The 144,179-nt window shown below is 36.5% G+C and overlaps 2 protein-coding genes across 5 annotated transcripts; one reads left to right on the forward strand and one right to left on the reverse strand.

Annotated features, from left to right (window-relative positions):
- Positions 1-6,103: 6,103 nt before the first annotated feature.
- On the forward strand, positions 6,104-46,676 carry LOC138692966 (zinc finger protein ZFP2-like). The gene is made up of 5 exons (XM_069816388.1): positions 6,104-6,262; positions 13,380-13,468; positions 29,016-29,156; positions 42,605-42,687; positions 43,295-46,676. Exons 1-5 carry the CDS (start codon positions 6,238-6,240, stop codon positions 44,580-44,582), a joined length of 1,626 nt encoding a protein of 541 aa, XP_069672489.1. The 5' UTR covers positions 6,104-6,237; the 3' UTR covers positions 44,583-46,676.
- Positions 39,786-78,260, reverse strand: LOC138692967 (uncharacterized). Of its 4 annotated transcripts, none has more exons than XM_069816389.1 (4): positions 78,177-78,260; positions 68,992-69,089; positions 67,225-67,362; positions 39,786-40,164 (listed from the first exon to the last, which is right to left on the reverse strand). In XM_069816389.1, exons 2-4 carry the CDS (start codon positions 69,082-69,084, stop codon positions 39,850-39,852), a joined length of 546 nt encoding a protein of 181 aa, XP_069672490.1. In that variant the 5' UTR covers positions 69,085-69,089; positions 78,177-78,260; the 3' UTR covers positions 39,786-39,849. The 4 variants fall into 4 exon arrangements, with proteins under 4 accessions (XP_069672490.1, XP_069672491.1, XP_069672492.1 ...); XM_069816390.1 differs by having other exon boundaries at positions 78,141-78,260; XM_069816391.1 differs by lacking the exon at positions 39,786-40,164 and adding an exon at positions 51,467-55,445.
- Positions 78,261-144,179: the final 65,919 nt, after the last annotated feature.

Here is a 144,179-nt window from a genome sequence, read left to right on the forward strand (position 1 = left end):
TTTGACAGTTACATTTTCGCTAGGATTGAAGAATTTAGGAAGAACCTCCAGACATTTCTCCCAAATACAACGAATAGCAGCAAGTTTATCATTGCGTCTTCGTTATTCTCTAGTAGATTTCTTATCAAATCGAAAGACACGCGATATCTTGCAAAAGGTTTCAAGTGACATAGTTGCCCGCAAAATGTTTCTGCCCGTTTTCTGAACCCACAAACTTTTTGTTGACTCCCCATGAAATCGAGTAACACCAGCAAGAAGCAAGAGTCCTACATAAGCCTGGTAAACAATACAGTCGATATTTGTCCATTGCTGGCCATAAACTTGCCATCCTTCTATGTTTGGCACATACATTATTTCATTATGGTGGCATACCTTGTAAATCCTGGTGTAATCTTGATGAGGTTCGAGGCAGAAAGATGGCCCTGTTGTGGAGGTGGATTCAACTTCCATTCTATAGCTTTATTCTTGAAAGAATTGATCGAACAATATTGACTGGTTGTTGACTGTCAAAATCGTCATCATTTTCACTTTCAGATTCACTTACATTATCTTCAAATTCTGAAACAAACTCTTCACTGTCGGAGGAATTGACAATTGATACTAACTGAGCATTACTCAGTGAACTTTCCGTCATGGTGTGTGAACTCAAACTAAGAAACAACTTTGAAATATTTATCCAGATAAAATGCAACAGTTTAGAAGGAATTCATTCAGAAAAACAACAGGAAACCAGTCCATTGTTGTAAATTGGTGTATCTGATTGTTGGGAATAATTCAATTTCTACTCATTATAATAAAAGCATGATACAAATTCTTGAAAAATGTTAATACCACATTAGAAAATAATAAAATCTTATGTTGGGTCATACTGACCCGAACGTTACATAAGTAACAATTACAGATTATGACAAATCTATTTGAAAATTTTAAATTATTTTAAAATCACAAATGCATATTGCATTGTTAGACAAAGTCACTGAGTCTCATAAGCATATCTCACTATTTCAAGAAAATATTAAGAAACAATATTCACTTCGGGTTAAATAGACCCGAACAGAACAGCAGGGTTAAAGTGCATATTGCAGGTTAATAGTACTTTCACAACATGGCAAATATGTCTCCAGCCGAGAAAATGAAGCGGTATAGAGAATGCATGAAACACTCGGAGAATTATGGAGCTCCTAAAATTAAGGACTCAATGAGAAAGAAACATGCACGGGCTCTGAAGAAGACAACTATGACACCGAAGGATATGAGAAAGCAAAGAAAATATTATCGTGAACAGAAACGTGTCTACCAGTAAAAATTGAATAGCCTGAGTCCAAGTGAAGAACCAACTTGTTCAAGTATTCTGTTTCTAACACTAGGGCTAAAGCTGTCCATCGTGCTCTCCGTAATCTGCCTTAAAGTCCAAGAAGGCATTATGAGGTTGTGGGTGTATTAGTGAGAACCTGTAAATTATGGATAAAGGAAAGCAACATATCTGTAATTAGAAACCCTGTTAAAGATGTCGAAGATGATGCAATTAATTTTTACTACAGAGAAGATATCAGCAGATAGGCTTCCGGAAGGAAAGACTGTTTAACAATTTACACAGATACTGGGAAGGTAAAAAATGCAGAAACGATATCTTGTGATGACCATTAAAGAAGCTTATAACCTATTCGTTGCAGGAAAAGGGACAAACATAATAAGACTTTCAAAATTTGCATCTCTTCGTCCCAAACACGTTCTTCCTACAACTTAACACCACACAATATCTGTGTGTGTATCACTGTAATGCCGAATATTTTAGTCAGATACTTTCTCTTCCTACAATGAATACTGTTCCAGCTTGCATGGAATCAGTAGTTTGTGATGTAGCAAACGAAAAGTGTATGTATGTTCAAATATTACTAACAAATATGGAGACTATGTTAACTTGGACAAACGATTAGAAATTATGGAGGAAGATTTAAAGAAACAGGTTACATATAAACAATGGGCACATGCAAATGGAAGAGAGTAAGAAATTGAAATCAGTAGTCAAATTGCAGAAGATGTGCAAGCATTGAGAAAGCAGACACCAACTCTCCTGATACATTGCTTCATCACAAGGCAACAAAGTGCATTTTTTAATGAAGTAAGACTAGCTTCATCTGAAGTGTGCTACCAGTGGACTTTTCGGAGAACTATCCCGCTGTTTCAAAATGAAATACAGGCTGCCCATTGGAATAAGAAGCAAATTACAGTTTTCACAGCAGTGGCGTGATTTGGCAACGAACCTTGTAATTATGCCTCGACGTATGATAAATAAGCTGTCTTCTTAGACGAAATGTTTAGAGATATAAAAATAATCATCCAAATGTGAAATACCGACACGTATTTTCTGCCTCTCAATTCAAGCAGAGATTTAATTTCATGAACAAATCATTTGTCGAAGAATTTTATGGGATACAACTGTCCTGGCCTTTTTTTCTCCTCGAGCCATGGGAAAGAAGCTGTAGATGGTGTAGGGGCAACTATTAAAAGGCTTATTTGGACTCGGGTGAAAATAAGAAAATACACGGTTCAAGATGCACAATCGTTTGTCGAATGTGCTGCAACTTCTTCTGTAAAGATAATTTTGATTACATATGAAACAGTGAAACATCATGATATGTTAAACGCGTGTTGAAACAACACAGCGTCCCTTCCAGAGACACAAAAATGCATTCCATATTTGGAGAATCTCCATACAAAATCAAATGGAAATATTACTCTGACAGCTCTGATGACCATGAATTAACATTCAACAAAAACCAAATATTCAAGTACAAAATAAAAATAGACCTATTAAATGCATTTATGGTGTGTATGTTCAATCAGATTTTTTTACTCTTTGTTTTATTTGTACTTGCATCAATCAACAGTTTTGGTATTACAACGTTAAATGATTACGTTATACAATATGCGACATTATAGACGTACTCAATTGTTTTATTTTGTTGTTTATGCTAAAGTAACATGTGCAGATATAATGTCTATTAATTGTTTAAAATTTATTTAAAGTAGTTCACTGTTTTATTCAGTTGTTCTTTCCATTCATTACAAGACACATTCGAAAATATCCCGTCCGTTACCTGTATGTCCTATCTGTTACCCATTTTTAGACAGTTTCTCTCAATACACAATTCATATTACACAAAGTTTGAATGGACCCATGAATAGCTGTGTACACTCGCAATATTTGGTAATATTGTGGTATTTTTGTATTTCATAGCAGGACAGAGATTGTATGGAGTTTGTGTTCATTGTATATACTGTGTCATTTTTATGTCCCGTCTGTTACCTTTCTTTAAACAGTTATAACTGTTGTGAAATATTTAATAATTTGCTTTTCAACAGAAATAATATCAGCTTATAACCTGATGCAGGCATTCTGACTTTTATTTTGTATATTAAATAATTTCCGTACGAAATAAATAAATAAATATATATATATATATATATATATATATATATATATATATTATACTGAACACCTTGTATGATTGTCCCATCCATTACCGTGGAATTACCCAATAGTAGACCCGTTGCTTACGAGATTACACAAGCTGGCGCATAGCGCTTGAAAAACGAGTCTGAAGTGGTTCCCTCGTAATGCCAATTCCGCCGCTCGGAGCGCTGTTCTGCCCTAAATGTTCATAGCAGAACACTTAAATGACATTGACATTTGGGACATTTAAAGGACTCACCATTGCTTATTAAATGCTTCGTACAATATTTTATGGACAATAGACGTCATTTCCAAACTTCTACTCCTCAATTATATTACAATAAAAGGCTGTCATTCTTGATATTGAAACATATTATATATAAACTGAGGGACTGTCTGCTCTGTACTTCAGTTCATACACCAAACATTTCCGGAAATAAATTAACTTGACATCTTACATATACGCACTATAGCCTACCCTTTTCACCTAATATTATTAATATTGCTATTAAATAAGATATTGCAACTAATTAAGATACTGCATTATCTTTAATTTCCTTGAATTCATAATTAAGCATTTGCAAGAAGGCCTAACTTTTCCCTCTCTTTAAAAAAAAAAATACGAACGTCACAATAACTGAGAAGTATAATTATTGCGCGATTTTTTCTTGCAGTGGTAAAAACATTTCTATAGGCCTACTGATTAATCTATTGAGCATAGTAATAGTAAACGCTGTAGTATTTTAGTGCGTGTAAATATATTTTGAATTAGCATTTATTAAATTAGGAACTTAACCTGTAATTTGTGTGATTGAAATGGTTTACTGCTGTGTGCCATTGTGCAAATCGAACCAGAATAAAGAATGTGATTTTTCGTTTCATTGTTTTCCACAAGATGAAGGACTAAGAAAGAAGTGGTGTGTAGCCATTTCTCGCGAAGGGGACAAACCAAGGACTCTTTGGACGCCAAACAAGAAATCGCGTGTCTGCAGGAGACATTTCAAAGAAGCTGATTTTAGCATTAGCACAACATTAAAACGTTTGCTTCCTAATGTGGTACCATCCGTCTTTGATGATTTTCCAAAACATAAAATGTTTCAAACATAAGTAGACGCAACAAAAGAAGGATAACAGAAGTGGTGAATAACATCCATCCTGCTAAGAAAAATAAACCCAATGTTGAACATAATACATCAGCTTTCAATGAAGCAAATGTTTCAACTGAAGAATTCTATGAAGCACATAAAAAAAACTAAAGGCCACACAGTGCTCAATTGAAAGGAAAAATATTCCCAAAGCCATTACATTACAACGTAAAAAAATTACTAGGACAATTCGGAAACAAAATCAGCTTATTGGAAAACTAAGACAGACAATATGTAATTTAAAAAGCATGCTATAAAGATAGCTGAACAAATTTCAAATAACACTGTAATATGCTTGGCATATTTATAATATTCGTACTCAATCAGTAATGCACAATTAATCGAACTATTTTCACGATACACAATGCTTTGTAATGGTACTATTCATAATTTCTTAGGGCAGCGAGGCGAACCTAGCGGCAGAAATTGTCATGACTCACAGAGACCTACTCTCGATCGTGCTATGCGCCAGCTTGTGTAATCTCGTAAGCAAAGAGTAGACCTAACGTAATAAGCACGCGCGCACGCACGCACGCACGCACACACACACACACACACACACACACACACGCGCGCGCGCGGAAACACCTTGCTGATAGAGAATGATTACACTCTGAATGATGTCATCGTGAGTAACAATGTCATACAGCATACGGAATGTGTATTCAACATTTCTGACAGCATTTCGTAATCTTACAGTTACAGGTTAACTCTTAATGAAGTGTGGCATGTCAAATGGCTGCCCATTTAGTTTCAGCTTTGTGTTCGGTGTTGGGAATTATGTGAGAACAAATTATTTATCACTACTATCTACAAAATGATTTATGCTATGTGTTACCATCTGATTCGGAAGGAACTGGCGTGTTATCTGATAGCAACTAAGTTATTCACGTCAGTTCTGTGATTCTGATTTAGTCTAATTACCTTAACCTGCCATCATCATATCCAAAATATATACCTGTGCTATTAATAAAGTAGACTAATATGCTGACAATAACTTAATAGTGAAACATTTCCCTTTTACTAATGGCGGATACTTGACTTCGTCATTCAATCAGGCCAGTCGAGAAGATACCTTTATAACTTCATATTTATATTTATAATGTATAGTTTTTTTACTTCTCTACCATACCATAATTATATTTATTTGGCCTATATTATTTTAAATGCAAGTCCTTTTTCAACACTGACCTGCTTATACTGTGTTGTGTAATACTACGCCCAATGTTACGCGCGAATGAACTTCAGAAACGACCACGTGCTTTTTGTTGATATGAGGAACAATTCTAAGAGCGTGCCTACTATACACAGACTTTGATCGCAACGTCAACCACAATGCACACACCGCTATGCCCGCTTTAACCTAGATCTCGATGGTCCAACGAGTTAGAAAGAGAATCTGTCTTCTAATAATTCGTTGTAATGGATCAAGAATCTAGCCTATTCCTCTTGCGATGAATGTACCTGCTCACGGCAGCCTTGATCTTGGTTGCCTTTCATTGTAGTAATGTTCGGGCGAAGCTTTGTATTCCACTTTTAGTTCCAGAGAGAAAAGAGAAGTGGTCCACAGAAGCATAGCCGTATTTCCTGTTATACCGTTATTTTATTTCGGATCTGCAAGAAGTCTACAAAAAAATGTATCACTCAACTGTTAACAGAGGTACAGTATATACATTAAGTTCATTTAATATTGCTCGAAGGTTCTATGTTGTTACGTCTTCAAAAGATCTTGAAGTTTTTAAAGTAAAATGATCGGGCGCGCTTCCGAATTGGGGCAGTGGCAAAATGGCGCAAAAAAAAAACACAAAAGGTGAATTTTTATTACTGTACTGCCAGTATAGAAAATTAAAAACAAACACTGAAAATACCTTAGTTTTGTAGTGTGGAGTAGTAGAAACTCGATGTGATCACTGGGAGAGCTGTAGGAAAATCGTCGTACTGTCTTCGCACTGCGAGTTGGCGCGGGGAGTAGATAGGCGGGACGGGGGAACTTTACGCTACACTCTGACCTGAAAACTTCAGTCCACTTACTTGGCTACAAGGGAACGGAGTCAGACATAAAAGATTCCGCATCTTCGGTGCTGTCGCTATGACTATCATTATCACATTTTTCAAAATTGCTGGAGTATGATCTGTCCATGATAATCGTCTGTTTATGTTCCAGCCGTGTATATTAATTCGAATCTCTCAACAAAGCCATTAGCCCCACCGCCCCCATCCTGATGGACAACAATGAGTGTTCTGGACACATTTATGGTAGTCAAAACTCCCGTAAAATTTTTGTCGTGCCAGCGCTTGGGAAACGTTAAATTGGTAGGCCTATCTATCTGCATCTCGTCCAGATACAAAATCGGTTTTTCTACTTTCCTAAGCTTTCTTATTTGCTGTAGATATCTTCACGTATTTCATCTCCTTTTTCTTCAGTATTCGTCTTAATGTTGTCTTTCATTTCAAATCAATTTTCTCTTGTAAAAGGGTAGAAGTTTGTTGCAGCTTGGTACTATTTTTTTGCTTGTTATTTAATAACACTGTAATAACCACTAGCTTCTTCAGTGTCGATTGAATTGATGATGGCGAGATGGTATTTGGCGAAATTAAACCAAGGATTCGCCATAGATTACCTGACATTCGCCTTCCGCTTGGAAAAACCTCGGAAAAAACCCAACCAGGTAGTCAGCGCAAGCGGGAATCGAACTCACTCCCGAGCGCAACTGCAGATCACCAGGCAAACGCGCTACCTCCTGAGCTATGCCGGTGGCCCTCTTTCTTTTTCAAATAAAAATTCTCAATTATATCTTTTTTGTCAATCTCCCGTCGAAGTCATCTACATTTGCGTTTCGGTAGTCTGGACGTTTCCGTTTTTTTCTCTCTCAGGTGTCGACAACCCACCTTCTTCTGTGCAGTCTTTCATTTCATTCCTTATACGCTGTATTGTTCTACCCTTTTACAAGAGAAAATTGATTTGAAATGAAAGACAACATTAAGACGAATACTGAAGAAAAAGAAGATGAAATACGTGAAGATATCTACAGCAAATAAGAAAGCTTAGGAAAGTGGAGAAACCGATTTTGTATCTGGACGAGATGCAGATAGATAGGCCTACCAATTTAACGTTTCCCAAGCGCTGGCACGATAAAAATGTTACGGGAGTTTTGACTACCATAAATGTGTCCAGAACACTCATTGTTGTCCATCAGGATGGGGGCGGTGGGGCTAATGGCTTTGTTGAGAGATTCGAATTAATATACACGGCTGGAACATAAACAGACGATTATCATGGACAGTTCATACTCCAGCAATTTTGAAAAATGTGATAATGATAGTCATAGCGACAGCACCAAAGATGCGGAATCTTTTATGTCTGACTCCGTTCCCTTGTAGCCAAGTAAGTGGACTGAAGTTTTCAGGTCAGAGTGTAGCGTAAAGTTCCCCATCCCGCCTATCTACTCCCCGTGCCAACTCGTAGCGCGAAGACAGTACCTTTGCTGTAGGTTTCGTAAGAGGAATGCAAAGGCACTGTTGTTCGTTTTCTTCATCACAGATTTATTTTGCACTTCTAATAATATTCCTTTCTTCGCTATAGATTGTCAATCTTTGTTTCCTCTTTGTCGACATATTTATAATAAACAAAAAACTGCTATAAACCTAAATAATAGTATACAATAACATAAATTCTATTAACTATATTATTATCAACACTATTAACACGAGAAGCAAAGGATAACTAAAGCAATACAAAGATTTGCGGTATACTGAAAACAAATGTCTTGTTGAAACTAATAAAACACTACAATAAAAACCCCACTATTATTTTCACTAAGTCGCAAAGACTCACAGACAAGTGTAGTAGATGTTTGCGAAACAGGAATATTGCAGTGAACAGCGCGGTGCGCATGCGCGACTGTTTCCCCTCCGCCCCGTCTAAGTACTTCAGGCGACTTCTCCTGGCGTGACAACAGTACTTGAAGGAAGAAGGCGGCCATATTCCGTCGTTGTGACGTTATTTGAGGTAGAGTGGGAGAATGATTGCAGTGTCGCCAACTGTGGTAACCATTCATATTATCTTACACACCTAACAAAACTTAATCTAATCTAACCTAACCTAACCTAACGTGCTACACACCTATTGTAACATTCCTAATGTTTAGCACACCTATTGTAACATTCCTCACAGTTTCATTTCGTTTGCCGATATTAGCATCCCAGCTACACCTATAGCCTGGAACTCGAGAGTCATCTAGTGGAAGTGAAATGAAACTGCAACTCTGTTAATTACGTTTACGAAGTTGTTGCAAGAATTTTTGTGTCATTGTAGTGATAATTGCATTTATATTGTACAATAAAAATTGAAATGTGTCGTGGCTGAGATAAAAGTGTTCTAAATTGATTTCCAGCGCCACAATTCCAGTGATAAAGTGTGAATATTCGTTAGGAGTCCGTTGGAAGTGGCAGTAGAGTAATAAAATTTGACCAAATAGAAGCTATATAATGTAGCAATAAAATATCCTGAACCCTAATGAAGACAAACGCACCATTTGCGAGAAAAAAATATACTATTACAACACCTTAAAAAACGTTCATGTAAACACAAAAAAGAAAAACATTAATCTCACATCCTCTTTTTCCAATCTCTCTACCTTCCTCACACACTATTATTCTTCCATCCTTTTCCCCTTTCTCTGCACACAACTACTTTATTTCTATTAATTTTACGTCTACATTAAATACCTTATCAATAACACACATTTTCACTTACCTTACCGGTGACAAGACTCGAACCACCGTCCTTAATTTCTATTCTCCATAGTCCATAGGCTACAAGAACACTTACAAAACATACGCTTGAAACTTAAGCCCGGTTCAGACGGTGCATGTTTCTCTGATGGATTCCAAGGTGGCTGCGCGGATGGGTCGCCTGCGTGGTCACTCACCGGAAATAATGCGCTCTGGTGGCTCCGTGGATGGCTAGCTTGCTGGATTTCGAGGGTAGGTTCCTTGCTTTTTTTCCTGCGTGCTTCTTTGCTGGTTCAGTGTTACCAAATAGTTGTTCTCCAACTAAATCTTTTTTTTTTTTATGTATTTCTTAGTTTCTAAGGATAGAATAATCAAATATTTGCTTTGTTGCAACATTTACTATTGTTAATGTAGAATTTTAGTTGTTTTCCACTTATGGTTAGTTTCTTATTTATCATGAGTGTTATCTAGACTGTTCTGGGACCTTGGGAGCGAGAAAACAACAGTGTGGATTAACCTTGAGAAGGTTGCAGAAACTACTATTTTAAGGGGAGAGGATGGTATTTTTGATGAAAGATTACTAAATTTTCAAAAAAAAAATATATATATTCTTTAAAATACTCTGTGATATGTGTGGATCGCCATTTTTAAACTTCCTGCATTATGGATTTTTAAATCACTCGCCCACTTTTATTGCTGTTTCCGGTGAATTAAATTTTCAAAAATTGTTTTTTTCTTTAAAATACCCTTCGATATGTGTGGAATACATTACATAACATTTTGTGGGTATTTGTGCCCTTATCGGATGTTGAGACGTCATTTTTAAACTTCCTGTGCTATGGATTTTTAAATCACATGCCCGCTTTTATTGGTTTCCAGAAACTTCATTTTTTTTGCTACATTGCCAGACAAAATGAATATAATTTCTGAACTATTAAAGATACATGCATGATATTTAGAACATACATTCTTTAGACTATTAGGAAACTTTTCTCTGTAACAGAATTTTGTTACTTGATTTCATTTTAAAAATACGTGCGTTTGTTTGCAAGAAAGGAAATCAGAAAATTGTTATTAAATTTTAATTGTTTATTTTACCAACGTAGGGACTAATATCAAAATTCTGTTACAGACAATTTGTAGAACATACTTTTGCAAATACATTGCAAAAACTGTTTGAATCTATCTTTAAAAACAGTTTAGATATATCGGTTTTAGTACAATCCTGCATTAGGTATATTTTTTTCAAATTTAGGCCCCCAAATAATTTTTTTTTTTCAAAATATTTTTATTTGGTTGAGTTGTTACAGCTATGAGCTCTCTACATACAAAAAATTAATAATTTACACCAAATAGGAAAAAAATTTTGAAAAATACCATCCTCTTCCCTTAAGAGAGCAAGTCGAAAATTTTGATTATGAATTCCTACGGTTGGACCAAAGATCAAGTCAGAACTTTAATTGAGGGGTACAGAGAAGAAACATGTTTATATGCTATACAAACAGCATTGTTAAGACATCTTGGCCCATATTTCTACGCAGTAACCATTTTCGGCTCCACATTCTACTCTTTTTAATTTGATCCATCTCCTCAGCGTTCAAAGCTAGCAAAACAGCAAAGGCTGCTAAACGTCTTCTTCGTACAGCTTCACATACAGCTTCCATATTTGATGTTTACAAATCGTACCGCGCCAGCATCTCCAACTTCCAAACTGGGATCCAGCCAAAGAGTTTGTAATACTTCAAACTCTTTGGATCCAGCATGCAAGGCAGCTCGCTCCGTGTGAACGAAAACCATCACCGCAGCCACCACGGAACCCAGCACCGTAGCCACCACGGCACCCAGCCTGCTAGCCACCTTGGAATCCATCACAGAAACACGCACCGTCTGAACCAGGCTTTATACAAAACTTCAACCCAATCACAAAATTCCAAATGCACGTCATATACTAATACGTCACGCATTACGTCATATCTTACAAAGAAAGACATTCCTCTCCACTTCATAACCCATAACAACAATATCCACTACAGTACAAACTACGAAAATAATCGCAAAAGAGACAATACTAAACAATAACCACCATACGAAATCCTTAAAAACCCTCATATACGGAAAACTCAACCTCTTCATTTTCCTCCAATAAATCCAACCACCATTCACAAAATAACAAGGTATTCGAGTAATCTACTATCGATATATCTCGAAAACACTTGTCACTACCACCTTTCAAATGCCGACTTCAAATAACATAACTCACAACCACTCCGACCATCGATCAACATGACAATCAACCCCGAACATCTAACCTTTTCCAAAATACACACACCTAACTGACATCTAACCTTTCCAAAATATACCTAAAGTAAATTCTAACCTTTTCAAAATATACCTAAACTAACGTCTTTCAAATACACACACCTAAACTGACGTCTAACCTTTCCAAAATATACCTATAGTAACGTCTAATCTTTCCAAAATATACCTAAACTAACGTCTTTCAAATACACACACCTAAACTGACGTCTAAGCTTTCCAAAAAAAAAAAAACCTAAAGTAACGTCTTTCAAATACACACACCTAAACTGACGTCTAAAAAGAAACCTAAAGTAACATCTAACGTATCACTAATCCATGTAAAATTTGTTTACTCTAATATCTAACTAGTCAACGACATTTGGAAACCAGGCTTAAATAATTTAGCGTTCTAAGCCTGTGTTACCACACTTCAAACGTCCCATGACAACAACTGACGTCATCACATTCGATCCCTACTAACACTTTCCACCATTACAGACAACAGTCAGTCAATCCGTGTACACAGCTCTACGTAACGAACAAACAACAGCAACCAACAACATTACAGAAGCCGTCTTCAAAACAACAAAAGCTTAAAAGATACGTAAAGTAATATCGCCCACTAAGATACAAATTCATCTGATAGCTACACAATATACGCGCATCACGTAAAACATTTAAAATAAATCATAATATTTTCAACAAGAAAATCGCGTCCCGCTACAATCGTCACATTTTGTAACCTCTGTATCATAACATACCTAAGTCCAATATTACAATATAGTGTGTGGAAACCACTTCATTCTCTTCAAAAACAAAATACGCTTATCAATATTATGTAACCATTAAATCCATGCAAAATACCAAAATCCCAATTTGCCACTGTCCCTAAATGGAAGTGCGTCCGGTACAGTAAATATTTTAAATTTATTTTACTGCACTTTGTCTTATAGTAGGCACAGTGCCGATTTAATGGAAAACACTTATTATTGCTCGATAATATTGTAAGCGAGAGAATTGAAGGTGCACTTACACATACATAGATCCATTATCATTTATTATATCCTTCCTTTTCCCCTCTAGACATTGGTTTGAGGTTTATAGTTTCTAAATTATTGTATTCGCTATATTTATAGAATTTATTGAATCTCATCTTTCATCATTCATCAAACTGAGGATGCAGAACCATACTATGGGAATAGAGATGATATAGTAGGTAAATAACTTTTAAATACATAATATTTACAACCGAATAAGATTCTTAGGTGAAAGTACAGTAACTTGGATTTATCACCATCAAGTTCGAATGTTTTTTGAAGGTAAATTGAGATACGTGAGAAGCTAAGAACATTATGTGTGAAAATGGATAATAGTTAAAGCATTGTTTTGAAAGTATCATTATATACTTTAATTCGTCCTGATGATTACAAAATATGAACGACATCCTGAGGAAGAGTACTGTTGTTTAGTGATGCCTATGAGCGCACAGACACACACACACTCCGTCTATTGATTCCATAGAGAAGTGGAATCTGATTGTATGCAAGAGGATTCTGTGTAATCGAATTATTCATGACGACATAGCCACTATTATAAAGATATCGTATCTTGCTGCATATAGCATAAATTTGTTCAGAACAAGTTCGGAATATTCAACAAAATATGTTACAACCACTGTAAATAAGACTGTCTCAACATCTTACATCCTGCAGATGAATGTCAGTCTAGATAAATTCTTCTTTCAGTTGAGGTGGATGTGATAAAGATGGAACCCGACATCAATCCATTCCCTATGCAATCCAGTGATACAGAAGAGAAGAAGCCCTTATCAGAGGTAACTGAAAGTGACTGTTAGGTATTCTTTTCTATGTTCGAAGTGCACAACACTGTATACTGTAACACAATCACTACATGTTTCAATATTATTACAGTCTAAAACATACAATCACGAAGCTTGAGGTGATTTTTTTGCATTTCTCGCGATACAGTGCTCCAAGCGGTTAGCAACTAAGAGTATTATGAACAATAGACTGTGCGATAGTAACGATGCTAGTGGCTAGCAACTAAAGTTCAATTGTCATTGCACTGCCGCCTTGATGCTCGCTTCGCTTCTCCTTTACCGTCCTTGACAATTCTTCTTGATTCCTGTGTTAAAGCTGTAATAGAGAATATATGAAATTTCCGCCAGATGGCACTGACTGCCAAGTGTCGCTGAGGGATATGTGTATGATTTCTTGTACGATTATACTTAGTCATATTGTGCTTCTTTCTACTGGTATGAGAGTTTATTGTGATGTGATTCAAAATGACGTATTGTTGTGTAGCATTGTGTACTCCAAATAGAAAAAAGAGTGGAGGAACAATATCACGAATTTCCGAGTGATAGGGAAAGATGATTATGTCTCGTGACCAGAATATTATACGAAATGAAAATATAAAAATTGGAGTTGTATCCTTCGAAGAGATGAAAAAATTCAAATATCGTGGAGTAACAGTAACGACACTCGGGAGAAAATTAAACGCAGACAGAATAATAATACTTATGCCTCTTATTATTGTGTTGAAAAGCTTTTGTCATCTAGTTTGCTGTCAAAAAATCTGAAAGTTAGAATTTATAATACAATTATGTTACCGGTCGTTTTGTATGGTTTTGAAACTCGAACTCTCACTTTGAGAGAGAAACACAGATTAAGGGTGTTTGAGAATAAGGTTCTTAGGAAAATATCTGGGGCTAAAAGGGTTGAAGTTACAGGGGAATGGAGAAAGTTTACACAACGCAGACCAGCATACATTGTATTCTTCACCTGACTTAATTAGGAACATTATATCCAGACGTTTGAGATGGGCAGGGCATGTAGCACGTATGGGCGAATCCAGAAATGCATATAGAGTGTTAGTTGGGAGGCCGGAGGGAATAAGACCTATGGGGAGACCGAGACGTAGATGGGAGAATAATACTTATTAAAATGGGTTTGAGGGAGGTGAAAAATGACGGTAGGGACTGGATTAATCTTGCTCAGGATAGGGACCAATGGCAGGCGGCAATGAACCTCGGGGTTCCTTAAAAGCCGTAAGTAAGGAAAAGATGCGAAAAATGGCTTAAAGTGATTTCACGCCAATACTTTGTTCCAAAAACAACTCTCCATCTTCAGTCGTTTGTAGTTTACATTTCAGGGAAGAAAATTATTCTAATAATGGGAAATTTGGACGATTAAAACCAAGTGCTGTGCTAACAATATTCCCTCATTATCCTAGGTATAAAGTGACAGATATCAAAAGACCACGACAAACGATTACTAAAACTGATCTCCATCCACCCAAGAAACGCAAATCTTTTAGTAATATTGTTTTTTCACTCTTTGAACAAGATGTTCCGAGTGGCTCAGCATCAGTTAATGACATTTCCTTCTTGCCAGTTGAAAATGACCAAAAAGCGACGCAAACAGACCCTGTCAACATTAAAGAGCTAAAAAGAAATATTAACAGATTGCATGTGAAAATTACACAACTTAATCAGGTGTTACGAGAGAAGCAAGATGAGATAAGAAAAACAACCGAAAAACTCCAACTAATTGAAAGAGATCTGTTACATAAAGAACTGGAAAATGTAAAGAAAGAGACCCATGAAGGCAGTATTCATGCAAAATTTATTCTAGATCAGCTGCTTAATCATCCAAAAGGAATACCGAACAAGAATATATTAGAAAATTTGTGTTCGGAAATTGAGCTGTTACTGTTACTTGCAATGCCAGTTTGTGATGAAGACGGCCAAAAACGACTTTCTAATATCATTACTGTAAAATTTGTTATGCCACTTCGAGATAACATTGCAGCAGCTTTAACTGAAAAGCTTGTTCCTTGGATGAATGTGGCTTATAATCCACTGAGTCGCAAAATCTTGAAACTATGATTCTTGAATCTCCAATATCAAGTGGAATGTATCAATGCAGCGAGTGAAATTATAAAACTTAGTACAAGTTATTGTAAATAATTACCCAAGTGATTACTTTGAAACGTCGCAGTTTAGCCTAGGAGTGCTACTCAGTGAATGAACTACAAAATTACTCCTCTGTCATCATGTTACTTAAACTGAACAGGTTACTATGTGTTATCTTCCCTGCTTTTAAACTCACGCTTTTACCATAATTAACAGAACTAAACATAATAATACTTATTATTTTCTTATTTATTATTTATAAGTGTTATTAATACTCTTCAACCATTTATTTTAATTCATATTGAGTATTACTTCTGTGGACACCAATCCTTGGCAGACAGCGTCTCGTGGTGGAATTGAGAAATTAACCAATTTCAGAATAAGATTACTATTGTCAAGGCTGTATTCAGAGAAGCAAAGGGAGCATCAAGTCGGCCATGGTCGTTGAATGCATATTCCCTGTGTATAGAGCATCGTGACTGTATATATTAGACTGTGATATAGTTAGGATGCTGAAGTAGGCCTATAGTAGGGATGGGGAACAGCCTCTCTTAGAGAGATTAGCTTCTCCTCTCACTACAGTTGCTGTTGTATGTAGATAGTCATGCTGACTGCTATGTTTAGAAAATGGCTGATACTAACAAATGTAAAACCAACAGTAAGTGTTGCTTGTGCTGCTCACAATCACATCACAAGTTACACTTTTGTATTACCTACACATAATATTTTGAGAGTTTGTGAGCTTTGTTGATTTAAAATGTGATTTAGTACATTTGAAACGAAATATTTTCTTATAAACCATGTAATTGATAAGATGTTCTATATTTTAAAGAAAAAAGAGGGTGATCCATTGGGGAAGACATAAAAGAGAAATGGTGGAGCATGATAACTGTTGCAATTTGTTTTTCAGCAATCTCTAAATATTTTCCTGAAGAATAGGAGTTTTGCCCATATTAGACCTCAATGTGTTACCATTGCATACACAACACAGTTCATATAGTAAGGCTTTATCTAGCAAGTGGGATGCGAAGATCTTAGGGTTGCTTTCCAAAAGCTGAGACAATCTTTGTTTAGAGATATAATCAATATCCCTAGTTTGCTCTGCATACTCATCATTGTGCACAAAACCCCAACAAGGAAATTGGTTGGTGTCAGGTCAGGAGAATTTGGACGTCATGTAATTGATCACCACGACCTCACTGTTTGATTTGAATATTATGCACGAGCTTCTTTTCCTGAATGAGATAATGCGTAATCCTACTGGAACACCGTGTCCATGTTCCTTTTCCTGTTGCAGCTGTGGAATGGAAGATAAATGCATTCCAGTCTGTGTACCTTATTGTAATCTAGACATTTAGTTTGCAAATAGGTTGTTACATAAAAATATATGGAAATAAACTAAGGAAATTATTGAATATATAATTATTGAAAACTGTAAAATAAAAATTAAAAATTTTTTATTAATATTTTTATTTCGGTTTGATTTGTTATTTCTTATTTTAGTGGTTTAATTTCTTTTGAGTAATATTACAATAAAGCAAGGTGCAAAGAATAGCTAGTGTTTAGGTGTCATAGTTAAAGTTAATGTTAAGAACCAATCAGGAATGGTAAAACCGAAGCTCATGTTTGCTGTAGATTTGGTTTTGGCAAAGAAGAAATTAAGAAAGATTTACAGATGCAGTAGTTTGGAAAACAAAATAGAAAATTCACAGATTTCTTCAACCTATATCTATACCAATAATAAATCTGTAACCGAAATTTTTCTGGTAATTTTCGCTTTTCCAAAAATAATTGATGTTAACATGTGTATTTAATCATCCTGAAACTGAAAATAGCTTTTTTGAAATTTTTGTTTGTTTGTCTGTCTGTCTGTCTGTCTGTCTGTCTGTCTGGATGTTTATTACCTTTTCACGCGATAATGGCTGAACGAATTTCCATGAAAATTGGAATATAAATTAAGTTCATTGTAACTTAGATTTTAGGCTATATGACATTCAAAATACTTTATTTAAAAGGGGGGTTACAAGGGGGCCTGAATTAAATAAATCGAAATATCTCGCTTATTATTGATTTTTGTGAAAAATGTTACATGACAAAAGTTTCTTTAAAAATGATTTCCGATAAGTTTTATTCCAAGCACAATTTGACAGGACTGATATTTAAGGATATACAAGAGTTTTAAAATAACAATTCAATACATTTTCACTGCCGCCTCAGATTATAGCGTCGTTGTTCCGTAACTCCAATGTGCAAAATATAAAATTTTTCATTAGGAATAAAAACAGATTTATTCATTCTATGGTAGTGGTACATAGGAGATCGTGAATTCTTACATTTTCGAAAGAAAGAAATATAATTACATATAGGAGATTGCATTATTTGCTGTATAAGTATTTAAGTTATTTAATAGAGCAAAAATCTGAAAATCGATGTCATATAGGAGTTATTGCAGGAACGACGTCGATGGCTATAATGAAATAAAAACAAATTACTCTGTCTGTTAAACCGGCCTTGACGTTTATCAATATTAATATAGCCTACAGAGAATATTGTGTTTGTATGAAGTAATCTCAGAAGCTAATTTGGATAATTCCTTTGAAATTTGTAGTTTCTCTAGATGGATGTAATATTACATTTGAGGACTGAGGTAAGATGAAAATAGATCTTTATGCACAGAAAACTTGATATTCTATCGAAATATTGTGTAACTTTATTATTGCAACTTTATAAAACACATAAAATGCTCTAATTTTAGACACTTAAATTTCTTTATGTTCACAGAACATAATAATTAAGAGTTTTGTCGTAAAGATGAGTATTTTTACTGGACCATACAGCTCATTATAAATAAGCATTTTACCATAGAGCTCACTGGAGCTGAGTTATTTTAAAAGGTGTCACGCTCATAATTTCCCCATATTCGTTTCCTGTGTTTCTTAAAATAATATTTACATAGGGTACCTCATTTTTTTATTTGCATAAACAATGATATACAACCGAGCGAGTTGGCTCAGATGGTAGCATTTGAGAGATGCATTCGGGAGGTCCCAGGTACAAACCCCGTGGCCTAACCAATCTAACTGGGGTTTTTCATAATTTCCCTTAGTCATAAAGGCAAATGCCGGATTGGAAAGATAATGCCATGATTCATCACTGCCTCAATTACCAATACCAAAAACATTAATCAAAGTCGATAATCAGTTACATGAACACAAGCCATCTACAACACACAATAGAAACAGGAACTCAACAAGAGTAAAAACGGTCTAATCATATACTCACACATTCTAAACACGCGATATGACCACAGATGTTGAGGCGTGAATAAAATAAACTTAACAAAAAAATGCACAGTAAGGTTAACATAAAAATTATCTTCGTACACAATCAGCTCTATTAATTTGGAGTGATTTATTAAAGGATGCATTCAAGACTAATTTAGAAAACTGTTAAACGAATTATCCTTACACCAAAAACGGATGTTCTCTGAATCAAATGATCATATTTTAATTATTTGCATGTAATAACAATTAAGAAACATGTTAAAGGAATTATCAAATGAGTGGTCTCTGGACCAAAATGATCGCATTTTAATTATTTAAATACAATTTAAATTAACTGACATATTAAACGATTTATCCTTCTATCAAATGAATGTTCCCTGGACCAGATATCCTATTTTAATTATGTAATTACTTTATATTTATTTCTAACAAGTGCAGCGGAGTGCACAGTTATGGCTAGTTCTTAATAAAATTGTGAGTACTTCTTATTTCTATTTCTAAATTATAGAATTTTACTCCATATTTCACTGTTGTCTACAATACGGTAGAGTATTTATATTTAAAAAATATAAAAACTCTGTGAATTATTAAAATTTACAGTATTGTAAATAGGCCTATATAAGATTACAAATTCAATCATAGTTGGCTACAAGTACGTTACTTGAATGTATTTCTTCGAGTATTAAATACTGTATTCATTTATTTACTTTCAGTAATGCCTATTCATTGTGACATCTTTTCATTAGTTCCTACCATCACACTGTAATCAAGTTCAACTGTATATATGCTTTAGCGACTGAATGGTAGGCATTACCATGATTGTCTTGGTGAGGCATGTTGTGACATCTAAACTAAGTTTAAATTAAACGAGGGAGAAAATTAGATTTGAAATAAAGACCAAGGAGCAAGATTAAAAAAACACTCAATCATGAGTCACAAGAATATTGTGTATATTTTTCATAACCCTTCCCATGAGAGGGAGATCATCAATTGTTTATGACAGTCATTGTCAGTTATTCTTCCGGTATTCGTGTTGTTCTTCTTCAAATAAGTATATGGATACCACACAAAGCATTAGATTTACAGTCCTCATTATCAGCTTTTGGTAACAGATCCAGGAGTTGAGATCCCTCCTTTTCTTTCGATATGATAATGTTGATAAACTTCAAAATGGTGGATGAGTTTACATTATTTTACGACACTCTGGAAAAACCCTAATTTTCGACTTCTCGGTATTGTTAGTGCAGGGGAAACTAGATATTCTTAATAATTCTAGTGGAAGAAATTATAGTGGCATAAGATAAGATCTTGAAATGATATCTAAGGACTGATTCAATACATTCCCGCATGAATATTGATTTAAGGAATACCTATTTGATGTTCTAAAAACTAGTGTGTAGGCTAATTCCATTGTTCTCCACTCCTCTTGAATTCTGAAAATTCCCTTGTTGTAGCAGGTAGAATACTATAAGTGTTGTTGTTTTCTAATGCCAGACGTTTGACAATAAAGTCATTTGACCTCTTGCACTCCAATGTCTTTCAAAGATATTATCATGGTCAGCCACTGAAGCACAGATTTTGAGGTGTTCCAAATCCATTTCTTGGTTTTAGTTGCACAATGGGCAGTTAGGGGACTGATATATTCCAATTCTGTGCACGTTTTTGGCCAAACAGTCATGGCCTGTTGTCAATTTAAATGTAACTAAAGATGATTTTCATGGTAAATCGGGAATTAACTGTGGATTATGACTCATAGAGTTCCATTTTTTCCCCTTGTGTTATCAAATTTTGTTTGTTGAAGTCTAAGTATATAGATTTAATAAATCTTTTCACACAGGAATACCTAGATTTAGTAACAGGTCTGTAAGTAGCAGTGCTGCCCTTCTTTGCTAAAGCATCCGCATTCTCGTTTCCCAGGATTCCAGAATGGGATGGTATCCATTGGAATACTATTCTTTTATTGAGAGTTGTTAAATGAGAGAGCATTTTATTTATTTCTGCTGTTCGAGATGAAGGTGGTGGTGGTGGTGGTGGTGGTGGTGGTGGTGGTGGTGGTGGTGGTGGTGGTGGTGGTGGTGGTGGTGGTGGTGGTGGTGGTGGTGGTGGTGGTGGTGGTGGTGGTTAAAAAGGGCGCGTCAGCTACTATGACTATTTGCGCCTTATCTAACATTCTTAATAAAACAAAGACATGAATAATATAATAATCAGAGTGCTAGAAGAACTAAAAAGCATTGTCACGGTAAAACGAGGTACACAAATGCAGTATACACAAGGTGATTTGTACAGTATCATAAAAGTGAGCAATTATACGACACTACGTGGTATTTAACACAAAGAAATAAAATAATAAAACTAAGGCTACCACAGACAAATTGTGCATCACATTTCAAAAAACATTAAAATTTTATAAAATATTTGGATGTATAAAGTCCGAAATATCAACAATGTAAAATCAAACATAAAACAACAAATGTAACCTCCGCATGTAAAGGGTCTGCAGGATAAGTAAAAAGGGTCAATAAAGAACTAAATCACCTTATCCAGTCCTGTACTCGATAAAAATCTCAGAACTGCATTTGTACAATTACAATCATTTCCAAGAGCGTCACGTAGTGTCGGCCGAAATCCATATTGCTGGCGGACACGATCATATTTCCTGAAATGCAATAAAAAACGTTCCATCGTATATGGAACATGGCACAAATCACACTCCGGCTGAGAATCACCACATAGGAGATGGCCATGTGTCAGATGACAGTGGCCAATCCTCAACCAGGTGAGTAAAACCTCCTCGTATCGTGACGCTCTTGTGGACGAATCCCAAACTCGAACAGTATTCTTTATTCTTCGTAATTTGTTTCCCTCTTGTGCAGACCATTCTCCTTAACATTGCCACCATATTCTGTATTTCAAATGATATTGTAAGTCTTGCCACCTCTCGCGCCAATATACCAGAGTGCCATTCATAGCACCATCTTTGGCTGCAGCATCTGCTGCCTTATTCCCTGGAATTCCAACATGGCCTGGAATCCACACTACTCCAATCTCGGAGTGAAAGCTTAGGCGTGTGTAGAATAGCTGCTATGTTGTTAACATGAGGGAATCATCGGAATAGAAAGACTGCAGAGACTGAATGGCACTTGAAGAGTTGGAACAGATTAGATATCTGCCCCGAGGTTGTCTAATTAAAAACAATAAAGCTCTGTAAAAAGCATATAATTCTGCGGTAAAAACATTGGTATTTTCACTCAGTTTATGTTTAAATATCTATCCATTTGCAATGAAGGAGCAATCATCACTGCCATTTACCCGGGATCCGTCAGTAAAAACTAAAGAATAATTTGGAAAACATGATAAAAGTTCACTGAAACGAAGTCTATACACTAAAGCTGGTGTAAAATTCTTAAAACTTCGGCTAAGACTTACATCAAACATGGGACGTCGCATAATCCACGGTGGAGTGGTGATATATTCCAGTGTGCGAACTGGTGGTAGATGGATGTCCAGTTCAGAAAGCAGTTCACGGAATCGCATACCTGCTGGACGAAGTCTCCGCGGATTTTCACTGTATCGGCCATAAAGGGACGAATGATGGAAAGAGTCGAAAGAATTGTGCTCAGGCTGCGAGCGGAGTTTAACCGCATATGAGCACAACAGGACATTACGTCGCTGATACAATGATGGCTCTTCCACTTCACAATACAGGCTCTCTATCCGACTCGTTCGGATGGCACCCGTGGCTAGTCGTACCCAATAATGATGGTTAGTGTCTAAGAGACGTAGCTTAGATTTATTTGTTGAGCCATAAATAAAACAGCCATAATCCGGCTTTGAACGGATAAGGGCACGACAAAGACGTAAAAACACTATGCGGTCTGCACCTAAGCGAAAGCCTGACAAAAGGCGTAAAATGTTTAACGATTTTTCACAACGCCTTCTCAAATCACGTATATGCGCCTCCCACGTTAATTTATAATCAAAGATAAGGCCCAAAAACCTCGCAGTGTCTGTGTATTGCAACTCCACTCCATTAACACGCAGTTCAGGATGTGGATGGAGTCCACGATGGTTGTAGAAGTGGACACACTGAGTCTTTAGAGTGGAGAATTTCAATCATTGCGAACAGACTACTCTGATAGCACGTTGATGACCAGTTGCAACTGTCGAATGATGGATGGGAGGTATCGGGAACTAATATAAACTGAAGTCATCAATGTACGAGATAGAAGATACTCGGTCACCCACATAGTGCGTAATGCCATTGATCGTAATGCAGAAAAGAAGATCACTTAATATAGACCCCTGTGGAGCGCCGTTTTCTTGGAGATGTTCGTTAGAAAGTGTGGTGCCTACTCGGACTCGGAAATATCGCTCTGCCATGCACTTTGCAATAAATGTTGGTAGAGTGCAACGAAGTCCACAATCATGCAGATTTTGCAGAATGCCATAACGCCATGTGGTATCGTAAGCTTTTTCTAGATCAAAGAAGACCGCTACAAGATGCTCCTTCTTGAGGAAAGCATCTCTAATGGCGGTCCTCAGCCTAACAAGATGGTCAGCGGAGGATCTGTGCTTACGAAAACCACATTGGATATTAGATAAATGGTTTCCCGATTCGAGTACCTACATCAGGCGTTTGCTTATCATCTTTTCCATAACATTGCATACGCAGCTGGTGAGACAGATTTGCCTATAACTGCCAGGTAAAGAAGGATCCTTTCCCGGTTTCTTGACTGGTATTACAATGGCGGAACACCATGCAGATGGAAATACACCCTCTTTTCAGATTTTGTTGTATATTGACAGAAGAAAGGATTTTCCAGGTGGCGGAAGATGGCGAAACATGCGGTTATGTATATTGTCAGGGCCAGGGGAGGTGTCAGGGGATGTGTCTAGTGCCGCCTCCATCTCCTCGGATGTGAACGGTGTATTGTAATACTCTGTGTTATCTGATATAAAATTGAGGTTTCGTTTTTCCGCAGTATGTTTGATTTTTAGAAATTCCGGGTCATAATTATTTGAGCTGCTTATTTGTGCAAAAGTGGTAGCAAATGTTTCAGCAAATCCTATTCGACTGGTGGTAGTTACGCCAATGTTTAGAAGGCCCGGAATTACAGAACTACGTTTCCCCATTATTCGACGGACTTTGTCGCATACGATGTTAGATGGGACGTGCTTTTTCAATGAATTAACGTAGTTTGTCCAGGACATCTTATTAGCATCGCACACAGTGCGACGAGCTTTGGCTCGAAGACTTTTAATCTGGACAAAATTTTCTTGGGTCAGATGGCGTTCAAATTGGCGTAAAGCACGTTTGCGGTCCCGGATTGCACTCTGCAGGCATCCGTCCACGAGGGGACAGAGAAGCGTTTTGGCCTGCAGGACGACTAGGGGATAGATAATTCCTCTGACTTTATAATTACATTTGAGAAATGGTCTACTACAGAGTCCACACTTTCATGTCCGTTCTCATCGAATGATATGGACTCCGAAAATTCGACTATGTCCGCCTTTTTAATAACCCAGTTTGGAGGGCGAGGTTCCGCATGACGTAAAGCGGACATATGCATTCGGATGGGGTAGTGGTCACTGCCATGTAGGTCATGAATCACAGACCATTAGAAATGCATGAACAAAACTCGGCTACAAATGGGGATATCTATCATGGAGTATGTACCGTAAGCCAAGAAAAAGGTGTGTTGTTTCTCTTGAGTTCAAAGTAATGAGTTTTAGACGGGTACATACCTCTGCTATTTTATTTCCTCTGTCATCATCGGAATTTTAGCCCCAAGAGTGGTGGGATGCATTGAAATCCCCCACTAACAAATATGGAGCTGGTACCTGCGACATGATATGTTCAATTTCGATCACTGCAAAAGGAGTTTCTGGGGGCATATAGAGACACAGACTATTGAAAAATGAATGGTAGGTAAATTTATTGTAGCGCGTATGCATTGATGTGGAGTGGTAATGTTGATAACAGAGGAAAAGATGATTTGGCGGAGTAGGATGGCACAATCTCCATTGGCCCGAATACCGGCAAGATGATCGTACCAGTGAACATTGTATCCTGATATATTCAGGGAATGTTCAGGTCGGAGAGGTGTCTCCTGTCGACATAAAACAGCAGGGTTGTCATGATAGATCAATTGTTGTAGTACTGCATATCTACTGCTTACACTCACTTGCAGTTCTTCGCACTCTTGATCGTGACCTTGATCTAGCACGGGATCGAGATCATGTTCTCGATTTCTGTATCGAACGATGAGTGCGACATCGTGACGTTCTTTCAGGTTTACAGTCTGGCCTTGCAGTCCCAGTAACTATCTTTTTTGGTGTATAGGGTCTGATCTAGGCCACTACTATCATCTGATTCCTCAGTCTGAGTGCCAATGTCCACATACGTCTGGGTTGCGTTTTCAACTCGCTTCCAAGGTATACATTCGAGAGGTGGCGTTTCTGTTGACAGGTCAATACCCTCTGTTGCTTGTTGTAACACTGCGGCATACAATTTTTCCTTTTGTTTTTGATCGGAATCAAAATAACGTTTACGTGCCTCGAAGAAAGTAATATTATCTCTGACTCGGAGCTCTTGTATTGCGTTCTCTCCCTGATACTTCGGACATTCCTTGGAATTTGCTGCATGGTCCCTTTCACAATTCACAAAGTGCGCGGTGTTGGGACCTGAAGAGTCTCCGTGGTCACCACCGCCGCACTTTGCACATGCGATTTCATTTGTGCAACGTTTCTGTGTATGTCCGAACCGTTGGCACCTAAAACAGCGCATTGGGTTTGACACATACGCACGCACCGAGACACGCTCATAGCCGATATATATGTACTCAGGTAGGAGGTATTTTTCAAAAGTCAAGAATACTGTGCTCAATGAATAAGTCCGTCCTTCCCGCTTACGCAACAGCCGGTAGGCCTTGCACACTGACTGGTCTGCAAGCTCTAGTTGTATCTCCTCATCATTCATGCCATCCAGAGCATCCGTATGAACCACTCCACGCGTGGTGTTCAGTGAGGAGTGCCATTCAACCTTTATAGGATACGACCCCAGCAACAACAGTGTCTCACTTTGATTAGGAGATAAAGTCTCGACGAGGAGGCTACCGTTGCGGAGTCTAGTGGCATTCTTGACTTTTCCAACGAGTCCATCAAGTAAACAGTTCTAATATGTTTTATTGTTTTTTCGGTGCCTGTTAGAGTAATACTTAGATATCTTGTAGGCGGCATATATAATTTCACATTTTCAGGAACCAGTTCCATAGCGTTGTTCGTCATGTGACCACCAGTCAGTGTACCCTTTTTTGGTTCTTCATGTCTGATTTTTTATGAGGAGTAGGGGAAGAAGAGCGCGATGACATGTTGTACTGGCTGCCCCTACGGAACCGTCGGCGTCAGCCTGCCATCGGGGGAGGGGGCAGAAGAAAAAGACACCTAAAAATTCTTTGTGGTCTGTGCCGGCTATGAGGACCCCCCCCCCCCCAACGCCCGATCCGAAGCAACCCACCTCACGCAAGTTACCCTTCAAACTGGACATTACACACCTAATGGCAAGTTTTACACCAACGTCGTGTCACAGTTTTATGCTCCTACCACGGGAATAACAGCCTGTGGCTCCCCACTCTATGCTGAATACAACCGCCAGACCACTCGGCTAACTCCGACCCACCTACCAAAGCCGGAGCAATCCGAGACCACACGCAGCTTCAGGGGACTTGTGGTTGATTACACTGCGACACCCATCATTCAGCGGTAACATGTCAGAGCGACATATCCGCCCCAGCGTGCATAGTCGGTCACCGGGGCGTCTAAACCGCCCCTCGCCCCCATTGGGGCTCTACATGAGTGTACTTGACCTCTGGTCCGGGCTCGGCACCTAAACTTGCATATAGGGGCAGTATGAAGGGTCCACTATTGCTTCGTTGCTGGACGCCCTGTCAGGCCACACAAGTTGGAAGTCGCGCTCAAAACCGTGGGACAGGACGACGGAGATAGGAAAGATCCCCGCTGGTGAGACGGGAGTTATAAGCCTAAGAATGTTATGTTAAAATGTTATGTTTTATTTAACGACGCTCGCAACTGCAGAGGTTATATCAGCGTCGCCGGATGTGCCGGAATTTTGTCCCGCAGGAGTTCTTTTACATGCCAGTAAATCTACTGACATGAGCCTGTCGCATTTAAGCACACTTAAATGCCATCGACCTGGCCTGGGATCGAACCCGCAACCTTGGGCATAGAAGGCCAGCGCTATACCAACACGCCAACCAGATCGACTAAGCCTAAGAAACTTAACCTAATAATAGATATAAGAACTAGAAGGGGAAGAAGAATGAAGCCTCATCAGGCATTCTTAACAAATCCCGTCATGGTAATGGACGTGTCAAAAACTAATAGCAGGGATGGGGAGGTGAAAATGTCTGTGATGATTTGGTGGGCGTTCTGCATGCAATGGTGGCTGGAGGAGATATAAAGCGATGAAAAAGACGAGAGAACGAAAAGGGCTGTGTGGTGATAAGGCGATTAATGTTCGAAAAGAAAAGCACGAGAGCCACCATTGCATCCCCCAGTCACCAACGTGGTGTAACTCACCTCGACCTGGAGTTGAAGGTGTGTGTCTGGATACTGTTGATAGAATAGCTGCTTTGTGGACTGACATAACTGCATTTTTAAATTTACTGAAGTGGCATTGAAGATTGCTGAGCCTTTCACTTATTGCAATGATTCCTTCATCAAAACTTGTTGTTCCATATCCAAGAGATGAATAAAGTGAGAAGAGACAGGACGTAACACCTGCACTTGCACCTTGTTTTCTGGAGATCAAGTATCCGTCGTTGTATAAATGAAGCCAGTTTTGTGGAGGGTACCTAGTATTAATTGCCTTTAAAGACAATTGTCTCAATATTTCAATCTTTACTTCTGATTTCTTGTGTTAAATTTACATTATACTCTATATTTAATGGAGTTAAAGGGTTTGGTTTGATTTTTAAGTTTTCTTTTAAATTCGGGATATTGATTTTCTGCTTTAATTCTTGAACCATGGATATGAAACTCTTTTGAGTTTTTAATCTGCAGATAGAACTGTATGAATGCTAATTATTTCTTGATAATCTGATAAGTTCTTCATACTGAATCAGTGCTTTTTCGTCTATTGTCATTTTGATGCTGTTAATATTAGTGAGGAATCTCAGAATCTATTAGAGGCTTGGTTTTGAACATACTACAGGGTGGAAGGTAAGGTAGTACATTAATTTGGCGGGAGCCATAGAACTCATTATTTAGAGTAAGTTTTGTCAAATAAAAAAATTATAGCACTTACGGATAGTGAGATAATTATAAGTGTTTCGAAAGCGCTGACTGCAATTGCAAGATGTCTCAATGCCGCATAAGTAGTACCCCACACCCCATGCTGTCAGCGATTTATTTAAGCGGGTGGGTTAATTTCAAGTATCTTTCACCGTGAATCTTGCAGCAGGTGAGGGGAGGACGGCACATTATGTCCATCCCCTATTGGCAAGGGCAGTGAATAGTTGAAGACAGATCAGAGACGTCTGTATGACAGTTTATCATGAAATGCATTGAATTTTGATTAAATGATATGATGATATGACACAATTAGTCATATTTCTTGCATTGTACTTGGGCGTCAGTAAGACATATTGTGATTTTTTTTCAGTCGAAATGTACTTTATAAATTTACTTTAGGATTAGTGCTGAGTGCAAAAATAATATACCTACATTGAATAAGAAAATCTTGTAAAATATTTTATCTTATATAGGCCTACTGTGAATCTGTCTGCCTATTTATTTATTTATTTACTTAGTTACTTATTTATTTATTTAATTACTCATTTATTTATTTGTTTATTTATTTATTTTATTTATTCTGGTAGTGAATTGGAACACATTACATATTAAATTCTATTTTATTCACTCTCACAAGTGAAGTATTGTCTTTTCTCGGACATATACAGATTTTAAAATCCTTTATCCATTTTTCCTTCAATTATTTCCATAATTTCTCTCCTGTGGTGCAAGTAGTACCGGTATTGAAGCACTGGCATGCAGACCCAGAGTGCAACCAGTACCGCTTGTGATCAACTTCTGTCATATTGTAATGTATTACGTATTCTTAATATGTCTGTGTTATCCAGGAAGGAAATTTATTTGATCTGCACGTGACTAAGGTAAAGGAGGAATGCATGAACGAGAGCTGCGAGGATCACAATCTAGAGATAAAATTTGAAGAAATTATATTACCAAATAATTTCCCCATGGTGAAGAGTGAAGCTGAGGTAAGTGAGTTCATTGGGTGTGCTGGGTCTTATTTCCAGTGTTTAACTTATATCCTGTTCGTCACAGAAACCTCTATACAGCTAAGGTGACAGCGAATTTATGTTTACAATGGGACCAGTAAAACTATCTGCATGTTACTTATTAGACTACTTATTTCTTTAATCAAAGATAGCCTACATTTGAAGTGCGATATAGCTCCTTAGTTTAAATTATTATTATTATTATTATTATTATTATTATTATTATTATTATTATTATTATTAGTATTATTATTATTATTATTATTATTATTATTATTATTATTATTATTATTATTATTATTATTATTATATATTTTCTTTCATTGATAATGCATTTATTTTGGGCAAGGAATATAGCATGAGGCACCTAATATTATCATCTTCAATACCGCGTAATTGATGTTATCTATATGCTTTCTCCACATAATTAAAGGCTAGATTTATATAGATTTGAATATACACAAGTTTCGTGAGATTTTCTATAGGAAGGTGTGTTCTCATCGCAATAGTTATTTACGATACAAAGTGATGATAACTGCATTTTATTTCGTGAGTAGAAATGTTTGTGAAACGAGGCTGAAGGTCGAGTATAGCAAACCTACTTATAAACTGCAATCACTTTTAACAGGTGTTGTAAATGTCTTCTAGACAGCCTTTCGTCCATGCTAGTAGACTATAGAGATAATTCCGCCAAATTATCCAATGCCATTTTCCCTCCTCACTGTACTAATGAAACTTTATCACATTGAAAGCAGGAGATGGTATAGCTCAGTGGGGAAGCATTTGACTATAGATTGAAAGGTCATGGTTCAAACCTGCATGTGCCCTAATTTTTTAAAATTACATTTAATTCTCAATTGCGTCATGTATTTAATCCATAGAATTGTTGAAGCAGTTTATTTAATTTAAGTACTTTTCTTAACCAAAATCAGTTTTAACAAGTATGTCTGGAATTGAAATATATGTCCTCATTTCATTTATTGTATGAAATAAAATGATAGGGTAAGGTGAAGTGTTTGAGGTAGTGCAGACGTACAATGCTCATAAAGGATATCTTGGTGCTCAGGGCCCTGAGGCATGTCAGTTACTCGTCTGAAATGAGCCCTGACTCTGTCAGGGCTGAGGCTGAAAGCCCACTTGTTAGTATCGGCTTCACTTCGCACTGGACAATCATCGCATTCATAGCGCACATAGTGGGGCAAGCATCATTCCCAGGTGTGGCACTTAAGAACCCAAACTAAGCCAAACCAATATCATCTCCAGTTTGTGAATCTGCTGTTTGTCATATACAATACTCACTTTGATAATATAGACTCCTGTTTATGTCGGTATTTCCTTACTGATGGATAATATGTATGCGTTTCAAGTCTTACAGTGTACTACTTCATGGAAGAAAGTCATATTGGATATTGTACAGGGACATAGGCAGATTCCCTCTTGAGCCAATATGACAACAGTTATTTTATTTTAATGAAATTAAATCCCACAGGTTTATTTCTGCTTTACATATGTACGTCACCAAAGTGTTTTCTAGGGATGAGCTTACATCCCTTGAATACCTAGCAGTGGCCGGGACTGGTGAGTGGCGATAATAGGAAAAAAAAAAGTTAACCCCCCTTTTAATGAATCCTGGATCTGTCACTGTTAACATGGAAATGGGATTTGCAAATCATGAAAAATCTTACGATCGCAGTGTGTGGTGATTATAGGAAGAATACAGTGCACCCTGGTAATTTCTATGCTAAAAGATATCCTGAGAGATGTCAGCCATCTCAACAAACGTTTGTGAATCTCTTCCATCGAAGATATACTAAATATATAGCACTTAGGTTCCATTTTAGAAATAAAGCACTGCCTGGCTTAGAGAGTGAAGTTGATGTTGTAGCTGCTGTTGCTGTAGATCTATTTGCTAGTTCTTGCGTGATCTGTATAGGAAGTGGCATTAGTCAGACAGATATGCTACATTTTCTACTTTCTTCATCGTCACAAGTAGTGACGGCTCATACATATTTAATGCCTAGTGCCAAAATCAGTGGTAGATACAGTTCTCAATGAGCAAGCAACCGAGTAAGACGTGATTGACCGCGAGTCTGCTAACTTAGCAAAGTGCAGTAGTATACGGAAGCCGTTTCATAGTGAGTGATAAGTGAGGTGAGAGATCTGTGGAGAATGGATACCACAAGTCTAAAGGCGACCATCGATAGTATTAACAAAAATTGGAAGATCTACAAAAGGAAAACAATATATTAAAAAAGAAGGTGAAATACTTAGAAGAAGAGAAAAGGAGGAACAACTTAATTTTCTTTGGTATTGAAGAACAGGTGAAAGAACAGTCTATGGACACGTATGAAGTGATAGTAAATGTGTGCTGGGAATGGTTAGGCATTGACATTGGGAATGGTCAAGTGAAAGAGGTATATAGAATGGGGCATGGGGAAAATAGGCCCATATTGGTCCGACTAGCAAACTGGATGATTAAAGAGAAAATCATGGATTGTAAGAAAGCATTGAAAGACTCGAACATTAGTATAGATGAAGATTTTAAGGACAAATTGAAAATTAACGGGGAGTTATTTGATGTTGAATTTTGTTTGGAAAACTTGAATGTGTCGGCAAATGGAGAGAATATTGACGAAAGTAAAAGATTAGAGATAAAGGAGAGAGTTAGAAAGATTGTTAATAATAGTGAAAGAAATAGAAAAGGTAAAGTTGCGGAAGACATGAGGGCAGTGACTCAAGAGATTGCGTCAGCACATTCCACTCAGGCGGTGAACTCTAAGGCAGCAGCTGCACCATCTAGTAGACGACCAGTAATGACGTCACCCCAAGGCCAAGCCAGCTGAACAAGCATAGTATCAGATGGCAACAGAATTGGAGAAAGGCAGAAGGGGAGAGAGAGGAATGCTGAACCGACAAAAGAAGAGACTCGTGAACGAGGAAGCGAAATAAGTGCGGGGAATAGAAGGGGAAGTAGTGAGTGTGTAAAGCGTGCCAGGAGTGAGAAAAGAGGGGGCAGTAGTGGAGAAAAACCTGTCTATAATCTGAGGAAATGGTGCATCAGTGGGCTGAAATAATAGTAGGTTAGCTAGGTAATGGATAAATGGAAGTGAGCTGTTGTACTTTTTTCAGTGTTAAATAGTGTTATAAATAAAGTGAAAGCAATGTTGCTAGGATACGAGCGCTAATGTGTTGTGTGAGAAGAGTTTAGACAGTGAATATAATATAGTTCAAGTTTTTAGTGAAATAGTCAACAAGGGTTAGGTCTTATATATTAAATAAGTTATATGTATTGAAGTTTAAAGTATTAAATTAGTTATGAAGGTAGGAATTATTTTTAAGGGAACTGTGAATAAGAGAAGGGAAGTAGAATAGTAGTGGATAAAGTAAAAGGATGGTCAAGTGGAAGTGAGGGGACATGAAAGACATAGCAAGAAAAGGCTTCAAGTGTCAAAGTACGTCTTGTTTAAAGTTGTAAATAGTGCAAGTAAGGGAAATGTGACGGGCCAGCAGGACCGAAGATTTTGAGAAATATATATCATACCATATCATATTAGTGGTACATCCAGGATACCCTAAGGGGGAGGGTAACTCTTTTTCCTACTATTTCCTCCCTGGATCCGCCTTTGGTCTAAACCAAAGACAAAAAATAAGCAATAATAATAATAATAATTAGAGACGAGAATTTCATGCAAATGTATGTTTTTATAGGAACATAGGACATAGCTCAAACTTAGTACTTATCCATTTCATTACTTTCCGGTTCAAAATATGTGCATATTTGCATGTTTTCGACTTTTTAGGGATAAAAACATGCATAATGCATATTTAGGTAATTTTTAGCTATATAATGCATATAATATACATTACATTCAGTTTAAATGCATGTTTTAATGGTTTTGTGTGGACACCTCAGTTTCTCGATTTTATGTCCCATATTTTGGCTTCAGGAATCAGGATTGAAGAAGAAAAAGAAAAAAAACGAAATAACAGAAAAATTAAATAAAATGTTAAGATTTTCACAGTAAGGTGTTAGAGGACCTTTCCCTGGACGGAAGTCCACTTTTACAACACTTTACCAACTACCCTCTATACACTGCATGTCATAAATGAATTTATTTGGATATTTTGAGAATAGTAAGTAGAGAGGAAATATAAGAGGGTTCAAGGAAATTGCCGACAAATAATTTAGGTCAAAAGCATCCTCTTTCAGGGAGGTTGTAAATTCTCTTCCATTTCTAGTACTAGTAGCAATTTAGATTCTTCTAAAATTGGAATCATCGTTAAACTGTGTTTGCAGTGTGTGAATATCGTAAGTTGTTAATGTGCTTGTTTATTCTGTTTGCGCGTGTTAATGTGGTTCTAATATGTTTTCAATTTAAAGATTGCAAAAGTGTACTCTTTGCACAATGGATTACTGTAATGGAAAAGCTTTTATTAGGTCAGATGAGGATGTCGTATTTTGCGACTGTTGGAGTAAAGAGTTAAACAATGCTGTTCTGTTTCCGAATATTTTATGACAATGTTCTGTGTAAAAAAATTACAAAACTTGTTTAAAATAATTATTAAATTACGATGTCCGTTTTTAAATCGTATCTAGGTAACCGTAAGGTCTATTATAATTTCAGATGAAATGTACTAAAAAATTTCAAGTCGACCAGCATGTCGCATCTGTTTCACATATTGCAAGAATGCAACAAAAGAAAGAATCTTCAAAGAATTTCATAGATCGCTCAGTTATGCCCGTGGGAAAGTGGATGTAGCGGCGAAAAACAGATTGGACAGGGTCATAAATGCTAACCCGGACTGCGGATTCTTTTGTTCAGTGAAGAAGGTTATTTATTTGTGGCGAAAACTTGAATGAAGAATTTGACCTGACACTGTCACAAATATGTTCATTCAAGTTTAAACCCGTAACTGCTTGCAATATAGAGAGGTCATTCTCTGCCTACAAGAACATATTGACTGACAAGTGCAGGAACCTCACAGAAACCAATTTTAAAATGTTGTTAGGTTTTTAACTGTGCAAAAAAAGTGAAGTGAAATAAGACATTTGAAACAAAAATGAAAGTGCATATTTTAATGTATTTTTCGCTTGATCATGCATATTTCATTGTTTGGTAGTGCATGCATATTTTGGGATTTTATAGTGCATGAAATTCTCGTCTCTAATGATAATAATAATAATAATAATAATAATAATAATAATAATAATAATAATCACTCACCAAAATTTATACAACTGGAGCACTTGAACACTTTTGTTGACCAGGTTAATATGCGCGATAGATAAAACCCCTTTGCCGATTTTTCTGACTTGAAAATAAATCCATCATTTTTTTGTTGAACTTGTCTATTTTGCTAAAAAAACTCCTCAGATTCATCGTGCCCTCTTAGTGCTAAATCTAGTGCCCCACAAAATCGTGTGAAATGTATTATTAAATTTAACACATATCTGTTTTTATCAACTTGCTCATTGTGTTTTGCAATCGCGAGTCTGTAGTGTGAATTTAACTGATTTTCAATGTTCGCTTTACCCAGCATTTTTAGACAAACTGAAGACGTTATTCATATTAACCTTTGACTTATGATGTATTTTTATTTTACCCCATAAATGTAATAAATCTGTCACACCCACTTTTGACCAGCTAAGTTCATCTCCGAACAGAACACACGGGAAACAGAAGAACGCATTTTTCACGTCACATCCACACAACCAGTTGTTTTTTAAATAAATATCTGGGTTGAACGACTGTTAACTTTAGCACTTTGCTGCTTTTGATGAATATTTAAGTGCGGTGTAGGTCTGCCTAATTCTTTAACACGAAGTTTGTTTTCATATGTTAATTTTGAAAATGGAGATTTCAATAAAGCGCCAACCGAATTCATTTTTTTCACAGTACACAACACGATAACACGACCATTATTACGATGACAACCTCACGACTTAACACGTTCACACTACAATTGGTACTGTTGGTAGAAATAATAAAGTGAAGACTTTCTAAAGCCAAGTTTTCAAGAAACCGGGAGAGATTTTATTATCTTATTGTTGCAGTCTTCGCTCTAAGAAACTTGTTCTGACAAAGTGGAAGGACAGACAGAGCAAGAGGTATATAGTAAGGTATTGGCGTAGAAAATGGGGATGTATACAGTTTTACAAGCATTGAAAAAGCCAGCGGCAAATTGTGCCTGGCATATTTTAGATCATGTCTTAGATGCTGAAAAGGACGAGCGAACATGAAGATTGCGCGCGCATCCCATTATATTTCTTATGGGATGTAGTGCCTGGCACAGATCCATCCTCCAAACACTGGTTACGTGTTTCGCTGCAAAGATCATATTGACGGTAGAGTTTGTATAAGCGTAACTTGTTTCTCTCAGGTTCTGAGCGGAAAATATGAATTCTCCTTTTCCTTCTGTATTCTGGTAGTGCCATGGCACAACGGCACTACCTCTAAAGCCGCCCCTGGTCACAAGTTCCTTGTTTGTCACGGACACGATTTAATTCTGGTGAGCATTAACATAAAAATGTTGCTATGTACTTATTTACTGATGACTTAATGTGCTGGCCGCCATTGAATGCGTAACGTCTTCTACCATTATCATCCCTCATCCCCACTGTTGTTTGCCACGCCAATTTTCCTAAAGACAGGTTGAATGATAGATAGAACAGAGAAAAATTCTCTCTGGCACCGGGATTCGAACCTGAGTTTTCAGCTATATGTGCTTATGCTTTATCCATTAAGCCACACCAGATTCCAGTTTCGATGCCAGATCGAATCTCTTCAGTTTAAGTTCTACCTCTCAGTTTTCCCTTTGGTGGCCTACTCATATGTACTGTGTAACACAATATGTGACAGTGGCACAATGTCCAACGCACTGTGTACAGAGGTGCACTGATTAAGTGTGATTAAGTGGCCGGGATCCTATGGGATGAGCACCGTGTTGAATCACTAAGTGATTACTTATGCATATCATATTATTATGATGTACTGAAGTACATATTATATTTCCGTGCAGAATGATTGCACCTCTGTACATAGTGCGTTGGACATTGTGCGACTGTCACAATATCTGTGACACAGTACATGAGGGTAGGTCACCAAAGGGAAAACTGAGAGATATAACTAAAACTGAGGGGTTTCGTTCCGGCATCGGAACTGGAATCTGGTGTTGCTTAGTGGATAAAGCGTCAGCACATAGAGCTGAAAACCTGTGTTCAAGTCCTGGTGCCAGAGAGAATTTTTCTCTGTTCTATACATCCTTCATCATATGGTAATGCAGAATTCCAGCACGGCATGGAAATATCATATTATGTATTTCGGTATATCACAGTAATAGACACAGGTTGTTGAACTTGCCTGAATTAATGGGCAACTTTCATTGCACATCTTATAAGTATACCACATGGCTGTTGCAGAAGATATTTGCACATCTAATTTGAGACACATTAGATATTGTTTATCTAGTGACTACATCATACATTCCTGTGTCTCTTGTTTTTCTTTTTTTACTTTCTTTTGTTGTTTCAACAGCATATACTTTTAAATATCACCAATGACGGAGGAATAATGTGCAGGGGAAGCTCATGACCAATGGAGAGGATGTTTTATGTACCAAGAAGAGTTTGAGGACAGTGGAGATATTGTGTAATTTTGGCAGGGGTAAACAGGAGTACCGAGTGAAATTTGCTCCTACTCCATTATTGTCGACTAAGGATGGCATTTGTAATTGCTGGTACTTAGACCTGGGGCTATCGCGTGGAATCAGATGTTGCCACTATCCAGATAGTGATGTGCACCTGACAGAGTAAAGCTGAATGAATATACGAAAGTTGGTTTGTAGGAGAGAATTATGATGTTGAAGAAAAAGAGATGTTGACACTGGAAGATGTGTGTGTATAAAATCATATCCATATACAGAATGTCCCCGAATCACCAACCATTTTGTTCGAATAGGTAACTCAAATGACATCATAAAAGATGGGCAAAGCCGCTGGTATAAGGCATCTACAGTTTTACCATTATATGAAGTAGCACTGCTTGCTTCCATTACAGGCTTTGTGGTACTGCACGAGGCAAATGTATTTGCTATACTGATTTAACTTTCATTGTTACGTCGATCTAACCATTCGTATGTTTATTGATATAAGTACTTCTTAAATATTCTGTAATAATAATAATAATAATAGTTGGCCTGAGTAGCGTAGTCGGTATAGCACTGGCCTTGAGTGCTTGAGGTTGCGGGTTCGATCCTTGTTCAACTCGATGGCATTTAAGTGTGTTTAAATGTGACAGGCTTATGTCAGTAGATTTACTGGCATGTAAAAGAACTCCTGCGGGACAAAATTTCGGCACCAGCGACGCTGATATAACCTTTGCAGTTGCGAGTGTCGTTAAATAAACCATATTTTTTTTTTATTTAATAATAATAATACTTCTTGTAAGCTTTATAGTACAGTATATCTACGTAATTATGTCCTATTTCTAGACGTTTCGAGAAACATTGTCTTATTAGTCTAAAAGAATATATTTCCAGGATATTCCCGTCGGGTATAAAAGCGATGTTTCTCTTGTACGAGGGCGTCTTATAACTATATTAACGAAGATGTACACATAAGAAGAATACACAGCGATGGCACAAATTGGTGAAGCTGGAGGAAAACTTTCTGCTGCACAAACAGTGTAAACAACGATTTCTGCGACGTCATTTTCCCTCGCGTGATGTCTTCCAGCACAATATTGTGACACTGGAAAGGCCTATAATTCTACGACTAGTGCGTGCACCAAATTTTAGGCTGATTGCTGATGGGCATCAGGAAGATGTTCTGCTTTATTTCGAGGAAATCTCCACATGAGCATCGGACAAACTGTAGTCGATATGGGAATCAGCAAGACTTCCTTTCCTCGAATATTCCAAAGACGAAAATGGCACCCATACAAAGTTCGGTTGGTTCAAGCATTAGCAAAAACTGACTTTGAAACCAAAATTATCTATTGGAATGCGATGATATGCTGTCTTCAGAAACAGTTGAATTTCATTCGCCAAGTTCTTTGATCAGTTAAATGTACCTTCACCAATACTGGCGCCATAAACTGACACAACACGGGGTACTGAGTAGATTGCAATCTTCTATGTTTCTACGAGCATTATACCGGTACCCAGATTCGGTGGAAGCTGAATATATGATGTGATATTTTAGGGCATACATGGGCACAATTTTCGGTTACGTGAGGCACTCGATTTGAAATAGTTTGTTTACTAGGAGAGGAGACTGCAGAAAAGGATGGAAAATATAAACTGCTGTGACCTGCGTCACCTTATCGTAATCGCTAAGGCGGTCAGTGGCGAATTATTAGGAAAGCGCTTGGTTAACGTGACAGACTCGAAAACTTTTATTCAACTTGGCAAATTAATTCGGCAGCTTTAATCATAAATCTCTTTACTATTTCTCCATCATTGAATAGATTTAAATCACAGGCGAGAAATTGCGTAACTAGCCAATAATATTCCATCACGTTGTCTACGTTTATTTTCTTGAATATTCTGGCGTTTCTCAAGATTACTTAATAGATTTGCACGTTCTCGACCTAAAATAATTTCAGAATATCATATTTAGTTTTCTACGCACATTTGATATTTTTTTTATAAATTTCTTTTGGAAATAATAGATACAAACAACATTTAATTCCTCGTAGGATACCTTTTAATGCAGCGTGTTTAAGGTATAATGTCGTATTTAGTATACTATGCAAATGTTAAGATCATAAATTTTCTTCGGAATAGCACGAAAAATAACATTTAATTTGTCTTACCTTCTAATTCAGCATGTTCTTTATGACATAAGGAGTAATGTCGTTGTATATTAAATTTATTAATGCCTAATAGGATTTTCGAGCATAACATACATCGTATGTTCTCCCCTTCTGAACAGCAAAAAAACTCTTCCATTTCTCATGAAAAAATCGTTTTCTAAGGCATACACACTGCTTTGATAATGCCATTATGCCACCACTGATATTGCTTATGAAACTGATATAGAACCTGCCCACGCCTAGGAGCTATGTGAGGGAGAGAAGGGATCTGTGAAGATGATGTCACTCAGAGCAATAATCTCTGTGAAGGTCAGTGAGGCACAAATTCTCAATTGAGGCACGATGTCCAGGTATGTTTTAGGGGGTCATATTATTCGACCAGTGTTTCTGGAAGGCAGTGTCAGTGGAGAACGTTTCTTGGAGTTCACGCAGACTCGTCTAATAATAGCCAGTCACCTTTTAGATGATGTCCTGTTGTAGCTTATAACGCATTACTGGCTACAAATGGATGACACACCAGCACGTAATGACGTCATGGTACAGGCTTTGTTCCAGCTTACCTCTCTACTGAGATGGATTGACCATGTCGGGGCCTATATTCTGACCCTCTCGCTCGCCGGACCTCACACCTGTACATTTCTATCGGACACCTGAAAGCACAGGTCTATTGCAATAGGTCAGAAAACAATGCGGTCCTCCGCAGACAGATTATCGCTGCTCGACATAATGTGATACTACAGGGTCCGGCAGAGAAACCTGATGGTTTTTAAATTGAAATAAGAACTACACGAAATGATTTATATTCAATATTTTATTTTTGAACTACAGTTTAACTCAAGGTATTTGCATAAACTGCTTTACTTTTTGAAAATTGTATTCTGAAGATGGTGTCCATCATTGTCAGCACATTCTTGGAGCCTCAATGGGAGACTCCGCATTACTCGCTGCAAAACGTTTGGAGAAGTTGCTGCCACTTCAGTCCTAATGTTCCGCTTCAATTCTTGAATTGTCCTTGGTCGGTCCTGGTACACTCTACTCTTGAGATAACCCCAAAGGAAGTAATCGCAAGCGTTGAGGTTGGGGGATCTTGGAGGCCATTGAACGTCCCCTCGGTGTGAGATCACTCTAGCTCCAAACATCTCGATGTTGTACCGACCAGCGCTCCATTCTGACTGAAATGGTGAAAACATGTGGTCAAGGTCAGTCACTGCTGCCACTGTCCCGTCCTGCCTTCTCTCTCTCGCAGTCCCCACTCCATGCACTTATGCGCAATCCTTTGAAACTGTTGTTATTTCTATTGTTGAGGCTCAAACAATGTATTGACAGTAAATGCATTGAGTTAAACTGTAATTCTAAAATAAAATATTGAATATAAACCATTCCGTGTAGTTCTTATTTCAATTTAAAAACCGTCAGGTTTCTCTGCCAGACCCTGTATATCCTATGGCCGGTACACCAAGATACCACTCCATATGGTCCAAGTAAAGTCAACCGAATTCGAGGTGGAAGAACGACAGCATTGAGACCTGTGTTATACGTAGTGGTACGCCATTGTTTACTAACCTGAATGTAAAGTGAATGCAGAGTGAGAAATGGAAGATCCAACGAAAATTACATATCAGTTTACTAACATAGTATATCAGCTGTAGTACACTATAAAGGCAATAAAATTATATTTTTGTTTTGTCAGAACATTAATGCAGTTTCAGTTTATTACAAAACGCACCTTTAATTTTTATTACCTATATGACATTACATGCTATTGTTACATCCCTTCTCTACAACATTCCTGAAGGGGACTCGATTCAAAGCAATATTAGAGAGGTGTTTGGAAATATCCAGGATGAGTAGTATCATAACCGGCTGTTTGCTAACTTAACAGGATAGGCTTTGATGTTTGGCAGATTAAGAGTCATGTTTGCAGGGAATTTCCCCGTTTCTTCAGACACTAGAACATACATGTGCGGTAGAAGAGTTCCAGCCATTGTGATCCCTGATATTGTCATGTAGGAATGTGTTGTTGCAGAAATGGAACCTGCTGTCCCAAAGATGGGCTTCACTCCTTTCACAGCAAGGGTTCATCCTGAATGAAGTTCCTTCTCGAAGCGCGACTGGTCGGCATTAAGCACATACTCATTGTGAATCTGGTGCGTTGCTGTACACATTCGCACATTATCGACAAAGTCTTTCGCATTCCCCTCCAACATCGTGGATTACAGGCAAAATGCTTTGCCATATTTGTGAGTTAATGTCAGCAAAACAATCTTGTTAAGCCCTCTTGAACTTTGTGATTGAGGAATCGGAGCCTTAAAAAATGCAACTGATTGTGGACATTAATGCGCTTCTTTATTTGCATTACCCAGAGCTTAATTGTTTAGTCTTGGATAAATAGCATGCTGTGCACGCATTTTCATAAAATATTCAAACACTTCATTGTTTAACTGTTGCATCAGGTATGTTTTGTGACAACAGCGGACGTCTTCAGACCTTGTTCTAACTTGTGCAGGACTGCTTTGTTCTTTATTCTTCACTTTAGGGCCATAACTGTATTGAAATTCACTCAAGAAGACGAGTCAGTGGCCAACCCTGGAAATCACAGTTGGGGAAGGACGACGTTGCTGTCTTTCACCCTCGGTTGTTTTTCCCAAAATTTCTATGCATTCACCAAGTATCCATCTGAAAATTCAGTTTGCGCCGTCTTTCGTGATGGTGCGTATGAGGAACTGCTACTTTCGTGACGTTGTACCTTGTCATATGTTGAGGTGTCATCTCCAAAGTCGTTGTCTATGTCCTCATTGGACGATAGTGCTTAATCATGGGCGAGTGTATGGACCCACAGTTAGACCTCCTCCAACAGTTCCTTCTTGATTTATTTAAATTTTATAAGATCAATTTGACGTGAAGTTTCCTCTGCGAAGATATCGCCAATAGTTTCACTACTATTGCTGGAGCGATTAATTCCATTGCTGGTCGGTGTGTATCATACACGTCGTTTCCAGACAAGTGGTACTTGTCGATAGCCTTTTCCTTATTTGTTAGCTAGTTCCTCAAAAAGAAAAACAATGGAGAGACGTTGCAATATAACACTCATGTATATGTTGGTTAAGGAACATCATAATGCTCATGAATGTGATTGACCACTATGCCTTAAATTTCGTATATCAACATGTCTCATACCCTTCTCTGTAACGCACATGGTTTGGTTCTCCAACCAGCGACAACGATATCTAGTATACTAAGATACCATCCCCTTATAAGAAGGTACGGCTATGTGGCGCATTATTGTGTTGTTATTTTCTGTCCATTGTTTCATTGGACATCCTATTCATCCTTTTCTTCGTGGTTGATAGCGAGTTATGTCTTTCGGCAGTCTTCCCAGTTTTGGACATGACATAAGCAGTTTTCTTTATAATTGTAGATATAGTAGATTACTGGTTAGTATAATTCCTTAAGAACGTCGTCATAACATTAAATTTATGATTACATTAGTTACAGCCTTCATTGTGGGTGATATTTCAGTTCACTTTCTGTAAGATAGGACACACCTTGTGTTTATTTCCCACCAGAAATGCTACCATCCTCTCCGTTATACTCCTATTCATTTTTTTGCAGGAAGTGTCATTTGCCGTGTCTACAGTAAAAGAGGAGACTATGCTGGAAGTAACGACAAAGGAATCTGAAGTCTTGACTGAGAGGTGAGTGTAGTTGTATCTATTTGTTTTGAGCAAGTTTCGCTGGTTGAAATGAATGATGACGTGGAGCACTAATCTTACGTTTTATCATAATGTATAGCAAGATAACTGCGAGGTCTCTTATAAGTCGACCATCACTACTTAGATGGCTGTGGTAGCATTAGTGATACAATAGACAAGAGCGAGTTATTGTGGAGGATAAACCTTGCTGTGAATAAGCCTTGGAAATGGTTTTCAGAAATTTGAAAAACCGAAGAATAACAGTTTAAATGTGCAGTCTTTCAGGACGTTCAATCGTTAACTCTTTTAGATAGGGAAAGAATAGGCATATAAATGTTATAGTTTGAGGCAGAGTATGTCTCAGTCACACAAAGGTATTTGCAATCGTTATTTTGTTTCATAATATGAAATATGACTTGCAATATCGATGGAATGGAACGTCAGCACAGAGTAAGAAGATTGAAATTCTTGCTCTGAATTTCAATCCAAAATGCTTACTTACCAGTTTATAACAGAAGAATTTATTACATTCCACCAATTGGTACGATTTTGATTATTCTTTTTGACCTGAGGGTCGCGTCACTCAGTAATGGGATCTTTTTTGTTACAGCATTTCGTACACAGAAAGGATTGGAACACTGCAGGAGAAACACACACGTCCAACAAACTGTGTCTCCTCTCAGAACCTTTCTTCTGACAGCACATCTTATCCACAGATTTATGACCACTTGCGTACAAGAAAGAACAATTTGCTTTCAGAGTCTTGCAGTCAAACCGACAAATGGGCATACAAATGCGACGCCTGTGGGAAATTGTTCTCAGAATTGTGCTCTGTTAGAGCACATGTACAGACACACAAGAGCGAGGAGCTGTTCATAAGTGACAGGTATTCTAAGCCTTTGTCAGAATCAGGAAATTCCAGAAGTGCTGTAAGCACACCCGCTGCAGATAAGCTATTCAAATGCGATACATGTGAGCGAAGTTTTTCAGAATCGACACATCTCAAGTTCCATGTTTGTACGCACACAGGAGCGGAGCGATTCAAGTGTGATAATTGTGGGAAGTGTTTTTCAAAGCGAAGCTCTCTTAGAACTCATGTCCGTACGCATACTGGCGAAAAACCTTTCATATGCGATACCTGTGGTAAACTTTTCTCAAAAAAGGTCTGCCTTACAAGTCATATACTTACACACAGTAGCGAAAAGCCATTCAAATGCAATACCTGTGGAAAAATGTTCTCACAATCTAGTTCTCTTAGAACTCATTCACGCACTCACACTGGCGAAAAGCCATTCAAATGCAGTACTTGTGGCAAACTTTTCTCGAAGTCGAGTAATCTTAGACTCCACATACGCAAGCACACAGGCGAAAAGCCTTTTAAATGCCTTGAGTGTGGGAAAGTTTTTTCAACTTCGACAGAGTTAAAAATCCACGTACGTACGCACACAGGCGAAAAGCCATTTAAATGCGATATTTGTGGGAAATGTTTCTCATTATCGACTTCTTTAAAGATCCATGTGCGCACTCACTCTGACGAAAAGCCATTCAAATGCGATATCTGTGGTAAATGTTTCACAATGTCGGGTTCTCTTAAGGTCCATTTGCGCACACACTCTGGTGAAAAACCATTTAAATGCGATACCTGTGAAAAATGTTTTGCAAAGTCCTGCGTTCTTAAAGCTCATTTACGCACGCACTCTGGTGAAAAGCCATTCAAATGCCTTATCTGTGGGAAAACTTACTCTCAGTCTGGCGTTCTTACATCTCATTTACGCACGCATTCTGGCGAAAAGCCATTCAAATGTGATATTTGTTGTAAAACTTTCTCTTGGCCGGGTTCTCTCTCAAAGCATATTCGCACGCACAGATGCGAAGAGCAACTGAAATTCGATACATGAGGGGAAAATTGATCAGAACCTGTCTTTGTCACGAACAGTTTGCTCGCGCACACACAGGACAAAAGTCTATTCAAATGCGACACATGCTGGAAGAATTTGTTGAAATTTGCAGAATGTATGATTAATGTACGCACGGACAAGGAAGAATATCCATTCAAATGCCCTACTTGTGGGAAATGCTTCTTACAGTCAGAATTTCAAAATCCATACACACAAACACACGTCCTGAATAGCATAGAAATGCAATATGTGAGAGAAAAAATTTTCAAATACGGAATATATGAGAATATGTATTGCATGTAGATGGGCGGAAAACTTTTCAAATGCGATACTTTTAAAAATGCTTTTCAAAAAGAGGAAAATCTCGCAGCCAATTACTGCACGCATATATGCAAACCTTAACCCAGATTTGTCTATTGTCCTTTTAAAAGGACAGTGATCAATGTTTTAAATTTCCCTCTCTACATTTACTTCTTCACAGGTGTTACTATTACTGGTCTTATTTAGAGGCTTGCTAGGTGTGGTAATGTGAGTTCTGGTCATTGTTGAATTTGAAGTGTGGACGTTATTTTATCTATGGCATTCGAAACGCAAATCAGATATAAAAGGTAAATGTTGTTACGGTTCGAAATTATTTTATAGGATGTTACAGATCAAGTGACTCCTAATAAAAATAAATACGAGTATTACGTTACATATTAATACATTTGAGATATCAATTCGTTGCGACATTACAATGACGAAAACTTGTGTCCTTTTAAAAGGGCAATAGGAAAATGCCCACATATTTTAAAATTATGTGTCTTTTTCAATCTCTTTAGTACTGTACGTCTGATTGCAGTACTCCATAGGAGAAATTTAAATGGAACTGGAACAATAAGGAAAAATCGAACTTCCAAGTGCCCTGTCATGAAAAAGGATGAAATTAGAAACAAACCCCATGGCTACTTTGAATCAAAACTCACGAAAAAACGAAAATTAATTACAAAATGGAACGATAATAATGCTGTTGCTTCCAACGCAGTTGCAGTAGTCTCTGCATCATCGAACAAGATTCTCTCGCAAGAACAAGGAAAGCATTTCAATTTCACCATACCATTTATACATACAACAAAGGGACTGGAGGGGTTGATCGCATTGACCAGAAAATTAGTCTTTACCGCATATCAAGTAGAGGGGAAAATTATACTATCCACTCATTGCACATATTATGTTTGATGTTGCGGAACAAAATTCATCACAGATTCACAAAATAATACAAAGGAGACAAACTTGATAATTTGACCTTTCGTCAAAGGGTCGCTTTGTCTCTTCTCAAATACAAGACAATAGAATGTGCTAGCAAAAGAGGCCGAGGATCCAACCCGAAAAATATGGATTCAAGATTTGACAGAATGGATCACATAATCATATCAGGGAAAACAGACTCGATGCAGAGTTTGTCACAGGTGTCCATGATTTGTAAGAAATGTAATGCAGCTTTACATGTTAACTGATTCTCTAAATACCACATCAAAATGAACTAATTTTATAATTGTGTTGCAAGGATATCATGTTATGATAAAGAAATCCTTTCTGTTTCAAAATTTGTAGGATGCTGTGTAGGTAATGTTAAATATAAAAGTGTATAAAATGGATGTCGCCATAATGAATCAATCTTCAGAATAATATTAGTAATAATAAACAACATTATAATAATAATAATAATAATAATAATAATAATTGTAAATTACAACTTTGGCATTGTTTCCTTTCACATAAGCATAGTATTCAGTTCTTCAAAATGTATGCTACTTTGCCTACTGTCCTTTTAAAATGTAACCTTTAAATTTTAAGTAAATAATGTTTGAAATATATATAGTATAGGCTATATTATACTAATTCATTTGTAAAATATACAGAAGTTGCCAAAAAATATTTCAGGCATATCTAGGTTAATGGAAATGCTTCTCAAAGACAAGTAAGCTGCCCTTAAAATCGATTAACCTAATTATATTCTACACTGTCGTATAAGTGCGAAATCAATGGAAAATATTTCTCTTTATGAGGATTCTAATGCCATAAGTGGTATTATGAAAATGACTATGCATTTGGAAATGCATAATGTATATAATTGTATATGCATATATATATATATATATATATATAATAAAAGTATATATAAAAATAAAATTATATATATATATATATATATATATATATACATAATTTTATTTTTACTTCAATTTTTATTGTATCTGAGTTTTTGAATGCACTCAAAGTCTTCTTACGGTCATAGTACTTAAACAGTACTGAGTGAGTGAGTAGAGTACGTTCCAGAAATATGGTCGCATTTTCCAGTAAAGAAAGAGCATTCATTATTCATTCATATTTTCGCACAGGTACTGTGCGTCCATTTGATTGCATCACATCCCGGTTTCCCCTACCCGTTTCTGCTGGTCTCTCTGTAAAAAATTAGTGGCTAGGCTGTCTTAGCTTTTTTCTGAAAACATTTGTTTTTAGGAATTTGACGTCTATGTAGTGTTATTACAACTGCTCAAAATAATTTAAATAAAAGAGCTCGTAACTATCATGTAATTTTCTCCCTTTCTACGACCCTGCAACATAACCACTTGGACGTACAGTAGACAGCATATCTGCGTAAATTTAACTGTGCGGATTGGGCAGAAGTGAAGATTGAATTTACAGTACGAATGGTACTCTGTTATAGAGTGGATACAGAATTATTTCAAAAGGCGCAGAATTATGGCTTCCTTTGTCGCCTGATTTGAGTGCTTTGCATTAATTCTTTTGGAGTTACTGCAAGTGTTTGCTAAACATCGTACAACAATAGAAGAATTAATGCTTTACATTCAAGAAAACATACAATTTCAAAAGATACGCTTAAAAAGGTTTTCGGTATAATGCACAAGAGACTTGAAGCCTGTATCGAAATGAACGGCCACAATTTTCAACAATTTGTTTAAATGTCGAGATTTTGATTATTTTTTCAATTTAAATGCGCTCTCCCTATTGTATGCTAATGTGTTGTAAACAGTACTATACTATACTATACGTGAATACGTTCGCCTGGATAGTTAGTCAGTAAAAATACTTACTGTTAATATTGTACCGTACTGTATTATGATTAAATAGAAACCTAACGAAAATTATTAAACTCTAAATTGTAATATTTCCTAGTTTACGTGAATGGTTGCACTACTTTTCTTCACTCCTATACTTAGTAAAGTGATTTGTTTTTATTTACACCAATATCATCAAATTCTGGTTGTGGAAGGGGGTAACAGTTTTTTCGGTTCTCAACCGTTAATCCAAAAGTATTAAGTACAGAGTTGTTAAATGTGTGTGCGCAGGTATGAACGTGTGGCCGATCGTGGCGTAGGCTGGCTGGCTGTGTGGCTATAGTCCTGTCGCTCTCATTTCCGGCAGCCAATCAGGTCGGCTACATTTAAGCGTTGTGTGATTCGCTGCTGATGACATGCACTTCCTAAGGCTCGATAAATACATAAAATAATCGCCCGCCATTTTGGCTCTTTCGTAGACGTTCGCAGAAAGCACACAAGGACGTTATTTGCCGCTCAATTATTTGCTCAATTACAGTGCGTCCGATTTATTATCATAGGAGCTACGACATAATAATGTTTAACGGTGCGGCAAATAGATTCCTCGTCTGGTAGCTCGGCAACGAAAGAACAAAAATGGCGAACGATACTACCTACCTAGACTCTATAGAGCCTTCACTTCCTAAGGCATAAGTAAAGAGGAAGAGTCATGCTGGAAATAACAGCGATGCGACTACAGTGGTCCCGTCATACTCCGCTGCTCCCATCCACTGTCTCTGTTATCTTTAATTCGCGAGTAGCTTGTCACGCGCACGGACGTACATTTGCAAAGCGATTGTGGTTATTGTGATTTGTGCCATGCCTAGAGACCAATTCTCATTGCGTGAACGTGTGTATATCCACACAATACTTTTATGAAAAGCAGAAAGTCGTGTTCTGAAACACACCGTAAATTTCGAGTAAAGTTTCCAGGAAGGCCTATGCCTAATGCTAATACAATTAAGAGACAAGCTAAAAGATTAAAAGAAACAGGCCCCTAAAGAATGAAAAAGTCAACAGACATCGTCGTGTTCTTACAGCAGACAAATTAGATCAGATTAGAGAGAAATTAGAACATACTCCCCAAAAATCTCTAAAACATTTATCATAGGAAACTAGAGTATGTGTGTCGTCTGCACGAATAGCAACAAAAGCCATATAAAATATCAGTACTGCACGCATTACATCAGCCAGATCCGAATAAGAGATTGCGATTTTGTAACTAGATGTTAGAAAAGGTGAACTATGGGGAACTGGATGCAAAATGCATTTTTTCAGTGATAAGTCGTGGTTTTATTTAAATGCACATGTGTGTTCACAAAATTACCGGTATTACAGTGACCACAAACCTGATGTAGCCAAGTCCTTGAAAACCTCTTACATGAAGAGGGGGATTAGGGTGTGGTTTGCGGTTAATGGACACCGTATTATTGGCCCAATTTTTCATAAGGATACAATTTACAGTGAGTGATATGTCAATCAAATTCTTGACCCCTTATTTGAAGAACTCAAGTATACTGAACGCATGACCAGTTATTTTCAGTAGGATTACGCTACTCCTCACACAGCTGCAGTGTCAATGAGGGAATTGCGTCGTATTTTTGGTGGTGATGAAAGAATCATAAGTAAGAATTTGTGGCTTCCACGAAGCCCCGATCTGACATCCTCCGACTTTTATTTGTGAGGAACATTGAAAGGTAGGGTGTACAGGAAAAATCCTCATTCCATTGACCTGAAACGCTACATGAGAGAGGAAATCGAAGCCATCACTGCTATGGAACTTCAGAATGCTGTCCATTCTTTCATAAGAAGATGTCAGGTGTGTGTTGCAGCAGGTGGAGGTCATTTTCAGCATCGATTGTGAGCATTGAAAGTACACATGGAACATGTTATGTTGCATTATAAAAGTGAGCGTCAACACCGACTGAAACATGTACCTGCACCCGTGATCGGCACCAGTATTACGCCCACTAGCCGGCCAGCCAATGCTGCGATCGCCTGCCCGTTCATACCCGTGCACACACATTTGACACATTTCTATTAGTAAAAACAAAATTATGTCCCTATATATATATATATATATATATATATATATATATATACACACACAAATTATGTAATGATTATATTTACCGGGATTATTATCTTGCCATGTTTTTTTACCGGCTATGTAGTCTCTGGTAGACAGCATATTTGATTTAAGAAAGGAACAATGACGTTTATATAATATATATAAATCGGAGAAATTTCCTAGAGTTTAAAGGCTTTTTACTCGTACTGTTGTCCTGGTGTAGAGCAACATTATTTTCAAGGTAGGAATATAATGTATATCTATACATTTACTTGGAATAATTCTTGAAATGTTATTTTACTCCTTGTGCAGATCTTGGTACTAAGTGTTGTTCCCGTAATGTAGTCCCTTGCTATGGTTTTCTTTACCAGTAGTGCAGTTCCTGGTACAGAGCAATATTCGATTTGACAAAAGAAAAATGACGTATATATAATACATATGAACCGGAGAAATTTCCTATATTTAAAGGCTTTTTACATTACTCTTTTCCAGGTGTAGAGCAACATTCTTTTAAATGAGAGAAAATAATGTACATAATATAATATATATTTACCAGTAACTGATGAATTTAGGGCACCGGCGTGGCTCAGTCAGTTAAGGTGCTTGCCTGCTGGTCTGAAGTTGCGTTTGGGCGCGGGTTCGATCCCCGCTTGAGCTGATTACCTAGTTGGATTTTTTCCGAGGTTTTCCCCAACTGTAAGGTGAATGCCAGGTAATCTATGGCGAATCCTCGGCCTCATCTCGCTATCACCAATCTCATCGACGCTAAATAATCTAGTAGTTGATAAAAAAAATGATGAATTTAAAAGACTAAAGGAAAATATTATATTTCATACATAAAATGAAAATATAAGATTTATGGAAAATTCTGATGTGATAGGTAAAAACTTAAACCCATGCTGACCTGTGTTATTATTTCTTCCTTTCCTTGATCACCTTCTCAGCCACTTGTCAGTACGATTTTCACGTGATAGGCACAGTCATGTACTAATTAAACTGCAATCCTTGATTCCTAACCTTTTACACGATCCTGATAAAATTATTCATGCCATCTTGCAATCTGCAACGGCTAAGTAGGTTATTTCACGACACTTTATGAACATCTTAAGTTATTTAGCGTCTGAATGAGATGGAGGTGATAATTCCGCTGAAATGAGTCCGGGGTCCAGCACCGAAAGTTACTCAGCATTTGATCATATTGGGTTGAGGTAAAACCCCGGAAAAAACCTCAACCAGATAACTTTCCCCGACTGGGAATCGAACCCGGGCCACCTGGTTTCGCGGCCAGACGTGCTAACCATTACTCCACAGGTGTGGACTCTGTAACGGTTTATGAACAGAATCTGCCAGGAATAATTCCAGAGTTTAGGAGAGAGCTGCACTTGTGGTTTCAATTTTGTAAGGGGGGGGGGGGAAATCACGGCTATAGTAGCTTTGCTGTATAGCGGAACTAGGAAGAATTTCTATCCCAATGTAAGAGAGCTACCGTACTCACCATATTATATGTCATGCCATTGACAACTTGCACAATGGAATGGCCATTCTCAACATTGAGACGTGTGAAAACCTACCTCAGATCGACGATGAACTAAGACAGACTGAACTGTTTGGTATTATTCAACATTCATCGTAACATTGAGGCGAGTCCACCGCTGTGGAGTACCTAATGATCAGCACCTACGCACAGTGGGACTCTATAAAGAGGAACGCAACTACTGCCGATTACTGCCTCACATATCCTGTTTGACTGTCCATTCCTAGAAAGGAAAAGATTTTCCCTTTCCATAACAAGATTTAGGAATGGACACTAATGTTGGGACCAAATTACTGTTGCTAGTGAATGCGCCATAGATTACCTGACATTTGCCTTATGGTTGGGAAAACCTTAAAGAAAACCCAACCAGGTAATTAGCCGAAGCGAGAATCGAACCCGCGCCCGAACGCAACCCAGATCGGCAGGAAACCGCCTTAGCAGACTGAGTTACGCCGGTAGCTTTCTTGATTGTTAACCCGGCAGCACACGCACATTATTTTATAGCAGTAGCACACGTGTTGGGTATTTTTTACCCCAAAATAAATAAAGTGTTACTAAAAACAAAATCCGAAATGCTATAATTTTATAATTGTTAGGAATATTTTAAAGTAATTTGAACATTTATTTTTAATTTAACAATTAATCATATGAATACTAACTTTGAGTGAAAGTCTTCTACAGAAAAACACCACAATACTATATGTTTTATCTCAGTGCTAACACAAATGTAAAAATGAAAGAAAAAGTATTTATGGGCGTCACTCATCCACTCACTCACTATCACCACTTCCGGTATCAGCACACTCCTCACAAAAAAGCACGGAATGTTCTTTACAAATCATCTTGTTGCACCTAGGGCATGAAGTAGTAGTTTTACGATACTTCTTCCTAGGACATACCTCACATCGACTTGAGGACATCTTCATTCGTTTCTGTGTTGGTTGGGTTAGTTCCTCCACACCATTCATTCTTCGAATAGTGGATCTGATTTCCAAAGGCAAATTCTTCAATGTCAACCGATGAGCCAAATGATTTTTCACCAATCCAGGAGCCAGTTCCTTCTGAAATGATCGGTGGGTGATTGGTCCTTGTGAAGTAGCATTGTTAGTTTTATAAATAACTAAAGAATTAATTGCTGTGATGTTGAGAAGACCAAAAAACACGGTAAGTGGTCAATGTCGGGATTTCCAGGACACGCTGTATGTACCGCATAGTTCATCCACTACATCAATTCCTCCTTTAGTAGCATTATAAAACGTTATTTCTGGTTTCTTTTCCTCTCTGGTGTCTGGATCAATTGCATCATCATAATGCATAGTGGAAGCTACTAGAACAACATTTCCTGATTTTGGAACATAGAAAGTGAGAGTCAGTCTATCCTGGAATCCAAAAATACTGGAAAATTGTTCACGTCTTTTCTGCACAAATTCAGGAGGAATTTCACGTTTATTTAGTCTTACAGTTCCAACGCATGTTAAGTTGTGATCACTGAGAAGTTCTTTGGCAAGTGGCATACTCATAAACCAGTTATCAAACGTAACATTTCTTCCAGTTCCACTAATAGGAGTAATCAGCCGTTTGACCACATCAGATGGAGAATTTGATTGACGGTATTGGCCTTCTGGTTGCATACCACAGTATATTTCCAAGTTCAACACATAGAAAGTGCGGGAATCAGCTAGTCCAAATATTTATGCCATATTTGGCTGATTTGCTTTTGATATACTGTCTGAATAAGCAGTGTCTTCGGAAGGGCTCCAATTTTTCATCAATAGTGCAATATTCAGCAACTGTATAACTTTTCTGGAAGTTCTTTATGATAGAGTCAAAAACACTTCTTATTGGAGCGAGTCTATCAGTCGCTTTTCTAATTTCTCTTGTAGTAATGTCGTCGAAATGAAGGCACCGCAAAAGAAAGAAGAATCTGTTTATTCCCATTGTTGCTGGAAACAAAGGAATTCCTGTTCCATCAGTTGTCCATAAATCTTTAGCGTTGAGTTTTGCTGACCTCAGTGCACCAGCAAAATATAACAGACCAAAAAGTGCTTTTATCTCAGTCTGATCAGTTATCGAAGCATCTCGTTCGCAAACGAAGTTGTTCTGGATAGATCTGATGTAAATATTTGTGTACTTGACAATATCATCTATGATGTTATCATCTATTAGACACGACCAGGTTTCTAGTGGTAACTTTGCTTGGCGAGCTTGTCTCTTACAGCCCGGAAGGTGAGTAACTATATTGCACACTCTGGTCTTAACATTTCGAGGTGTACACTCTTCCTCCAAGAAGTCCCGTCTTTACCTTTGTAAGTAGTAAACTGAGATAGTGGAGCATTGTCGTCAGTCGTCGTCACTACTCTCTGCTTCCTGTTCCTGTTCCTGTTCTGTATCGGTATTATGTTCACTTTCAGAAATATGATCATCTTCATCTTCCGATTCACCTTGAATAATTTCTTGTTCGTCTTCTTCATCCAGCCAGCCTACTATTTGACGACTTTGTCTAGACTCTAAGTCCATTTTGAAATGTAAAATACAAATGGTACATTATCAAAATTATTCGCTACTACTGCTTCTTAAGCACATGCGCGGGGTATTTCTTACCCAGTCTTTATATAAACATGTGTAAACTTGTGCAGCCACAAGAAAACTAACTCAATCATACGTACAACAATGCACAAAGATCTGAAAGAAAGATACTGAAAAAGCAAGATGAATTTAAACTTGATGGACAGTGTTTCCAACAAATAAAATAATGCCTGGGTTTTTTTACCCCAGCACGTGTGCTTACGGGTTAACTCTAAAGTAGTAGTCAGATTCTAATAAGGAAAAAAGCATGTTGAAGACTAAATGTTATGTTTTATTTTAACGACGCTCGGAACTGCTGAGGTTATATCAGCGTCACCGGATGTGCTGGAATTTTGTCCTGCAGGAGTTCTTTCACATGTCAGTAAATGTACTGACATGAGCCTGTCACATTTAAGCACACTTAAATGTCATCGACCTGGCCCGGGATCGAACCCGCAACCTTGGTCATAGAAGGCCAGTGCTATACCAACTCGCCAACCAGGTCGACCTGTTATTGAAGACTATGTTAGCAGATTTCTAAGATGTTTGAGTCGCCGCAATATAACAAATGTAAGACTTCTTAATTGAGGTTTGTTTTATACTATTGTAGTGGTGGAAAAAATATGTTTTTCAAGTAGAAAATCAATCAACGATAACTTTTATTTTCTTAAAAAGATGAGTGTATGAAATCGTCTAAATAGATTATACTTTATGTTAAGAAAACCCATGTTAATAGAATGAGTCTACAAGATATTATCACTAGTTAAAGGTTTATGTCTGACTGCTTGCAGTCCATCATGTAGCACACGTGCATAAACATTATTTATCTTCAAAACCCAACAGTGCTCTAAAAAGAAGCATTTATTGTTTTGATTGGTTTCATTTTCTTAAAGGAGAGACTAAAATGTTTAATCAGTTTTCTCCAGTCTTTTCAATTGGATTTTTGTAACAAAAATCCCACTTAACGTAAAGGAATGATTGTGTCACTGCCTTTTCGCAGAACATGGAAAAGACAAGTGGAAGAAATGTGTTGCTCACGTTAAAAATTACTAAGAACAATATTTTTGTAGAGCTAATGTATTAGACAGTGAAACTGACAGAATAATTTCGTTAGAAGTTTAAGTGGTAGCAGTGATGCATCAGATGACTTGTCAATCTGTTCAATGGTTCAGATTAATGGAGGAAGACTCCGCCTCCAGCACAGCGGTAAGGTTTAGTAACCTCCTACAACGGAGTTTTGACAGTTGTTAACCTATAATTACTTTTTGTTTCTTTGGTAACCAGTAGATACCTTGTACTTTATAGCATTCTTGTTTTATTTTAGATTACTTTCAAAAATTGGAATGCTGTTCTCGATACATTTAGGCATAGTATTATACGAAGCTATTAACCCAGCACACTGTATAAGGGGAGAATTTGCTACATGTGTATATACTGGGCAACACTTGACAGACGAGATTCCGTCGTGGAGGTGAACATTAATTATTTAGCGTCTAAGTTCTGTCAAGGATCCAGTCAGTCTCTCGAGGTATAACGTCAGCCAGAGCTGAAGTGAAGTCCTCAATGGCTGGAGTGGTGGAAGGTCCAAGCAACTGCAATGCGATACAAGCAGAAGAAGCAATCCTGCTTTAGGAGTTAATATTCAACTAAGTTGGAGAAGAAACCTTAAGGATGCAGTCCCATCTCTCTATAGTTTCTCATGAAAACATTAGAAGAAATCATAAAAAAAAAAGGATTAAACATGTCAAGAAGTAGAAATTACTTGTGCTTTAAAATTAATTGACCAATATCGAAATGACTGGACAACACATTTAAACAGAATGGACGATGAACGCATTCCCAAACAAATTTACGAATATGCTTCAGAGGAAGAAGAAATGTGCGTCCCTCACAAAAAATGGAGAGAACAGTTTTAACCTGTTTACTTCTGTTACATGCCCTGACATGGGAATGGAACAAAGCAAATGTTGTAATCTTTGATTGATGATAATCATGATGAAGAGTATGATGCACAGGACTAGAGAAAGTGGTAAAATACGGACTATATATTATAATCAATAGTATTATATCACAAGCAATACTCACAGTAATTAACAACGTGGGTTTTTCCTCCTGTTTTACAAAACACTGCTTCTATAAACTATTCGTAATCCTTCTTCATCCAAATCAAGTTCACAGCATACATCACCTTTCTTACCACTCTCGCCTTGTTTTATAACATTAAGATCCTTACCTTACACTACTGAAACTTTCCTTTTTTTTTGTACCTTGATCCATTGATGTTGTTTGCCAATGCTCAAGACTTAAATACACTCTATTTTCCTGCAAGTGTCCCAGTGGTAGTTTTAAGTTGTTTTCAAATATCAACTTCTATCTTTTCTATCTAGATAATTGCTGTGCATCTCATTACATGATTTTCATTCATTACAGAAATCGGATTCTTGCAAACAGAATACCGGGGTGATGAATATATGTTTATCCTATGTAAATGAGCAGCCAGCCAGTTGTGGACAGTTGTTAGTCGAAATATTGTAACTGAATAATTCTTAGGTAAATCTAGGATGATGCTACAATCTTTTAATATAATGTTCCAGGGTAGGGACTATTATCATGTAGTTCTTCTTCGAATTTTGTCTGGGATATATAATAAATCCATAATTTTACAGTATGAAAGCAAACATTTGTTAGGTGGCTCTCTATAATGTTTTTCTTTCTTTGCCAAAGAATCTGCTGTCTCATTTCCTTGGATTTCACAATGGGATGGTTCCGGGAATTATTATTTCTTGTTGTAGAATTTTAATAGTATTCTAAAATTCATTAATATTCTATATCAATGGCTGAAAACCAGACTGTTCTAAGTCCAACTTTTTATAGGAAAGAAGTCTGTGTTTCATTGTGTTCCATGTTCTTGTCAGCATGTATTAATCAAACAAAATTGTAATATTCCTCCAGCTCCACATAAGGTTGCTATGAAACTAATCCGAATTGTTTCATGAAGCTTTGAATGTCAGGAGCTTAAAATAGCTCTCCTGAAAAAAAAAGTAGTAAAATGGACTTGAAACAGTCTAGTTCTGAGCCATCGATATGTAGATTCCATTGATGTAATTGCTTATAAGGTTGATCTGCATCACTAAAAGTCACCACATTGTTAAAAAATGTTATGTGAGTTCCGAGTTGTCTAAGAGCTAGAAACTAAAGAATTTACTGTAAATTCCAGCGCCTCCATTCCCAATTTTATCTGTAAGTGATCCATCTGTGTAAGTATGAATCCATTCTGTTTCAGGGTATCTTGTTTGAATAGTCTCCATTTTGGATTTTTTAACTTTTTCATAAGAGAATTCTTGGGATTAGAATAACGATTTTTATACTCCTAAGATGTCAAGTAGGATAAAGTTGCCTAATTCCGTGATATGTTTTGTAAACTAAATGTCCTAGGATTGGGTATCTTGCTTGGAAGTTCACCAATGTTTCAAAAGTAGGTGAAAGATATATTCTTTCGACAAAAATGTCTGGCGCTATAGTCAAATGTCGAAGCTTTGACTGACATTCAATTCAAAAAATGTGTCAGGGGATTAGGGATATCACGGAATTAGGTAACTTTTCCTAGTCATTGATTGGAAGTGTCCTTAGTTTCTCAAATAGTGTGGTAGTAAATGTTTACGATTAGAAGAAAAAACCCAAATACCACAAAAAATATAATAGAAAAAAGAATAATTCCTTGTATTTCTATTTCTTTTATAATAGGAATGTTTTGGGTAACTATCAGCAGGGCTATAGCCACCTGCGTAACTCAGTCGACTGAGGCACTTGTCTGCCGATCTGGAGTTGTGTTCAGCCGCGGGTTCGATTCCCGCTTGGGCTAATTACCTGGTAGGATTTTCCCGAGGTTTTCCCCAATCATAAGGCAAATGTCAAGTAATCTATGGCGATTCCTTGGCCTCAACTCGCCAAATATCATCTCACTATCACCAATTCCATCGACGCTAAATAACCTCGTAGTTGATACAACATTGTTAAATAACCAAGTAAAAAAAAAAAAAAGAGCAAGGCTATCATTGGAGTAGGTTTAACACCACTCATTATTAAACTTAAGGATACATTTTGCACTATTTCTATTTCTTCTGAATGTCGCTGTAAGAAACACTTCATTTCCTCTTTTCTTAGAATTCCAGTTCCTGGCTCGTAAAATGCTTTGCTCACAATAAATGAAAATAGGATTATTGGCTAATGACATCACAAGTTTCCAGTAAGTTGCTCACAACAAGAGTCGCTGTTTAATGTAGCCTATGTAAAACATGAAATATTATAGAAACTATTCTGTTGCTATAATTATGTAGCTATAAATAAGTTCCTATTAGTTTAACAGAAGTGACCCAGTAACCATGATACTTATAACCACCTTCAACTACTACCAATATTCACATATGGCACATCAAGAGATAGTGCAACTGTCAACTGTTATTTTCCATAAATTTCTCACATATGGTTGTGAACATTAACAACAATGGAAAAATTCCAATCTAATCTTCATTTCATTTAAGAAACAAACATGTAAACATACGCAAGTGTCCGAAGATCTTCCTATCTGGTGCAAGGCAAAGGAATTCTATATGGCACCTACAACGTAAGAGCAATTAGATCCCTGTCTGGAAGCACAAAATTACTGTTTTTTTTTTTTATAAATACGGGAAGGAAATAAGATGATGAAGCTATTATGAAATTAATTACAACTGTCAAGAAAGAACATGAATTGCAGATGGGTCGATAACGAACGTTTCGCAATGAACTAGGGGATAACATAACAAGGAGGTTATGCAATGGTGCGTCACCAACCAAAACACTAAGCCAAACAAAAAGATGGAAACGGAGAATAAAATTCTGTTCATTGTACTGTATTAGAATAAATCATCTTAGTAGGGGATTTGCGTGACAGAATAGACAAAACTAATATTCGGAATGCAATAGCAAAATCTGTGGAATCTATAATAACTGAATATGTATGAAAATAAAAGTACTTTCCCATAATCAATTGAAAACCAAGAACACTAACAAAAAATCATAAACGTTACTGATTTCCAAGCTACCCTGAATCGGTTACAGTGGTTCAAAGTGAAATTCGTATAGTGAACTACCATTAATATTTTGTTGGAAATATTTTATTATTGATAATTTCTTCCAATAGATTTTACCAAATTTTCACAATGAGATGACCTAACCATTCTTTTAATATAGCTTTCTTCAAATCTTGTTTGCTTTTCATGGTGTGCTGCTCTATTTTAACTTTTAGTCCGGATCATAAGTGTTGCATTACATTTACTGCATATCTGGTAACTGGGGTGAGGTTTCCAATGCTTTGGGACAGTTATAAAGAAGCCAACTGCGTACTTTCAGGGCCTTACATGTCGGATCATTGTCCTTATAAAATCTGAATCTCTTAATTAGCCCTAGTTTCTGTGTATTAGGCTTCACGTTCTTTTTGAAAATGTTTGAATATTCATTCTGGTCCATGGTGTCCTCAATGAACTCTAAATTACCGACCCCACTAGCAGCCATACAACCACATAGCATACCTGATACTCCACCGTGTTTCATAGAGTATCTTAGATTTTTCCCTTGGAGTTCCATATTCGAATTATGCCACACATAAATCCTTCAGATGAACCAAAACAGTTTATCTTGCTCTCATCAGTGAATACAATCGTTTTCCAAAATTCAAAATCCTCATTTATTTGCTCTTCACCAAATTATACTGTTCTCCTGCTGAAATGAAAGGTTTCTTCCTCGCTACTCAGATGTGGTGGTTGTTTTTATAAATACATTTCTAACTGAATAATTTCGAGGAAAAAATTGTTCCAGGGTCGGGCACCGAACCCGGGACCTTTGGTTAAACGTACCAACGCTCTAGCAACTGAGCTCTATATCCACAAACCTCAAAGTAGGCTGACAGCTGTCAAGCAACCAACACTGAGTGCACACTAACTCTGTGTGACTTAAATTGTGGTTTTCTGTTAACGAACAGTGACGTGTATTATGGAACTCAAGCTTTCAGGTATAACCCCCTGTAAAGTTGATTTTAAGTCACACAGAGTTAGTGTGCACTCAGTGTTGGTTGCCTGACCACAATTTAAGTCACACAGAGTTAGTGTGCGCTCAGTGTTGGTTGTTTGACATTATTCAAATCAACTTTACAGGAGGTTATACCTGAAAGCTTGATTTACATAATACACGTCACTGTTCGTTAACAGAAAACCACAATTTAAGTCACACAGAGTTAGTGTACACTCAGTTTTGGTTGCTTGACGCTGTCAGCCCACTTTGAGGTTTGTGGATATAGAGGGAAAAATTGGATCGGTGTCTGGTAGAGTTCCCAGGTAGCTCAGTTAGTAGAGCGTTGGTACGTTTAACCAAAGGTTCCAGGCTCGATGCCCGGTCTTGGAACAATTTTTCCCTCGAAATTATTGAAATCAACTTTACAGTGGTTTATACCTGAAAGCTTGATTTGCACATTTCTAACTGTTTCAGGATTACATTTCTCCCCTAAACACTCTACAGCCAACTTAGGTGCAGATACATTTATATTAACCGTCACTTTGTTGAGAAACCAATGTTCATCCCTATTACTAAAGATTTTTCTGGAGCTCTCTCTTTGTTTTTTCACTGTTGTTTTCTGTTTTTTAAAACGTTTTCAACATCCTGCACAATTGAATTCGATCTTTTCACTAACTAGGTGATGTCTCTTAAAGATATGCCCTGCTGATGATGATGTATGTACGTCTTACTTTCAGCAATAGACCTCTGCCCTTATTCACGGCCCATGATAGTCTTCAACTAGCAGTTCTCTCTTGGAGAGAAGCACGTCTACACAGGAGAAAAACTAAAGTGCTAATAAGGGATTAACATTGTGTGTACCATATTTATTTCCTTTTTAAGTGTAGTGTACCAGTTTCACTTTGACCCTGGATTATAACTGTGAACACAAATACGTTATTTAATTTACCTTGAATGTGTTCTTCTACGAAATTAGTATTTTTAATACTAACTTTAATACTTCAGGCATTAGAGCAGGCAGATTTGAGATCAGTGAATCACTATATTCATTCTTTACTGGACTGAATACTAGTTATAACTTCACAGTATAAGTTTCACACTGAGCCACTGTATATTATACTACTGCAAATCAGAACTATTTTTATACATAAAACGTCAACCAATGTGAAATCCTCTACATACTGCTAGATAAAAGTAGCCTAGATTATACAACATTATATTTCAACAAAATAATCAAGATATGATTAGAAATACCAGTAAAAGATCAGATATATTTTTTTATATATTCTTATAAAAGATTTCTCTCTAATAGCAGTTTCTAGGTCTGTTTCATCTACCATGAGCTTGTTAAAATATTAATACTTACAAGTCCTGTGTGGGAGGGCGTTGTACTCGTATTTCAATTAAGACAAGAGGAGTTATGTTCGCAGACTAGATGTGAATGTCAAGGACAAATTAATGTGAATATTGGTGACTCTACCAATATGCGATGCAGATTCGAACATAGAAGTACATTGATCCACTGCCTCATACAGTTCAAAATATACTGTAAGCATCATCTTCGATCACAAACACATTTGTTTATCACTATTTATGTAGAAATGTAACTATTTTGGCTATGAGTCTATAAAGGTGATTTAGAATTGTAAAAGCTTGTGAAAAAAAGGTTGTGAAGCTTGGACTCTCACTTTGAGAGAGGAATATAGGTTAAGGGTGTTTGAGAATAAGGTGCTTAGGAAAATATTTGGGGCTAAGAGGGATGAAGTTACAGGAGAATGGAGAAAGTTACACAACACAGAACTGCATGCATTGTATTCTTCACCTGACATAATTAGGAACATTAAATCCAGACGTTTGAGATGGGCAGGGCATGTAGCATGTATGGGCGAATCTAGAAATGTATATAGAGTGTTAGTTGGGAGGCCGGAGAGAAAAAGACCTCTAGGGAGACCGAGACGTAGATGGGAAGATAATATTAAAATGGATTTGCGGGAGGTGGGATATGATGATAGAGAATGAATTAATCTTGCTCAGGATAGGGACCAAAGGCGGGCTTATGTGAGGGTGGCAATGAACCTCCGGGTTCCTTAAAAGCCAGTAAGTAAGTAAGTAAGTAAGTAAGTAAGTAAGTAAAAGCTTCGCACTTTTGGATACTGAAATACCAATATATCTACAGTGGCTCACAATCCGACCCATTTCCTTAAGATCTTTTATACCAGAAACACTTAAACAATATTTTCCCAAACTTATCATAATTTGTCGTGAATAAAACTACAAATTCCTGCAGGTGTCCTATATTCACGCTACCATTTTGTAACCTTCATGTGATACACTCATATAGGCCTAATGTTCAATAATATACAGAAACTGTGATAAGTATAGCGAATAATCCAACAGAAATATGCTTACAGATGGAGAAGCATTATTCTTCTCATGTGGACGTTGTAGTAATGCTTACGACAATGCTAAAGGAGTTAAACAACACAGTTTTCAAGTGAAGGAGAAAAAGAACTATAAGATGCTAATGAAATGAAGATACAAGTGAGGTTCCGCTTACAGTATTTGATTTAAATATCTACTTAACATTTTTCATTCTAGATGTGCAAGTGATTAGAGAGCATAACAAATAAAGATATGAAATAAATGAAAACTGAATGAAAATATACAAAAATATCCCTGGCGAATGAAACCAAAACGAAGGACTTAACAAATTGTACAGATATGTAGCAAAACTCGAAATGAACACTGGAATAGGTCAGTAATGGTAAGGGTGGACGACATATAATTTGAAAGCAGATGGCATAGAACCAGTCAGAAGGTCAAATACGAGAGTTAGAAATTAAAGATGTTCATTCTTACGAACAAATCCCAACAACTGAGGCAGATCTCTAAGAAAATTGGGGATGGAACTCTCATTCTTCTGCACATACCGCAACATGTGAAAAATTCGAAACTATCAGCCAAAAAACTCCTGGTTGACATTTTCTTTTGTTGTTTGGTTTTGGACAACTGTCCGAAGACAGGTTTGAACCTCACAAGTCACATCAATAAGGCATCACTTATGAGGCAACTAAACCAGGAGATAATGGGCTAGGGTGGCCAGTTCCTTTCCTCCTTCACATTTTCTTTTATGCAGCACTAAAAGCTGTATGCACGTATATGTGATGATACAATCAATTATTATACTTTCCACAGCATACAGTAATTTCAAATAGGAAGGCTGTCAACACTGCTCAGGGATATAGTGCTATTGGTCATTACTATATTATGTTGGCTTTATCAAAAACTTGTGGCAACATTTACAGCAAACTAGGGAACTAGCACAATGCAGACGAATTGCAGCCACAATAGAAATGTTGCCAATCAAAGCAGTGACATGTGATCGCACACTAAAAGAGATCATGGTTCTTAAAGGACAGCAGAATAATACGTAAAGCAGGAGATATGGTAATGGTAATTTTGTATGTATGTATGTATTTATTCACACTGCAAATGAGTATATACCCGGTGCAGTGATTAATATAGTGAATCTTATGTGGCAGTGAATAAATAGTGAATCTTATGTTATTTCTGGCCCGGGTTCGATTCCCGGTCGGGGCAAGTTACCTGGTTGAGGTTTTTTCCGGGATTTTCCTCAACCCAATATGAGCAAATGCTGGGTAACTTTCGGTGCTGGACACCAGACTCATTTCACCGGCATTATCACCTTCATCTCATTCAGACACTAAATAACCTAAGATGTTAATCTACTAAAATAAATACATAAATATGTTATTTCAGTATGAAGATAAGTTGAGGCATCAATATAAATAACCACATAAATGTGTGAATAAAACCGCACCATACATCGTAAAATTTGTCCTTCGTCATCATTAAATGAAGCTATGAAAGACTGGAAGAAGCAAAACCAGCACAGTACACTCAAATCTCAGAGAACACTTCATCCTCCTCTGAAGATACTTCCACTTTCTGTTCCTGCTGAAGTCTGTCCAGATCGAACAAACCTTCCTGCAAAAATGAGTAAATAATGGAGTTTTAGTTGCCCATATATGGAAAAGTTAGAATAAAGTCCTCTTGCTAGGGAGAACAAATTTCTCCATGCTTTCGGATTATTGTCTGTTGCCTATGTTTGTGAATTACTAGTTTATTTCAAATCTAAAATGAAAACTGTTTAAGTTGAGGAAATATCGAAAAAATTAAAACGATTAACAGTATTCTAAATTAATTAGTGGCTCTTATATACAGAAAGAGTCAGCCAGGGCTAGAGTGATGTTAGCGAAGCGTAGTAACTGCTATGCCATCGCAGTGATCAGACCTCTTGCTTGCGTATGTTTCGTGTTTAGTTACGTAAATACATTCACACAGTGAGGATGCAGCTGTATACCATACATTAGAGTACAGTAATGTGTCCATTATGAAATATAGCTTTCAACAACGAGTGTTTATTTACAACAACTTTGTGAAATATGAATCTTGGAGAACAATTGTAACAAACTTCTGTCAATCATTTCCTGATTTGCCTGAGCCTTCTACAGCAATGATTTATAATTTAGTGAAGAAATTTCGTACAATTGGATCAGAATTGGATAAGAAACAAACGTGTATGAAGCATGTTCTCACTGAACAAATATTAGACGAAATTGGTCACAGACTAGAGAGAAGTCCTACCACATCCCACTGTGTAGCTCAGCAGGTAGGGTTGTCACAGTCGTCAGTGATAAGAGATACGAAACAATTAAAATTAAAACCTTACAAAATACTTGTACTTCAGGGGTTAATGAAACCAATTATCATCAGAGGAGACTTAGGTTTTGCAACAGTCAGTGTATGACGGACTACTTGATCCCACCTTAATTTTTTATAGAGACGAAGTGGTTTCACCTTAGTGATTACGTGAATACTCAAAACATCCGTTACTGGGACAGCGAAAATCTACACCGTTTTCACGAACAGCCATTACATGACTTAAAAATAGGGATATGGTGTGCAATGAGCGGATGAAGACTGATTGGCCCCATTTTCTTTGAGGATACAGGCAACACACAAAAATGTATTACACAGTTCATACTCCGTCCATTTTAATGAGGTGAGTGAGGACGAAAAAAAAAAAGAAAGAAAGAGAGAATTGCACAATAAGTCAGAACATAAAGCAAACTAAAGTGGTTACAATATATTTAAGAAAATTGACAGCTGTGTGTTAATAATATCTGCAGGCCTATTACTTAGTATGCCTAAAATTGTACTGTGGAATTAACTATATAAGATGCAAATATTTCCACTACAATGACCACGATATAATAGATAATTATTGTCAAACTCAATCATGGTTATTTTACGACGCTTTATCAACATCTTACGTTATTTAGCGTCTGAATGAGATGAAGGTGATAATGCCGGTGAAATGAGTCAGGGGTCCAGCACCGAAAGTTACCCAGCATTTGCTCATATTGGGTTGAGGGAAAACCCCGGAAAAAACCTCAACCAGGTAACTTTCAATCATGGTATCACACTTCGTTATCATATGAAATTATGATGGTAATATTAACAGCAGCATTTAAATGATAGAAGCAATTCATCAAAGAAGATGCCTCTATGGTCTTTGCTTTATAACCCTATTCTTAATATTAAAGATATATTAATTTGTCCTACAGAATTTATCTGTAATATTGACACTTAATATTTTCGGAGAAAAATTCGCACCGGCGCTGGGGATCGAACCCAGGTCCTTGGTTCTACGTACCAAGCACACTGACCACTGAGCTACGCCGAATTCAATCCACAGCACCGGATCGAACTTTCCTCCTTCGATGTTTCCCTTTCTGGCCTGACTCCAAGTAAGGCATATATATGTTGACGTGTATCCAATGTCAATTGCCATTATACTAGGAGTGCATTCAGCTGTGTGACTTGTTGGCCGGGAATCTCCAGTTATTATGCACTGCTAGCTGAGAGAATATTATAGATATATTAATTTGTCCTACAGTATTTATCTGCAGTATAATGGTAGTTGACATTGGATACACGACAACATATATATGCCTTACTTGGAGTCAGGCCACTAAGGGAAACATCGAAGGAGGAAAGTTCGATCCGGTGCTGTGGATTGAATTCGGCGTAGCTCAGTGGTCAGAGCATTTAGTACGTAGAACCAAGGACCCGGGTTCGATCCCTGGTGCCGGAGTGAATTTTTCTCCTAAAATAGTAAGTGATTATTCTTAATGTTTTACATGTGAATTTGCAGATATATATTTTGTATTTAGATGGATGTATTCTACATACACGTCACAAATGCTGATCAGTAATGAGATGGCAGACAACAGTTTTGGTACATACAGACCTTAGCAGCTAGTTACAAATTAATCCCAGAAATTTCAACTCAAGCGAAAGTGCAAGCAATGCACAGATTGTGACTTTTTTTAACAATAGTTCACTCATATACTCATCAAACTTAAACAGGTCAAAAACTGACGCTAAATCTGTTCCATAATTGAGTACAACTCCAGTAATTTTTGCCCTAAGAATGCTTCACTTTGGGAGACAGTCTCAAACAAGAGACTAGCATTCCTGAGGTGAACAGCTTCCTTTACTTTTACTAACATCAACCAAAAACAAGTTTGTCATAAGAAAGAACAAATTATTTTCGTAGTTTTCTCTGTTCTACCATCTGCAATGTTCAGTTACCTACTTCACTTTTCCTTTTCGTGGTCTAATTTGATTTTATTGTTATTGTTTTACTATTGGAGGAGTTTGCACGTCCAGGATATGATTAACTGGTGCTCTCCACGGGAGTCACTATCAGGTTGCCACTGCAGAATGGTGGAAGAGGCAAAGGGAAAGGACGCTTAAAAATTCTTCATGTTTTCTGATGTTCATGCTTAAGTTACTTACCAAAAACTGACCTTAAGTCATAGACATCACTCTTATTCAGTTAGGCCATGGACAGAAATCAAGAAAGAAAGAAAGAAAGAAAGAAAGAAAGAAAACAAACCTAATTAACTGTATATCGTAAACCAAACACAAACCATAAGTTCACTGATCTTCCACAGAAGCAATAGTAACCCCCACCCTGTAGTGGGCTGTAAATTAAATTAAAAGCGGACGAGGTAAAACTTGCCAGTGGGGGATGAAAACAGAAAAATGAATATGATATAACGAAGGTTACTAGTCTTTATGAGATACAAAGAAACGAAGATTGGAGATTCATTAAGAAATGGAAAGCATGACATTAATCTTTGTATTCCCTGATCACCTTCTGTAGCAGCCACGTCAGCGCGTATGAACAGAGAGAGATCTACCGACCAACACTTCATAAACTGCACTCACCTCAACTCCGGTCTTCACTATGGAAATATCAGTTGGCATTGCAGTTTGCTCAAATGCCATCTCTAACTTCAGGTCATCGCTGTTGTCCATAGATTCCATCTTTATTCGAGTCATGTCCACGTCTAATAAAATTCTTTTCTGAAAAACGAAGAATATACTAATTAATGTAGTATTTGTAATATTTCACATTTCTAGATTTTGACGAACAACACGAACACTGGTGACTATTTTTAAAGTCTGTCCAGTCTATTATTAGTCCTAATATCAATGAGATGAATGTGCCACTCTAAAGGTAATAGTAGAATATTTCTGTGTGAATTCTCTTAGCGCAGCATGTGAAAGTAAAACCTACAATATGATATTGTTTTGTTCAAGGACATGCCTAGTACCTTCCCTAATTCCAGGCACATTTCACTTCATAATCTCTACTAAATTATTAGAATAGCTATATCAGGAAATGTAAATAATGTTTTAATATGACTTAATAAATTAGTTATATAATATATAACTCTTGCAGTGAATTTTGATGAAGTCCAGAGGGTCTAATTAATCAAATCCATACTTCTCATCTCCAAACTCGGCCTCCTGCTATCTTATTAGAGTTGGTGACTCAGGAGAAGACGAGCGCGAAGTGAGGAGAAAGGGTGATTAATAGATAATGTTACAACAACACCGTGTAATACTTGTACTATTAGTAAGTGGAAAGATTATTTCTCCTTACTAGCAGTACAAGTATTGCACTATTGTCGTAACATTATCTATTAATCACCTTTCTCCTCACTCCGCGCTCATCTTCTCCTGGGTCACTGACAGTAGATGCAAAAGAGAGAGTGATATGCGGAAAGTAATGGAAAACTACAGCGTTCATTTTTCCCAAGAAAAACTGCTGTGAAGGACCTACACTTGAACAAAAAAATAATGAATTAACTGACTTAGTCATTACTTCTGGGTGTAATCAGTTGCCAAACACAATGAAAGTATTATTCAATTCATTGTCGATTCAAGCAGAAACTGGGACCTCTGACATCTCTCCCAATATTACTACAGCAAGTCGGCCTGGGTGGCGCAGTCGGTAGAATGATGGCCTTCTGTGCCCGAGGTTGCGGGTTCGAACCCCGCCCAGGTCGATGGCATTTAAGTGTGCTTAAATGCGACAGGCTCATGTCAGCAGATTTACTGGCATGAAAAAGAACTCCTGCGAGACAAAATTCCGGGACACCGGTGATGCTGATATAACCTCGGTAGTTGCAAGCGTCATTAAATAAACCATAATTTTAATTACTACAGCGCGACAAGTACGAATGAACGCTATTCACTATGTAACTCAAAACAATGAGAATGCAATGGTAAGAAATAAATGAGGACATCATTTCCTGTCGTGTTCTAAACAGGTACACTTTCTCGCTGATAAAAACTTACATACCTCATGGAGGAAGAAATATTTTTCACAAAACTTTAGTTAGTGCATGATAGTCATGCGGACCCAATCTTCTGATGAGTTTGAGCTATAATTAGCAAAATCAGATTCCATGCACCAGTTGCAACAGCTGCAGAGATCATCTTAGCCATCTGATATCCTCGTAATGATTGGGTAATCGTGCACCTCTGTTGAGGCATGAGGACGTGAGGCCAGCAGTCAGCTGGTCGGTCTTGGCCTTGTGTGAGCTGCCGAGTTCTGATTATTATTGCACATTTTTCTGTCACATGCTATAGCCTGTTGTTATAAATGACGCGCTCAGACAACAAATAGTAATTACTCCAGTATACCTCAGAAAAAAGCTTCTTTTGGTCTGTATCCGTATTATCACTTGTTTCTATAACCAGTGGGTCGACCTCAGGTTCCGTCTTGATCACGTCCATCACGACTGAAATGAAGAAACTTGGTTGAATAATTATGCAGAATGTGATTCACTTGCAGAGACTTAATACCTTGCTAAATAATATTTCCACGTCTCCGTAGTTTGGGTATCTCTGTGTGTGCGAGCATACATATGTATGTCTTCATGAGCACGGGAGAGCAAGTACGTTAATTACTGGGACAAGTAATATTACTTACTTACAAATGGTCTAACCAACGCTTTTGTTCGATTAGACTTAATTACACCATCTCATCATATAAATAACAGAAACGAGGTCTTCTTCAAGGATCATTAAGAAGTACTATATTATTTAACACCGAGACTACAGAAAATAGCCGATATTAGAACAGCACTCTTTGCAGATGACTTGGTAATTTGATTATCTCTCCCAAAAAATATAGATAAACAACTTTCTGTCGTCATGAACAAAGCTTTAAATTCATTTTCAAACTGGGCACAAGAAAACTGCATGCCAATAATTTTGAAAAAAACTTTCTATCAAGTTATTACACTTACACATAAAGTCCCCAACATAAACTTGAAACTTAATGCTGATCAGATCAAAACGAGTCAAGAACCAAAGTATCTGGGAATGGTTTTGGACCAAGAATTGTCATGGCAGAAACATATAGAAGTTATAGCTAGAAAAACGAGAGATAGAACGAATATCCTCAAAATACTAGTAGGAAAAGAATGAGGCTCAACATTTCCAGTTTTGATTTCCACTTATAAAATATGCATAAAACCAGCCATGTTGTACGGATCAGAAACCCTAATAATAGCAAAGACAGATGCATTAGAACGTGTGCAGAATGAAGCTCTAAGATTAATTGCAGGAGCTGTGAAGAGAAAATCAATATTTGCACTACAGCTGATAACAAACAATGCCCGAATCACAAAAGAAATAGAAAGACTTTCCTTATTGAAATATGAAAAACTAATAAGACTGCCATCTACTCCCTACTGGTCTATGTATAAATGTCTACCCCGACAACTCACGACACAACAAGGTTTTATTCAACATATTAAGTTTCTTAATTCACAGTACTTCCCCATATACACAGTGGAAAACTTATCGACTCCCATATAACCTTTACAATAACATGACGTTCAAATGAACCTAAAAACTCACAGAAATAGTCTGAAAACTGAAACTCTCAACAATATCCTGAATCATATTTAAAGATAAAACACACATGTTTGGTCAATAATACAGTGTTCATTGATTCGATAAAATACATTAAAGGTGATATGTTACAGGTATATGAACACTTATGAGATTATTGAAGATGTTAGTCAGACATATTTCGGAGATGCTTCTCCAGGTATATGAACACTTATGAGATTATTGAAGATGTTAGTCAGACATATTTCGGAGATGCTTCTCCATCTTCAGTGACAAATTACATCGACGAGGTGTTTCATGGTTCAGATGTTTATTTCATTTCACTTATTATATTCCATAGATCTTACATGCGCAATGAAGCTTTAAGATGTGGAACAAGTCAAAATTTTACAATATTACAATTACAATTTTTGCAAATTTTTACAGTTTTTACAATAATTTATAATTTTTACAGTTTTACAATTTTGTAATTTTCTACAAATTTTTACAATATTTTGGGGAGCTGTAGTGAGACGAAGTGAGGCCCGACATTTGCCTTATGGTTGGGGAAAACCTCGGTAAAAACCCAACCAGGTAATCAGACTTTCATTCAGATACATTTTCTTTGCTTCTTTTATAACTTTTGACAAAGTTTTACAGTAATTCTTATAGTAATTAAGAACATGAGGATAATCACTATTCCTACTCATTAAATATAGATTCCTTTTTGTAACACATGATATTTTAATTCCCCGAGTTATCCACATGTTTTTACTTTTACATTTTTTTCACCACCTTGACTGGAAAGCATTCACTGAAATAATTCGTAAATGTAGTGAAAAATGCATTAAATTTAGTATTAATATCAATGGTATCGGTACTGTATACATTTTGCCAAGATTCATTTTGTAGACATGCATTTAAATGATGAAGAGATTCAGAATTTATAACCCTTTTCTTGATTTTTAAATTAACATTTTGGAATTTTTCACTCACATTGAAAACACTTAGAATTTGTGCATCATGATCAGACAGGCCATTGACTAATGGTACTGTTGAATAGGAATTCAATCTACTTTTATCTATAAATATATTATCAATGGCTGTACTACTTCCAGCTTGTATTCTAGTTGGGAAACTTACTGTGTGGCTAAGATTATAAGTTTTCAAGAAGTGAGTTTAGTTTTCTTTTACGTGAGCTTTCTGGTATATAATCTATGTTTATGTCACCACAGATTACAAATTCGGTATGTGGTTTATAAAGTCTTTTCAATAATGAATCTAAGTTAGTTATAAATTTCTTATAATCTCCCTTGGCACGCTATAAACACATAAGATAATTAAATTTGATATCTCAAAACCAACAACTTGTATTCCACATATTATTTCAATATCTTGTTCAAGACAAAAATCAGATATATCAATTTTACTACTAAGCCAAATAAGAACACTGTTCGAACATCTGAACCACCTTGTCGATGTAATTTGTCACTGAAGATGGAGAAGCATCTCCGAAACATGTCTGACTAACATCTTCAATAATCTCATAAGTGTTCATATAACTGTAACATATCACCTTTAATGTATCTTACTACATCCTGCACCAGTTTGCTTTAGATACTATTAATCAGTTCTACCCTACATCAAACTAGTTACATTATATATAGCCTACACAGATGGGTCACAGATTGATAGAGATGGCACTGTTGGAGTGGGGTGTTTATATCATACATTGGGCAAATTTCACACTAACTTCGATGGAGATGCAGAAGCAGTAAGAGCGGCGTTGGAACAACTATGCGTAAGATCCAGCAACTTTAAAAAGGCAGTTATCCTATGTGATTCACAGGCAGCAGTACAAGCTATAGCCACACCGCAGCCTCTCGATTCGAGAATAGAAACAATTCATAACTCACTTTGCAAGAAGCTACACATCAACAAAAATGTATTAAAATGTCATGGATTCTCTCCCACTGTGGTATAATTGGGAATGAGATAGCTGATACTTTGGAAAAAGAAGGAACACGAGTAGTATTAGGCCTAACTCCAAATCACAAAATACTATTCAATTCGGCTGAACTCTAATATAAATAGTAAATTCAAAGATAAGATACACAGACACCATCAAACAATAAGCGAAGGCAAGAAGTGGAATTCACTACTAATCTCCAAGGACATCCCATATCAATCATGCAGAGAAACAGTTGCAGCAGTCTGTGTTCTTACTGGTCATGATCTTCTAGCGGCTCATCTTCATCGGATCTCCATTTTGCCATCACCATCCTGTGTTTTGTGCAAATACAATGATAGTGTTATGGACTGGAATCACGTTCAAAAGTGTAGTGCATTAAAAGACTTTCAGTATAAGTCAACAGGTCAACTCTACTGGAAAGTACGCAGACAAATGACTTTGTGTCAAGTTTTCGGGCATTAAATTAAGTCCTAATCAGCGTGCTCTATGGCCGCTCTCTGCAAACCTCTGTCCTCTCTCTGTCTTCGTTGTCCAATCTGTTCTCTCGGTTTTTTCTGTGATCTCTCAGTTCACTCTGTCTCTCTTATTTCTGTCCTCTCAGTCTACTCTCTTTCCTGTCCTCAGGAAATAATTCCATGACTGGGTTCACACTGTGTCCTATGTATTTCTGCGCAGGGGACTTATGTTTACATGTTCTGCAATTTTGTTTTAGCAATTTCTACAACGGTGAAACTCGGGAAGTAAATCCTAATTGGGTTCAAACTGTGTATATATTTATTCAGTATTCTGGTAGGAGAGATTGTAATATTAACACATTCTGCAATTTCTTAGACAATTCATACCTGTACTAACCTCTTATCAGTATACAAGGATTGAATTCCGGATATAATGTCTGACTGAGTTGAAACTAAGACCTGTTACTAGCGAGGACGAATTATGACAAATCCTAGGAAATTAAATCTTCAATTTAAAATAATGTAAGTTTTTATATTACTAATGTCTGCTTGCAGTACGGGTATCGTATAAATGCGACTCCTGGTGTTCCATCTGTAAACTAGAGATGGGTAAAAAAAAAAAAAAAGCTGTAACAGTTTTTTTGAAATTGTTTCACAATCGAAACAGTTTCATGAAAAACCTGTTCCAACAGTTCCAAAGAGAGTTATACTGATGCAGTGATCACTTCAAAACGTTCCACGTGGTTCCAAGAGATAAGCAGTTCAATTTCTAAACAGCTTCCCTGTTCTTTGCCGTCAGCAAAGAGCACGTGTAGCGCTATCATCGACCTCCAATCGAAAGTAGATATAAACCAAGGACGTTTATATAGTATACTAGACTCACACAGAGCGCTGGTGTTCTGTCCAAAATTGAAACCAGTCTGCGCCTGTTTACGCCGCCATGTTACTGGTAGAAACAGAGCGGTAAACACGATAGTGTCATGCTCGTCCTTTGTTTTGTTTCGAGCGTTTTTAGTGAACACTGTGAAAGTAATGTAAATTGATATGATAATAGTATGAATTTTTGTTTTGTAAATAATATTATAGTTGATATGAAGTGATGTACTTTGTAAATAGTGTAACACGGTGATTTCCTGTGTGGCGTATAAGTGCAATAACACATGGCTTAGAGGGTCAGTAATTTCTTTTCACAAGTAAGTACACACATTTCAAAATAATAAAATTGAATTCTGAAGGCTACATTGAAACTGTAACATATGTATATCTTAGATACGTAGTTGAAAAAGTTTATAATTAGGCAACAATCTGTCTTTACAGGTTCCCTTTGAAGAAGCCCAAGCTACTTCCTCAGTGGCTTGTTGCTATAATAAAAGACAAATCTGTGCCTTCACATTACGTAAAATTGTGTTCGTCTCATTTTAAAAACACAATTTTTTTGGGAAAGTAATGGCAATAGAATTTTGAAAGATGATGTACATTCAATTTTCCAAGTCATTAGCAAAAGCTACGATGTAATATTATCTCTGTTGTTACAATATCAATATCATTAAAAATTAATCAGTAGGAATACTTAATTGTTAGTACAGGTATCCCATTGAGTGAATTATTTAGACTTACACATCAAATGTTAAACACAATAATTAGTGGAAAGATAACTTTTTCTTTTTATTATGCAAATTAATTTATCTGCAAAATAATAAACTTTAATTGAAATTCCATATATGGAAAAATAAATATACAGATAATACGTAAATAAATAATTAAATGAATGAATAAATAAATACATAAATAAATGCGTAAATGGCTATAATAGCTAAGCCTTCTTTGTGAACTTATGATTAGGGTTCACCTATAAATAACCCCTTTTTATTTTGCCGGATATATTTTATTGAAAAAGCAAGGAATGCCATCTTGTTGATATTACATATCTGCATAAAAATTATGTACCATCACTCCGCAAGCAATGATAATAATATATCCATTTTATTTATAAAATAACAATACAGTATGTAAAGATATCCACTCATAATTTTTTTTTTTAATTTTCATAAAGTGATTATGTTTAGTTTTTAGATCTTCACGTTACCTATTGTTTGCAATGTATTAGGTACCGGTACTTTTTATGATTGATAGCATTCCTTTATTAAATGAAGAATAAATTCAATGTAATTTGGCTACCTTTGCGCATTATATTTTGCCAGATAACTTATGCCCTGTGGTCTAGAAGTACCGGTAATATTATTTTAGATTATCCAAAACTTAACAACAGGTCTGTATTAATTATCACATATTTATTTCACTTAAGAATTTGATTATATTAAGATCTTGTGTAATCAAGGTGTATATATTTATGTCTTGTGATCTAAGAGTAATGTATGTTAATATAATTTTCGATTTTCTAAAACCTATCAATATGCTGATTATCGTAAAATTATACATGCTATAATGTGTAGGCTATTGTGTAGGCCTATTTATGGTTGTATAAGCATGTTTTCTGTAAATTGCTGCATACGTATTTTCTTCCCTTTAATGCTCTCACGCATATCAATGAAACTTTGAATGTGTTTATTTCGTCACAATTTTACGTTAAACGTCGAAAATGGCCATAATCTGTCAATTTTAGATCAGTACAACGTTAAATTGCGTGATTTAAGTACTGCTATTACGCGTCTGCTCTCCATCAACATGGCGGCACGCGCAGCTTTCAATTTGCCCCGGTTTCCTCGTTCCGCGCAGCCAAGACTGTAGGGGCTTGATATAAACGGCCTTCATGCACAGTAGCCTATGTAGGACCACGCAATTTAATTGTACGAATCAAATTCCCTAATAAATCTGACATTAATTATTATTATTATTATTATTATTATTATTATTATTATTATTATTAGCTGCCCATTGATGGAGAATATGTTCATGGTGCCCAGACATTGTGTTAATTATTAACATACAGCGAAAAATATTATGGGCTAATGTCTTATCGTTATTAAACTCTCCAGGATTGTACGCGCTATTTTTACGAAAATCGATTCATTTTTAATTGTAGTTATTTACTGTGCTCTTTAACAGTAACCTACGAAAAATTGACTTTCGTAATCATAATACACTAAACTGATTTAAAGACGATGCAAGGGCTTTGAAATATGTTCCTGAAGCAGATGAGAAGTTGAAACAGTTTGAACTCTTGGAATAATCGTACTGATGCTGTAAATCTATTCTTATGAAACTGTTTCTTTGAAACTGTTATTTTGGAACAGCTTCGTTCATGAAACAGTTACAGTCGAAACCGTATCTTAAAAATAACATCTCTACAAACTACGTCCACGTTTACATACACAAAAGCATTACAACTTATTAGCTTTTCAAATACAAAATCCTTTCTCTCATCGCTAGCAGTGTTGGCTACCATGCATGTATGCTGAATTTGTTTCATGTAGTAGCTTGCGCACGTTCGGCATTATACATCGGCTTGTATAGGATTTCCGAAGGGGGAAAGGAACTGACCACCCTACTCCATTATCTCTTTACCTAGTTGCCTCATAAGTGGTGTCTTTTAGTATGACTTGTTGGGTTCAGACCTGTCTTCGGACAGATGACTAACAAGAACCAGAGTTGTTTTTAGTGTGCAGTCATACACAATTTGTTCAGTAATAAAACAAATTTAGTGCAATAATACAAGTTAAAAGACAACAACAGATACCAAGTGAAAGCAATAGTCTTGTAATCCTGGAAAGTTGCATTGTATACATAAGTTACAGTTTGGTTTTAGAAAAGGTAAAGGAATCAATAATGCTGTAATATCGTTTATCGAATCAATCCTCAATGCTAAAAACAATAAAGAACAAACCGTTGGACTTTTCCTGGACCTTAGCAAAGCATTTGACATGGTTAATCATGAAATTCTAATCTGGAAACTACAACAATTTGGCATAAGGGGATTAGCAGGGAACTGGTTCATCTCGTACTTAAGCAATAGGGAACAGGTTGTACAAATTGGCTCAGTAAAATCAAAATCCGTTCCTATGCCCCATGGTGTCCCTCAAGGCTCAATTCTTGGTCCAATATTATTTCTCCTATACATAAATGATCTCCTGTTAAATATAACTGAAGGGAAAACTGTCTTATTTGCAGATGACACAAACATAATACTGAGTGATAATAAGGAAGACAACTTGCAAATGAAAATTAATGCAACATCAACGAAACTAGACAAGTGGCTAGCAAATAATAAGCTTAAATTAAATGTAAATAAAACTGTATATGTATCTTTCAATCAATATCCAACTGACCAGATTCACATAGTTCTTAGTAATACCATAATTAAGGAAGTAGAATGCTCTAAATTTTTAGGTATATGGATAGATTCCAGTCTAACATGGGAAAAGCATATACAACATGTAACTGAGAAGCTGAGTCGCTTATGTTATGCTTTTCGTGTCCTTGCAAAGATATCATCCATGGAACTTTTAATATCAGTCTATTTTGGATATGTTCATTCAGTACTATCATATGGCATTATTACCTGGGGATCTTCACCAAAAGTGACACAAGTCCTCAAATTGCAGAAAAGAATACTCAAAATCATTAAAAAAGTTCCTATTCGGACTGAAAGTATAAAAATTTTCAGAGAACTAAATATCTTACCTGTACCCTGCATATATATTTTAGAAACAGTGTGCTTTATTCATCAAAACATAGATTCCTTTAAAACAAATTCAACCTATCATGAGTATAACACCAGAACATCCCAAAACATACATCTGAATTACCACAGGCTTACCAGAAGTCTTAACAGCATATCACATAGAGGCAGCAATTTATATAATAAACTTCCACAGAAAATCAAAGAACTTAACATAAGAAAATTAAAAAAAGAGGTAAAGAACATTTTATTAACACATATGCCATTTTGCACAAATGAATACCTAAATTTAAAATTTTAGAATTTAACGTTTCTTGATACTGCCCTTGACCATTTATGTTTCAGGTAACTCAGAGTTGAAGAAAAGACAGGGGAAAGCAAAAAGAGAAGATACTAGGTAGAACAGTGGAGACTGAAGATCAAGCTTGTCCTATATATATATATTTTTTTATTTTTTTTTCTCTTTTTTTTGCATGTCACTTAATATTAAACTGTTAAATTTATTTAGAATTAAGTCTATTTTTGTATTATATTGTATGTTATGTCATTTTTCTTGTGTACTGACGACGCCATGAATGCTTGTAATTCTATTCGGCTAATAAAGATCTAATCTAATCTAATCTAATCTAATCTAATCTAATCTACACGCAGTTATAATAAACAAAAAAGTACAAGTAATGTAAACAATTGTAGCGTAATTATGCAAAATTTATGTAAGAAATTAACTCGTAACAGCCAACAGTATCCTAGAACTTTGGTGCAGATTTGTGCAGTAATGAAAATTGCTTAAAGAAACCTTTGACAAGAACTACCAACTAATCTTGTCACAGACCCTGTAAAAGACCGGTGTCTCCTCGGAAATTACTCAATTTAACAGTATACTTACCTTTGTGGAAGAATATAATGGATTATACAGCCCTACCTTCTACACCGAAGCATTAACAACGTCCAATATTAATACAAAATAATAGAGTAGAATGACTAATTTTGCAACTTTATTTAACTGCACAGTCAGGGTAAAGTGATCAAGGAAGCCGAGATATCAGCTTATGTAACAGACCGTGACTCAATAATAAAACTAAAAAGCGGACTTAAGAGATTTTCGAAAAAAAAAAAAATTAAAGCATGAAGTAATATTTTTTCAGTTGATTTCTGGGATATCTTTAGTCCTGAGCTAAAGTTGACCCATCAATTTTAAAGTGTTTATATTAGTTAACATATTAATTCGCAAAGTAATTTATTGATTAGTTCGTTCTTTTTATACAACTTGTCATGTAAGAAGAATGCCGAGAACATATATTAAGGCATTAGAGGCAGGTGCGTAGCGTCCATGGATGTGGGAGATGTGTTACCAAAGAGTTTGTAATACTTACTAGAGACACATACCCGTGAGTGGCAGGCAAGAAAAATGTCACAAATTGAATCGGCTAGCATCCGCCATTAAAGGGAGTGTTTGCGGCGCAAAATTCGAAAACAGTACCACAATACATTGATGTAGCCTGGTGATAGACACTGTTTTAAATATCTTTTACAAAGGATGAGTCGTGATGAAATAAACATGAATGGCAGAGGAGCGCTATATTTATTAAAGTATGATAATGGTTCATCTTTGGCGATATTCTAAAAAATAAATTAAATCACCCATATACACTCGGGATAAGTATGTGAAATAGTGAATAATGGCAATGTCAGCATTAATTTTCAGTATTACTAGTATTGTTTTAAGGACATAATGATGGATATTTACTGTAATATTTCAAGTGATCTATATTTCAGTCCTTTCATGCAAAGGAAGAGGAAGGTATGTGGGGCTTAGAAAATATTTAGTGGTGAAATATGAGATCATAAAAATTCTGGAAACAGATTTAAAATATAATGAGAATAAATTTTATCATAAAACAATCTATTCATTGTGTAGTTGATGACCACCAAGTTAGAGGTCAGTACAGACTTTTTAATACAATTAGTAGCGGTAATATTAGGCCTAGAAGTAGTGGTAATAGTAGGCCTAGTAGTAGTGGTAATAGTAGGCCTAGTAGTAGTGGTAATAATAGACCTAGTAGTACCGGTAGTGGTAATAGTAGGCCTAGTTTTTGTGGTAATGGTAGGCCTAGTAGTAGTGGTAATAATAGGCCTAGTAGTAGTGGTAATAGTAGGCCTAGTACTAGTAGTAATAATAGGCCTAGGAGTAGTGGTAATAATAGGCCTAGGAGTAGTAGTAATAGTAGTCCTAGTAGTAGTGGTAATAGTAGGCCTAGTAGTAATGGTAATAGTAGGTGCAGTAGTAGTAGGTCTAGTTTTTGTGGTAATAGTAGGTCTAGTTTTTGTGGCAATAGTAGGCCTAGTAGTAATGGCAATAGTAGGCCTAGTAGTGATAATAGTAGACCTAGTAGTAGTGGTAATAATAGGCCTAGTAGTAGTGGTAATAATAGACCTAGTAGTACCGGTAGTGGTAATAGTAGGCCTAGTAATAGTGGTAATAATAGGCCTAGTAGTAGTGGTAATAGTAGGCCTAGTACTAGTGGTAATAGTAGGCCTAGTAGTGGTAATAATAGGCCTAGGAGTAGTGGTAATAGTAGTCCTAGTAGTAGTGTTAATAGTAGGCCTAGTAGTAATGGTAATAGTAGGTGCAGTAGTAGTAGGTCTAGTTTTTGTGGTAATAGTAGGTCTAGTTTTTGTGGTAATAGTAGGTCTAGTTTTTGTGGCAATAGTAGGCCTAGTAGTAATGGCAATAGTAGGCCTAGTAGTGGTAGTAGTAGACCTAGTAGTAGTGGTAATAATAGGCCTAGTAGTAGTGGTAATAGTAGGCCTAGTATTAGTGGGATAGTAGGCCTAGTTTTTGTGGTAATGGTAGGCCTAGTAGTAGTGGTAATAATAGGCCTAGTTTTGGTGGTATTAGTAGGCCTAGTAGTAGTGAGATCTAGTTAGTAGTAGTGGTAATAATAGACTTAGTAGTAGTGGTAATAGTAGGCCTAGTAGTAGTAGTCATAGTAGACCTAGTAGTAGTGGTAATAATAGGCCTAACTAGGCCATCAGCTATATTTTCACTAATTTCTTTGCATTTAATACAATCAAAAACCAGGAGTACATACTGTACAATACGGAAATTACATTATTAATTCATTTATTGTGAAACAAAACAGTTTTAGACAGATATAGTCTGAGGATTTTCTTATGCATTTTCATTCATTCATTTATTTTATTCCATAGATCTTACATGAGCAATGAAGCTTTAAGATGTGGAACATGTCAACATTTTACATTATTACAATTACAATTTTTACAAATTTTTATAGTTTTACAATTTAGTAATTTTCTACAATTTTTACAATGTTGTACAATTTTTTTTTTTTTTTTTTTTTTTTTACATTTTGGCGAGATGTAGTGAGATGAAATGAGGTCCGAGGATTCGCCAAAATATTACCCGGCATTTGCCTTTTCGGTGGGGGAAACCTCGGAAAAACCCAACCAGGTAATCAAATCAAAGGGGGTAATCAAATCAAAGGTGTTGATGCCAAGGACTCGCCATAGACCATCCGGCTTCAGTCCCACGGCTGTGGAAAACCTCAGAAGAAACCAAAGTCCAAAGGGGGATCCAACCCAAGCCCGAACGCAGCTCCGGAACAGCAGCCCAGCGAGTCTGCCGACTGAGCTACATCGATGGCTCTACTAAAAGTATGCACTCTGCTATTATAATCCACTGTAATATGATGGCACCTAACCGTTATAGACACTGTTGAAACCAACCTTGTAAACCTGATTAATTTGTTTCTGGAAAAACTTTATCCAAGAAATATTCCGACATTATGTAAACACATTCAAAGGAGGAACTGCATTTGGAACATTCTTTCAAATATTAAGATATGCATGCTTTCCTGAGCATCCTACAATAGTAGCTATGTTCGAACAATTATTTGCGGCGCAGTATTTCACCATTTTCTTATTATTTCCCTTCAAGTGTACTTATATTTATTCGTAGTCCTCAATAAGCACGAACTGCTCGCACTCCCGGCGAAGCATCAACTCCCTTTAATGGCGGCCGAACAGCGGTTCAATTTTGTACGCGAAACTAGTGCCGTTGGTGTCTCTAGTTATATATTACAAACTCTTTGTGTGTTACATACCCTGCAATTTCCTTCAAAGTGACTCTGAATTATAATATTGTAACATATAATCGTTTTCGGACAGATCAAGTTTTCTCAGAATGTTTGATTTTGAATTCGCACTATGTTTTAATCACCTTGAACAGAAGGCGCGACCATTAGTAAGAGTTATACTGTAACTCTATGGGCACGGCCCACTTGATGTTTAAAAAACACTTCGCTATGTCTCAACGACATCTGTCGTCAGCCCGAGGAAACTCGTGCAGTGAGCCAGAACCTCCTAAATTACCGGACCTGACACTGTAAGCGGAAGTAAGCAAACATGGTGGACAACTGAGTGGTTAACGCAACTATGAAAGTATAAGTACTTCATGTGATGTTTATTGTGTTTCTTATACCATTTGCCTCTAGTATAATTGTTGAAGGCTTTATAAGTTAGTATATAATAATAGAATTGTGACATTGTAATTAATATAAATTGTTTTCGTAGAGAACAAAGCTTGGAAGTGTTGTTATGTCGTTAGAAAGGCTTAACCTTAAAATGCCTTGCACGTGTAGTGTCCCAGGTTGCAAATCGAATTACGATAAAGAAAGTCCGTTTGTATATGTATTTTTGTTTCCAAAAGATAAAGATTTAAGGGATAGTGGACAAGAAGCATTCATTGTGAAATTTTGTCCCAACAAACAACTCAGTGGTTTGCATAAAACATTTTGATTCTGATTTCGTTATCAGAGAAGATAAATTTCAATGTGCGGACGGTTCGTTTATAACTGTGTCTTGAATAAGTTTGATGGTGCATTAGAACATCTACATACAGTTGAAATTGACAGAAGTACACAGGAAATTCTAATCTGCATTGGTGGCTATGTTTCCCATAGTGTACTTAACTCGTTAGGATCGAATACAGAAAAGTATGTATCATGTGTGTCAACTTTGTCTACAGCCAAGGACTTGATAATTGGAAACAATACAACATTTTCTTATTTTAATGGCCTAAACCGTGGTCTGAAATGCCCTTCCAATTTTGTTGTTAGTTTGTGTACACTTGTGTATAAACTATTTAACATTTTACGAAACGAAAAATTTTAAAATGACTTCTTACAGTTGAACTGTCAGAGGAAGCTTGTCATCAATTTAGCCATGGCTTTCTTCGAATTAAATGCCACAGATTTTGATGTAATGTGTAAATGTGAAGTGACTTTAAGTGAAGTGCAGCAAGTATTGGCCAACATATTTATTAATAATTACTGCAAAGTTCAAAATGAAAAGCATACATTGAAAGACAAAAATAAAACCCATCGAAAGTGTTCCAAGTTTAAAAAATAGGCTGCTGTGCTCTCCAAGCTGTGAATTCCTCATCCTTTTTAGTTGTACAGCCTATCTAACCCCTTGTGTATGTATAAGTGGATATTACAGTGATAAGCTATAGTGAATAGTGTCATTTCATTCTGAATCAACATCAGTGGATATAGTGAGAAACTACAGTGAATAGTGTCATTTCATTCTGAATCAGCATTAGTGGATACAATGAGAAATTACAGTGAATAGTGTCATTTCATTCTGAATCAGCATCAGTGGATACAATGAGAAATTACAGTGAATAGTGTCATTTCATTCTGAATCAGGATCAGTGGATACAGTGAGAAATTACAGTGAAGAGTGTCATTTCATTCTGAATCAACATCAGTGGATACAATGAGAAATTACAGTGAATAGTGTCATTTCATTCTGAATCAGCATCAGTGGATACAATGAGAAATTACAGTGAATAGTGTCATTTCATTCTGAATCAACATCAGTGGATACAATGAGAAATTACAGTGAATAGTGTCATTTCATTCTGAATCAGCATCATTGGATACAATGAGAAATTACAGTGAATAGTGTCATTTCATTCTGAATCAGCATCAGTGGATACAGTGAGAAATTACAGTGAATAGTGTAATTTCATTCTGAATCAACATCATTGAATATAGTGAGAAATTAAGTGAATAGTGCCATTTCATTCTGAATCAGCATCAGTGGATACAGTGAGAAATTACAGTGAATAGTGTCATTTCATTCTGAATCAACATCAGTGGATACAATGAGAAATTACAGTGAATAGTGTCATTTCATTCTGAATCAGCATCAGTGGATACAATGAGAAATTACAGTGAATAGTGTCATTTCATTCTGAATCAACATCATTGAATATAGTGAGAAATTACAGTGAATAGTGTCATTTCATTCTGAATCAGCATCAGTGGATACAGTGAGAAATTACAGTGAATAGTGTCATTTCATTCTGAATCAGCATCAGTGGATACAGTCAGAAATTACAGTGAATAGTGAGAAACTACAGTGAATAGTGTCATTTCATTCTGAATCAACATAAGTGAATACAGTGAGAAACTACAGTGAATAGTGTCATTTCATTCTGATTCAGCATCAGTGGATACAGAGAGATATATAGAATAGTGTCATTTCATTCTGAATCAGTATCAGTGGATAAAGTGGGGAAACTACAGTGAATACTGCCATTTCATTCTGAATTAGCATCAGTGGGCACAGTGTTAAACTGTACGTAGTAAATAGCTAGCTTTATTTTCAACCACTCTCAGTGAATACAGTGACAAAGTTTAGTGACTAGGAAGACAGGACTCCATATTATATAATTTCCAGTTGCTGATGAAATCTATTTGTATAATCCAGGTAAGATTTCCTAAATCCTGAAGTAGCAGCTATTCAGTATTATATCACTGCCTTCTATTTCCTCACAAATCTGAATTTTACAAGAGTTAATTGGTCAATTGCCAACATTCATATATAAAAACATATAGGCCTAAGCCTAATATGATAATAACATATTGAAGCTTTTAATTAGTTTTCTTTTATTATTGGTGTATATGTAGATATATTTTTATGTTACTGAATGTCCTATGTTCATTTATGTAGTGTAAGGAACTTTATTATTTATTGTTTTATTGAGAATTTTGTTAAAATAATCTCATCGATGCCGTATTTATTTTAACTCATTGCAATCTACGAAAGCCCTCTCCTGGCCGCCATCTTGGATGCCAGTGTCAGGTCCGGTAATATAGGAGGTCCTGAGTGAGCATGCTCGTGACTCCGGGGCAGTGTTGCCAATTCAGCGGTTTTCCCGCTAAATCTAGCTTTTTTGGATAACCATCTCGCTTGTAAAATTATATTATCCCGCTTAGCGGAAATACTAGCGGTTTTTAATCTTTAAAATTTCTGAAATGAAATTCATATTAGCATTATAGGCGGCTTTCATAATTACATTTAATTCGTTCAATGTGTGTTCTGTAAAATAATGGATGTGTTAATGCAGTGATAATTCCATATTATATATGTTACCGTTAAAACCCGAAATCCGTCAAAACCAGTTTCAACTATTAAAAACTAGTTTAACCTTCCTATTGTGAATGGGTCTAATTGACCCATTGCATTTACTAAAATTAACACAAAACCTACAAAAACAGCGATAATGTGACAGGGCTTTGAGTAATCCTAAAAAAACATCATTAGGAATATTTCCTATTACTTTTAGCCACAAAAATATAGTACTTCGTCATATTTTTCACTTTGACACATCTATTGTGTTTAGGTCATTTGGACCCAGTCACGGATTTTGATTTTAATTATGAGTTACGTACTGTTGTTGTGTTCCGATACACACTCTCACACACACACACACACACACACACACACACACACTCTCACACATTCACTCTTACACACACACTCTCACACTCTTGCACAATCTCACTCACTCACTCACTCACACTGATATTAGCCGGTGTATACAGATCTGCTGGATAATCACTTCAGTATGTATAGTAGACCTGCTTTCTGTGCAACAGTATCACTTCAATTTTTTCATACTACTAGTAGGTTTCTCAGGTTTGATAACAAATCAGTCCGACCAGTTAGATGACGTCATGATAAATTGGCTGCTATTATATCTTTCTTCTACTTGTCAAAAATGTTCTTACCCTACCAAGATGTCACAGTATATGAGCAGTTGGTGCCATTTTGAGACAAATGTCCCTTCCGCCAGTACACACTTTCAAAATCCAGAGGCAAGTATGGTATAAAATTGTGATATAAAAACAGCATAATATGTTTGCGCAGCAGAAGTGTGCAAAGCAAAGCCAGAAAGTGGACCACGAGAAACAAACCAAGGCAGAAATGTTGGTAGCATTGAAAAGACTGATCAAAACATCACCATGAACAATTTTTTTACCAATGTATGGGACCGGTGCCCACTCAGCATCGTGATGCACTTGGTGATTTATGATAGGTAGCGAAATCCGGTTACGCAAACCAGCTATAACGGCTGGGGGGCTCATCATGCTAACCACACGATACCTCCATTCTGGTTGGATGATCGTTCACCTCTGCTTAGGCATGTGGCCGTGAGGCCAGCAGTCGGCTGGTCGGTCTTGGCCCTTCGTGGGCTGTAGCACCACAGATTATTATATTTTGGCCGAGGAACTTCTCAAAAGGAATCTAACGTTAGTCAGAACTCTGAGAAAAAACAAACCATAAGATATGCAGCTGAACTGCACGAGACCAGGGTGTCCAACCATTTTCGGATTTCAGATCGACGTAACTTTGGTGTCGTATGTGTCTTAGAAGAATAAATCAGTGATTTTGCTGTCCACAGTGCATCACTTCTGCAGTCTATCTTCAGAAGAACACAGAACGCCTGAAATCATATTATATTACAACAAAACGAAGGGCGGAATTGACACCACGGATAAACGTGCCAGTACCTACTCTTGCAAAATTAGCACAAGTAATGCAAGAAAAAAAAAGATGACAAGAAGCCTGCCTCAGAAGATAAAACTAAGAAGAAAGTGCAACAAAAAGAAATGTAGACTGAAGAAAGACCAAAGCGTGCAAAGCGTTCCTCTGCCAAGATGCAAACATTTTAGGCCTATTCCAACATTTGCATAGACTAAATTGGTAATTATTTTGTGTTCACACATTGGAAAATAGGATATTATATGCTTTTTTGAATCAAGGCTTAAATAAAAGAATATTTTTACTGTTATATCCATTTTTCAAATCCTGGGTCAAACTGACCAATTCACAACATGTGTGACAAAGTTTCGAACATAATAGGAAGGTTAAGCAAATAAAGATAGAAAGTGAGTTTTCGTATGATCTAGAATCAGTGTCAGGTTAGTTTTGGTTTGTTTAGGTTTTTGTTTGGCAAAAGCCTAAACAAAACCTAAACAAACCAAACCTAACCTGTCACTAATTCTAGACCTTACGAAAATTCGCTTTCTATCTATCTATATTTTAAAACTAGTTTTTACTAGTTGAAACTGGTTTTATCGAATTTTGGGTTTTAACGGTAACATATATCGTGCAATAAAAATTTAAATATGTTGTGTCTGTGATAAAAGTGTTCAAAATTGCTTTATAGCGCCACATTGGCAATGATAATAGTGAGCAAAATTCGTTACATTGACGGTGGATGCTCTATCTTGACCATTATTATTACTACTACTACTATTATTATTATTATTATTATTATTATTATTATTGAATAATAAGTAAACATTAAAATCTAGAGATATTTGTTAGAAAATCGCGGGTTTTCGAAAGCCATCTACCGGGAATATACGAACAACTGTTGGCAACACTGAGTTTAAGTGTGCAGGGTCCAGTACTCCAGGAGCAACGAGTGGAAACGTACGGAAAACAGGCGCGGATCTAGATTTTAATAATGGGGGGGGGGGGCTAATTACCATTAAGTACGAGAAAAATTCGGGCTAATAATAATTGAGGGGCTGGGTGCAAGAAGAGCATTTTAGGGGATGTGCCCTTTTTGAGTAAAACGCTTTATTGTGTTCTCTGATCTGTTATGCATATGATCACAAAGTTGTAGTTCAATACTGTGATCATGGAGGTCAAGAGTACCGGTACCCAAAATGTAAAGGCGTGCATAGATAACATTACGGTTTGAATTTTCAACATCAATTTTCTCAAAACTTGCATTTGAGAGAAGTGCCTTTCTTGCACCCAACCCCTCAATTAACATATGAATACAGTAGTATAATCATAACACAGAACAATGGAATTAAAAACAAATAAATAAACCACAACAATATTGTCACTCTTAGGTTCTAAGTCTTCAGTTAGTTCTAATTCTAAAGGAAATGGTGACTGCAATGGAAAGTCGATTAAATCTTACTTACAGTTTAACGTAGCTGAAGTCGTCTGGGATGTTTTCTTGCGAAAAGTTCTATGACTTCGTCCGGACTTACGTCAATGTTACGATGAATGTTGAGCAATACCAAACCATTCAGTCTGTCCTGGTTCATCGCCGATCTGAGGTAGGTTTTCACACGTCTCAGTGTTGAGAATGACCGTTCCGTGGTGCAAGTTGTCACTGGCATGATACATAATATGGTGAGCAGCTCTCTTATATTGGGGTAGAAATTATTCCTAGTATGCAGCAAAGCTTCTATAGCCGTGTCTGTTTTTTTTTTGTTGCTCCTTCCAAAATTGAAACCACAAATGTAGCTCTCCTCTAAGCTCTAGAATAGTTCCTGACAGATCCTGCTCATAAATCGTTGCAGCTTGTAGGATGACATCGATATTTTTATCAGGATCGTGTAAAAAGTTAGGAATCAAAGATTGGAGTTTAATTACATGACTGTGCCTAGCAGGCGAAAATCGTACTGACAAGTCGCTTAGAAGGTGATCAAGAAAAGGAAGAAATACATTGAGGCGGTAATAATCTTTAGGAGACTTAGACGTAACATTATTGCGATGGACTTGTCTGGATGCAACTCGAGGTACATTTACTTCTACGTCTACAGATTAAGCCAATGTAACAGCCTTCTCAAAAAGAAAATTATAAGTGTTATTATCTCGGCAGGCCTGAAGAGTATTCATGACACATTCAACCATCTGGTAGCACTGACATAGTTCGAGATTTGGGCTCTGTAGCTTCCGCGAAAAACACAGTGTTATTCCAAATATTTCTGCTAAAATATGCAATGAAATTATGAATTCGAATTTTAGAATTGAGTTAAGCATCAAATGTGCCTTTGTACCATAGGATCCAAAATCTTCCAGGAATGATATAACTGCGGAGAAAATGTCTAAAAATTGTAACACTGCGTCATGCCGTTCAATCCATCTTGTTTCACACAAGGTCTTTAGTTTAGTTTTCTTGTGTTCAGGGCATATTTGACTAATTTTTTCTTTCATCATGATTGACCGCTTGCTAGACTCCCTAACATATTTTGCTATTTCAGCTACTGTGTCTACAGTTTGTCTAACACTGGGAACAGAGCACGATTTTGAAAGTGACAAATTTAGGCAATGTGAGGCACAGTGCATATAGTATGCGAGAGGCTGCTCTCTTAAAATTCGCGCTTGGTCACCGCGAAACTTCCCCGACATATTAGCACCGCCGTCATAACCCTGTCCGCGAAGATTCGAAATGTTTAGACCTAAGTCCCACAGTTCACTTAAAACAACTTTTGACAGTGCCTCTCAACTTAGATCTTGCACCACTACGAATCTAAAAAATTCCTCATGCAAGTAACACTTTTCTCGGTCTACGAATCGCATACATAATGATAGTTGCTCATTGGAACCGATGTCGGTTGTTTCATCTACTATGATAGAGAAATATTTACTTTGGTTAACCTCTTCAACAATTTTCTTTTCAATAATGGTGCCACAACAGTTTATGAGATCGTTTTGCGTTGTTTTACTTGTTAGAGAAGAGTTTTTGGGGGCATTTTTAAGATGACTATGCAGAATCTGATCACCGGCATCAACGCGATATTTTAGAAGCTCCCTAAAATTACCTTCGTTTTGATTTTCGCTTTCCAAGTCAATCGCACCATCATCCCTGTGTCCTCTTAATGGAATATTTTGTCGGCCGCACAAAATAATTGTTTTTACTATTGGAACAAGTTTCATCCTGTTTTCGCGCACTGTTTCTAACATTTCATTATTCAATTGAACCAGAACGTTCTCTACCTTACCTTCAAACACTCGTTTAAAGTTGTCACATTTTAAGAGAGCAGTTTTGTGATAACTGTTCTCTGAATGTCTCTGAATATTTCAGAGGCCTTTTTGAATTTTCTTAGAAGTTTCGTAATTAAATTCTGTAACGTGACTTTGCTTCGCCCTCGCACACGTGACAGAACACACCTTCATCCTTCTTACTGGAGAGCCATGGAAATCTTTTAAGCCACGCACGCTGAAATTGTCTAGACTGTCCCGATTCTAGTGTCTTCGGAAATGGATATTTTTCGTCTGGAACCCACGGATTTGTTAGAGCTTTGTATTTTATCTCGTCACTGCATATTTCTTTTTCCACTAAGCAACCAATATCTAATACATTATGAGTCGTCGAACTAGCGTCATCACTTTCACCGCACATAACCGATTCCACTGTTACGGTATTAACAGGCATACGCTTTTCTTCATCAGTTGTATCATTGTCATCCGTACTGCACTTTTCTTTCACTTCACCACACGGCTTCTTGATGAATTGTAAGATATTTGTTTCAAACTTACGTTTCGACATTTTATAATTTCTTATAACCGTTACACTAAATAATTCACCTGTACGGACTGATCTCTTCTCGTCTCAATTAAGAAGTCGAATGTAGTGGCTATTGTAAAGTACGATGACGAAGGTATTGGTAGCGGCCTAGCTACAGTGTGGTAGGGGTGGTTACCGTTAGATTTCCGTTCCGAAGTCCGAGCTATTGTTAAACCCCATGGTAACGACCACAGTCTAATAGATACAGTCACGCAACTCATACGTATAAAATATGCCAACATTTGACAGCTGGCGCGACAGTAGCCCTCTAGCGGTAGGCAAGTTAAAAGTGTGCACACGACATATGATAACACATCAGAAAACGGGTTTTGCGTAATTTATTTTATATTTTTATGCTATACAATAAGTGTATATGGTTCTTACTAATTCTACTTTAGAGTCCTGGAAGAATTTCACACGCAGTTAATCTACAAGTTTCAGAAGCTGGGAATAAACGTAATTCTTTCTGCTCCTTACAACTGAATCATGGCCCTGATCACGTATCATGATTTGAAATAATATAATTGTTTGTACGTGGACGGTTAATTCAATTCATTCCTAAATATATTTATAAACCATTGGAATTCTATATTTCCTGTGAGAAGAGTCAAAATTGTAGGGCATATCTCGTAGGGTACATCGCGTGGTGAACTCCTCTCCCTATTTCCTGATATATTAACTATTTTCCATACCGCAAATTGGGGTAAACTCGGCCGCTGAGGTAAACTTAAAAATAAAAAAGGGGAAGATCTAAACCTTAATTTGACAGATATTGATTTATGAAGTTCATTATTTTTCAATTTTTTATTAATATTTTGAGTCGCTAATAGTGCTGATATTATGGTTTAAATTTTTATGGAAAGTTTACCGCATTTTACATTACATTTCCAGTTTTCACACATAAGCTTAATTTTAACTTACCCTACCTATATAATACGTAATTTACATGCACTTACTGTTATTATGACGTAGGTGAGAACAAATGAATACACAACTTTGTTGAAAAATTTGTAACTTCAATTAACTCAGAAAATGTAGGCCTAATTTTATTTTCAGAGCAGAAGTGGTGTAAGTCAAAAATGGGTAATGAGGGTTAAAGTAAACATTCTGTAAAATACAGCGCAAAGTAGCTGTTAATATTGAATTCATTTAAACTATTAGTAGTCAGTGAATAGCACGAAGGATATATTAATTGCTACTTTGCCCTGTATTTTACAGAATTTTTACTTTATACCTCATTACCTAATTTTGACTTATACCACTTCTGCTCTGAACGGCTCAAATAATCACTGGTAATATAAAATCAACACCAATAACAGTAATGCAAATTATTACAGAAAAGATTGCTTTTTATATTAAATTTAAAAAGGTTCTTTTATTTCTTGAGAACTTAATACGTCTGCCACATGAATCTACACCAACACATCAGAAATTTATCGACACAGTCTGGATTTATTCAAGAAGTGAATATTTTGCAAAAGGATTATAATACGCCATGAATTCTTGAAAAAATTAACACCATAATCCCTACTTGAATGCAATATAACATTCAACTTTTGAAAAATATTTGCATTAAAAACTGTAGATACATTATCCAAAATCGGTACACATTTACACATGATCTTTGCAAAACAATAATATATTGTAACAGGTATTTACTTTGTTATTATTTAAACTCTCCTTCCTGGCATACAAATAGGTAACTGATAACTAATAAATGTTTTATAGAACACAATACGTAGGCTACCTACAGAGTGGATTATAGGTTATGACTGAGTTATGATTTTCTCTTGGTCTGTAGGGAATCTGAAGAACGACAAATTAGGAGATTTAAACTTGTTGTTACTGCAATTTTCGTCATTGCACACATTTCCTTTATTCCGACGCATGATTGAAACGTTATTATAACATCTCGCATACCTTTAAAGCACTTGCTGGCTGTATCAACCCTATGACCAGTGCCTTGCCTGCCGCTTGAGCGCTAGTGTTGGCAAAAAAAGTGTTGAAGTTGCGCGACTGTGTATATTAGACTGTGGTAACGACCCCTAAGGAATGCGACCACTTACCTGATCTATTCACTGCAAACTGTAAAGAGAGTATGTATGCGAAAGTAAAATAGCAAAATAATATGAAGTTTAGAGAGTGAAGAAATCATATAAGTTATATGAATGAAAAAATAATGCTTTGTACATTTTAAATAAAAAAATTCTTTGAATTGATAGGGGGATCTATAGGCCCCCAGACCCCCCCCCCTTGTATCCGCGCCTGACGGAAAACCTGCTCTAAGCACAATTATTATTATTATTATTATTATTATTATTATTATTATTATTATTATTATTATTATTGAATAATAAGCATACATTAAAATCTAGAGATATTGGTTAGAAAATCGCGGGTTTTCGAAAGCCATCTAGCGGGATTATACGAAAACTGTTGGCAACACTGCTCCGGGGATGTATAGCGTTGTAATACATATTGTCGTATAGTCGTGCTTGTGATATAATATTATTTCCAGTAACTTATAAAGAATAATGAGTGAGTTATTTGTTTCAAAATGTTACTCTTTTCATTTGTGAACACTGAAGACTGTTTTGAAAGCTTAATTGTTTAGTGTTGAAATAAATTATTTAGGTTAAGACCTTTGTGTTACGCGCTTATGGGCTCAAGATATGTACGCTAACAATATACATCCAAGAGGTCATGCAGTGAGTGAAAGGGAAATTGTTTCGTGTTCATTGTCGCAATGCATCAAATATGGAAACAAATTGTTGTATAATCGACAAATTGAAGGTAAGGAAATTCCAGACTAACGTTCTGTGAAAAAGAAGACGTAATTAAAGCAGGCCTTTCAAAACCAGTACTGAATATCACTACGAACATAAAAAAGTGTGTAAGAGATTTTAATGTAAAGATTTATGAAAGTGAGTCGTGGCTGTGAGGTTGTAAGACTTTAAACAAACTGTTTTACTGCTCTTGTCTTCTCTTTTCTAATGAAAAGTCCATCTGAGTAGCCAATTTGCAAAACCAGGTATTTGCAAGTTAGACGAATTTTGGCAAATGAGGAAAATTGTGTAAAAACTTATTCACAGATGCTAGAGGCATGATTTCTAGTTTAAATAATGGAGAAAAAATATTTAGTCTGTCTTCCTACAGCTCAGAAATATATGATTAATAGGTAATTAGTTATATTGTATATTAATTTGCAAATAGCAGGTTTTGCAACCGAACAGAGCAGTTAGCAGGATTTGCAACTCTATAGGTAGCCATATTAATGATACATTAGTTTGCAAAACCTGGTATTTGATCAATGTTAACAGTTTATCTGACAAGACTAACTTGGAAACAAACTGACGGTAGAAGAGCACATTCTTATTTTCGTTAAATATCTAAATATTATTAAACACACAAATATTGTACTATAAAAAAGTAAAAAAGGAGAATAGAATACTAATGTTAAAGTTTGAAGGTTTCCTTGTGTACTACTGTTTGTGAAAAGTGCAACACCCAGAAAGAACGGCCCTAACGACCCCAAACTCGGGAGATGTGTAAAACAGAGTACCAAATGTAGTGTGTTCGTACGAGTCCTGCTTCAACTTGTCCTACAGTGATGTCTCATACGTGTTAAGCGCTACCGTGGTGAACGCAGTCTGAGAGCCTGCATTTTTGAGCGGTATTTCGGACAAGTTCCTAGTGTGATACAATATGCGATCTCGTTTCCTACGTATTCAGGACAATCTGAACTTCAACCGCTACATTAGAGAGGTCTTAGAGTCCGAGGTACTGCCCCTCCCTCAGGCAACTCCACATGCCATATTTCAGCAGGAAAATGTCCGGTCACATGTGGCGAGGATTGTGCAAGTCTTCTTCGAAGCACGACGGGTATCACTGCTTTCCTGGCCTGCACGTTCGCCAGACATTTCGCCCATCGAACATGTCTGGGATATGGTTGGTCGGCAACTTATTCGTCGTAGTCCTCCAGCACACACTCTTGACGCTTTGTGGACTCGCATACAAACTGCGTGGAGGGAGATTCCCCAGGAACATATCCAGGAACTCTTTGATTCCATACCACGACGCTTAGAAGCTCTGATTGCAGCGCATGGAGGCTTCACTCCATACTGAAATCTCACGGTCACAGATCAGGTACAGTTCTGTAATTGTAATCCTTTGTGTATTGTCATGTATCTGAACTGTGATATCAATTTCATTTCAGTCACATGTATCCTTCTTGGTGTTGCAATTTCTACAAACATCAATGTGATATAACACTTTACAAAATGTTCGGTTCTTCCTCATCCATGCGTTCGAAGTCCACTACATCCGTATGTTCATCCTCATCTTCACTCAGGTCTGCAACAGAAAGGTCTTGCTGCTGGTTGAACATTTCGGTGTAGAAGGTCCGGTTTGCATTCCGAAACCAGTCCTACCCGAAGTGCAATTCCAGAAGTCTTTCAATGTCCCTGATGTTTGTTTCTTTAAGGATAACACCCATTGGAATGTAGTCCTTTTGGAAATGTTTTCGTTTATTGTTTAAACTTTTGGATTCGTCTTTTCACTGGTACCATTCTCTTCATCATCTATATCTTCTCCCTCAACACTAACAGAGTTACTGAAACAGGATACAACATATCCATCCACACTCATTTGGGCAAAAATCGAAAAAACTGCAAGATAATCACAGTAACCACTTCAAGACTTCAACACACTTAACATAAAAGTTTAGATGTCCCCGATAAAGCGCGGGCAGAAACTCTCAGCTGATGTCTTAAATGCAGCAGTATAACTATACGAGCAAAAAGTAGCTTTATTATCAGCGTCTAATAATATCTTATTCGTTATTTTAGTATGCTCAATGTAATCCTTATGGAGATCGAAATAGCAGCTTTTGCATCCGTAACTCTCAATATGGCCATGTTGTCTCAGTGACATTTAGCAGGTTTTGCAAAAGTAAACATGGCATTGTGCAGTTAGCAGGTATTGCATCCTTACGCTCTCCACACTTAGCAGGTTTTTCAACCGTATGCAATTTTATTTACTACATTTAAAGGGTTTAGAGTTGGATTTGTACCCGAATGTATGGCTGATTACGTAGCTAATGACGAACTGAAACCATGGTTACCATTATCTCATTTTTCATTTTTTTTGACAGTTAGCTGGTTTTGCATCTGGGCTACTCATTTGAAATACCAATGGCTGTGAAGATTTAAATAATATTTATAAGGCAGCCAAGAAACATAACTATTTTTGTAACCATATAATATTTGAAAAAACGACTAAAAATGTTCGAGGAAACTCCAAGGAGAGCCACCGGCGTAACTCGGTCGGCTAAGGTGCTTGCTTGCCGATCCAGAGTTGCAATCGGGCGTGGGTTCGATTCCCGCTTGCGCTGATTACCTGGTTGGGATTTTTCCGAGGTTTTCCCCAACCGTAAGGTAAATATCAGGTATTCTACGGCGAATCCTCGGCCTCATTTCGTCAAATATCATTTCACTATCACCAGTTTCATCAACGCTAAATAACCTCGTAGTTGATACAGCGTCGTTATATAACCAAGTAAAGAAACTCCAAGGATAGTAAACGTGAGTTTATTAATTTTACTTTTTCTGCATAGTCCTAAACTAAGTTTATTAAAACACTTTTCAGTGTGTCTATTATTTGTCGATGTTTTACTAGGTACGTAACGGGGGTTTAGAGTCATAACAAAATTGGCCATTTTGACATATCTACATCATTACTGACTTGGGGAACCAATCTATTTAAGGGGACACTCCACTGAAATTGTCAATTTTTTTTCAGAACCATATTTTTTCAAACAAATTTTGAGGGCATATTTACTAGGTAAAGGACTGACAAAATGTAAACTTTGAACTCACAAATGTTTTTGGCTTTTGATTTTTTAAATATTTTTATAAGTATTTTTCAAACCCAAGTTTTTAGCAGAAGATTTCAATTTTTAAACTTTATTTCTTTTGGTTACATTCACAAGACATAGAGAAACATTTATATGCATTTATTTTATGAAATATCCCATTTATTCATTTTCAAAAATTGTTTTGAGGTTTTGAAAATGTTATTTTTTATATAATTAATGAAAAAAAATATTAATAAAATAAACTATCAGCATTTCTTACAAACTAAATGCATAGAAACATGCAGCCACCTCATAAAAATTTCATCCAGATTGATTAATATTTGGCATAAAAAAAGTTGGTGTTGAATCAAGAAAAATAAACTTACGGAAAAATGGATTTGAAAGTAAAATGAATATTTAAATAACACATATCTGTTAAAATTCTCCTCCGCCACATTCATGTAGTAACTCCAGGGAGCCAACTTTAGAACAAAAAGTTATTAATTTGTAATCAGAAATTTGTTTTTGACAGCTCTTTAAATGCCACGTCCCCCCCACAGCCTTACTTAAAAACAATGTTGAACGTATTTGTAATCAGAATTGAAATACATCCATTTGGGGTATAAAAATATAGGCCTACATTCTAAAGAAGTGAAAGAGTCAATAAAAATATTTTGGAAATTTTTTATGATTTTCAGTGGAATCTCCCCTTAATGACAAAACAACGGAACGTCTATCTTTAATCGTTATGGAGATAGTGTGCTGCGTATCTACAAATGCACGTGATTATTTAATGTCAGAACAACGTATCACCTTATACGTTAATTTGGCTCCATATATAACGCTATGGTGTTGAATGTCAGAACAGCGTATGTGTAGATCCGTTGTTTTGTCTCTAAATGCGTATCCCTTATTTTCAGATACGAAATCATAGTACAGAGTATCTGCATCCTTATATTCACTCACTGTTGGCGTAATCCGTGAAATAAAGGATTTTAAAAATTATTGTTATCCCTAGTGCACTCCAATTATACATATTGTCGACCTGGTTGGCGAGTTGGTATAGCGCTGGCCTTCTATGTCCAAGGTTGCGGGTTCGATCCCGGGCCAGGTCGATGACATTTAAGTGTGCTTAAATGCGACAGGCTCATGTCAATAGATTTACTGGCATGTAAAAGAACTCCTGGAGGACAAAATTCCGGCACATCCGGCGACGCTGATATAACCTCTGAAGTTGCGAGCGTCGTTAAATAAAACATAACATTTAACATTTATACATATTATCGGTACTTTCAGTCATGCAAAGATATCGTTCAATGAACTTGTGCTGAGCAATCGATGTGTTTTTTAGAGGAATAAAAATTCTTGATCTCCTGAAAAATGAAAAATGTGTTACTGAAGAGAATTCAAATTGTTAATTTCCGCAATGCCTTTTAAACATTAAGGATCAATACTGAAGCCTGCAATGGTAAGATTATATACCGGTAATGTTGTTTCATTACTCGTCGTTAATATTCACTTTTAGAATTTTGATAGAATCAACAGATGTCAAGTGCGTTATAATTGCTTATAAACCATTTTACTTAAAAATTAGTCACTACGTACCTACTTCAAATCAAAATTATCCCTTTATGCACATTCAGAAAATTACGGCCATAGGCAGTTCCATAATCTGAAAGTTCAGAATATCTACCAAAGGCAAATCACTTGCTGGAAGGTCGTTAAACCAAAAGATTGCTCAAAATGTATAAGGAAATGCAATTTCAAATTTATCTACCAATTCATGAAGAATTTTGGAATTTAAATGACACAGATGATCAGCTTTTAACCAAAGATAGATGGTGAAAAATGGCAAGTTTGTCAGGCATAGTTTCTTGCAACACTCGATTTGCCTGAATCGTTCATACATGAAATACTGTATGTATAAAAGGAATGAACATTATATAATTTCAAGAGATCAAAGAGGACAGCACAAACCAGCTTGGCTAAGTCAGATGTTGTAATGGAAGGAATTACATTTCATATTAATGATTTTCCAAAAATATCACATTATGCCTGAAAATATTCAGAGAAAGAGTACTTGCCTCATTAGTTAAATCATACGAAAATGTTCAAACTGTACGTTGAAAAATGTGAAAATGATGGCATAACTACTGAAAGGAATAATTTTTTATCGAAATATATTCACAACATAGAATTTAACTTGCCCTTCCATTTGCCTAAAATGATTTGTGCGATACAGGCTACAGATTTTCTCATATGAATGCCACAGACAACGAAATTCACCGTCAAGATCAGGATGCTCACAATGAACAGAAATGTTTAGCCAGGGCTAGAAAAGACAACATTGAGGCGGAAGCTGCAACTGGAAAATCTTGTCTGCTACTGTCCCAAAACAGATGCTAAAGCACTATTTTATGGGCGAAGATTGGCTGTGTACAACTTAACTGTATACTATACAACTTCTGTAGAGAAGTTGCATGCTATGTGGAGTGAAAGAACTGCCAAACGTGGATCTGCAGAAGTTGCTTCATGTCTTTTTAATTTCCTACAAAAAATGCAGATGGTAAGGAATGGAATTCCTTTTTCAACACATGCGGTGGACAAACCAGAAATGTAAATATGTCTGTTATGTTTCTGCATGCTGTTGGGCATCTTGACATCCCTTTAATCAATTATATGTCCTTTGAGTCAGGCCACATATAGAGTACGACTCTGATCATGTCTCAGTACAGAAAAGAACAAAATTATTTCACATCGGGATGAGTCACTATTGTCAGAAAGACAAACAAAAAATACCATATAATTGAAATTCAGCATGTACCGAATTTTTCAGAACTGAGGCGCCACATGAGAAAGGACAGAAAAGTTTTCAGTGATGTAAATAATGTCAATTGGCTCATGATGGCCTGGTTTCAGTACAGGAAAGAAGACTCAGAACACACTTATTTTAAATACAGCAACAGGACTTCACAAGAATTTGAGTTTAGAAGAATACTAATCCGCAGAACTAAAACAAGAATGCGAGTTTCTTTCACACTTCCGCCTTCGTTTTCTCTCCAGCTCCTATTCAGAAACAAACACTTAAAGATCTTCTGGATCTACGCAATATGAGGATTTTTCCTGACCAGTATCGTCACAATGCTATAAGTAATTAATAAATGATGTTACAGACGGGAAAGAAGCGAAAGTTAATGATGATGATAATCAGCATTGTGATGCACTTGGAGAGCTATGATAAATAGAGAAATCCGGTTAAGAAAGCCAGCTATAACGGCTAGTAGGGGGACCATCGTGCTAATCACACGATACCTCTATTTTAGTTAGATTCCACCTCTGCTTAAGCATCTGTGCTTGAGGCCAGCAGCTGGCTGGTCTGTCTGGACCCTTAAAATGCTGTAGCGCTACGAATTATATTATTATTATTATTATTATTATTATTATTATTATTATTATTATTATTATTATTATTATTATCATCACTGAGAATTATTCCTTCTTCAGTATAACAATTTTTTACTATTGTTTCAGTAATACAGGTTTGTGTAAAAGTCATTGCACTTTGTTACGGTAAATTATGGTATATTGCCATCAGTTTATTATATTATTTTGGCATATTATCCAGCACCTTGCTAATCAATATTAGAAGAAAGACTTATAAAACTGTTTGTTTCACAATAATTAGATGTAATTACACAATAATATATAAATACTTCAGTGCATTGTTTCTATTGTCATTAATATTAAAATCAAGTGTAACTTACTAAAATAACAATTTATTTAAAGTCAAAACAACGTATCTACAACACAGTCTTTTTTTTTTCTTATGTAACACTTAGCTTAAAGACAAAAAAATTGTTGAGCGGATGTGAACATATTCTAATAACAATGAGTTATCACATATGTCGCACACAATAACATAGGCGGTAACAGTGATAGTGTTTCAGTTGTTGCAAAACTTCTTTTGCATTTATCTCAAGACATGAATTTTGTAGATACGTCGTTATGACTCTAAACCCCCGGTAATATACTTGTAAATTCGTATTAGCAAGGAAGATATATGCAGTGTTTATACTACATGATACAATTATATTCGGTATATACGCTATGCTGGATACAGATATGGGAAATTCCATTTTCAAACTATATTAGCTGGGTTACATACCCCAGTCTGAAAACCAGGCTATCCCACTGATTAGAGGCCCGCACATATGCAAATTATACAAAGAAGCATCTTGAACAATGCCTACAGGACATCAGGACAGGACTAAGAACACAGAGGGATGCTTCACAATATTACGCCCAGGAGTACGATTAAGCTAAAATTGAAAGTCAAATATCAGAAGCGTTCTGGATGACCAACAATATTCACCCTGGAAGAAGAAAAAGTGGTTGCTGCACATTTGCTGAAAACGGCAGAGATCAGTATACACGTTGACAACACTTCAGAGGAATCGACAGGACTGATGTGACACTGCAAGAAAGGGATTTTATCATTGTACAACTGCAATATGAAATGTATTTGTGTCCTGGACGTGTGGTAAAACTCCCAAAAAATGAAGAATCAGACGTAACTGTGAACTGCATGATGCAGAAGAAGAAATCGTGGAAGTGGCCAAACGAAAATAACTTACAATTGGAGTGACATAAAACAAAATATTGAACCACCAAAAAGATTGGAAAAAGGCGTTTGTTGTTTGTCCCTCAGTTGATACAGAAAATCTGTTTCTTCCTTAAATGGGTATGCCAGCTAGATAACATAAATCTCACAATTTTTTTTATAATACTGTTCTCAATTTCTATAAATAAATAAGAAAGTAGGTGATTGTAATATTTTTGTCTTTTATTTAGTCTTTCTGTAACATGTAGGTACTTAAAATTGGGTTACTTTGGCTCAAGACGTGTTAAAGCCTTGATCATTATGATATATGTTGACTGGATTAAAGTTGCCCCATTTAAAGGCAACATTAGCCCAAATATTAGAAAAAGAAACAATAATATTTAAAATCTAGTAATATGTTTGTGACTGGTTGACATCTTAGGAACCCCAGCGGTTAAAATGAACAATTTCAAATTAACTGCATAAAATACAGCACTAAACTATACTCCACGGTAAAAGTGGGCTAAAGTTGCCCCACTGGACGGTACATATAATTGAACATTATTACAATGTACTACATGTACTTTTAACGCGTATGCTATATATAGGATAGGCTACCGATTTTTGTATAGTCAACTACCCAAAGACAGGTTTGGGCCTCACAAACGATACCAACAAAGGAACTTACTACTTATGATACAACTAAGCCAGGAGATAATGAGATAGGTTGGCCAGTTGTGTAAGTTTATGTCCTCAAACACGAATGTTCTAATTACGTACTTGAAGTATATTTATTTCAATCCCACTTAAAGCCTGTTAACTGTTGAGAGAATGAACATGATTCCTGTCATATCCATGTGCTGTAGATATCACTAATTTGTAATTCGCCTTTGCACAGCTGTTTTGCAGTGGAGAGCTGGTAGTAGTATTTTGTCAGCAAGAGCCATGAGCCACTCTCCGCTGCTCTATGGAGAGTTCAGTTGTCCAGTCCTGGCTTAGAGTCGGCTTCCTGCTTGATCCACGTAAGCTTACAGTTAACATACCTGGGGATGTGTGTGTAGATTTAACAGTAGATTATATCGTGGACAAACTTATAATCATAAATTTAAGTCTTACTGGAGCTTATGAATATGTTGAGATATTGGTAAGACACAATATCTATATGGTAGGCGTACCTGCTCAAAATATAGTTGCTTCCATAAGGATATCATTGATGACAAAATTGGATTCAGCAAGCTTTAGTACGATGTAATGTGTGAAAATCTCTCTTATTACAGCTTTGGGAAAATAATAATAGCTATACTGGTACCTCGAAACAGAAACTGAATTATTAACAGAAATGGGTACTTGTTTCAACAACTTATGGACAAAGTTAAGGGATTTTTAGAATAACTATAAATAGGTGAAATATTACAAATTTGTTCCTTTGATGCAAATTCTGCATTATTAATCTACCTTCAGTCGATGATTTCCTTAAAAGACGTAGGTAACAGTTCTAAATTGAGTGAAAAAAATTATACATGCTCTCATTTGTTCCGCAGTATATAACTTTTACGAAAATATAGCTATACGAAATAATTTCCCTTTTCTATGAGTATTTCTGTTTCCTAATTAGTTATTCCTGTTTTATAACTGCATATTACTAGTATATTTTTGCCATTTTCTAAAAAAAAAAAACTAACATATTTTTTTTAAGCGGTGTTTCATTTACTTTGTCTCTAACCATATTTAAACGTCCTATTATTAATTTCTTTCCACGTGAAGGTATTTTGTAGACATATCGGAAATAACACAAAACTTCGCTGAAATGTGAAAGAAAAGGAGTTGTTGCTAAACTGGACATTAAGCGTGGAAGATTTTAGCCATGCTGTTATGACGCTAACCAAATATAATGTCGCAAATATATTGGCATGATGGTTTACCTTTGCCATTCATACCAGGAGAAATTTGATTTATTTGCATTGTTCTCAATGTTACTGAGAAGTAATGCCACTGTTAGTGAGAAAAATTAGATAAGATTTGATAAGGACATCGGTTAGTTTGGAGCCCCACAGTAAGGATAGAGTTAGGGGAATTAAATGGCATAGCTAGATGAGTCAGACCTAGTCAGATGATGGAGAAAAGACCTTTGGGGAGGCCGAGACGTAGATGGGAAGATAATATTAAAATGGATTTGAGGCAGGTGGGATATGGTAGGGACTGGATTAATCTTACTCAGAATAGGGACCAATGTTGGGCTTATGTGAGGGCGGCAATGAACCTCCGGGTTCCTTAAAAGCCAGTAAGTAAGTAAGTAAGCTAGATGAGTCAGTGATAAGGTTAGGTAGATTAGGTTTTGAAATGTTATGTTTTATTTAACGACGCTCGCAACTGCAGAGGTTATATCAGCGTCGCCAGATGTGCCGGAATTTTGTCCCGCAGGAGTTCTTTTACATGCCAGTAAATCTACTGACATGAGCACACTTAAATGCCATCGACCTGGCCCGGAATCGAACCTGCAACCTTGGGCATAGAAGGCCAGCGCTATACCAACTCGCCAACCATGTCGACTACTATGTTTTGATGAGGAGATAGATTAATGATAAGTAGTCCAACTGTAAATGCTAACATGAGGTAGGGTTTGACTGGGAAATAGAATAATGACAGACACTTTCCGCAAAAATGGGACACATGTGAATGTCAAACCTATTATCCAGTGGTTATAATATTTTTTTGTTTTCCAAAATTATTCCTTAAGAATATAATGATATTCCTTGGGTCATATGATATTTCTTCTTCATTTCGCAGTGATAATATGTTATATCTTTGAAGACAGCATTTCCTTCTGGTACATTAATAAAATCGTCACAATGCATGTTGAACCTTAAACTTGACTAATGGGGTCAACTCTTAAAAGCAGAGTCACGAATTTTACTATAATGCTTTTTACGCGACTCAGTTCACACGTTTCATCTTTTGTGTGGTTACAATTTTTTCTTATTTCACGTTAGGTATCGTAAAACATTAAAATCAGGGTTATTTCGTGTTAATTCAACAAATATTCTTTCAAAAAGTCATCCCATCATCTCAGATCATCTTCAGATTTGGTGAGCATGTTTCATACCTGAGCTATGAACATAACCAAAATATTTATTTTACCTGTTGCACTATTTCTTTGTTACACCATGAAACATATAAAAGTGGCATGTACAAATATAGTTTATGAGACTCTTCCTAAGAAAAATTGCTGTAGAAATTGAGTGGCATATGCACAAAATATATAGTTTATGAGACTGTCCCTAAAGAAACATTGCTATAGAAATTGAACAACTACACATAGGAATATGATTCTTGTGTTTAAAATGTCTGTAGATCATTGAAAATTTTAAAATTAAGGTAAAAGCAGGTGAATCGGTTATATTTTCAGTAAAATGGCTATGACATAATATATGAGTATATTTGGAAAATTATGGCATCAAATGAAAGACTCACTTCTGTATTTTATGTTCAATTACTCTTTGTTCCACAAGCTTCAACGCAATTCTAAACAATAGGGCTTAGCCCTTCAGTATTCGCGTGGATTACAGTAGTAATCCATTGATATTTAATTGTGTATTACGTCACCGCCTGTAGAACTGCGTCACAATCTTAGTGAGGCATTACTGGTGTTTAGACGTATTTGTCGCAACGCTTTGCAAAGTTATACGGAGTTTTATCAAATGTTACACAATTTTTCCGAGTGGATTACCATTGTAATCCACGCGAGTACTGACGTCATGAGATAAGTGAAATTGTTTTTATATGGTTATGAGTGATGCAATGCAGTAACTTTATGAAAAAATGTGTTACATCGTTCCATCCTCTTTGTAGTTGGCTCCAATGGGTACGGAAACTAGAAACAACATTTGCAAATGACTAGATGAAGATATGGATTATGGCATTGAAAATGAAAGTGATGATGAAAGCAACAGGAAAGTTCTTTTGAATGAAGTTCAAGATTCTAATTCAGAACCAGACGATGATGATGATGATGATGATGATGATGATGAAAGACTAATATCTATAAATGATGGAAACTGCTATACGGGTAGAAATAAGACGATTTGGCGGGAAGTGCTAGTAGCGCAATGTGGGAGAAGACGAGCACAAAATATAGGATAGTGATTCATTTACTGGGCCCTAAAAGAGCTGCAAAAAATGCGCGGACACACACAGAGTGTTTTGACTGCTTTATTGATCAGCCAATAATCAATGCAGTTATTGTAAGGTGTTCTAATATTTATTTTGAAAGAATGAAGCGTAATTACGGACGTGACAGAGATTGCAAATTAACAAATGACGCTGAAATTCTTGCATTCGTGGGTATTTTGTATTTTGCTAGCGCCTTGAAATCGGGAAGACTGAACGTAAGAGAAGTATGGGATAAAAATGACACAGGAATAGAGTCAATTTATCTGACTGACCTACACTAGATTCTAATTTTTGTTACGATGTCTACGCTTTGATAACATATATGACAAGCAGGAAAGGAAAGTAATTGATAAACTGGCTGCTATACGTGAAGTGTTCGAGTTATTTGTTCAGAAGTCACAAAGGTGCTACATTCCAAGCGCATATGTAACTATAGACGAGCAGTTGGTTGCTTTCAGAGGACGATGTTCCATGAAAGTGTATATACCTACTAAACCAGCAAAATATCGGATCAAAATTTTTGCTGTGGTGGATGTGAACACATATTACACTCATAACTTAGAAATTTATGCTAGTATTCAACCAGATGGTCCATTTCACCAAAGTAACAGTGCACATGCAGTGATGAAGAGGCTGGTTCATCCCATCAAAGGAACAGGAAGAATTGTGACCACCGATAACTGGTTCACGAGCATACCTCTGTGTTTAGATCTTCTAGAAAATGACAAAATTACACTTATAGGAACCTTGCAAAAATAAAAAACAAAACAAAAGAGAAATCCCTCCTCATTTCACAACTACTCAAGACAGGCAAGTTAACAGTACAGATGCCTCAAACTAGCAAGCTGCCTCGTTCGCGCAGGCGCATAGAGCACTTCTCCCCTACCACTGTCCGCCTACTGCTGTGCACTGTGGACTAGAACGGTACAGCTCAGTTCTAATAACAGTTGAGAAGGCTGCATAGGGAGGGTACATCTTGAATACATTGTCAAGAGGTCAACTTTTCAGATAATATGACTATACCTGGGTATCGGAGCCTAGGTGGGCCCCCTCCGTTAGCTCTACTACTTCCCCTCTCCAGGCAGCTTCCTAGTTTGAGGCATCTGTACATTGTTTGGGTTCAATGAAAGCTGCACAATTATTTCGTATGTACCTAAGAAAAACAAAACAGTGTTAGCATTATCACCCATGCATTATGATAAGGCAATGGATGAGGAAACGGGAGGAAGCCAGAAACCTGAAATAATATCATTCTATAATAGAACTAAATGTGCTGTGGATGTCCTGAAACAGTTATGCTCAGCCTATGATGTAAGCAGAAATTCACGACACTGGCCACTATTTTCTTTGATTTACTAAACATAGCAGGTGTCAATGCTCTTGTTGTTTATTCTGCAGATCCAAAAAAAAAAAAGTCTACGGAAAAACTTCCTAAAAACACTTGCTCTGGACCTAATGAAGTCTCTAATTTCCGAGTGTATAACCCCGTACAGACAATTCCAATAGAAATAAAGAGAAGAGGAGAGCAACTGTTAGGCTTTACACGAACAGACCAAGAAGAAACAACACGGCCAGAAGGTATTGGCAGGTGCTACATGTGTGGTAGAACAAGAAACAAGAGCACAAGTCAATCTTGTACCCAGTGCTTGAAGAGAATTTGTCCTACTCATTCAGATGTAATTTGTTTGAACTGTATAGAAGAAATGCATAGGCCTACTTAGATAATTGAATCAGATGTAGATTAGGCTATCATGTGCGTAAAGTCTGAACTGCAAAAATAGAAATGAAAGTACATCAATTTCCTTCTTATATTACACAAAAACATCTGTAAAATATAGTAAGTGAATTGGGAATGATTGTTACATTCTTGAATTTTTTCATTGATACACCCCTGAGTGAGGTATTTAGTTATCAAATATGACGTAACAAAGGTCAGCAGTAGTGAACTTGCGTTTCCTGCGGGAGAGATTACATCAAAAGTTCAGGTGACCTTCAAACAGCGAGTGAGCAACAATGCTAGATATCCTACATAATTATGATGATAATGAACTAACTCATAACTATGGTGCAACAATAAATTATGACTCAAAGACACGTCCAGTTTGGAAACATTATGCAAATATGTCACTTGAATGCAATTTATATATTATATATTTTATTATTATTATTATTATTATTATTATTATTATTATTATTATTATTATTATTTATATTTAATACATTCCGTAATGCGTAAAATAACAATTCTCATTACTGTTATAACTGAAAAGAATATTATTTCTTAACATTTAAATCTAATCGCAATATTTAAACCATGTCTGTAATCCAGGTGAGTACTGGTGTTACGAAACTTAACGCGAGTAACGAAGGGTTAAGTATGTAAGTGCAATTTAACCGCTTTGCCTACCTCGGTAGGTCGAAGCGGATAGTGAGGAGGATGAAAAGGATTAAAAAAAATAATAGTAAAATTGTTATTAACATTCATCATAAAGAAATTACATACCCATACTTCACAACTGCATAAAATATCACTATATGCCTATAGGCATTTACCACAAATGAATGTTTTTTTTTTCTCTCTTCTGCTCTCACACAAATTTCAGGTTACTATTCACTTTTCACTTGACATTGAATCCAACCATTTTTAGAGGACTTTGAGTCGGAGCAGCTCCAATTACAAACTGACAACTCATTTTCATTTTCTTCATATCTTTATCCATCTTCATTGGCACTTTGCTCTGCCGATTAAATATAACTCACCCACAATAGCGTTCTCACAAAAGTCTGCTTCCTATTATTCACAAATTTCTTCTCCATGTGGTTCACATTTTTGGACTGAATAACTTCTTTCGTCATTTACTTTTCACAGAGGCGTATTCTGCGGACTACCGGGGCTACCAGCGGTAGCCCAAGGAAATTACAAAAGAAAAAGTTTATAATATAACATAATGTAATAATTTTGTATTATTAGTTTTACCACAGTGATTAAAATTAAAGTAATTGTTAGATTTATATGCGCTCTCTGCTCTCGAAAAGAAACAAGTTGTCAAGGCGGCATCACTGGAGAAACCGCTTGCTACGTGAGGTAGCCTGTGACCGTACCGCGCACGCTGTCCGGTCGCACAACTGCCCATCCCCCGCTCTCTTCTGTTTCCAACGTGCAGTGTAAGGCTGGGTGAGTTGCCGCCCTCTTGATCGGTTTCTTCGCAGGCGCGAAGCAACAGTACGCTTAGCACGCTAGCTCATGAATGTAATTGTGTTCTTGCAGTGCAGTATTTAAAATTTGTGATTTGTTCGAGTGTCTAAGAGTTATATTAATTGTGAATTATTAAGTTTTTAATTTCCCAATTAAGTGATATTGTGAAAAATATGGCAGAACAAGTTTCTGGAGAGGTTTGTGTTGAAAATGACTGTGTAATAGAAGGTTTATTAAAAGTGCCTTTTAACCGTCGTGCATACAACGAGGAAGTTGAAATTGTGAAAATGGAAAGACCAACTCCTGAGTTAAATTTGTCCATGGACGTATAAGAAAAACAGCGTGAGTACACACGCCATTTCACTTCAACATCATATGGTAAGTGGAATTGGTTGTGTGGTAGTTCTAAACTGTCTGAACTATTTTGCTGGCCATGTTTGTTGTTTAGCCGCGAAACTAATGTGTGGTCAAAAGAGGGTTTTCTAATATCAACTCCTTTCGAACGGCAGTCCTAAATCACGACAAATCAAAAGCTCATATTTGCAGTAGCATGAACTTTGCAAACTTTGGGAAGACAAGAATTGATTTACAGCTAGATAAGCAAAAAGCTCTACACATCAACCAACACAATGCTCCTGTGGAAAAAAAAAATCGGGAGATTTTACTGCATCTTATTAACGCAGTCTTCTTTCTACGAAAACAAGAATTGGCTTTTCGGGGTCATAATGAGAGTGTGGAATCAGACAATAGAGGAAATTATATTGAATATTTAAGTTCCTTAAGTGAATTTGACCATTTACTAGCCAATCATCTTGAGAGTTCAACAGTATTTCGTTGTACTTCTCCCGCAATTCATAATGACTTAATATTTGCTATAAGTGGGGTTATGATAAAGAACATAAAATCTGAAATAGAAGAAGCACCTTTTGCGGCCATTGTTGTTGATGAAACAAGTGACTGCTCTAATCAGAGTCAATTGTCCACTGTTTTAAGATACGTCGATAGTACTGCCAATGTTCAAGAACGGTTTATAGGATTCACAAATGTCAGTTCGGGCAAAACTGCTGCTGCTTGGTTTCAGCATGTGGAAGGTGTTATAGCAGAATACAATGTCGGCAATAAGTTAATTGCACAGACATACGATGGTGCTTCAGTTATGGCGGGAAATATTAATGGCTTAAAAACAAATGTTCAAGAAAAGTATTCTCAAGCACTATTTGTCCATTGTTACAGCCATGTTCTCAATTTAGTTTTGCAACAAACTACTTCATCCATTCCAGAATGCCGCATTTTTTTTTCAAAACACTGTCGGGTTTAGCTGCATTTTTCTCATCGTCTCCTAAAAGATCAGAAAAACTCAAGAATTTATGAAAAAGAAACTCCCAAAAGTAGCACCAACTAGATGCAATTTTACATCTCGGCTTGTAAATACAGTAAAGTAATACAGAGAACAACTGACTGCTTTCTTTGAAAATATCATTTGTAATGACTCTGAAGAAAACTAGGTTGATGATGTAATTGTGCAGGCTCAAGGATATTTGTATTTTTTCACACATTTTCAGAATATATTTCTTCTTGAAGTCTATGCTAGAGTGTTCGCACATAAAGATGTGTTCTACAATATTCTTCAGACAAAAAGTCTAGACATAGCATACTGCTTGCAAGAGGTATCAAAGTTAAAAAATACTATATCCGAGTTCAGACGTAGTGGGTTTCCGTCCATATGGAGTAATATGGAAAATGAAAATTCTTCAGCCAATACAATGGAACCACCATTAAAGCGAAGAAAAGGAGGTGATGAATTGAAATACAGGCAGCTGTACTACAGCATACTAGATCGTATGCACATGGAAATTACTGACAGATTTTCTGATTATGGAAAGCTTCAGTTCACATATCTTCTAGATTCTCAAAAATGTTCTGCTTATAGAGAAAACTTCCCGAATGAGGCACTAAACAAATTATTTCAGTCCTATAACAGTCACTTTGATCAAGTACGTTTGAAAAATGAATTAAGTGTAATATATTCAGCAGAGGTCTTTGATTTTTCGAACAAACCTATCCATGAAATATTATCTGCCATATATGAAAACCAGCTGACCAAGTTATTCCTGAAGTCCTTAAATTGGCAACATTAATTGTGACAATACCAGCTACGTCAGCATCAGTAGAAGAACATTTTCTGCGTTGAAGAGAATAAAATCCTACTGTAGATCAACTCATACACAAGAACGTTTATCCGGCTTGGCACTGATGTCCATTGAAAAGTCATTTCTACAGAAACTTCGCAAGCGGCCCAACTATAATTTCAATGACGAAGTCATCAAAATATTTTCGTCCCAATCAAGACGTGTGAAATTCATATATAAATAGGTAAGGAATTTTATTATAGGGACTTTAAAATATATTTTGTGTAATAATAGGGTCAATGGTAGCCCAGGCCCTTAAACCAGTATACGCCACTGACTTTTCATTTGCAAGATATTTTCTGGAGAAGATAAAAGTCATGCCTTATGTTTTCTGTTTATCTTTCTAAGTCTAACAGATGTTTTGCTTTTGTTGGTGCGGGCAGCATTTCATTATAAGTTGAAGGTAAAAGATTGTACCTGTGGCTTGATCAGAGGTGGAGGTAGAAAATGTGCAATTGCTATTAGGACTTGGGATAGTACTGTTAGTGACTGGTAAATCCTGCCTTAAGACTTGGAGAAGTTAGGCGTCGAAATTGCTCCCCACTCACTACACGCTTCTGTAGCAAGAGTTTGTCAGGTCCTCAGTCTTGCTTGTTGTACGTGTTGAAAACATTTGGTCTGGTGATCTTTCCCTTTCGCGTTCTGTAATATATTACTAGCTCTTTAGTTTAGTTTAGTTTTTGTTATAGTAATTTAGTTTAGTTAGTGTGTTCTTTATAATTGTTTAAAGTTTTTAGTAATAATAAATGTCGCCTTGGTCTTACTTATTCGGTGTTAACATTCGATTCCCTCTGCCTAGTTTGAAAGCGGGAATTTGATTCCAATGCCAAGCCTGATTTGATAATTACTCATGATGACGCGCAATGAACTTTTCGTTACTTTAGACCTTTGTCCATTTCTTAATGATTCGAGAGAGTCTCAGTATCCTTTGGCAGGTCTTCATACACAACTTCTTTGCTTGTATTGTTTTATCTCCGCCTTAACCGACTCAACAAGCCAACGAGATGTAGGGGATGATGTATCTCTCACAATACAGGACCATCACGGAGATGTTACAGGACAAGTACAAGACCTACCGAGTCCTGTGGCATAGAGATAAATTTCACTCTACGTCAGGAATGGAACGACAGACTGCCTAGTTGGGAAGCACACGCTGTCGTAACTGCGGACCCTACACTTCTTTCTTGTGACAATTTATTTTTAGTTACTTTCACAACGCGACTTCTTAAAAGTATTATTTTATTCTATTTTTATAGCAAAGTGCTGGCTGGCACTTTCTCTTAATTTACAGTTAACTTATCGAAACAATTTTGAAATTACTGATGAGTGTGATTAACTCGCAATTTATTATAAGCGTATGTTAATTCATTTACAGCTGTTGAAAGGATTGCGACTGGATTGGCATAACGTTTTCCCGTTACTAATTGAACTACAAAATACCGAACTAATATTTATTATTTAGATGTAGTTCTAGTCGTTTTCAGAATACCCTCAGATCGCTTTAATGTGTATTTGCTATTTGATACATTACATTTAGGGTACTTCAGTCCAAGTTTCCAATAATGTTTTAATTACCATCCCTCACAAATGTTTGATGAAATAATTAATTTCGGCTAACTAATGTACAGCTGTCAAAAGAAAAAGTGGCCGCTCTCCTGAAACAAAGTTTCCTTCGGGTATCTTTGCTACAATTCGGAGACAGGCGATGTTACATGTTGTTGGACCACGTTGCCTGATATCTACAGTTATAATTGAACTATACTGTGTATTATTCGATAGCGTAATGGTAGCGTTCAGGCCTCTTATTCATGAGGCCCTGCGTTCGACTACAACCTCGTGCTTTTTATGTTCTCTTTTGTTCTGTTTTTGAGAGAGACAAACTATACATAATGGCTTCTTTCTCTTTTACGATTATTTTAGTAATTAACATCAGGTTTATTAATATATTATGCCATGACTTTATCATTATGATATTGTGGCTGCAAATGGAAAGAAAAAATATTTTATTCTCAATAAAATATCTTTCGTGGCATAAACAAAACTAATTTACTGGCGTCGGCCTTAAAACATTCAAACAATTAAGCGTTCAAAAAACAAAACAAAAAGTCACAATTCAATATTTAGTCTATCTTCCTCTCATCTCGATCATCTTGCAGTCGAATGGGCATGGAATTGACTAGTCTTTGCAAATAGCGACTGTATTCCAGGCATTCTGAACATACAAACAAGTATTCTGTCCATGGGCAGGTCTTTCATTGCAAACCCAGCAATCTCCTATCTTTCCTATTTTCTGCCTTCCTCTCAGTCTCCGCATATGATCCACATATCCTAATGTCGTCTATTATTCTTTTCAACCAGAGACCCAACCAATTCCTTTTTCTCTTTCTAATCAATTTCAGCATCATTCTTTCTTCACTCACTTTTTCAAACACAATTTTATTTCTTATTCTGTCTGTCCACTTCACACGCACCGTTCTTCACCACATCCACATTTCAAATGCTTCAATTCGTTTCCCTTCATTTCGTCGCAATGTCCATGTTCCTTCCCCATACAATGCCACACTTCACACAAAGCACTTCACTAGTCTCTTCCTTAGTTCTTTTTCCAGAAGTCCGCAGAAGATCTTTCTTCTTCTATTAAAAGCTTCCTTTGTTCATGTTTGCAGTTTTTCTTGGGAAGGATAGGCCTAAATGCGGTAACATCCCGTTGCTTTCCGCACACCACTATCTCTTTCGCATCTTATTAAACTCCAGGGGGCCCAAGCGTGGAGATGAGGAGAGTGGATTTAACTAATTGGGCCCTCCGGACTTCACCGAAAGTTACGGCAATGGTTAAATAGTAATTCTATCAGAATGTTTGACCCGATCAGAGACCGGGAAATCTCAATTAGCCTTTGCCCCCCGCATCCTGGACTAGCTTCTACGAATCATCAGAAAATCTTAGAGTGTGATTGGGCCAATTTTTCCGAAAATGTTTCCACACTTTTGCCCTCGTAGCTCAGCGGACGAACGTCGGAATTTAGATGTCAACGTCTCAGGTTCAATTCCTCGTTACTCCTTTTCATTTTATTGTGGTTCAAGATAGTATAATGTAATAATACAAAAAGAAAAACTAATACCTGTATTATGTAACTGGATTTTTCCAAACCTAATATTAAATTTATGTTATTTATATCGCTAAAGAACGATTACAATATAAATAACTGAATATTATTTATACAGTATCACTAAAGAACGATAATAGAATATAAATGATAAATATCGGTTTGTTTAATTAATATAAGATACACTCAGGGACAAAAAACCGGACACTTCTATTTTTGCTTGTATTTTGTTGCCAATTATTTCAAAATGAAACAAAACCCATTTAAACAAAATAATGTTTCATTTAGCACCTTATACGACAACATTTGAAAAAAATCTGTGATGAGAATATTTACAAAAAATTACAAAGGGCGTATATCTATGGCATCGTTTGGTCTAACTGTTTTTTCATTTTATGGTGCCTTAAACATTAAAAAAACTTTTTAGTGACGGGTATTACCCCCTCTGGCTTGAATAACTGCATCCATACATCTTGGCATGCTCTCAATTTGGTTAGCAATGTCTTCTTGAGGAATAAGTTCCCATTCTTCGCCAAGTGCTCGCCTCAACTCTTGTAACGATTCTGGTCTCGGTCGTCTATTCTTAACACGCCGTCCCAGAATGTCCCACACGTGTTCAATTGAGTTCATGTCTGGACTACTTGCTGGCCATGGAAGAACATGGATTCCCACTTCTTGGAGATAATCTCCGACCGCATGGGCAATATGCGGCCGTGCATTATCATGCATTAAAACAAAATTATCGCCTACAAATTGGCCAAATGGCACAACATGATCAGCCAAACATTCATTTATATACCTATCAGCTGTTAGTCTTCCATTTTCAACAAAAACTAATTCTGTACGAGCATCCGTACACACTCCTGCCCAAACCATCACTCCACCACCTTCATACGGCACATTTTTGGAAATGCAACACTGTCAAAATCGTTCTCCCCTCCTTCTCCAAACACTTTCACGTCCATCAGGTGAGCACAGATTGAAACGGGACTCATCGGTGAACAGAACACAGCTCCATTGTCCATTTCTCCAATCCCTGTGATCATTTGCAAAACGCAGTCGTTCAACTCGATGCATCCTGAGAAGTCTGGGACCAGTTGCAGGTCTGCTTGATATCAGTCCACTTGCTTTCAACCTCCTTCTAACTGTTTTGGCCGAAATTGGGCGTCTATGCATGTTAACAAATTGCTGGGCTACACTAGTAGCTGGCAGGTTGCGCTCCCTAAGAACTCTCAACACCATATACCTGTCTTCATTTGGATTTGTAGCTCTTGGACGACCCGAACCTGGTCTTCTGGTATATTCTAGGGTCTCTCTATACCATTTTATGGCATCATGGGTTGTGCTTCTAGCCATATGAAGAGTCCAGGGGAAAAGGGGGGGATGTCCACTTTTAGGCAAAATTCAGATTTCCATTCGCTTATATACTTCATATGAAGTGTTTTCATTCTACACTTAGAAAAGGGGAAGAAAGTTCTCACTTACCGAATAATTGCAGGTTAAATAATCCTTGTACAGGGAAAGAAGGTGGCATTTCCATGTCGAACAGTGAAAGAAGGGGGTCATACAATCAGTTTTTCATTTTTCCTTGCTATTGGATTGAATATTATAGCTTTTGAAATCACAATCCATTGTTCACAATAATCACTAATAAATTTAGCTTCAACAAAGGAATTATTATTATTATTATTATTATTATTATTATTATTATTATTATTATTATTATTCATGTTAGGTTTACTAGAGCAAATGAAGTGCAAACATGTGTGACTCTGTATCAGAATCTCTTTGTATCAATACAAAAGAGAGGAAGAGGTTTGGACCTGTTAATGATGCTTTCAAAAAGTTAAGAGCCTAAAGTTTTGAAGCCGATAAAGAATGTTACTGCAGAAACAAATGTTTTGAAAAACTACAAGTCTTTGATATTCAGAAAATAATACATGACTTTAATGCACTGGCTGATTGGAATGCACAAAGTTCTCACCTTGCTGGCCTCATCACTGTTCAACTAATATCACGAAGAAAGAGCAGGAAGAATGAAGATGATGCTCAAGACGGAAGAATTGGTGATTTTGTTGTGTGTCAGAAATCCTTCTTATCTGTCCACGGAATAACGAAGAAGAGACTACAAACAATTCGGCGTTCTTTGAAATTTTCTGGATTAGCACCTACTGATGACAGGAGAAAATATGGAAATCGTCCTCACAAACTATCCACAGGTACACATGACGAAGTCATTGAGCATATTAAATCTTTCAAAGGTCGTTCAAGTCATTACTCAATGGAGAAAACTTCAAAAATTTATCTTCCTGAAACCCTCAATGTAAAGAGATTGTAGGCCTATAATGAACATTCTCAGACTTATGAAACTTATAGAACTATTCTCCACTGAGTTCAACATATCATTTAGGTACCCAAGATGTGACACGTGCAGTACTTGCGATGAATGTGCAGCCAAGTTAAAAGGATTAAGTACTGAGTTGTTAAAGCTTGCCCATAAGAAATACAACCAGGAAGAATGAGATTGAACATGAAATAAAGCATTTAGATGTTCAAAACAAAGTACATCTTGCAAAGGCACAAACATTTTATCAGCGTAAGAATAAATCTAAAAACAGGTGCAGGAAATCAGAAGAAGTTGAGAGTTTAGTGATGGACTACCAGAAGAATCTGCCAACACCAAACATCTCATTAAACATTGTATATTATAAGCGCCAATTATCTTTTTATTCATTTAATGTGCACCAATTGTCTGATTCTAAATCAGTTTTCTATACTTACACAGAAAAAAAACTGGAAAAAATGGTGCTAATGAAGTAATTTCATTCTTGGTTCACTATTGCGGATTTGAATTATCTTCTAACGTTCGCCACCTAGAACTGTTCTGTGATTGCTGTAGTGGTCAAAACAAGAATTATACAGTATTGGAATATCTCCATTACATGGTGCATGAGAAAAAGAGATTCAGTTCAATTCATGTCACATTCCCTATTCGGGGACATTCTTCCATGGAATGTGACAAGAATATGGGACTTGTAAACACAATATCAAAAACTGAAATTCCTGACGACTGGAATAATATAATCAGATGTGCCAGAACCAAGCCCCACCCATCATTTCAAGTCAATGAAATCGATAATTCCATGATTCGAGATTGGACTACATTCTTGGAACAATTTTAATTGAAGGAATGTCCATTCCAACCAAGGCCAGTGAGGGAACTGCGAATAGAAGAGAAGCATCCAAGAATGGTGATTCATAGGGATACTTACAACGGTGCCTGGTACTCTTCTGTAATTCGACCTCCACTTAGAAAACGGCCAGTGAATGTAGACTTATTGAATGGAGAATTCTTGTATCCAGACAGAGCATATGAAGGTTTTATTTACTTGGTTATTTAACGACGCTGTATCAACTACGAAGTTATTTAGCGTCGATGGAATTGGTGATAGTGAGATGATATTTGGCGATATGAGGTCGAGGATTCGCCATAGATTACCTGATATTTGCCTTACGATTGCAGAAAACTTCGGAAAAAACCCAAAAAGGTAATCAGCTTAAGTGGGAATCGAACCCGCTCCCGAGCACAACTCCGGATCGGCAGGCAAGCGTCTAAAGCCTTGGTTTTTCTGAACCGACGCATGCTACGTGCGAGGAGCTAGACGGGCCTCGTACCACGCACTTCGTATGCATCGGTTCAGAAAAACCAAGGCTTTAGGCGATAGAGCTATGCCGGTGGCTGCATATGAAGGTGGGATTATATTTTTACAAAATCAATTTTAAATAGGCCTTCTTATTAATTTATTATATTATTAATATAATATTATACTGTATTATTTTAGAGAAATTGCCGATATCACAAGAGAAGTGGCAGAAATTAAAAGAATTAAAGGTGTTATGTGGACCAAACGCTCAAACGTTCTACCCACAGTTCACTAAAAGTGGCTGTGCATGAACAGAAACAAACTGAAAGAGAACCAATTACTCGGTGTTATGAAGTGCTAATTTTATATTTTATTTTGTCCATTGATTTTATAGTTAACTAATATTTTGCTCTTTCTCTACGGTATTTTTAATGCCATTATAGGAGTAGGACCTCCTTTATTCACTTTTTTAGTTGCCAGGGCCCCATTTTTCCCCTGTATGAGGTTACATCAAAACAGATTTTTAATTACTGTAGTCATAATACTCCAGTGTTGTGCATCACACGTTGTATACTGGTAGAATATATATCAATAAATGTCACAAAATAAAATGGAGGTATTAGTCAGTATTATTTTCAGAATGATAGAGTTTCAAACTTTAAAATTGATTTCCTGAAAATTGTTTAAAAGTGGACATCCCCTCATTTTCCTCTGGACTCTTCATATTCATAACATTTGCAATGTAACGTACACTCCGTCCATCATCGTAAAGGGCTACAGCTCGAGCCACATCTTCAGGTCGCATCTTGTTTTAAGACAAATGTTACAACCCCACTTAAACTCAGAAATTGTAAAAATAAAGAAATAACGAATGATAACGATAATGAAGCACAAAATGGTTGAGACAAAATTGTTACAGCTGAGACTCCGAAAGCAAAATTGGAATATTTGATTGTAATGGCTTGTTTATAAAACAAAAAACAATCAACAATATACACACGTCTCCATAACAACAGATGGCTACCATAATATTGTATGAGAAAATAATGTTTTGCAAAATACCAGCAAATATTAAAGTGTCCGGTTTTTTTTGTCCCTGAGTGTATTATATGATACGTATTTAATTATCTAAATAAAATAACCTATTTTACAAAGAAAGATGGTTATTTGTGTTATAATAATTACTTACATAAAATACAGATTATTTATATTGCGAAAGAACAATAACAATATAAATAACTCGAATATTGTTTTATAATTCTAATGAAGGAAAACAGAATATAAATGATAACTTGAATATTATTTATATCGCTAAAGAACGATAACAATATAAAAAACGTGAGTATTATTCATATCAGAATTTCACAGATTTATTACAGATGTATTTAAGAAATTGTAGAAGAATAGTAATTAGTAACAGTGTCCTATTTATTCTTCTTGGATTCAAATTTGTAACCTTTAAAAGTGTGGTTACTATGTTGAAGTGTATGTGTTGTAACGGATGCTTGATTTGTTATGTATGTGAGTCAGTTATGGGACGCTTGATGTCGTCGCAATTTCGTAATTATAATACCATTAAGTACGAGAAAAATTCGTACCGGCACCGGGAATCGAACCCAGGACCTCTCAGCTGTGCGCGCTGAGTGCTCTCTAACCAACTGAGCTATGCCGGGACCCGATTCACGACGCCGGCCGAACTCCTCTCGTAGTGTCATGTTACGGCCTTACTGCCTGCATTTAAGACGATACACGTCATACATATACAGGAGCGCATATTAAATGACATTATGGCCATATTCAACAACAGTTTCTTAAAACTGTTAACATCATATATGTATCGAATATGAATGAGGTCTCGCCCACCTCATTACATATTACACAACTAGTATGACTAGTCAGTTTGTTTTTAATACCATTAAGTACGAGAAAAATTCGTACCGGCACCGGGAATCGAACCCAGGACCTCTCAGCTGTGCGCGCTGAGTGCTCTCTAAGCAACTGAGCTATGCCGGGACCCGATTCACGACGCCGGCCGAACTCCTCTTGTAGTGTCATGTTACGGCCTTACTGCCTGCATTTAAGACGATACACGTCTATATATATATATATATATATATATATATATATATATATATATACAGGAGCGCATAATGGTATTAAAAACAAACTGACTAGTCATACTAGTCGTGTAATATGTAATGAGGTGGGCGAGACCTCATTCATATTCGATACATATATGATGTTAACAGTTTTAAGAAACTGTTGTTGAATATGGCCATAAAGTCATTTAATATGCGCTCCTGTATATATATATATATATATATATATATATATATATATATATATATGACGTGTATCGTCTTAAATGCAGGCAGTAAGGCCGTAACATGACACTACGAGAGGAGTTCGGCCGGCCTCGTGAATCGGGTCCCGGCATAGCTCAGTTGGTTAGAGAGCACTCAGCGCGCACAGCTGAGAGGTCCTGGGTTCGATTCCCGGTGCCGGTACGAATTTTTCTCGTACTTCATGGCATTAAAAACAAACTGACTAGTCATACTAGTCGTGTAATATGTAATGAGGTGGGCGAGACCATATTCATATTCGATACATATACGTCGTAATTATAGTTTGTGTTTGTGTGACTATTGTGTGTTAATTTATTATGTATGGTACGGAAAGCTGCATATTTGTGTTATAGAAGTGTTACGTATGTGTGTTTTTAATGTTTTTGTATGTTTCAAATTGATAACTTATATTTGTTTTGCAATCGCAATGCCTAATTTACGGATTGTTTATGTTTTGTTTACATCGCGTAAGCTAATTTAATTTTCTTTTCCAATTCTCTTTATGCTTATGTTTTTTGTGTATAAAACTATAGCCCTAACATACATATGTAAAATAGGGCTAACCCCTCTTGGAGATACAATAATAATAATTATTATTCATATCGTTATAAAACGATAACAGAATACAAATGATGACTTGAATTTTATTCATATCTCTAAAAAACGATAACAAAATATAAATAACGTGATATCCATAAAGAACGATAACTGAATATAAATGATAATTTGAATGTCATTTACATCGCTAAAGAACGATTAAAAAATAAAATGAAAACTTGAAGAAGGCCCGAACCCACAACCTTTGAATCATTAAACAAGCACTCTACCGCTGCTTTACGAGGCGCAGATATGGAACACTTTCATAGTTCCGGAACTGCTTGTACAAGCACATGCATCGTGTAACATCGCCGCGACCCGAAGTGGACTTTGAAAATATTCGCTGTTCACGAGTGCGGCCACTTTTTTTTTTTCTGACAACTGTACGCAGTAATTTACCAAGGGTCTTAGAAATCTTTTAAATCTTGTTTCCCTTCTGATTTTGTTGTCAAAAAATACTCAATGTGAATTCGTCCGCTCTTGCAACATGTCATTTTGGTTAATGTCTGAATTTCGGAATTTCTCGCGTGATGTAACTAAGTGTATCCAACCGTTCATTTAGGACTGTATTTTTTTTTAAACAGCGCCCTTTTTTGTAACAGAAAATAAGCAAGTAATATGTAATACGGTACTAAATAAAATATTTGAACAGGTTAATGTGTTCAGTTAATGGGATGGCTGTTATCAAATACAGCTAAAACAGTTTCTGAGGCTAATATAACTAAGGCAACACCATTATGATTCACCGGTGAGTAAAATGTTTTCTTTATCAATAGTAGCAGTAGCAGGGCAGTCTCTTCTCAACCCTTTACCACTATTTGTCACGTGTTTGTTGACAGCGTGCGGACTGTTAGAAGTGGAGTGGGTGAAATTCGTTACAGGGCCGGATTTACGAGTCACTAACAATAGGTGAATGGGACATGGTCTGAGAGGTAGGGACGGCAGATATTCAATTTTGTAAAGAATGCTGAGATTGAAAGCACAATTTTAAACTTTCTTGTAACAAGATACACATGGTGGGGTAAATAACATTTACGAAAATATCCAGCCATTTTATTACTCTTATAAGAATTATGTTTTATTGTGTTCTCTTCTGCAAAAGCAAATGCCACACATCTGATGTCTCGAACTAAAGCCAAATCCACATCTGGAAACTTTTTATAATTCTTTCCTTCAATTCCGCTTCCTGCACTTTAGAAAATACTGTACTGTCTGTCCCCCTTGTTCTCGTACATTTGCACATGCTTTCAAAAGATCCATCTGACAGAGAGGTCTACAAGTATGCTATATGACACATTGTAAATTCTGGATGCTTTCAACATGGATATTTTATTTTTGACCGCCCTCAGCATGTTTTTCACATCTTCTCTGCTTGTTCGTTCCATTTTTATTACCGTATATTATCCCATCCGCAAATAATAATAATAATAATAATAATAATAATAATAATAATAATAATAATAATAATAATGCTTTTTCTATAAAATATACTCCAAAGGAATTTTGAGAGTGCCGACAATCGAACACAGAACTTCCAGATCTACAGTCAGATACTCCTATGGCATGCCGATGTAGGCAATCTAGGTTTTATCTCCTGGAAATAATTTCTAATTAAACTAGTTTTGGAAATACCGGTAATTTAGCTTATAATTTCAGAATTATCCTGAGAACACCTTTGACCGATTCATCCTCCTTTGTTATTTGTAAATCCATGGTTTTGTTATTTGTAAATCCATGGTTTATAAAGGTAATAAAATGACAACTTGAAAAGTTTTAATACTCATTAGTTCCTCAAAAAAATGGTCTTTCGGACAACATAATTGAATTTACTTTAAGGGAGTTGTAATATTCACTATTTTCTGATAATAAAAAATAAGAAATGTCGATAAATACACACTCAATTTAACTCATAAATTCAGAAAAGCACTGATTTATGGCGTTTTCTTAGTCTGTTTTGATATCCAAGGAATTTCACCGACACTTTAGACAATACTGGTGACTATCTGTAATCAATTTTCACATGCCCTTACCTTAATATTTATGTGAAGATATGTTTTTTTTAGTATTATATGCAGGGTGAGTCGTAATTATGTGTTATAAGGTATTGCAGAGTATTCTGTACATCAAAACAAACATATTTTGTCATATAAACGTATAGTAGATACTGCATTCTTATCAAGATATGGCAGCATTGCTTTATTTTAAAGCTAGTCTACCAATTACCCATGGCTAAAATCTGAACTAACAGTCGCTGTTGTTTTGTGGTTAAAAAGAGATGTATTCATAGTTGACCTTGTCTTGTAGTTATGGTGATGTTTTGTTGATTCATGATGTTGACTACTGTAACTGAGATTAGTGTTATTTTTACTCTACTGAATTGCATAACACAACAGTTGGCACTAGCACAGAATGGGGGAACCATACACAAACAGTGAAATGACCGATATGATCTTTATTCATGGTGAAGTACGAAAAAATTCTGCTGCTGCTACTCTCATCCACACTGAATTTTTTCCTGCCCGATGACACCCAACTCTAAAAATATTTTTAGCATTGGAATGTTGCCTTAGGGAAACCAGTCCTTTGCACCTGTGATGATCAATGCTGGTAGACCTCAAAGTCGCAGGAGTGCTGCTTCTGAAGAAAACATTTTGCATTCTGTAGTAGCCATTCACCAGGTACAAAGTACACAGTGACTGTGTCGACTGTTATGTTATGAAATTCAGTAACGTAAAAATAATACTAATCTCTGTTACAATAGTCAACATCATGAATCAACAAAACATCACCATAACCACAAAACACCACCGACCATTAGTTCCAATTTTAGCCATGGGTAATTGGTAGACTGGCTTTGAAATAACGCATTGTTGCCATATCTGATAACAATGTAGTATCGGCTATACATATATATGACAAAATGTTTGTTTTGGTGTATAGAATGCTCTGCAATACTTTATAGTAGGGTCTACATAATTACGATTCACTCTGTATGTTGTTGTTTAGTCAAATGTCCGAAAACAGGTTTGAACCTCATAAATAACACCAATACGCCATCACTTATGAGGTAATTAGGCCAGGAGATAATGGGGTAGAGTGACCATTTCCTTTCCCCCTCCAATGTATACATCGCCGATTAGCTACATATTCCACTAAACAGACTTCAGATGCATACAAAAAATTGTTCTTTCTCTGACACAAATAGCCAAGTGAAATCTAATGCCTGATAATAGATATACATATCAGCCAGTACCTCAATAAGCAGTATCACTCAGTATATAGAGAGAAAAATGTAAATTTTTAATCTTAAGTTTGTCAAAATTTAGGAATCGCTTATTTTGAAAGTTTATGATAATTTTACGGTAAATTAAATTTATCAGCATTAAGCACAAGAAATATAATTTTGGAAAAGTGAAAGATAGTTATGTGAAAAAATTAAAATTACCATCAGTTTTGCAGTACATAATGGTACTTTTTCCATCATATGTAATGCATTTCTAACTCTTCAATCTATGTGAATTTTAACTGTATGGTCCACAGTTGTGGAGTAATGGTTAGCGTGTCTGGCCGCGAAACCAGGTGGCCCGGGTTCGATTCCCGGTCGGGGCAAGTTACCTGGTTGAGGTTTTATCCGGGGTCTTCCCTCAACCCAATATGAGGAAATGCTGGGTAACTTTCGGTGCTGCACCCTGGACGCATTTCACCGGCATTATCACCTCTATCTCATTCAGACGCTAAATAACCTAAGCTGTTGATAAAACGTCGTAAAATAACTTACTAAAATAAAAAATAATTTTAACTGTTTGAACTTATAAAATCTACATAGTAATCGTAATAAAGTGAAAGTATGGAGAAAAATAATTTTTAAAACCGTAATATATGATATAAACAAAAATAACTATTCATAATTGGAACTTACGTGTCCATGTTTAGTACTGTAATGCTCACACAAATGTTAGCAAGTACTGAATCATACTTTTCCTTAAATGTTTCTGTCATTTGGATTAATGAGTTCATTTGTTTCCTTGGACAGTTGGTTCTTCCTGTTGCTATATGCACACTGACTTCACGTAGCATATGTTGAAAAGGAACCTCACAAGTATCACTTTGAGCCCAATAATAGGATGATGCGGATCATGTGGGTACATATACTCAACAGTTGTGTTCCATTCAACAGTATTTATGCTTCTGCATATCCTAGTACCAATGGGTATAATAAAAAAAACACGAAGAAGTTTGCACACCAACTGTAATCAGAGTTGCCAACTCCAAAAAAAATTCTACCCTGAAGAAATTACTTATTTATAATTTTAGTTTTAATTAGGATACTTAATTACATACACCAAGACAAGAAAGAAGAAAACACAAACAAAAGGCACCAAGACCAACAACAACCAGTTCTGAGGATGGCCAATAGCAGGCCGAAACATGTTAACGAGGTAATGTAACATTTAACACAAGTAAGACAAATAATAGATTTTCCGAAGTGATATACTGGTAATGTTAAAAGTAGTGTAGTCAAGATGTATAAGAGAGGAGAGTTACTAAATATTAAATATTCTGAAAAGACACAAAGTACTTTATTTCTCAATTACTTAATTTTTCATAAAATTGAATATGACAGACATTTGACAATAACAAATGGAACTTATTTGTCTGTCTCATAAAAAAATTATTACATGAATACTCTTAATTGTAGAGTTTTTGTTTTTCTAGTTGAAATTCCATGCTTTAGTAACTGTATAATAAACTAAGTTAGTAGTTTCAACTAAAGCAATATAGACCAAACCATAATCTCTATTGCAATATAATTTAAAACATACAATGAATCACACATTAAAATTACTTTTGAAATTATACTTCTTTGAGTTCATTACACTTTTCAGCAAATCTCGCTGCTCGGATTTGAGAATGTAATCTACAAATTCACTAGAAGACATGTTGAAAAAGAGCTCAGATCTAACTAGTTCTTGTCTCAGTCTATTTCTTTCATCCGTCCAAATATAGAACATTAATTAAAATACCTCTCTTCAAAAGAACTGCTTATAGGAACAGACAGAATTTTACAGGTACTATTTTTCAGTACCTTTTTACTTTCACAATTCTGGGAAAATGGTACCATTTTTTATCCAATGGGACATCCAATGATCTTGACTAATGTCTTGTTAAGTAGAGATATTTCATCATATAAATGATCAGAATCTATTATTATGTCTAAAAGATCACATATTTCTAACATTTTGTCATAATGAAGAACTCATCTTCCATGCTGAACAAACGGTAATGTCCCAAATATTATTGTCAAAATCATACCAGTCTCCTAAATATTGTACAGCCCTTGTGTACACCTCTGTTCCATCTCTTAAAAGCAAATCCTTTTCATGAACAGGTAAATGCTTCAAAGAGAAAGCAACTTTTCCACCAAAAATCTCATCATTTAGACGAGTTGTTAGTTTATCTTTCAAAGTAACTATATGAGTGGACATGTTCACTGAAAGTATTATCACTCTGCAGTACTGAATTGACTATTTCCATGAAATGGCGCATGAAGTATAAATAAAATTCTGGTAGTGATAAGCTGCTGTCTGTTCAAGAGCAACTATTAAGAAACTTGTGTGGCAGTGAATGCAAACTGAGAAGTTTATTCTGCTGGACCCTGTACTTCAATAATGTGAATTAAAAAAAAGTGTTCAATCTTAGACTTTAAATTAAAACAAAGAGAGTTTAGAAGGGCAATTTAAATTAAAACAAAGAGAGTTTAGAAGGGCAATCAATAAGTTTGAAAGTATTTTTTCATTATCGTTTTTTTTTTGTAAAAAATTAGTAAATGTGAAGAAATGTTTTTAATTCCAGAAGTTATACCCCAATCAATAATGCCATATTGGACTGTTGACAGAAAAAGGCAGAAATAAACTGTACGTAAAGTACTGAAGGGTAAAATATGACGAACAGTGACAAATTTATAAATTGCTTTACGCAAACTACTGCTTAGGTAAGAAATATGAGAATACTATTTCAGGTGCTGATTCATGATGATATCCAGATATTTCACAACTGCAGCTGCTTTCAAAGGAAGACATTTACAATTGAGAACAGAAGAACTACCATTATCTGTTACTAAACTAAAATTACTATGATTCAATGATTGTTGACCAGTTGATGTCAAGGAGAAAGGGATTAATGTTATCTTAAAAACTTTTAACGAATAGATGCTAAAGAAAAGGGATTATGTTGGCTTTTAAAATTTAACGAAAGAAAACTAAAATGAAGCCAATCTTTGACTACCGGTGTATTTAAAGCTATTTAAACATTTTTATTAATTACATTGCAGGAATAACCACTAAATATCAGCACTGAATCATCTGCATATGAAAATTTGGAGCCACTACTTTTTTTAATTCTAGATTTAATAAATCACTGACATATATTAAAAAAATAGGTCCCAGTATTCATGTTCAGTTTTTCAATACCTAATATAATCAATTAATCATCAATCTTCGTCATCATAGTACTATAACTTATATTATATGATTAATATAGTTTATAAACCACATATTTAATTTCTATTACATATAATTTTCTGGAAATATCTTAGGATCAGCGATATCAAAATGTTTTTGCAAATCGAAGAAAATTCCTGTAACTTTGATTACAATGTCTAATTCTTAATTATGTTGTCAGTAATATACTTTCTTTGTGCTCTTTTTTTTTTTAACAGAAAAGCAATAATATCAAAACGTCCTTTTCACCAAAACTTTACAAGTAGACCATGTGATATGACAAAGTAGCCTAAGCAACAATTTATTTTAATATTACAAAACCAAAATTTACACCATATCATTTAAAGAACATTCTATCACAATATAGGCCCACTGTGCGATTTTTTAAAGAAATATGGCGAAGAGTTATGTAGAAGTCAAAGTTAGTTATTGAGGAATATATGAAATGTAATTTTATCAGAACAATATACATGTGGACTAGGACCATTTGTTGGTCAGCGCACTTTATAGCACATACAATATTGTGTTATATGTGGAAGTAATGGAAATGTCAAATATAAGAACGCGAATTATATACTTCAGTAACTTGGAACTAACGACAAATAACTTGCTTTCGGGAAGTGTCACTTCATTTTTGCTGATGTGTTCGGTGCTTCATTAATTTTTGTCGTCAATATATAAAATTGTACTTATTAAAAGTTTCACACCATTGCCACTTCATATGAATGCCTTCTTGCCCTATATAGATACACCTGCCGCCTCACAGGTTCTGACGCCGAGAAAAACTGTTCACGAACTTCAATAGGTTTTCACCAATATCCTTGCATGAATAAGTAACTAATACTTAGAAAGCGATAAACATTTACACACATACTTCGCATTTGAAACGGTTCTGGAAAATGTGCAGAATAACATTCATTTTTAGATATCCGGAAAAAAGAAACACTTCAGAAACGCCACACTTGAATAGCATCTAGCCTGTACCAGGGTAAATATGTCAACTGGGAAACAAATTTATCACAGATATCGCATTTCACAGTCTTCTCGTTTTGTGCGAAAAATAATGCAACTTAAATATCAAAACGACAAACTCTTGACACACACATCATACATAAACGACTTCTTGCCCAGTGCAGCAGTTCAAGATTTTAAAATATGCGCAAGAAGAAAAACAATTTTCAAACATATTTCTTTAATGGTTCCGCGCCACAATATTGGAGTGCATGAATTTTAGACAGAAGAATATGAGAAATGTCTTTTATTTTCTTAACTTCACACTTTAATAACTTCTCGCCAGTATCAATCAATCAAAGGACAATATGGAACATGTAGACTTCATGTCGATCTAACAAAACACCAGTGTTGCTACTTTAAACGCTACCGAGGAAAAAACAATCCCAGAAACATCGTATTTCAAAATTATTTTTTCGCTTCTATGTACGAGTTCATAAACAGCTAAAGTTGAAGCCTGCCCAGTATACTAATCACATACATTTCATTTTAAAAGACAATCGGTTTAAGTTTGCTTGGATGTATAGTTAGTTGAGAAGCACTATAGTAACAATTCTCAGATATCGGATTTGAATGACTTCTCGCATTTGTGCTTATGGAAAGTGTCACGACTGCGATAAATATTTATCGGAATGACCACACATGAATGAATTCTCGTACATGTGCTTGCGTGAATGCATTCTTAACTGTCTCGATTACGAGAAACTTTTACCGCAATCATCGAATTTGCAAAACTTCTCATCTGTGTGCTTGTGTGGATGTGTTAAGGATCCTGATTGGGAGAATTATTTACCCCACACATCCCATTTCAAGTCCACACCTGTGGAGTAACGGTTAGCACGTCTAGCCGCGAAACCAGGTGGCCCGGGTTCGATTCCCAGTCGGGGCAAGTTACCCGGTTGAGGTTTTTTCTGGGGTTTTCCCTCAACCCAATATGAGCAAGTGCTAGGTAACTTTCGGTGTTGGACCCCGGACTCATTTCACTGGCATTATCACCTTCATCTCATTCAGACGCTATATAACCTAAGATGTTGATAAAGCGTCGTAAAATAACCTACTAAAATAAAATAAACATTCCATTTCAAAGGTTTCTGGCCAGAGTGCACAACAGTATGCTTTCTTAGACATGAAACACATTTGACACAGATTACACTTGTATTGCATCTCGCTCAAGTACACGCGTTCTTGTTTTCTCAAATTATTGAACTCATCCATCACATTTCAGTGCTTTATCGAGCTGCGCTCTCTTAGGATACGTGCATGCATTATTAGATTAGGGTAGGTTCCTCTAGGAATGCACAGTCCTATAAGAGTACGCCCTTCAATTTTTTCTTGTTGGATACATTGCAAAGCGGCCGTTTTGTTTACGGTCGGATGTGTTTCTTGTTCCATTGTCGTCACGTCATGGTTAATTGCAACTGTGTCAATAGCCAGCGACAAAATCTTGCCATATTATGGTTTGTTCCTATTTTCGCTGTAAAATACTGATGCTTCATCGTAAGGTATGTAACCAATCCTAATCAAAAGTTGCTGTTAATTGTAATAGTCATAAATAGTCCTATCCATTGTTTTTGAATTTCACATGGTCACAATCTCAGTTCTGCAAGCTTTCCACAGATGTCGCATTTGAAAGGTATGTCACCTGTGTGCACGCGTGTATGCTGTTCTAAATGATCCGATCTCGAAAAACTCATGTCACATTCATCTCACTGAAAGATTTCTCACCCTTATGTACGTTCGCATGCACTGTTAGATGAGAATTCTGGGAGAAACTCTTTTCACAGATGTCGCATTTAAATGGTTTGTCCCCTGTGTGTACGCGTACGTGCTGTTTTAAATTATGCGGCCTGGAAAAGCTCATGTCACATTCATCACACTTCTAAGATTTCTGGTCCGCATATGTGCGGGAATGACTTTTTAGATTATAGTACTGCGAGAAACTCTTTTGACAGATCTAGATTCATTTTCCGGGCTGAGAGGCCGTGATCTATTGGTTGGTTTTATACCAGACGTTTCGTCTGCGACTGCGGCAGACATCTTCAGTGGAGTGGTATCAGAGGTCGCAAGACTCTTCTCGGCGTACCTGAGGCAACTGATCCTGTGGCTGCTGTGTGTGTGTGTGTCTGGTATCCCTATTCAGGGGTACCACCTGCTTTAGGGACTTAATGCCCTCTTCAGGTTGGGGTGTTTTTTTTTGTAGGTGTTTGAAGTTCTAGCAAGGACGAAGTTAAGCAATGGCCGTTCTGTAGGACATTCGCAACACTGGCGCATTCTTAGCTCTTTGTGTTTCGCGGTATTAGATTTTAATTTAATGGGAATGTGGTTGTAGGTGTGAAGGTTTATAGTTTTTTTTTGTTTTGTTTTTTTTTATAGTTTAACAGCAGTGAGACACAACGGAGGGATTTCTCTCCTACGGCGGGCGATTTGCGTATTGAATGAGTAATGAATCAACAGTTGTGGGAGGATTAGTATTAGGAGGGTTGAGGAATGTTTGATGGATAAATGGTTTCTGTAGTGCTTTGTGAATATATTTGCAATTTTTTCTTCTAATATAATCGGTGATTGGTTCGATTTTGGTGACATTGTAGACAGTATGGTTTGAGGTATTGTGGGGAAGGTTAAATGCTTTACGTAGTAATCTTCTTTCGGTGGAACAGAGGGCTGACATGAAGGAAAGGGGAATTTTTGTGTATAGTTGTGAGGCGTTAGAGGATTGTAGGTCTGATTATAGATTTATGTATTATAATATTGGTGTTAGGTCGGCAACCTGGGTTATTTGGGTCACTGCCCGCACATCTATAGAGTAGTGCAATGGAGGACTTGATTTTATTGCGAGTTTGATTTATATGTTGCGTTAAACTGAGTTTATCGTTAAAGATGACGCCTAGCTATTTAATTTTTCTTGTGTAGGGGATTATGGAATTGTTGATACGGATTGGATATCTTCCTCTCGCTCCCAAAGGGCATCTGTGTTTCTTTATCAACATGGCTTGGGATTTATCAGTGTTGACTATCAGTCTCCACCTGCCCAGCCATGTTGCTAATATTTCCAATGCGAGGTTGATGTGCCGCCTCGCCGTATAGATTCGGTAGGAAGTGGAGGTATAGATGATATCATCAGCGAATTGTCCGAGTCGTACGCAGTCGTTTTGTGGTATCGGGATATCCGCTACATAGAGATTAAAGAGCGTCGGAGAGAGAATCGTGCCCTGTGGAACACCGCTATTTAAAACTATTGGAGTTGATATGTGCCCACAGATTTTAACTTGGGCTGTTCTGTCTGGTATGAAGTCGGATATCCACCGTGTGAATTGTGTCGGTAGTCCAAGTTGCGTTAGTTTATATCTGAGTCCTTCAAGCCAGACAGAGTCGAATGCTCGTTGAGTGTCTAGTGCTACCATTATAGTAGCTTTGCGAGTCTCCAGGCCGTGTTCGACTGGTGTCATGATTTTTAGCAGTTGGTCTACAATGTCTGTGCCTTGTCGGAATCCGGCCTGAGCGTCTGGTAGTAAGTTATTGTCATCGATGTAGCTTTGTAGCCGTCTGTTAAGCACTCTTTCGAATCCTGTGGCTGGTTGTGCGGGCGTATTTATAGTGCGACTAGCGGGCCGAGGCCTGTTGTCGCTGCGGTCCGCGCCGCTTTGTTCGCTGCTCCCGTTCTGGGTTCCGTCGTTTTGTCAATTTAAATGTTTTATCATGTGTATGTATGCGAGCATGTTCAATTAGTTCTGAAGAACTCGGGAAACATTATTCACAAATACTACACTTCAATGGCTGTACATTGGCATGCACACTTACATGAATATTGAAATGTTCCAACTCCGAGGAACAGTTTCCACAATCATAGCATTTGAAAGGCTGTGGCATCGTATCTCCTTCCACTGTGCCCACGTCACATGACTCGTCCTGCAAGGAAGGAAATAAGAGAGATGGCGCACCAGTAGATGAGGAACAAGTGGACAAAGTTGCTGATCTGCAGATAAAACTGAGAAAGTGCACTTAGTGTCCCGCAAGAAATTTTTCTAAGTCCAATGATGGGACACTGCGCATGCGCAAGACACAGACAAGTAAAGGAGCTACCACACCATAGATAAAGCTAGTGCTCTAATGTACTTAAACCACAGTCTAGTATATACAGTCGCGAAGCTCACTACGTAGTAAATATGCAAACATTGGACAGTTGCTCACCACTAGGATCGCTAATATCGCCTCATTACAGGCAATGCAAAATAGTACCGTCACAGTCTATTGTTTCTAGCACCCTCAAAATTCAAGCTTCGTGACTGTATATAGTAGACTGTGCTTAAACCGTTTTAGAAGGTACATTTCACAATAGCTGAGACTCAACATAACAAATGGCGGCAGTTATATTGCATCGTATAGGGCCTTTTTCTCCAAACCTAGTTAAACTTGGGATAAATTAAACCCGTTCAACTTTACTATTCAGTTTAAGCATGCTTCCATTTTCTCCATAAATATCTGGCAGCCCACCCGTTTAAACTAATGTTGGCATTAGATGCTCATGGCTTCTCTTGTGTTGGCTACACTGAACAATAACTTGATTACTGATGGCGCGTCAACATGTCAGCTACAGATCACGATGTCAGCTGTTTACAGAGAATTAATGCTATAATCAAATCAACGCGAATAAAGAAAGAATGCATCTACTAGTTTCACAAATAAATAATTTTATTCATTTATATGCATTTGAAGTGTTGTCTATGATTTAATCAGTAGTTTTCTTGAATTTATTGGAAAGCATTCTCGATTCCACTTTTCTCTGATAGGCAAGCTCGTACAATAACTTTTGTCTTGTGTTAATGTGCATTATCTGGTGGCATATGTGGATCCATTTTAATATAAAAATTAATTTCCTTTAGTTTATTCGTTTCCCTCCGAAAATCATGATCTTAATTAATTTCAAGAAGACAACTTCCAGCTTTTTAACGTGTTCGATAACCCACTAAATTAGGCCTACCTGATATACCCAGGATCTTGATTATTCTAAGGGAAATTCGTTTTATTTTTAACATTGCAGTATGTGACCTAATCTATTTATGTAATATTCATAGGCCCTAGTTTATAATTAGCTAGAATGGGCAAATATCCAGAGCAAGGGAGCAAGAGAAAGTATTTTAAGGTAGGATGTTGAAATAATTGTTACAGGGGAGTATTTTGCGGAATACCGGGGCTACCGGCGGTAGCCCAAGAAAATTACAAAAGAAAAAGTTTATAATATAACATAATGTAATAATTTTGTATTATTAGTTTTACCATAGTAATTAAAATTAAAGTAATTGTTAGATTTATATGCGCTCTCTGCTCTCGAAAAGAAACAAGTTGTCAAGGCGGCATCGCTGGAGAAACCTCTTGCTACGTGAGGTAGCCTGTGACCGTTTCGCTCACGCTGTCCCGTCGCACAACTGCCCGTCCCCCCCCTCCCTTCTGTTTCCATCGTGCAGTGTAGGCCGGGCGAGTTGCCGCTCTCGTGATCGGTTTCTTCGCAGGCGCGAAGCAGCAATACGCTTAGTACGCTAGCAATTGAATGTGATTGTGTTTTTGCAGTGCATTATTTTAAATCTGTGATTTGTTCGAGTGTCTAAGAGTTATATTAATTGTGAATTATTAAGTTTTTAATTTCCCAATTAAGTGATATTGTGAAAAATATGGCAGAACAAGTTTCTGGAGAGGTTTGTGTTGAAAATTACTGTGTAATAGAAGGTTTATTAAAAGTGCCTTTTAACCGTCGTACATAACAACGAGAAAGTTGAAATTGTGAAAATGGAAAGACCAACTCCTGAGTTAAATTTGTCCATGGACATAAAAGAAAAACAGCGAGAGTACACACGCCATTTCACTTCAACATCATATGGTAAGTGGAATTGGTTGTGTGGTACTTCTAAACTGTCTGAACTATTTTTCTGGCCATGTTTGTTATTTAGCCGCGAAACTAATGTGTGGTCAAAAGAGGGGTTTTCTAATATGAACTCCCTTCGAACGGCAGTCCTAGAATACGACAAATCAAAAGCTCATATTTGTAGTAGCATGAACTTTGCAAACTTTGGGAAGGCAAGAATTGATTTACAGCTAGATAAGCAAAAAGCTCTACACATCAACCAACACAATGCTCTTGTAAAAAAAAAATCGGGAGATTTTACTGCATCTTATTAACGCAGTCTGCTTTCTAGGAAAACAAGAATTGGCCTTTCGGGGTCATAACGAGAGTGTGGAATCAGACAATATAGGAAATTATATTGAATATTTAAGTTCCTTAAGTGAATTTGGCCATTTACTGGCCAATCATCTTGAGAGTTCAACAGTATTTCGTGGTACTTCTCTCGCAATTCAGAATGACTTAATATTTGCTATAAGTGGGGTTATGATAAAGAACATAAAACCTTTTGTGGCCATTGCTGTTGATGAAGCAAGTGACTGCTCTAATCAGAGTCAATTGTCCACTGTTTTAAGATACGTCGACAGTACTGCCAATGTTCAAGAACGGTTTATAGGATTCACTAATGTCAGTTCGGACAAAACTGCTGCTACTTTGTTTCAGCAAGTGGAAGGTGTTATAGCAGAATACAATGTCGGCAATAAGTTAATTGCACAGACATACGATGGTGCTTCAGTTATGGCGGGAAATATTAATGGCTTAAAAACAAAAGTTCAAGAAAAGTATCCTCAAGCACTATTTGTCCATTGTTACAGCCATGTTCTCAATTTAGTTTTGCAACAAACTACTTCATCCATTCCAGAATGCCGCATTTTTTCAAAACACTGTCGGGTTTAGCTGCATTTTTCTCATCATCTACTAAAAGATAAGAAAACTCAAGAATTTATGAACAAGAAACTCCCAAAAGTAGCACCAATTAGATTGAATTTTACATCTCGGCTTGTAAATACAGTAAAGGAATACAGAGAAAAACTTACTGCTTTCTTTAATAATATCATTTGTAATGACTCTGAAGAAAACTGGGATGATGTTGTTAATGTGCAGGCTCAATAATATTTGAATTTTTTCACACAGTTTCAGAATATATTTCTTCTTGAAGTCTATGCTAGAGTGTTCGCACATACAGATGTGCTCTACAATATTCTTCAGACAAAAAGTCTAGACATAGCATACTGCTTGCAAGAGGTATCAAAGTTAAAAAATACTATATCCGAGTTCAGACGTAGTGGGTTTCCGTCCATATGGAGTAATATGGAAAATGAAAATTCTTCAGCCAATACAATGGAACCACCATTAAAGCGAAGAAAAGGAGATGAATTGAAATACAGGCAGCTGTGCTACAGCATACTAGATCGTATGCACATGGAAATTACTGACAGATTTTCTGATTATGGAAAGCTTCAGTTCACACATCTTCTAAATTCTCAAAAATTTTCTGGTTATAGAGAAAACTTCCCGAATGAGGCACTAAACAAATTATTTCAGTCCTATAACAGTCACTTTGATCAAGTGCGTTTGAAAAATGAATTAAGTGTAATATATTCAGCAGAAGTCTTTGATTTTTCGAACAAACCTATCCATGAAGTATTATCTGCCATATATGAAAACCAGCTGAACCAAGTTATTCCTCAAGTCCTTAAATTGGCAACATTAATTGTGACAATACCAGCTACGTCAGCATCGGTAGAAAGAACATTTTCTGCGTTGAAGAGAATAAAATCCTACTGTAGATCAACTCATACACAAGAACGTTTATCCGGCTTGCCACTAATATCCATTGAAAAGTCATTTCTACAGAAACTTTGCAAGTAGCCCAACTGTAATTTCAAGGACGAAGTCATGAACGTATTTTCGTCCCAATCAAGACGTCTGGAATTCACATATATATGTAAGGAATTTTATTATAGGGATTTAAAAATATATGTTGTGTAATAATAGGGTCAGTGGTAGCCCAAACTCTTTAACCAGTATACGCCACTGAATTGTTAAATACATGCTCAATAAAAATGAATATTTATAATTAATTTAAAAACAGCCTTTTGTTTAGTGAATTGGCACAATTATTGTTTCACATTTTTGTTTAGTAATAGAATGGATGACGATAAAGAAAGAGGTCAGGGCCAGCATTTGCTCTATCCAGTTTTCCAGTGACCTAAACCTAGGGCCTAAATATTCATAATAGGCGTCATCCTCTTGTATTATTTTTATTTCAGTAAACGGTTGGTTGCACTGTATGATTGCTTCATCGTCCATTATAGGGATGTGACAAACGGTTATTTTCTTGTAACTGTTATAACTGTCTCCGTTACTTTTGTTCAGTAGTTATAAATAACGGTTATAAGTAACGGTTACAATTTCCTGCCGGAGGCAAAATAGCAGTCACGTAAGAAGAAGTTATATTTAACGGTTAAATAACTAGCAGAGACATAGAACAGTTAGTTACCCACGAACAAGTTATATTTGAATGTTAAATAACTTATACGGTTAAATAATTAGCAGAGACATAGAAGCAGTTAGTTACCCACGAACAAGTTATATTTGAATGTTAAATAACTTATATTGTAAAAATGATTGAAAACGTTGACAAGTTCATTTGTAGCAGAAATACTGTACCATAAAACATTGATTTCATTGAACTTTCAACACTCGTAACAAACACATATTAGTAATAATAATAATAATAATAATAATAATAATAATAATAATAATAATAATAATAATCATCATCATCATCATCAATATGCCACAGAACCGACTGTTATTTAAGAAACACAATCATGAATCATATTATACCTCAAATAGGCCTATTATGTACATTATGAATTTACTTATTATAATAAATACACATATAGCGTAGATCAGTGATTTTCAACCAGAGGTCCGCGGCCACCTGAGTATCCGCACAGCTACTAATGGGGGATCGCGAACAAAATAATAATAATAATAATAATAATAATAATAATAATAGTAATAATAAAAATAAATAGTAATAACAACTCTTGATCTTCAAAATAGCTCCACCGATGCGATGATTTCTCAAACAGGATAGCACAAACTGGAACCTCCCCCACTATTGCATAGATTTGCCGATAGTTTAATTGTCATTAAACTTGACAAGTGGGAGATTGTAAGCTACTTCTTTCACAGTGATAATGTCATTCATTACACTGAAGTCTCTTACAGCTTCCGCACTGCTAATGGTGATGTAATTCGTGATTTATTTTGGCTTTGGCTGTAGTTATCCACGAAATCTCGGAAATCATAATTAGCTATAGAGAGTCTCCAACAAGCAGTGCAAAAGCCACTAAATTTCTGTATTTTCAATCGATCGCTTTAGCAGAATGCAGAATAGTAGCTGGTTACCTAAATTGTAAAAATGCGTTTATTTGATTGATTTTTCCTTGCGAGTTATTTTAACAAAGATTTTGGAACCAATATAAATATTTAACAAAGGGCTTGCGTGAGCCTTTGCGAGTGCCCTCCAGCACATCTCTGGCTGTGGTACAATGTTAGTGACTTCAGAACGGTGGGGTGGGGGAGGTAGTAACTGAATAGTATGGAATTGTGCCACATAGTTTCATTTTAATATTAGACAGGTTTTCTAAAATGTACCTTGTTTTCAGTTTACTTTTTGTATTTATTCAATGCTTTCATATATTTTTTAAATTTTCTTTTGAGATTTAGGAAGCCAAAGCCTCTCCCTGACCTACCCACTTGCTTACGCCCATGAAAGCATTGTAAAAGGATAAGATATGACGACTTTATAGAAGTGTAGACAAAGTCTAAGAAATTATTTAAAGTAGTTTTATCGGTACCTATATAAACAAGCTCTAACTTTCTCCCCCCCCCCTAAGATATTGAAAGGCTAGATCCACCTATGAAATTAGTAGGCCCCTAATGCGACAAATCATGCAATAATAGTTTATTTTAAATACTTGAAAACTTTATATTATTACGAAGGACATCAATAGCTCATGATCAGGGAACGGATTTATATGGACTAAAAATATATGAAATATGTAAATATATATGTAGTTATTTTTACCAAAATATGGAATTAAATATGGATTTTTACCAAAATATGGAATTAAATATGGACTTAAAATTATAAAAAAATGACTATGTACGTTAAATATTGGTACATTTTAATCAAACTAAACAAAAAATATAATGGACGTACCTTATCTTCCAATGTAGTTTCAACAAAACACAATTTTTATTGTCTGTTACCATAACAATAGGTTACAAACATTTCTTTCAAGTGCTGAAAAGTGAATCTTCTTCTATTGTCTCTGAGGATAGATTTATACTGACTAAAAGAGCGTTCGACGTCACAAGAAGTAACTGGTACATAATTCAATTTCACAATGTCTGCTGGGGATAAGTCCAAGTTAATCTTCACTGTTGATTCACCACTCATCACAGCAACAACCTTTTGTAGTTCTTCATATCCAGGGTTTTTTGAAAGTACAGTGTCCACCTTAGCTCTTACTGCATCTGCAACTTTACCTCTACCACGATTCAGTTGTTCCACAGTACTATTTATAATTTCAAAACTTTCAGATAGTGAAAGGTGCCTATTTTGGAGACTTTTGAGCGTTTTTATGATGCATGAAAATGTATGCTGAATGTGAGCTAAGTCATTCTTCACACTTATGTCACAGGTAACTGTTTTCGCAGTATCAATTGAGACTGCATCTTCAGAGTCCAATGCAAGGAGAACATTGTTAATAGAGTCTATATGTTCGGCATAATATTCAACTGCTTCTAGCCATGTACCCCATCTAGTTAAAATTGGCTTTGGTGGCAATGGAATTTCAGGGTACATTTCTTTCAACACGTTAACTCTACTGGGAGCTTTGAGAAATACTTTTTTCACTGATGAAATCAACAAATCTACTTTAGGGAAATTGTCTCTGACCACTTCTGCCACACGATGAAATGCATGCGCCACACAAGTAAAATGAGTCAATTTAGGATATACAACAGATAATGCTTGTCCAGCTTTGACCATATAAGGGGCAGCATCGCTAATAAAGAATAACACATTATCGTACATAATACCCTTTGGCCACAGGATACCCATAGCTTCGTTGAACAGTTTAACTATAGTTTTGTTATTGCACTTTTCTAGAACATCACAATGTAAAAGAATTCGTTCAGAATATTGTTCACTTAACAAACCGATAACTACATTACCAACAAGTCTACCTTCTTTGTCGGGAGTCTCATCAATGGAAACCCAAATTGAACTATCTTTAATTTCATCTCTTATCTTCTGTATTGTCTCATCGTAGATGGATGGAGCATACGTCTTCCTAAGTGTTGACTCATCCGGGATTGTATGTTGAGTATATTTTTCAAGGAATTCCCTGAAGACCTTATTCTTTAGTTTGTAGAGAGGAATATCAGCAGAGATGAGAGAACGGCACAGGTCGATGTTAAACTCAGATCTTACATTCGATGTTGTTGGTTGTGTTAAAAACAATTGTCTCTGCTTGGAATTTAGTTGTTTGTTGGCCTGATGTTTACTAGTTGTAATGTGTTGTTGCACCAGGAACTTTTGTGTAGATGATACTGCACACTGACACAAATTACAAAATAATATTTTATTGTCAGTTGATAAACCATCTTCTTTAAATTCTGAAATGTAACTTGTTAGTTTTGATTTTAAATTGACTGAATGACGTACTTTTGGCATATTTACCGTCTTTATAGTATGATTTACAAAACTGAACCTATGTGTACTCTGACTGGCATTTAACTGTTGAGCTGCACAACTGAAGTCTGTTAAAAATTTTAAATTAAATTAATACAGTTTTGTAACTTACTTTCCCATTGTTGATAGGACTGCTAATTTTCAAATAACTCTGATGTTAAAGGGATTACTGAACATGTGTTTAAATCTCTATTGTTGAAATGTATTTTTAAAAGTTAATGGAATTTTGTTTTGTTTTATTGTTAAACCTAATATAATATGGACTGTTTTATATGAAATATGGAAAATATATGGAAATTAACGAAAATATGTACTAAACTCTAAAATATGGAAAAATATGGAAAATAAAAGTAGGATTTTTCAACCCTACACATTGTGAAACATAAAGATAATGCAAAATATAAATTATATTAGCTTTATAAGTAAATATGTATTTACATATAGATCCTTTCCCTGCTCATGATATATAATAAACTAAAATGATTTATTCATCATGACTAATTTTTGTGATGGTTTAGCTTGCATATACACATTCCACTTCTGGTGGAAATATTTTATGAAGAGTATAGCCCTTTTTAATATATTTTCTTACAGATTTAATAACAGTAATATTGTGAAATATCACATTCTCGGCTCTGCTCGAAACCGTGCTCTGCTTTAGGGAACAGACTTAGTTGATATTTTTGTAACCAGATGGTGAAACACATTAGTAATGCCGCGCTATCTCGTGGACCGGTTGAACACTACGTAATGACGTTATTATAACTAGTTTCTTTTGCAGAAGTTACATCCAGACGAAAGTAACAGTGTAACAGCGAGTAACTAGTTATTTCGTGTCCAAGTTATTTTTGTAACCGTTACAATTAAGTAACTGTTACAAAGTAACTGCTACGTTATTTTTCGCCCATCCCTGGTCCATTATGAATTTTAATCAGATTATCATAAGCTGATTAATGTACACTGTAAGGTCCTGTGTTCAGAAATGGAGAATTCAGGGAAAAAAAGTAAGAATTTTAGTCCAGTAGAAATTGATTTACTGCTCTCTTGAGTTAGTACAAAGAAAGATATATTAGAATGTAAGAAAACCGATAGTGTATTTTTAAAAGACAAAGAAAAAGCTTCGCAAGAGCTAGCAGAAAGTTTCAATGAAATTAGTGGAACTGTAGTACGGTAAGAGATTGGAAGATATTAAAGGGGAAGTATGAAAACCTCAAAAAGACCTGTAAAAGGAGATTTTCCGAAGATAAAAAATACACATAGGTGCAGGTGGAGACCCAAATCAACCGAACTTAATAATAACTTATATTAAAATAAAAGAGATTATTGGCACAATATAACTTGAGGGGCTACCATCTGTATGTCACTCAGATTGTACTGGCCAGTCATCACTACTCGCATCTGTGGAGCACCCATCTGCAAACATTGGAAAAGCACAATTTTCTCCTCTAATCCAATCAATTCAAAATTCCATTGTAACTCCCTTTTCATCTGTGAATCTATACAAGTCTGTAGCTTCTGAATCCCAAGCATTTGTCGCAGGTGACGATTCAAATCCCACTGATCAGGTAATTGACGCTATACCAATATAATAGTATCTCAGGATAATATACAAATTAATGAAGTAGAAGCCATTCCATGTAGCAGTCAATTCAGTATTAGGGACCTGAGGAAACCTACTTCCACTCCACTCCTAGTAAAGAAGAAAAGACCATCACTAGACAGTTCATTGGCAGGAAAGAAACTTATGGCATTATGGCAAGAAAAACAAGTTCTGCAGTTACAAAAACAAGCAATTGAGGACCAAATTCAATTCCAAAGGATGGAGCATGAATTTAAAGTACCGGTAACATATTTTATGAAAGAAGAACATACAGTGAAGATGAAACGCACAGAACTTTATATAGAAACTGAGGAGTTTGATGTTGAGATGAAAAGAAGAATTCTTGAACTTGATGTTAGGAATAGGGAATTTGGACCTTAAAACAAACAGCTAACTGAAATCACAAGATTTTCATGTAGTTACGGTGTTTATTTTGTTTAAGTCTGTATGTTCTTTTTTATTTAAATTAAAAAAATAATCTAACGTATTAAATCACTTTAGGTACCGGTACCGGTAAGTTATATATTTAAAGGCAGTATTGATAACTTCAGTTTTGTAGTGGTTTTTAGTGGTCCTAATATGTTATGATATAATTTTGATATTTTCATAAAGTCGTTCGGTTTATATCATTCACTCTATTAATAATACCATAATCAACATATCACATCAGGTTATCATGCTACTTAAAACAGAAGATATTTAAATTTATATAGCTTCTTAAATAATTGAATAACAAGTTAATCAGTAGGCAGTTTAACTTAATTCCAATTGAAAAACGAAATTTATTGCATGTTATCACATAACACATAATTTATATATGGCTTATTTATAATATAGTAATAATACAAAAGAAAAAACAGTAGGCCTAGGCCTAATTATAACATGACATCAAAATGTTCATAAATCAATGAATTTAAATACTATTATAGTCACAATCATGCCATGGTATGAAACATCGTAAGATGAAGATTGCATTTGTTCATAAATCAATTTAGTTTCATTTCTAATTATTTTAAAAGACATTAACATAATATGAAATATACAGTATATTCCCTCCAGCTAATTTCTAATATGTTAGAAAATAAACACACTGCATATTTCAAGTAATTAGTTACTTTCTGTCATTGAAATCCGACATTGATATAATTTTGATACAAATGCAGATATATTTCAACTTGTAACATCACTGAGTAATTAAGATAAAGTGGAATTTTTACATAAATTGTGACTACACTATAATGTGTTAAAATATTTGTGTATCAGTACCGGTAGTAATATTTTATACAACACAGTTACAGTTAAGTCAGGTCATCATTAGATTCTACATTATGGAGGTTGTGTTGCATCTAAAGCTACACCACACAAGATAATATGTCAGGTTTAAAAAAAATAACAATTTTAGGCTTAATAATTATGGTGTAAGTTACTGGTACTGCTTAATGTTCAGTGAAGTAAAGTTATAATATATACTTTTGAAAATATCCAAGTTTAACATGAATAATAAACAATGTTACATGTACTACAGTGAATGAAACTTACTTTATGTTAATTTCATCCCTTTGTTTCACTGATTCACAAACAAATTTTAGTCATGTACGTACTGATGGATAAGTTGCTGGTAATGCTTAATTTCCAGTGAAGTAAATTTATAACATACGTTTGGAAATATGCAAATTTAACGTGAATAATAAACAATGTTACATGTACTGCAGTGAATGAAACTTATTTTATGTTAATTTAATCTCTTCCTTCACTGGTTCACCAACAAATCATGGAAGTACCGGTCGAGGTGGGTTCCTCCAAGTGGTGACCGGGGGGTGCAATGGTGGCTCTCGTGCTCTTCTTTTCGGCCATTTTTCGTCCTATCACCATCCACTCCTCTTCGTTCTCTCTTCTTTTTCATCACTATTTCTCTCTGCCGGCCGCCATTGCATGCGGAACGCCCACCACATCATCACAGCCATTTTGACCTCTCCATCCCCGCTGTTTTTGTTCTTGCCACGTCCGCCACCATGACGGGATTTGTTAACAATGCCTGATGAGGCTTTATTCTTCTTCCCCTTCTAATTCTTATATATATTATTAGGTTAAGTTTCTTAGGTTTATAACTCCCGTCTCACCAGCGGGGATCTTTCCTATCTCCGTGGTCCTGTCCCACGGTTTCGAGCGCGACTTCCAACTTGTGTGGCCCGACAGGGCGCCCAGCAACGAAGCAATAGTGGACCCTTCATACTGCCCCTATATGCAAGTCTAGGTGCGGAGCCCGGACCAGTAGTCATGTACACTCACGTAGAACCCCAATGGGGGTCCGGAGCGACTTAAACGTCCCGGTGACCGACTCTGCTCGCCGGGGCGGATATATCGCTCCGGCGTGTTACCGCTGACGTATGGGTGTCGCAGTGTAATCAACCACAAGTCCCCTGAAGCTGCGTGCGGTCTCGGATTGCTCCGGCTTTGGGAGGGTCGGTCGGAGTTAGCCGCAGTAGTCTGGCACTTGTATTCGGTGTAGAGTGGGGAGCCACGGGCGGTTATTCCCGTGGTAGGGGCATAAAACTGCGACACGCCTCTGGTGTAAGACTTGCCATTAGGTGTGTAATGACCAGTTTGAAGGGTAACTTGCGTGAAGTGGGTTGCTTGGGATCGGGCTGTGGGGGGGTCCCCACGGCCGGCACAGACCGCGAAGAATATCTTGGTGTCTTTTTCTTTCGCCCCCCCGGTGGCAGGCTGACGCCGACAGTTCCGTAGGGGGGGCCAGTTCAAAATGGCCTCTTCGCGCTCCTCTTCTCCTCCCTCAGAAAAAAATAATAAAAAACAGAAGACAGGAATTGATACGACTGGTGGTCAAATTTTGACGAAAATTGCTATGGACTTGGACCCTGAGAAAGTAACTGTCAAAGTGCCGCCTCCGAAGTTTATCAGTATCACCTTGGACGGAACAGAAAAGACAATGAAAAACATTAGTCCATTTTACGTCAGACGCGCACTCGACGGACTCGTTGGGAAGGTCAAAAATGCAACTCGCCTACGCAACGGTAGTCTCCTCGTCGAGACGGTATCTCCAAAACAGAGTGAGACGCTGTTGAAAGCGAAGTTGCTAGGGTCTTACCCTATTAAAGTCGAACGGCACTCCTCGCTAAACACCACGCGGGGAGTAGTGCATACGGATTCTCTGGACGGTATGTCTGATGAAGAGATCCAACTAGAACTGGCGGAACAGTCTGTGTCCAAGGCTTACCGTTTATTACGTAAGCGGGACGGACAGACTATTCCGCTGAGCACTGTCTTTTTGACCTTCGAAAAGCCTGTCCTACCAGAGTACATCCTTGTCGGGTACGAGCGTGTCCCAGTTCGTGCGTATGTGCCGAACCCAATGCGGTGCTTTAGGTGCCAACGGTTCGGACATACGCAAAAACGTTGCACAAACAACATCGTATGTGCAAGGTGCGGCGGTTCTGACCATGGGGAATCCCCGTGTGCCAGCGCCGAGCACTGTGTGAATTGTGCTGGGGACCACGCCTCCAATTCTAAAAATTGCCCGAAGTATATGGTAGAGAAGGATATCCAAGAACTGAGAGTCCGAGAAAATATTACGTTTTTCCAGGCGCGTAAGCGTGTTTTAGATCAACAGAAAAAGGCGACGGAAAAGTCCTATGCAGCAGTTTTGCAAAAGGCAGCACAAGCAATAGATGTATTTACGCAAACGCCACCTCTTGTTAGTATACCTGGGAAGCGTATTGAAAGCGCAACCC

The sequence above is a fragment of the Periplaneta americana genome, chromosome 17 (genome assembly GCF_040183065.1).
Source record: "Periplaneta americana isolate PAMFEO1 chromosome 17, P.americana_PAMFEO1_priV1, whole genome shotgun sequence".
Classification (NCBI taxonomy): domain Eukaryota; kingdom Metazoa; phylum Arthropoda; class Insecta; order Blattodea; family Blattidae; genus Periplaneta; species Periplaneta americana.

What these genes read in the sequence shown, in the direction of transcription:
- LOC138692966 (XM_069816388.1), top strand. Translation starts at nt 6,238, where the DNA reads ATGTATCACTCAACTGTTAACAGAG. An exon ending in TCACTCAACTGTTAACAGAG is followed by an intron (nt 6,263 to 13,379) that starts GTACAGTATATA and finishes TTCTTCTTTCAG; the next exon opens with TTGAGGTGGATGTGATAAAG. An exon ending in AGAAGAAGCCCTTATCAGAG is followed by an intron (nt 13,469 to 29,015) that starts GTAACTGAAAGT and finishes TGTGTTATCCAG; the next exon opens with GAAGGAAATTTATTTGATCT.
- LOC138692967 (XM_069816389.1), bottom strand. Translation starts at nt 69,084, where the DNA reads ATGGACGTGATCAAGACGGAACCTGAGGTCGACCCACTGGTTATAGAA. An exon ending in AAAAGAAGCTTTTTTCTGAG is followed by an intron (nt 67,363 to 68,991) that starts GTATACTGGAGT and finishes TTCGTTTTTCAG; the next exon opens with AAAAGAATTTTATTAGACGT. An exon ending in TAGTGAAGACCGGAGTTGAG is followed by an intron (nt 40,165 to 67,224) that starts GTGAGTGCAGTT and finishes TCACCATTTCAG; the next exon opens with TCAGAATGGAGCGCTGGTCG.